General features: G+C 37.4%; 1 protein-coding gene and 1 long non-coding RNA gene across 2 annotated transcripts; both read left to right on the top strand.

Annotated features, from left to right (window-relative positions):
• Positions 1 to 23,388: 23,388 nt before the first annotated feature.
• Positions 23,389 to 34,794, top strand: LOC119700221. The gene is made up of 3 exons (XR_005256710.1): positions 23,389 to 24,311; positions 32,642 to 32,701; positions 34,684 to 34,794. It is a non-coding gene; the product is annotated as an uncharacterized LOC119700221 (long non-coding RNA).
• Positions 34,795 to 38,384: 3,590 nt separating this feature from the next.
• On the top strand, positions 38,385 to 130,793 carry KCTD8 (potassium channel tetramerization domain containing 8). The gene is made up of 2 exons (XM_038134895.1): positions 38,385 to 39,288; positions 129,471 to 130,793. Exons 1-2 carry the CDS (start codon positions 38,445 to 38,447, stop codon positions 129,929 to 129,931), a joined length of 1,305 nt encoding a protein of 434 aa, XP_037990823.1. The 5' UTR covers positions 38,385 to 38,444; the 3' UTR covers positions 129,932 to 130,793.
• The last annotated feature ends 12,738 nt before the right edge of the window (positions 130,794 to 143,531 follow it).

The raw sequence follows: 143,531 nt of genomic DNA, 5'->3' as shown, positions 1-143,531 counted from the left end.
GTCAAGTGACTGCAGGGTATGGATATAAAAATCAGGCACTTTGATTTACCATGCATTAATGGTGTTCTCTTGTTTGAATGGGGACAATGGTTGCACTAGTTGTGGAGTTCAGAAAAGACGGTTTAGAAACATTTAGATCCCTTTTTGTCCTAGACTTCCTATTATCATTCTTACTGTCTAAAGCAAGTATAAAATGGCTCTATTCTGCGGCACTTTTTGTTCATTCTCATACTGATCTGCATGATATGAATGGCAGGGGAAGCAGTGAATGGAGCCATCAATTTTTCTTTTGATGCCATAGACAAGTCAAATTACTTATGGGGAAAATGAACACCTTGAAATTTTGCCACAACATTTACAAAGCAAATGGTAGTCTAATTATAGTTTCATGTTTATTTTCTTAGAATTTGTAACTTCCTCCTTTTCTTCACTGAGACACATCTTCATAATTTTGAATGCTAAAATCTTAATTCCAGCCTTCATAATTTTGAATGCTAAAATCTTAATTTCAGAAGCTTCCCATGCTTTACTGTTGTTTTTTGTGCCAATGTCCTTTTACCTTTTTCCCAAGGGATTTCCGGTAAGTGGTACTTGCTGGTGCTGTGCTCCCAGTATGGTGTCCTTCAGGAGTCTGTGCTGACTGAGAGGGTTTAACTGTCTTAGATGTCCCTCTACTGCTTTGAAACAAGATTCCTCATTATTATCCAGCTCTCCTTTCTGAAGGTCAGCATAGCCATGGTGATGCTTTTGACCATGTTATTCTTGTGTGTACTTCCTACATTTAAAAATATTATGGTCACTAGCACAAACTTAGTTAATCAAAAAGAAATATTATTTTGATCTAAGATCAGTTTAAAACATGCATATTTGGTAATAAGCTCTTGTTCTGACTCTCTGGACAGGCTTTCCCAACACCATCTAGCTTTCTTGTATTTTCTGTTGCTTGGGCCCTCATATTTAACTCACTCATATGTTTCCATGAAAGTTTAAATACGAGGTTGGCAAACTGTTGCTTTCAACTTGCAAAAAAGAGGATTATAAAATAGTAATGGGTCACATACTGATTTTTAAATCAAGCTTCCCACTCCAAAGAGTTAAAAAAAAATCACGAGACTTACAAATAAGCTTCAGAACATAAAGGGAAAATAATTACGGTTTTGGAGAGTGAAGTTTTCTAATCTGTCTTTGGTATCTTGTTATTCATAGTATGCAAATGAAATGTTCTTAATGTGCATTCACACACAAAAATGGGCATTTACAAAGGTCCTTTCTTTAAATTCAAAGGGTGATATAAGTGTGGGACACAGGCAGTATGGCAGAGGTGTAGGAGAAAAAGTGTTTGCCTGCCTTCCACTGCACTTCTTGTGTGCCAGGCATACTCAAGGTCACCCTCAGATAAAAGCATTCTGCTGTAATGTAAACATTTTGCTGTTCTATGGCAGCTAAATGCAGGGGGGTATGAAAGTGAACGTATTCTGAATGAGAGGAAACCATAGCATGTGGCTGACTATGCAAGGGCAATAAAATGTTTTTATATCTGACTAGCAGCTGCTGACAAAATGTCAGGTTGCATCCAGAGACCTCCTCTCCCTGGCCACTTCTGTAGTACCAAAGTTCTACTCTTTATCAAAAATCATCTTGTCACATGTCATCTCCAATAGGTTATAGTATGACCTTGAATGGTTTAACTGTTGGTAAGCTGAATTGAGGGCAGAAAGCTGCTGACACATTGAACTGGGCACATGCTGTGCTTCTTGGTGAAAAAGCTCCATTAGCAAAGGGTAGTATTTTTCTAGTTTTTTAGCTTGGAAGCCACAGAGGGCTTATATACAAAACTGTGACCTCTTTTCATGACTGTGTTGTTTATGTCATTTGAGAATGAGAAAAGACAGCTTTGTGTCTTAGACCTCTTTTGCCACCACTTTATTTCAGTGCCTTGCTAAACAGCCACCTTCACATATTGGCATTTTCTGTTCACTGAATGGTCTTAAGTGAACTTTACAGTAAGGCTGAATTACTCATCTTTGTTCCTATCAATAATTGGTATAAATGAAGCAAGAATTTAAGAAATTGTGCTTGTTTTAAATTTCCTTTTTCTCCCTTATTGTCAAGAGCATATTTAGTGGTTAGACCACTGTGGGCTTCTTCATGCCTGTCAGATAAGAATGCATGATGTACATAGAATATATGATATCCATAGACATATGTAAAAATAGAGATATACATATATATGATAGGGTGGAAGACACTGGAGCTGCAACAAGTTCTGAACAGTAGATTGCCACTTTTAGGGCATAATATCAACCATCTGTTGAACCCAGCCTGGGAGATGATGTATATCCTTCCAAAGAAACAGCAATTGCAGCATTTGATAAGCCCTGTGGGGAATCACTGCACATAATGACAAAGCTCATGGTGACACAATGCAGTTACTGGTTAATGTATTTCCTGAAAGATGAGGAAAGGCTACTGGATCAGCACGTAATGGGTTACTGTAGCATGATGGCTACAAAAATCAACTGCATGATTAAAGTTGTTTTGCCTAGATCATTGTAATAAGAAATTGATCTCTACCTGTGTTGGTATCACTCATGGATATGTTTCTTTCCAAAATCTACTCTCTGTCAAAATTTCACTGATTCATGTTTAGTTAGCCTCTTGCCTATTTATTCTAAAGAACCTGTAAGAGTGCTATGAGCAATACCAATACTGTAGCTGTAGGCCATGGCTTGTCTTCTTATAGAATCTCATCTCCTCAATGTTCCTGATGGTGCATTCTTAGAAGAGGTCAAAGCAAACACAAGGGCTGTGTTTTAGTTGTTTGCCAAGTGCTTTTGAAAGAATAACATCTGCGACAATGACAATACGTTTGCTGTGGTTACCAAGCACATTTATTAGACTTATGGTTGCATCATTAGCTTAAAACTGCCCAGTGACCTTGGTGCTGCATCACTGAACTAGATGGACGATGCAATTCACAGTGATCTGCATATGGTTGCATAATAAAGACCTTGGCCAACACCTACCCTCTGCTCTGGCAGCATTTTAGTTACAATTGCAAAAAAAAAAGAATCATTACCCTTCTTTTGCCACGACATTCAGCAGAGTGATAATGAGTGAGAGGAGGTCACAAAACACTAAATGCTCACAGTTGTAAGCATAACAGACCATATGGGAAGCCATCACTTTGCAGAGAACTAGGGGTGGATTTTTAAAAGCACAAAGTTCGGTCAGTCGCATCAAAAGTCACTGAGATCTGAGCTCAGGTGTTTACTTTGATGGTTTTCCTGACAGCCTCTTGACAAGCACTGCTGAGCAAAGTGCAAAAAGCCACCAGGCTACCACAGGCAGGGTCTCAGAAGGCTGGTGACCCACATCAAATTCTAGGTAGACACAGCTGTAGCAACCAAGCTTAAGAAGCTCTCTCAATGTGTGGTTGCATAACGTAATCCCTGGCTACAACTTTATTCCTTTGGTTATTTTCTAGTTTTTTAATCCTCATCTCTGGACATTGAGTGGCCATAGTTTGTTTAGCTCAAGCACTGGCAGCTTCTCATCTCAGCTCTAAACGTATAATATGGAGTTTTACTGGGCTCTGGCTTTGCTCTTCAGCTTAGTAAATTGCTGGTTGTTCTCAATTCTGACCCCTAGCACTTCTTCTCATTCAATTTCTTAGCCAAAGTGCTTCTTTCTGATATTTTATTTCCTGATTTCTGGTTCCAAGTTCATGGTTTTAGTCATAATTTTACCATTTAACAGTCTGCACTCTTGTATTTCTTTGATACTCCATCTACCTTCTAGAAATACTAGAGGAAGAAAGAGTGCTAGTGAATAATTTGAAAATATTTTGGAAGTAAAATTCTATCAGCACTTGGCCATCGTTAGTCCTTATTGTCTAGACCCGACTGTGGAATTAACTGTGCGGTTGGGATATGTCATCTAATCAGTAGTGTTGAGAGAGAAACCTCTAATATGCTTTTTGAGTAAGCACAGTAATTTTAATGCAAATACCTTGTTGACACCTGAAATATGATCGGGGCTTAGAGGTGATATACAACTGTATAATCTTGATGAAAAGACTCCAGAAACAAATACCCTAACTTTTAAAGAGGCATAAAGTGAGCACTAGATTTTATCTTTCCATGTAGAACAATGAGATAGACATGCATTACTGTTCCATCACTCTTCTGAACTGCAGACTGAGTGGAGGAAGAGCACTGTTGATGCACTGCAGAATGTGAAACAGTTTAGGCAGTTATTCCTTGTGAAAAGTAGTAATGACACTTGGCTCTCCAGAAGAAGTAGGCGTGATAATGTGATCCGCTTTAAAGTGCACTTGTGCATTTTGCTTGGTGAGTCAATTTGCTGGAGGAAGATGATACTAAGTGACACTAATAACCACAAAAAGGATGAGTGCAGCATAAATTTGCTTATATTTCAGACATTGTGCACATGGTGCATAGAGATCTGCAGAGTGTTGCAGAGTAGCGGCACTGTGATGTAGCTCACCTGCATAATGAGTACTGCTGAATAACTGTTGGCACTGCGTAGGAAACTCTTTGACTGAGATATGAGCATACCTAATGCTTCCTGCCTTATAAAAAGGACCACTTCTCAAAAGAGAAGATCACCCTGGAGACGTGAATTTCTGAGGGCAGACATTGAGGTGATATGTTTAATGGAGCACTTTGCAGTTAGCTTCACCACCATCCCTGCCTATATACTTAAATTCTCTCTTTCCAGCACACCAGTCTGATTTATTGCATGGGTCCTGCTGCAATGGAGGAAGCTCAGATCAGTTGCTAAGGTCAGTTGCTAAGAATACCCTAAAGTGCAGAAAGAAGCTCCACAGAAATGTTCACCAGACCCACAACCTTTGTTTGGTGAATAATGTAGAGATGATTTTGCTAAGATAAATCATGCCTCTCTCTGAGCTGCTCATGGCCAGATGTATGTATGGCTGTTCAGTTCCTAGGCTATGGCTAGAGCTTCTTGAAGAGCTATGGTCCTTACATGACCACGACTTTTACAAGTCTTCATCTGCTTCCACCACATGAAACATTATGTGTGTTACATTTTCAAGCAGAATGAAAGACATTTTCCTATTTCAGACTAATTAAAACTGAACTTTCTAGATGTTATAGCAGCTGAATAATCATAGATTCATAAAAAAATTCAGTGCAAGAAAGAGCACCAGGAGGGCATTTAGTCCATCCTCTGTCGCAAACAAGGGTTGACATGGTTTCTGACACCATGACAGTCACATGGTGACTTTCCTTTAAAACTTTAACCTTCCCTCAGTAGACCTTTCAAATCACTATACAGAAGACCTGCACCATCTTTCAGTGGTAGGTGGCATATACAGGACAGTGTATGGTGTTTTTTTTTTGTGTGTGTGTGTGTATGCATATATGGGAATGTACTGTCAGGGGTGTTGAAGGCGGGTATGCTGGCAACAGACAGTTGGTTATCTGGTTTTGAGTCATTAAGTTACAACAGAGACTATGAAGCAAATCAAACCACTAGAGGATCCCCACAGAGTCTAGCTGCACTTTTCACATCCTTACTGTTCATTGCTGGAATCTCAAAGGCCACACCACTCTATACATGCCTGTTTTCTCATGCTTTTTGCTTAAAAATATACTCCTGACTTTTATCAAAAAAGGGATACAGAGATAGATGGGGCTTTGGTCTGGCCAATCATTATTCTTATCCTTAGAATAATTATCCCCATCCTCATGACTACTATGCAGTGCCTAATGGCTAATCAAGAATGATACCTAGGCAAGGTACAAGCAGAGAATAGTGCCTCTTTCCCAGAGCAGCTTATGCTGGTGAAATATGACTACTGTGGCAGCACACAATTGCATTAAAAATATCATTGCATTAAAGCACTGCAAAGCCTTCCCTCTGTATAGGCTGACTATTGCACCTCAGAAGGCACTTTGCTCTGTAATCACTGCAGTATGGTACTAATAAGCTTGTTGGGCTTTGTGTGCTTTACTGCACAGTTTGCATTCTTTGTGTACTTGGGCACTTGAATGTATTCTAGCTGTGCCAGTGGTATTTGCATTCTGATTGCTTAACAAAACAATGCTGCACATTTAAGGAAAATCACAATGCAAAAACAATGCATGACAACAGTAATAATATCCTTTGTGCCAACAAATCCCTATGGTACGCAACGTCATGTGTTCAGATTTGAATGAACTGGGCAATGTGAAGCTGCAGCATCAGTTGTTACATAAATTGTTTACATATGTTTACCAAAATTTTTCGAGCAGTTCAAGGAATCAAGGGGATAAGTTTTTTTCTGCTGAAAAAAGGAATCGTGTCTAATACACGGGGTTGAGTCCACATGGGTTCAACTCGGGCACTTTGCTGGATTTCCTATCCTGGGCAAACATTTGGGATTTGAATCTTAAAGGTGCTTAGTGACATATCCTGCTGATTTCCCTTAGGTACAGGCGTCTCTCAGCATCTGGCCTGGAGACTTCTCAGCAAGTATAATGATACTTTCCTATTTCATAAACATGCTGTGAGAAGAGTTTCATTTCTTAAAAATTTTCTTACAAAAATCAGGCACTCAGATGGTGGAGCCTATAGTGAATTCTCACTAAAACAGTCAGGTGAAATCTCCTTTCCCAAATTAGCAACTTTTTCTTTTCACTCAGACACATGGTCCCCAATGTGCACGTTCCCCAATCTTTAAAAAAAGTGGACTTCGTTTCAGATGGCATGGCCCTAGTGACAAAAGATGGAATATAACAAAATCTGGTGGAAGTACATGGGCAGCCTCCAGCCAGCAAGATGCCCTCCTGCTTGCCATATTCTTCTCCTCTGCCTTTTCCCTGTCACTGTAAAATACCTCACATCCTCCCAGAGAGCACATCTCCCTAGTGTGGACAGGGGAAAAAAAAAAAAAAAGTCCTCTGGCAGAGTGTGTGTCTTCCTTTGATGATCCTCATTAAAACCTGCAGGGAGAAGCCAGAGGAGTGGAAAACACAGCTGTTCTAAGACCAAGATGGGTATGAACAAATGTGACAGCTCCCATTCCTTGCCTAGGAGTCTCAGGAGTCTCTTTAAAACATGAGAGACATAAACTACAGCAGGACTGGGAGATATTTACACTGTTTATTGATGTGAGGGATGCATCTTATGTGAGGCAGCTCAGAGCAGTAGAGGTCTGTGAGCCATATCTACACCCAGCACTCACACCTGTGTACCTTGGCCAGTGTACTGTCAGGTAGTATTAATTTCGGGAAGATTTAGCTCCTCTGTCCCACAACAACTGTTAGAAAAAGGACTCTACCAAAAATCTATACTGCTGAAATCCAGACTCTGAGTCTGGGCTACTGAGTGACTCTCACTCAGACATTCAGTATCCTCAATATCTGATGGATCCTAGTTTCTTGTGAAAAATTCTGTATCCTCTGCATGTTTTCTGACTTTTCAACTCACAATCACTGTCCACAGCAATGGGTGACAGCCATTCAGAATCAGCCTGGCTGGCAGAACTAGATTAAGCACACTGTTCCCCATTAGATGGAGCTCAGTAAATTGCTTCTTTGACCTCAACAAGATATTAGTTCATTAGTTGTGAGCTAACTCAGTAAAAGGCTTTATTTTATAAATAGCCTCTGATGTTTTAAACAGTCAAATATCTTTAACTCTGTTGGTCAGTCTATTACTGTGTAATCAGTCCAATGCATTCCAGAAATACTTTTGCAGTAAACTCCACCATGTACTATATATTCTGCAGTCCAGTGTGACAAGTCAATGTGCATGTCAGCAGTAACTCTTTGCAATCCATCATATACTCTTGATATTCTGTTTATGGTAACTATTTATGGTAACTTCTTTGTCCTTGATAGGGCATATTTAGCAAATAGATGCACAAGTGCTTTTTTTTGATAGATCTGGGGTAAAGTTTTTGTCCCAGATATTTTTTTTTTTATAAGTCTGCATATTTGTTCAAAATAGAAATACAAATTTCCATTCCATCTGAATGAACAGCAATACAACCTTAATCCTGGGAGTCTGAGGGAGAATTAGATCTCAACAGTCATAAAACTTTTGAGGAAGTAGAAATTGTTTTGCTGTTTTACCTTAGTATGTCCAGGATGTGCTTTACTGCATGACATTTAAAAACAAATAACTGGTGGAATGCAAATTTGATGCAGGCATAGGAATAAGTAGGCAAGATGTCCAGAAAGAATCAAGTGACAAGGGTGAGCTCTTTTCAGCTTTAGGAATACAAAGCTGACTTAAGCTGCTATGTCTCAACTTTCAGTTAACTTGGATCACTGAAAGAACATTGCATAGCTTAGTGTTAATTAGAATTATGGAGAACAGGAAATTGCACTATTCTTTATACTTTAGAATACAAACACAGAGAACTCGGTCAATACCTTAATCTCAGAGGTGTTTGTATAATTTTGCTTATCCTTTTTCTCGTGCAGGGGGCATTTTCTAAAGTTACATTCCATTATGAATGTGAATGTGAACTGAAATTTAATAGCAAGGAAAAGGAAAGAAGATTTTCAGTCAGTCCAAAATATTTCTTTCACACTAATTAGATCTTGGGCTGGAATATTTCTATATCATCAGAGCAATTAGGCCGAATAAACTATTTTCATTATTTTCTTTAAAAGTCAGCTGTTCTTCAGATTAATTGCTGATAAACAGCAAACAGAGAAAATAATTTTGTACCTCATTTGCATACAACTCCATCCCTCATCCAAGTCAATAGAAACCCTTTCCCTAGATTCACTGGCATTATGGTAGAGCTTTTATTGTTCGTGATGAAAACTGAGAATATGTAAGTTCCTGGTAGTGATGGTGGATAACATTTCAACTGTTCATAAATCATACACCAAATAGAGATAGAGTACAATAGATATCAGCACATATCCTGATATTATTAAAACTTAGGGGAAAATGCACAAGGAACAAAGGGAAATCTGTCTCTCTTTTTGTCTCTCACTTGCTCATCAGTCTGGTTGGCATATAGGCTGTGACCAGTCCTTAGGATTTTTATACTGGTGATGATTTAGGATGCTCTTGATACTCTGTCATACTGTTCAGGCACAATTCGGCATGCACAAAGAGATGCTGTGATTAAAATATATCTGGTTTCAAAGTACAAAGCAATCCTTCATTGTCTAACAGATGTAAGAAATATCTAAGGGCTTCAGTGAGCTGCTGGGCTATGCCAAGGAGACACAAAACCAGTTTCTGCTGGGCATTCTTTCCCAGTCTCCAGCTGCTTTCTTCCAACTGCTTGTGTTTTTTCTTTAGGATTTTATATGTTTCTATGTTTTTCCTTATGGCTCTGCTATAGGCTTCCTCACAGCTTTCTCTCAATGTTGAATTTCTACAGCCATCTAAACTGAAGTTGGCTTCACCTCGGCATTGTTTCTAGTAAATTAACAGGGAGGTGGGCATGCTAAAGTTGAAAACACCAGATGCTGATAAACACAAATGAAATGACATATTTTTTGTCTCATTTTAGAGTAATGGAGAGCATTGATTGAGTAGGCTGTCCTCCACACTGACAAAGAATGTACAATTTTGTCCATGAGTTTTTGCAAAAAGGGGGATTACTCCTCCCTAAAAGTCCAAGGATGATAATAAAGACAATTCCAGTGCCCAGAGTGGGAAAGTAGTGCAAAAAAAAATAGACTTTTACTCTGAGTTGTACTACAGTAAACTTGGAATATGATCATTAGCAAATATCAATGAACGGATTGTAGGAATATCAAGACCTGAAATGTCTGGACAACATCATACTGCTGCTCAACAGCAAGGGTTAGGTTTAAGGACAGAAATATAGAAAGTTTGCTACTTTCTGAGGACTGTAAAATAGCTGTGACATGCCTGAGAAAAAAAAGTTTGTATTAGCAGAATTGCTTTCACATTTTAAATGACAAAACCCAAAATCAGATTCCTTCTGGTTCAGACAAACATTGATCAGTAGAAGCAGGTACTTGTAAATAAATTAACTTATGCCATAGCCTCCTCTTTTTTGCTTCAGGAGCTGAGAAATCACAATATACCTTAGGGAAAATGGCCTTACTTGTTGATAGAATCTAAAAAGGTCCATGGGAAAAAATAAATACAAATCAGAAGTAAAATAAAATGCTTGTCTCTAATGAAAAAAAGAAGACTGTTTGATTAGTTTGTGATTCTTAGCATCTACAAAATTGAGGTCACTATTGTGAGGGGATCAGTCAGTTTCTAATCTACTTCTTTAGTGCAGCTTTACCAATTCATCAGAAATTTATAGGGAAAAGTCCAACAATGCTTGAGGCTTGGGCAGAATTCATTATTCAGTACCCAACTTTCTCTTCATGAGATGCATATTTAGCACAGCAGACTTATACACTGAAGAACTCAACTGGGATCCAAAACCTTTTCCTTGCTAAAGCTCTGAAAGGTCTCTTGGAGATGCCTGCTCTATAGCAAGTCCATCCATACTCTTAAGGGAATTATGAAGTACACCCTACTTAGTTTTAAAGCTATTTCTGTAAACTATCAATGCAATGCAAAGATTTACAAGCATAATGGGTAATCTCTGTTTACTGATCCCATAAATCATGGCTGTAAAATCACTTTCCCAAGCAAAGTTTGATGCACAAACTACATAGATTACTCCAATGAAAAATTAATTATTTAATCTGATAGTTTTTGCTATATTGGTAAATGCCAGATTTGATTTCTTCCCATGGGTTTTATTTCATTCTTCATATCAATCTTATAAATAATGCATCATATGCACATCTTCTCTTTACAATACAGACAGCAGCAAACATACACTGCTCCCATCAGTGTGGGCTCAGAGCCTGGCCATTAAATGCTAGGATACCCCTGGCTGCATTGCTGCAGGTAGCTCTTCTGTGACAAAAAACAAATATTACATTATATGGCTGAAGGAAGTGGATGCAAGAAAGGAGGGAGAATACATTCCTATGACAGTTTTCCATCTGCTGCAGTAGTTTGTATGGGGTATGAATGTGCATGAAAGCATTTCATTGAATGCTCCTTTACTGGTATTGTCTCCCTGCGCTCTTTAGTAGGAGGCATAAAGATTTCAGTTTTAGATAAGAAGGGAATTATAATCATTGGCTAATAATTCAGTCATGCTCCTTGAATAATGGAAGGATAAGAAGCAAAAGAGGTTTTTGGGTAGGGAATAAAACATCTCTCATAAATGTCCGAGACTTTAAGAGTTGCAGTCCATATCCTCTTTAGAACCTAAGGTTCCATGCAGGTGAATTACAGTCTCTGACTTTCCATCATCACCATGTTTTTCAAAGGAAAAATGAAGGAATGGATTGAAGCTTTACTGTACATTGAGGCCTAGTTGGTCTTCATGTATGTGCTTATTTTCTGTAGAAAAAAACAATGAAGTTCTGTTAAACTATTTTAGCAATTAAAATAATAATCTATTTTTAGAAAAAAAAATCCACAAAACTTTTCCACCTCCACTAAGTTAAGCAGGGAGAATGACACAATTACATCACAGGGTTGGAGAAATGTTGTTTGGAAGGAACATCAGAGAGGCACATTGTGCATCCTCCCCATCAAAGCATTGCTATCCCCAGCAGGCAGCCATTGGTTTGTCTAGTCAGATCTTGAAAACTTCCCAGAAAGTCCACATCATCCATGGGTGATGTTTCTTCTGATGTTCAACCTGGCCTCTTTTGCTATTTGCCACAGATGAGAAGAGATGGTCTCCGCATTTTTGTATCTGTTCTTCAGAAATCAGTAAGCTGTTATCAGGTTGCTCCTTAACCTTGTCTTTGTGAGACTATGCTGTCTCAACCTCTCTTCCTGATACATGTACTGTAGGCCTGTGAGTACATCTTCTGTTCTCTATCCTTTTTTTTGGCAAAACTGCCAATAACTTGAGTAAAGTAGATATCTGAGATGAGATATAAAAGTTTAACATCAAGGAGTACACTGAAATATCTAAAGAAGTCTAATTTTAATGAGTCTAGAATTACCACGTTAGTGAACACTTAAAATTAGATTGTCTGCTTTTACAATGGTAAGTGGTCAAGCAGCACAAAAGATTGTCAGTAGAATAAAAAGCAAGAGAGAAATTATATAGAAAATGTTCAGATCAACACAAAACCCAAGCCTCTGTCTCAGCAGGACATTATGAGAAGATTCCAGTTTTATCAGCTTGTATACAGCAACATGGAAGCCACTGGGAACATTATAGTAATTCTACAACTGTTTTATTTAGTAGATGATAAATAAAGTGTTGTTATTTGGTTGCTTTTACAACTGGAAGGGGGAAAACTTAAAATGGAATTTGCTACAAAGTATGCTGTTTCTGTAATTCCACAGCAGGACAATCATAGACCACTTAAAACCACAAACGTGCAGAAATTCTCAGTGCTTCTAAAGCACGTATCAGTTCCTGGAGCCTTATGAAACTGAAGGTAATGTAAAACTATAAACAGCATATGCTGAGCTTCTGTATTGTACAGAAAATTCTGTGTTGTATATTGTCTTCTGTTTCAGAAAATGATTGTAAGACATTCAGCTGTAATCAGCAAAGTATAAAATTACTGCAAAATTCCTGCAGATTCCAAAAAATTATGAACCTAACCCAAAAGTTTGCTGTACTCAAGACAAGGTATCTGGAGTCTTTAGCATTACAAGTGGAACACATACAAAAACCCACACATGTGCTCGAGGTTCGACAGTGATGCTTGCACATTCCAATCTTATTAATTCAAAATTTTCTTATAACCCTGGTGAGGCTATCTAAGCCTCTAGGCATAAATGGAAGACTGGTAAACATCAAATCTGATCCAGTAATTTTAAAAGTATTTCGCAGAAAATATCCCAAAAGAGATCAGGAGATGTCCATGTGATATAATTTCTTACTATGCTGCAGAAGATGTGAGTCTAATTCAGATAAGGAACAGAACTGAATCTGAGTCTCACCCATCCCATATAACCATTACAAAATTGAGTAAATATGTGCCTTCACTATTTCTATGCTAATACAGGTAAGTGACAAGCAGTTTTGGCAGCTAACAGACATACTGAATAGTGAATTTAACTTAGCATAAGGTGCTGAGTGTTTCTCAGCATTTAGAAATGCACTGTTTGCCTTGCTAGCCTTTGTAAGTCTGTTTGTTGTGAGCTTCAATGCCTAAGCCTGAGTATGGATTCTGCCAAAAGTTCAGTACCGCAGCTGCTAGGATTGGTCCACCCCATTCACATATCCCTTCACCAGTTTTGGAGAAAACTCCTCAAGTAGCCCTACTCACCACAGAAAAAGTCAGATCCACGTTATCAGAATAATAACAGATTGATTTGCCTTCTTCTAGCGGGATCAACAGAAGACTACTCAACAGATACTGCTTAACTGCTAGTTAAATGATACACTTGTGCTTACATTCCCTTTTTCACCCTTTTCAACTTCTCAATTTTTTCCCTTTACCACTCTCATCCACTCCCAAATAAACAGGCTTTTTGTAGTTACTCTTTCCTATCATCCCTAATTTTATATCTCTTCAGCACTTCTGATGTTTGCACTGGTAATTTATACTTAATTGCTTCAAGTTAGTGACCCCATCCTGTTATCAATCATAGTTCTCATTTTTAATACTTCTTATGTTGCTATCTTGTTAATGTGGCCTTGTCAGAATTAGATGTCTACATATGCATTACCCCCCTTTTGTTCTTTGTAGAACTCTTACAATCTCTTGTGGTGGTGTTTTGTTAGGGTAGCTGCATGGCAGTTCTGCCCACCTGTGTGCATGCTCTTAAAAGGGTTAGGCTGGGATGCACAATCAATCTTGCTCAATTTAGATGCATTCCTTACTGCAGTGGAAGATTAATCCCTATTGCATGAACAGAATTCTTATCTCTCACTCTTGGTCAGCACACCAGGAGTATTGACTGCATACCAGCTCATAGACATGAGATGTCAGTGCACACATTATAAGGAAGTTTCTAATGGAGACAAGAAGAACTTATATACAAGTTGGAATGATATACTGAAATTACTTAACATTAGTTGATTTTCCATACAGAGGCAGAGTACTAAATTATATATAAGAGAAGATCATATTCAAAAGTTCATTGACTTTGCTTTTAAATCTACTCCAGATTTCCCCAGATTGACAAAAAAGCTCTTAGGTTAGTTTGGAGACTTAAAAAAAAACCCCAAATAACTAAGACCTGTGTTTGGTTACAAATAATGAGTTTCTTGTTTCCTTGTTTGCTTTTTGGTTTGGGTTGTTCTTGTTTTTCTTTTAATAAATAAATAAATAAAAAAAATAATAGAAAAATATTAACAGCTGTCTCTGTCCTCATTGAATTCTCTCAACTTGGGAAATTACTGCTGCTGGCAGTGGCTCCTCACCATTGTATGCTTGCATTCATTCAAGGCTTGAGGCTGTCACCCTCAAACATTTTCCCTGAATGCTGGAATGCCTTTCAGAAGTCAGTCCTGATGCCTAGCTCCACTGGTAGAATATATATATCTCTGTCATACATATGTGTATATTTTCCTGTGGCAGATGACTAATGTAAATGGTTTGAATTATTCCACATGAATCCATCTAATTCAGGCCATATGGTGAATTCTTAAGATTCTTGTCTTCAAGGACATAGAGCTTCTGAACAGATTGTTCATGACAGTAGAAAGAAATTAATTTTAAAATAGTTTTTATTATTTGCCAAAAGAAACTATATCAAACATGTCATGTCAGCTTTTTATTGTCCTGCCACAGAAGAGCTGACTGAAAGATCTACCCAGTCATTTCAAGCAAAATTTACCATTGGTGAAGCTCTCCTGAGATCACTTGTACTACCTTGTGGTTTGACCAGCAATACATATGACTTCAAAGTGACAACTCACATGCTCAAATGTTGACGTACTTTTGCTGAACTGCAGGTTTCTATGTATGCAGCTTTCTATAATGTAATTACATTATTCATGATGAGTACAAGAATCATAAGAATAAAATCATGAATGATTAAGTAAATGAACAGATGAATGAATAAATGTTCAAATAAAATATAATCTACAGTGCCTCTCATTATGTCTACATGACCATTTCATGAGCTCTTGAAGGACAGCTACTTTTATGATTAAAAGTAGAGTTTTACTGATTGTAAGTTATGAATTGAAGTACCTGTATTTATGATAGTTCCAGTATTATATATTGTATCAGTTATATTAAAACCAGAAAGGAACCATCTAGCCCTGAGGCATCAAACTGCTTTAATTAACAGTAAAGGAAACCACAGTCTTATATGTATATAATTCTTTCAAACACTAAAAGATGTACCCCTACACCATCACTAAAATTGTATATCGAGAGGCATAAAGTCACTCCTCTGCAGAGCCTCTTCTCCATGCTACTTCTGTCTGCAGTGGGAGGGCGTGCTGTAATGAGCTTGCTCCCTATTCACTGTGGTACTCTAAATATCAAATTAACTTTCCATAAGGATTACTTTACTTCTTGTCACCTTTTATCATGAAATAGATGCTTTTATAGGGTAACAGGATCCAGCCCTTGGTTGAAAAGAGAAGTTCAGAAGAAGGAAGACTCAAGGTAGGTATCTTAGGCTATGGCTGCACTGTGGGGTATGGGAACCCTGCCCAGCCCTCATGCTGTCAGAGGTGCCCTCCAGGATTTCTGACTCCATGCCAGGATAAGACCTGAGCACAAGTTCCCTGCATTTGAATACCCTGATTTCTGCAGGGAGCTGCCAATTGCCCTGGTGAGTACTCGACCCAAACCATCAGGGATTTCTATGGCATATCAGGATCATCTGGCCTGAAGACTGACTAGATGTTTGCCTCCCATTTCTGCACTCCCCTCCAGCGAGGAATTTAGATACATAAACGACTCCTCTCTATTCTGGAAAGCCTACAGGTATCAAATAATTGAACTGGTTTTCTGTTAAAATGTTCCCTCATCCCTTTTTCAATATGCATCCCTTTGCACAATGTAAGGGACTGCTGGGATGCAGGAAGGAAGGTAGATATTGTGTCATGCAGGTGGAAGGAACTAAAGAATGTTACCTGATTCACAGCAGAAAATTCATAATATGACTTTGATTTGTTTGATTATAAATTGTCAAAACATTTGGTTAAATGCTTGTGTCTCTTTGTTTTCTTTATTTATACAATTTGTTTTCTTGGTTTTCAGTGGAAAATAGATGTTAAATAACCAATGATTTCTGTAGACAAAAGAAGTTTGGAAACACATTTCAGGGAAAAGTTGAGAAAAAAAATCAAGCATGGTATTTAACAAAAATACAGTACTTAATAATATTCTTTTAAAGAAAAATGAACCCAAACAACTGATCACCTCTACTGAGACATGATTCTTGTTGAGAGGATTAAGTTCTTTTTTTTTTTAACAAGCATATTTATAATGATAATATTTGAGCATGGCTCACTTCATAAAAGCAAACATAGAAACCAATCATTAAAATTCAGTCTCTCTCACCAAAAGCCATGCCTGGAAAATTATAATCTACTGCAGGATAATTTTGTAGACAGTATATAACGTAAGGAATGTCATTATTGTTACAATAACTCTTTACAGACAAATTTTAAATACCAGTAATTCTGTCAGTAGTTACTATGTCCCTGCCAGATAAAAAATTCAGGTTCAGAAATATAAAAAATGGCATATATACATAATTATTCATCTTGAAGTTGCAACAGAAATGGTACTTAGCAGCTTACAGTTTATACTCTTTGATAGTAGAAATTGATGGAAAGTACATTTAATGCGGATAGCTAGATTGATTTGTCATTCTAAATATCCTGACTGATTTTTTTTAATCTTTACAGTAATTATATGAACTAAATGACGAACTGATATAAAAATAATGCTTAAGGCAGAACTAAATAACCAATTAAATCTAGTTCAAGGAGTGAAAATTTGTTTACAAAACATAACAGTTTTCTAATTCAGAATTATTTTGCTATCTATTCTTCCCTCCAGCAAAGAGGTACTGGGCATTGAATCTAGGTATTGAATTCTGCTCTGTTTCTGTTGCTTTCACAATTGTTCCTTAATGCAAAGCCTATGAAAGTACACACTTATCTTGCAGGGGATTAACAAAAAAAAATATAACAAAAGGCAAACCCAGTAATTTGTGTAGCAATTTCATTTTGCTGAGCAGAGCAGAATGGATTTGCTCCAAAATGCTTTATAATTGTGGTGTGTTTCACAAGACTAGTATGTATCACCTTACCTACATAATAGGTAATGCTGTTGTATTGTGATGTTGTAACTGCCAGCTTTTATATAACACCCAGTTTGTTGAGCATGTTGCTCCAAGTCATAAATTATTGGTGCTAAAAAAAATTAACAAATTAATTTTTGAACATTAGCCAAGCAGAACACATACAAAAATTGCTTTTTCTTTTTTTCTTTTTTTTTTTTTTCTACTTAGGAAATGGCATAGCAGGAACCAATCTATTGCTTATGCAGAACAGCATCTATTTTTAGTAAAGCAGTTTTCACTAGATATAAGTTGGGCATTCTGAATAGAATATTTGAGCCATTTCAAATTTAACTCATCCCGGTTATGGAATAAAGCCTATAGTGTATGTGACAGAGGTGATTTTCTAACTTTAGGTTATGATCTTGGTTTTGACCTGTTGTTGCAATGTCACAAATTACAAGTGACTCTTGCATAAGTAAACAAACAGGATATTCATTTCTGTATCCTATACAGCAAGAATACACAAAGATAAGTCAAGTGACCCGAATGAATGCAGATTCATGTAACTTGTTTCATTAGGGTAGAGTGGCCCCAAATATCTAGGCAGGGAGGAGGCATCCCAGCAAATCATGGATATTTTCATTTTGCATTGTGTTAGTGTTCTATGCATTCCACACCTGTTTCTCCCATACTGGAAAATAGTACAAAAGATAGCACAAAAGGAGTGATTAATGTTTGACCATTGCGGGTTCAGCCTATTAACTTAGCTGCTTATTTGCCTGTATACACAGATTTTTCATATGAAGCCTGTGAAAGTAGTATCTAAGCAACAGACTGAACATTTCAGCTTTGTCCTGAGGACTCTATTCAGCATTTAGAATGGAACATAAATGCAGACAAGTTGCAATAGCTATGGGGAATTTAACCACTATGTTATCTTACCTGGGTTTATGCTAAGCAGCTGTAAGCAGTGTGTTATTTAAATGGCTACTATTTCCACCTTGAGACAGCACTCTCCTTGTTGGTACCACTAAAGAAACTACCCCAGAGGTGTTAATCTAAAGAAATGCTAAGAGAAAGATAATACTAGAAGCAAAATAATCCAGGGGAAAAAAAAAATTGAAAAATCTGTGTTTGAAAAATCAACTATACTTTGTTATAGTCTCTGCATATGGTTGCTGGCATATGTGAGATTTAGCAGGATTTACTTTTCAAATAGTCAAAGAAGGCTAACAAATTCTGAGAGTTTAGGATGTTATTTGAATTACTTTATACATTTCAAAGAGTTGCTGTATTTTTTCACCTGTAACTCAGTGGTTCTTGGAAGTCTTCTCACAATTTTTTATTTATTTGTGCCATTCCCAACCAAAACCTGAGACAGCGTGGTCCTCAATACTTGGCAGATTTGGCTTTCTCACATAGAAGGGTTATGTAGGAAAAAATGAGCACTTTCAGCAAGCCATCTGTAGTGAGAAAGTTATTTGGATGACCCATCTTGAACTTTTACCAATTTTGATAAATACAGGGAAAATTTTTGAAAGAAGACTTGAAAAGAACTATCAGCCAGATATGTGAGAGTATTTTTTGTTGTTGAATTCAGTTGCCACTGTTTTTGAAGAGAATAAAAACCCTGCAGCAATTAAGCAAGCAGCAATAAAAATTCCTCATTTGTAGATCTCATCTGTATTAGAAAAGTCATACTGCTTGTACTGCAACTTTGATAGTACTTCCACGATTTTTGCTACAAAATGCGAGGACATCAGATATGAGTATTTTCAGTTTAGAGAAGGACTAGAATATCATATTCAACACCTGGCCTTAGGCTAAAGCAAATCTGAAAATTTACAATATTAAAGGTGAGGGCATGAACTTAGCGGCTTAAAGCAATAATTTCTTCCACAAACAATGGGCTTTTCTGATGAAAATGAAAGAGAAGTAGTAGTAATAATTGCTTTCATATTAATTAATTGTAGTAGTAATTGCTTTCATATTAAATAACTCATTGCATGCCACCAGGTAAGATGCCAGTGTCTTGTTTCTGTGAAAAGGAAATGGAAGCTTTATCTATGAGAGGACTCTAAAAGACATGATGTGATGTGTTCGTCTGTATTTGCAAGTGACAAAAATTGATGTGCTAGAATTTTCACCTGATAAATTCCACGTCACTACATGACTCTGGGACATTGGTAATTCTCTGGATTCCATTTTAGCCTTTAAGATACAAATTCTTAGTTTCTATATATACTGTGAAGGACAGTGCAGATGTACACATACACTTCTGAATAGAATGTAGTTTGTTCAAAGTTTTCTGAGAGAAAAAGAACGACCAAAATTTTCATGGCCACAGGGTCACTCTTGTGTGGAGGATTATACATAGAAATATATTTTACAAAGGACAGAATACTTAAAGATAGCTAAGAGAATAAGATTTGGAAATTTAATCTTTAACATCTTGGCAAAGGTCCACGTATTTACTGTTCGTAATAATATCTTTCTATATATTGACAGAGTTGGATTATAGCTATCCTCTCTTGCAATAATTAATACTTCTATAGCAAATGTTTGATTCAGAATTATTGCTCATCCTTGGCTGTCCTCATATTCCCATGTTAATGGAAATTTTTTAGTTTCAGATATGCAAAAGTAAGTGCTTTACTAGCAATTCTCATTTCATTTGAAATACAGATTGCAATTGGTTTTGTCTTTTGATTCCCTGTTATTATTTTCCCTCTCTTTGATCAGGAAGAAGAAATCACTTAAAAGAGATGTATTAAAACTGATGATCTTAGAAGATAGCCAGAGACTGTGACCACTGTATTATGAATAAAAACACTGCACTGATGCATAGTGAAGGTTGATTTACCTCAGCAAAAAAAGTAGAAATGAGTGGATGCCCCAATAATCTAGAAAAATAATGCTTAAGATACCTGGCTAAAAGGTAAAAAAAAAAAAACCCAAGTTATTCAAAGGGTAAAAATAAAAAGTCTGGCAAAAAATTTAATTGGCACAGGGCAAGAAAATACCAAGGAACTGAGATTAAAAAAAATAAAAGGAAGACTAAATTGACTAAATTTTGTTATCTCTTTGTCTTTCTGGCAATTATATGTCAACATAATGCTATTTTAGGATTTGAAACCAATTATTTTCCTATTTTTTCACCAATAATTGTTTTTTTGTTTTTTTTTTGGTGGGTGTCCACAGAAAATATTGCAGTACTTTTTTCATACTATTCTTGCCAGTAAAAGAATATCCTTGACTAAGAGAAAAACAAACTGCTGCTCTGGAGGTGGCTAGAAAACTGGCATAATACCAGTGAACATAATCCTGGCATGGGATACACTAGACTATCTATAAATTTTCCCTGATATTGAACATCAAGGGTTTTCTCGAAGTAGTAGGAGAAAGGGAGAGATTCCAAAATACTAAAATCTGTCATGATGTTTTAGTTGTGAAGGGCTTAAGGAATTCCAGAGATATTCTATTCTAAACCACATGCTTCAGTCTCTGTTCATTTTGCTTTTCATCTTGTTTTAAATTCAATAAGATGACTGCTTTAATTACTTCAGCTTAACCCTTCACTTTTTCCATGCAGATCAGAACAGTTTCTGTGCTAGGGGCAAAGGCAGCCTCTCTTAAGTAGGCTTTCCTCTGGAAAAAAGCAGTTTGAGTCCTGGATCAGCACTGGAGTGCAGTGCACAAGGATAAGCCTTCTGGCAGTACAGGTAAGGTGGAGGAAGGGCAGAGAAGTTAATACCTTGGGGAATGGAGCATGTCTATGTATTTTCTTTCCTTTCCTGCTTTCCTGTCAAGCTTAGCTGCCTTTTCCAAGCACTGACTTCAAGACAGTAGACCTATGTAGAGGAGTCTGAGCATTTTCTTCTTGCCCCTGTTTTATGGATCCATGATTTGTTTAGCCTTCAAGAAAAAGTACCTCTGTATATCTGGGTATGAGCATTGAATTATTTCAATTATTGTTTCCAATATTTTGAAACACACACTTCTGAAAGATTGCAGAGATAGCCTATATTTAATAACAAAAAAAAAAAATCCAATCCCTCAGAAGACATCAAACTAATTTTTTAGTACAGGAGCCAGAAGAATAGATGCTAGAACCAGCAGTGGCACTGGCACATTAAACAGTATTAAAAATAGTTCAACAAACCTTCAAACACAGTATTTTGACACCTTAGTTTTCCTCCTCCTTGGTCAGCTTTCCATTCCTATGCAATTTAAATATAAACCAGCCATTTGATTAAGAACAGTTATTAATAAGTAGTCAAGATTAAAAACTGTGGAAAAAAACCACATACAATCCACAAGCTAACAGCACTTGAAAAAGTGAAGCCTTCATTCCAGATATGGAGCTAGTTTGCATTGCCATTTCTAACAAATAGTACTGAGCCTTTTATTTTCATATCTTGCTGTAAGTCTTTGCCAGCCTGCTTCTATTTCCCAAATAGCTTCTGCTTCACTACATTTCCATCTGTACAGAAAGGGCATGGGCATAAACACTGATAAACAGTGAATGAAATCTTCCTTACCTCCCAGCTAAGGCAGGATACTGGCAGGCTGTATTTTTCTTTTCAGAAAGTATTATGCTAGGGATTTAGTCTTTTATTGTGATTTAAAAGGGATTTTTACCAGGAAGCTGGCAGCATCAAGCTTCTTTTGCTAGATGTGGCACAGCTCTGTGATATATAGGCATGTGTCTTTTGGCTGCTGCAACAACCTTTCTTAGAATCAACAAAGAACCACTACCTATAACTTCAACTTTTAATCACTGCCTTGCATTTTTTTTGCCTGAATTTTCCTCTGGTTAAGAACAAGATGAAAGACTGCCATACATGTGCCTGTATGAAAGAGGGGATGAAAGATGTAGCTTTTCCTCCATGAACCAGAGAAATATCATCTGGCAGCAGGTACAAAATGGATTTTGTGAGGATGGTATTTCCTGCACTAAATTTCCAAGCAAGAAACATGTGAATGGTTAGGATTTGATGTAATCCTGAGTTCCTTTCCTCCTATACCATTACTGTGCTGATAAATTTCTACCTAACAACAGGTAGAAATTTATCTGAGCCTGCTGCACAATTTACAGTTATCCATCTACAGAAAAAATGAAAATTCTAAAGTAGCAGAACTTTAGGACAACAGAGATATAAGGTGTGGTTAAGGAATTATAACTCTAGATAATAACAAATGGACAGTTTTAGAAACCAGTAGCAATAGATGAGTCACTGAAAACAACCACTTTGCATCTGTAGTTCTGTTTTCTGTAGAAGGGAATTTTCAATATGAGAACATTTCAATGAGGTACAGGTGTATCACATAATTAGAATTAAGTTGTTCCACATCATTAAAATACTAAGGAAAAAAAGAATTGTCCACGTTGTATGTTAAATAAATACTATATTGTATTTAGCTAGTGTTCCTGTAAACCACAAGCACATGTATTGATGAGAAAGGGTACATGAGTGTGCTAGAAAACTACTGTTACATTACTGGGAACAATGTTTTTCTATAACTGAATTAATGTCATCCCACCTAAGTTTACATCATTCTCATTAATATCACTACGAAGCTGATGCCTAGAGTGTAGATAATAGAATCTTTACACACACATAAATAAACAGATTTGCAGCTGATTAATTAATACAAAAGATTAAACTTGCTTTTATGCTCTGATCCTATGCAACACACTTGCAAATGCATATAAAATCTGTGCCTTGCATTTTCACAGGTCAGCATCTGCTCCTGAGTCCTGAACCCTTTTGTAATGTAATATGATGGCAGAAATCCAAGGAGAAGGATAAATAATGTTCTCCTCCATTTAACAGTTTGCCTTTCGCTTCCAGGCTGTTCATCAGAGCTGCTCAAGTCTGGAGATGCCTCCCCACATGCTCTTCAGCCATGTTCAGCCTCCAGAAGTCCCAGGCTGAGCAGTGGAGACAGCTGCAGGAATGCACTCCAGAATGTGCAGGAAGCATCTGCAAGAACAGGAAGATGGGGCAGAAATAATTTAAAACAGTGCTCAAGAAAATTATTTTCTTAGTAACTGTAACAAAGGAAAAACACACTGGGAAGCAGACTGCAAGAAAAAAAAAACCTTATCCTTCAATAATAGCTACACAAATTAAAACTAGTACCTGGACTTCAACTCTGATTTGGAATGAAAACAAAATTGTGATTGGAGAAGCTAAAAGTGACAGTTATAGCAAAGGGTTTAAATTGTCTGAAAGACAGATGCCTGAACTTTTGTTGTTGTCTGCCATGACCTTACGATATAACATGAAGGAAAACAACATAAGCACTTTAAAGATACTATGTTAGTGCTGTCCATTTTTCAAAGCCACAGTGACTATAAATCCCCATACCAAAAATCCATGTGGATCAAGCTATTGTTTGGATATAGTTGGGGGTATAAGAATCTCATTTAAACAGAACTCTGGCATGCAAGCATTTCCTTAGTTTGTGATATTCTGCCCAAGAGCAGAATGCATGAAAAGCATGTTACAAGTCATGAGAAAGTTTTGACAGTGTGGGCAATGGCACTTCATGAATTTCTACAAGATTTCTGTCTTGTACTAGTGAACCATCTGACTATTGAAGTCAAAGAACTCAGAAGTGATCAAAATGCTCCAAGAGACAAATAAAGTAGAAAACTCCCCTCTCCTTCACTGAAATTTTGCATGCCTCACTGTTTAGGTAAAATACCAGACAAACCAATCCCAAAGAGCATTAAAAGGTATCTGAGAAGGCTTTTAGCTTTTCTGAGTTCATATGTCATGAAGCTATCAGTCTGTACTAAGAAAAGAGAAACTTATTTTCTTCTTCTGGGACAACTGTCCTTTCCATGCAGGTGCAAAAGGAAGTGGGGAGAGAGAGCAAATATTTGCCCTTCTTACAACAACTTACTCCAATTTTCTAAGCAAAGAAGCAAGACGAAGAATTTTCACCTGCTGCTTCTAAAGAATGTCTCCTGACACTTCCTCAGAAGAGTGGGAGGTCCCTGAACCTTAAGGAAGAGAAGACAGTAAGGGGGTAAGGCAAGGAGTGACAGCAGATAAAGTTACAGAATGGGAGAACAGGTAAGGCAGATATCAGAGGAAATGCAGAAAGAATCTTGCACATTATTTCACATATCCTCCTGCTGTGTTGCCATCTTACACCATTCATTCATGACTTGATTGATGAATTTTATAATTGAACTTGACTGATAAATTGATATTTACCAATATTTTAAGAATGCATGCAGGATCTGCTCTTTGGACAAAATATATTCAGTTCATATTATTATCTTTAAGTGACATATTTGGATTTTAATTGGTTTGCCCACTCTTTTGTACAGTACAACATATGTGCAATAATTGAACTTTTCATTTTTAAGTGTTCATGAGAAACAGTATTCTAAACTAGGAAAAATAAAAAAAAAAAAAAAGGAGATATTATCAGAAAGAGAAAATGTAAAATGAAGTAATTTAATCACCAAGTTGGGGAGACAAATTTTATCTAAAATACAGATTTATTGACAGATATTAAGCCCCATGTTAAAATATTATGATGCAGACAAATCAAAGGAAACATTTTGCAGACTTTACAGTTGGGGTCCTCTCATTAGAATGGCTGGTCCAAAATTGTTGGTAAGTCCCTAGATATTAATTAAATTCAGTTTTTAACTTTTATGAAATCCTTTTACTGTACTATCTTAAAATATTCCAAAATGTAGAAAACTGTGGTGAAATTACAATAATATCTAAATATAGTGAAGACAGTTTTGCTTCCTAGTTCACTGTAACATTGGATTATACAAGAATAAGGAAGATGAACCCATACATTGTATTTTTATCTGATTTTCTAGATCTTCATTTAATGAGATGTGCTAAATAAGTTGGACTGAAAAGGGCAATTTTTCTGTTTATATGTTGGACTTCTATTTTGAAGAAGAACCTGTGGATTGGATTTTTTCTTCTTTTTTATTTTTGTTTTCTTTTTCCAAATGGTATTGTAAAAGGAGATCAGGCAAACTGGGTCAGCTAGGACTTTGAAGTTAAGTACCCCAAGAAGTACAGTACTTAATTTTCACTTAATAGCCCTTTGGATCTGTATAAAATGTCCCCACTCAGTGACATGATGTTGTTTTAGATGTCTTACCTTGACAGTATTCCAGATTATGCTTTAACTAATCCTGACCCTATGTTTGTAGTTTTCAAAGCCAGTCCAGTTGGGTTTTGTAATTAGACCCTCCAAGGCAGCAGGAAGCTAGTGCTTTGGCTTCTTAGTTAGCAGCTGTGCACCCAGCTGGGTGTGTTTATTATAAATGAGGACAACTCCTCAAATTTCCATTCTCGGCATGATCATGCTTGGCTTCAGCCTCTGTTTCTGGACGTCACTGAAGATAAATATTAAAGGCAGTTTCTTTGTTGTCTCATAAAGATTTGGTTGACATAATGTACCATAATGATATATTTCTAATCAGGCTATTTAGCATTATCAAACAAAATTTTAAAATATGAATCATAACTTGTCATTTGAATAAAAATGTAACCTTACTCAGACAAGTCTCTGTATAAAAAGTCTATGCAGTATAGCAACTGAATATGAAATTCAGTATCTGTCTAAAGCATGCAGGTGATAACAAAACAATGGGACATGGTTGACCCATGGAGAAAGCATTTCACTGCTCATTTGAAGAAAATAATTGCTTGTATTTCAATCTCATTATAAAAACTGGAAAATGTGCTCTATGGCATTATTCACAAAATGCACAGCATTTTATTGTCTCACACCTAATTTGCAAGGTTAAAGTGAGATTTAAGGAATACACAGGCCAAGTACCGCTTCATAATATGAGAATTTCATCATTAATAGCTATAGATCAGATATAAACCTCTATTAAAAAAGTTATTTAAAAAACCTACATTTAAAACTAGTTTTTCCTAAAGTTTCTGGAGTATGTTTTTATGGAACTGCAGGTTTTTGTTTCAGGTGATATTTTTACATGAAAAAAAAAAAAAGAGTCCTCTCCACTCTCCTTTCTGTTTAATTCTCTAACAGGCAATCTTTCCCTCTGCACCTTCTAGCACTTTCACTGGGTTTTTTGCATGATTCATTTAGCTTTTTGTCTCACATATTTCATCCAAGTGTAACAAATCCCCTCAAGCCAGCACTGGTCTAGAAAAGGCTGAGGATGGGAAAGCAAGTCATTTCATATCAGGTTAGAGACTTTAGATTATTGTTCTGCATTATAATAACATTGTATTTGTCTACTTAGATTTATTTTCTCTTAAATTTAAGTTCTAGTTAAGCTAAACTCTAGATTTCTCAGGCAAAAGTTCATCAGGGTAAATGAGAATTTTGCAACTGGTTTCAGGGAAGCTAGGTTTTTACTTGATTTTTTGCTTTTTAATTTTCTAAGATTTAAATTTCTGTTCTCTTGATCTAATTTGCTGCATCCTCCTTTTTGGTTTCTACACACCAAGTCATATAGATCAGGGAATACAAAGGTGCTTTCTTCAAGGTGACTTCCATGCTATTGAAAGCAATCACTTTCTTCCCTACAAATATACCTCCCAATGATCAGGTAGTCTCAATCAATAATTTAGGAAGTTTTACTACTCATCAGTATGAAAATATATTGGTCTACTGCTCTGTTAGGAATACATCTGGTCCAACACATAATTTATTGCCTCTCCTCAAGAGTCAGCTCTGGCTAGTGCCCATTAAGTTGTATGTTCTGAGCCCATTATCATCACTTAGGTAACACTAAACATAAACATAATAAAACTAAACTGAAAAGCTTTCAAAAAAAAAAAACAAAAGGTGTTTGGTTTCTACCTCTTTCCAAGTAAAAGAGTTTAAAGGTGTTGCTCCTTTGGATATAATTGTTAAAATGTAGCATTGTGTGCTCCTAGGTAGGATGCTCTCAATACAGATAATATGAATTTAGCACAATCATCAAATTTTCTTTTAATGCAGTAAAAATTCTTGGATGGCAGCCAGCCTCTTTACCTCATAAAAAAACAGCCTCTATGATTACCTATGTAGTAGAAACCTAATAATATGTTACAATATAGTGCCTAAAAGATGAGTAAATTGGCTGAGAACTCCCTTGGTTCCACTCACTGCTTGTTTGACATTATGGACAAAGATGTGCTTTTTCTCCCAGAGATAAACGTGGCTCCATAGTCCAAATTCTTCTATGATTTACATGCAATGCATGTAAAATGCATAAAACTCTCTGGGCTAAGTAATTAGAATATGCTCCTTTACCCTATCCTGACTTAGAAAAATTCCCTTTTCCTATTATACATTTTAGAAATAAGATATATTTCACTTTAGGATGGTGATGTTGCTCTGGTGCATGCCAACAAGACCTGTCATCAGCCAGGCAGATACAAATTAAACCAAGAAAAAGCATGTAAGTATTCATGCAGGTCATTATTCATGTAGGTCACAGTCTGAAAAAATAAAAATTGTACTGAAATTTTTTTTCTTCCTCCATCCCCAATTCAGTTACTGCAACAGAACTGAGGGCCTTACATGATATTTTTTCATTATAAAAAGCTCTGAGATTATAAAAGTAGGTGACTGTTGTGAGGAGGATAGATCTTATAGTGGTGATTAAAAAAGATAGATCTTAAAGTGGTGATTTCAACCTTTTTTGATCAGCATCACCCGCAAGGAGTTATGTCCTAATCTTAAGTAAACTTCAACCCCATAGCAGTAATTTTGCTGTGTTGACCCCTGGAGCTGAGAGAACACAGGCCATCAATGACAGGTCTAAGATGCATTTGCAACATACATAAAGAATAAATAAATTAGGTATTAAAAAAGTAAGAAATATGATCCTTCAAATCCCAATTTCCAGCAGATAGAAAAATGAGCAACACCTATAACATTTCATGATTTATAATATGAAGTGTGCTTTATAAAACTGGAAGCAATGTTAAGACAACATTTTTTAGTCAAATCTAAAATTAATTTGCCATGTTCTTAATTCTGTGTTAATGCTTTATTAGTGCTGGTATTTATATTACATTTATTACCTACTTGAAGCACTAAGTACCTTTAGTATGTTCAATAATTGAAATATCTTTGTATTCCCTAGTACCTCAAGCCATTAGATTTTAATTATTAGTTCCTGAAACACATTGGTTTGATGCTTAATATGACTCATCTCTGTTTCACCTCAATTTTTTCTTTTTATTTAATTTTCATTCTTCTTTATGCTTGACATCTTCCATGCTTTCTTTCTTCATATTTGTGGGATTTGTAATTCTCAGCAGCATTTATGCTAAAAGTATCTTGAATCTTATGATGTAGGAAAATAGTGGCTGGGCTTTATTGCTATGTGTATACTACCAGCTTCATTTCTTCCACTTGAGTCTCTCAAATCTATGACTAGGTTAAGAAAATCTCTCATTACTCCTACAGCTCTCTTGACCTTTCCATATGCCTTTTAATTTACTCAGTCATTTCACACTTGAGCTCTTGTTTTGGGAGAAGGTAAAATACAGCATATCGGTACAACCAGTTTATTCTCTGATACCAATTCAGATTCAGCACTGAATGACACTGCAGCCTTAGGAATGACCAGGTCACGATTGTTTTTCACTCAAGTAACAAGCAAGTCAATGACTACGATGAAAACCAGCCATGGGACAGAATGCATAAGGGAATGTTTTGACTCCTCTCTGCCTTTTCTTATAGCATGGATTGGACCAGCTGGAAGGAAAACCCAAACTTTTCCTCTTCACATTGCATTTTCTGGCTCATTTAAGTTGGTATTACAACATTTTTTACCTTCTCCTTTGCCCCAAAGTGAAAAGGAATGAAGTGATCTCATTCCTGATGGCTGCTTCTCATAAGAAAGGCAAAGGTTCCCCATTTCACAAACTTTTCATTTCACATTTCTGCTGATTTCATCTAATCTGTGACTGTTATTTTTAATAGCCCAGATAATGTAATCTTCAAGCCAGATTTAAGTTGTGCCCATAATAGCCTACTTCTCCTCATATGACTAGTTCCTTCACCCTCCCATCTACTTGGTTAAATATATTTCCATTTTTATATATTCATTTTAACATCCTTTTATTACTGAGATTACATTATTCTATATTTTCTATCAATTCCCCATTAATCTGTCATATAGCACATTTCCACCACAAAAAAGACCCACCCAAACCCTTGTTTACATTTACTCTTTTTGTTTTCATCCTCTTTACATATGTATTTGTTAGAGAGGCCACATTAAGGTAAGACTACATTATGCTTGAATAGAGTCAGCTGACTATAAGACAACCTTCTAATATTACAATACCTAAGAAATTGAGTTACTGATGCACTCAGATAATTTCTAGAAGTCTTTCCTCCCCATTTGATATATTAAATAAGAAGGGGTTAGCAGCTATTGAAAGAGTCTCACAAGAGATAGGGAGATTGAATCACATGGAATAGTTTGGGCTGGAAGAGACCTCAAAGATTATATCTCTTTCCTCATAAGTCTGTCAAGGTCCCTTCCCTCCAGTGTGTCGACTGCATGCTCACCCTGGTGCTGTCAGCAACCTTGCTGAGGGTGCTCTCAATGTACTCAATCCCACTGTCTGTGTAACCAACAAAGACATTAAGCAATAGCAGTCCCAATACTGTCTCCTGAGGAACACCACACATCACTGGCTTCCCCTTGGACTTTGAGCCTTTTACTGCATCTCCTTGAGTGTCACCATGCAACCTATTCCTAATTAGTCAAGTGATCCATCCACCAAATCCACTTATCTCCAGTATAAAGACAGGAACATTGTGCAGGACAGTGTCAAACGCTTTGCACAAGTCCAGGCAGACGATGCCAGTTGCCCTTTCCTTATCCACCAACATTGTCACCCTGCTGTAGGAGGCCATCAGATTTGTCAGGAACAATTTGCCCTTACTGAAGCTTTGTTGGTTGTGACCAATCCCCTCATTATTTTCCAAGTGCCTTAGCAGAGTTTCCAGGAGGATCTGCTCCATGATCTTGCAGGGCAAGAGAGGGTGTCACACTCTCTGTCAATAACCAGCTAGAGTGCATGGAGCTCCCCCTGGGAGTGGAAGAGAAGCCAGGCAAAAGCCTGGGTTGGATATGAGGATCCAGGATGAAATACAGGGCAGGGACAGGTGACTTCATAGTGGGAGTCTGCTACAAGCACCTGGGGCAAGAGTGCTGCACGGGCAAAGGGTGGAAGCAAGGACAGGTAGCCTTGGATGGATGCAGACAGACTGTCCTGCCAGCCAGCAATGAAGTTAGGAAAGGTAATGTCCTGATAGAATTAAATGTGACCAGGGCATCAAGGGCAACAAGAAAAGTTTCTAGACTTAGGTCAGTGGTAAGAGTAGAGACCATCACTACAATGATGGGTCTTAGTCACTGTTTCAGCCCTGACAATTCCTCCTTGTTCTTACATCCAGCACAGCATCACCCCAGGCTGGTCCTTCAGTACCTGTGTCATCCCTGACACCCTTTGGAAAACTCCTCAATGCCTTTCCTTTGCAGCAGGTGCCGGGAGAACCAGTGACCAGAAATTGGGTTGTGCCAGGAACTTTGTAGTTCTGTATCCACATATGGTGCTCTAATTCAAACAGAGAAATCAGGAATATGAGATTGGGCTAGCAAATCAAATATATTATTTCATTATTTCCTAGAAACATCTTTTTCTTTTTTTCGTTTTGATTCTAGCAATAAAGTATGAGGGTCAGAAACTCCTCTTCTGAAACTGACCTCCTTCCTGTCTTCAGCATAAATGTATCTAGGATCAGTTTCAACTTATTTGGCCTTGGGCCAGCCTGGCCATTCAGGATTTCAGAACTCATACCGTAGTCATGTACAGTAATTGTACTCCTCTCAGCTTTCATTTTGTGCAACCAAGTATGACAAGCTTCTGTAGTTTTGACTTCTTTCCTTTTAAGATATAGTTATACCCTTAAAAAAAGTCTGCAAAAATTATAACACAGAACAGTTTCAAACTATCAACAAGACAGTAAGGAAAAATAATGTGATACAGCATTCAAACAAAAATGTCTTTAACTGTGTTATGTGTCTATTTTTTGTCTATTTTCCTGACATTTTTTATTGTCTTCTAAAGTGTGTGAGGCAGACACCTCTATGAATTTTACTTTCTTATTTTTTCCTTATGGTCTAATACTATTTTGATAGTGATAACAATTTGGTTGGCTGTAAAATCAAATGAACATTGTTATTAGTATTACTGAGTTTTTCATTCTCATGTGTTAATTTACTGTGCTATTCTTTGGAGCTTTGTCACTTCCATACTTTTTTTTTTCTTAAAGCTATCATTAATTTATCATTGTAACACCTTCTGCTGCTTTCTTTTGTGAATGCAGCCCCCTGCGTGACAAAGAAATTCTATCTTTATATTCTGATTTGGTTTTACAATGGAACATCAGGAAGAAAATAACAAGTACACAAAGAAAGAATAAAAATATATGGAAATTACAAACAAATAATCATGTTTCATTATCCTATTTTGTCTCTTGTGAATGACATGAGTAGACAGTAAGCTCTAAAGCATCATGAATTATTGTTTTAAGCTTTACTAACAAAACATCAGTATAACTAACACAGAAGCAAAGACTTAGTATAATCTCTGATCCTGCATTGCATGTGCATACTTTTTACATTAATCACTACTCTCATCATAAGCAACAGGGCTCTTCAGATACTGCAAAATGTTTGTATGTCCAGGGCCAAAATAGTACCTCCTGTTTAGGCACCTAAGTCATGTTAAATTTTGTGACTCGGTAAAGGTTTTTGAATATTCTGTTATAAATGTGGCCTTAAGTGTTTTGCATAATCAGAGCCTTGACTGACATGTCTTCTTCTTTTTTCACTTAACTAACAGAAACATTGACATACAACCTGGCAAATTGAGATATTACCCGAACAATGACTTTTCCTGGTTTTGTGCATGTAGAAACTCAAGCATAATTTTAAACTGGAAAAGCATTGTGCATTATATTTTCTTTGAAATTTTCTCCCTTAATGAAGAAGGAAAATATTGTTATGATCATCTATTCCAAAATTAGATAACCTAGAGCAAACAGGAAAAATCTGCACTGAATTTAGAGAAGCCATAATTTGCACTACTGTAGGGAGTTCCTGAAATAAACACTCTGCATTCATTTCTGTGTGCTAGACTGTAGATTCATACCCACTCAGACACTAAGTGCCTACTTGTCAGAACTCCTGAACACTGCAAACACAAGCTGAAACCAAAAGGAGCTCTGATTGTGTAGACTCTATCAAAACACATAAAAATCAAAATCTTTATTCACAAAACAGACTCAGACTGTAACTGCTCCAGCACCAGTGTGTACCACTATACCTATGTCCTCACTACCTGAGATTTCTGTATTTCTTTGAATTTAGGTTCATAACGAAGTGGCAGCGAGAGAATATGAGATTCCCTGTTCTGGTGACAGCAAAAAGGTGTGTAATTGCATAAAAACTGTTGCTATTGTAAGTGACCATATTAAATGTCTTAATGTTGAGGAAGTGTTAATGTAATACAGCCTAACTTCACTATAAGGAAACCATATGATACCATATATATGTTCTGTCAAGCTGTTTATTTCAGCAGACTCTGGTAAATTGCTGCTTGAGAATAAGAAAGAAATGAGCAGCTGAGCAGAACATCAATAAGCAGCGCTTCTGTGGAAATGACTTCACACTGATCAACATTTAAAAGATTTTTTTTTCAAAAAGATAAATGAATGAAGAAGGAAAAAAAATAGTACATTTTTTTCTAAATACAGCCTACACTGAGAAAAGTGAGAAAAATGTCATTGTCATACTTGGAATACACTTGCATAACTGTTCAGGGTATTAGGCCTAATTAATAGCAAGTGAACAGATTTTTGCTATGGGGGTGTTTATAGGCAGAATATGTTAAATGCAGAGTTTGACACATTGAAGTTAGAATTTAGTCAGGCTAGTGTAAATTGACATAGAAGACACATTTCTGCTCTGGAAAGGAACTATGAACTAAATATTTTTGGAATGCTAATTCTGACTGCTAATCTTAATGATGAAAAGAAATGGTGCACTTTTCATGGAATCAATCCATTATTATAAAATATCGAATAATTCTTATATATGTCTGGGTAAAAAAATACAGTTGAAATATTCTAACAAAGGCTTATAATTCCTGGGGTTGTTCTTTCTTTTAGTTTCACTTTGGTATTGTTAGCAGGGAGTACTAGTTAGTTAGCAGGGAATACTCCAAACTGCTACAGTATGAAAGCACAGGCATTATTTTAACTTTCATAAGTGAAAAGTGACTCTGGACCTGAAGAACTTGTCAGGTAAAGCTAATGCAGCTGTTGTCATGAATAATTCAAACAAATCACTTCAGCCACAGTACGACAGAGCTGACTTCACAGTGGTAACCTCTGTAAATACTGTCAGAAAACAGATAAATTAACTATTAGTGAGTAAAACTTCCAGTCCTTAGGAAGCAAAAGTTTATAAATTCTTTTTTTATTAACCTGGCTTACAAAACTTCTCACCAGGCCTTTTTTTTTTTTTTTTTTTTCTGGAGAATGCATCATTTTTAAAACCTTAATAACTGCTTGCTATGTTTAAAATGCAACTTAAATTAGGGCTATAAATAACTATGGACTGTAAAGAAAGTTCCCAGATTCCCAGAATCAGGCTTACAGGCTAATTTCTTCTGATTTAAGTCCCAGTGCTGCAACTAAATAATCCATAGTCCTAACCCGAATGTGTACAATGGTGTTTAGATCCTGAATGTACAAATTCTCACAGCACATCTACATGTATGAGTGCTTCCCTTTAACTCTGATAGTTAACTATATATAGTTATAATATAAATACAGTGTAAATACAAACATTTCTAAATTCTTGTAGGACAGAATTCCAATCATTTCAGAATAATGAAATATTACATATAAATACATCTAAGGTTTAAAAAAGGTGAATCTTAGGACTGGAAGGAAAATGTGCTGAATGAGCTAATGAAGAACAAACAGAACATATGTATTGAAGTGTTGACTGGTAGGTGGATGGAAAACAGACAAGCTCAAAGTCTTTAGAAAAATTAGTACATTGTAATGATGTTTTGTTGCTAACAGAGAAGCAAGTAAGATCTTAACAGGAAGAATTCTTAACAGGAAAATATTAATATCTGTGAAAATGACAGAAATGACAACCAAAAGGAAAGAAGGAATTGTGAAAGTGGCCAAAACTTGTAGGCTTACTGGGCCAGAGTACAACAGTGTTGGAAACATGATTCTGCTGGCAGCTTTTCCACTCTTGTCTACAATTTTAATACCATTTTTTTGTGCTGATGACTGTTTGAAAGACAACATAATGATCTTAAATGCTTATTAGGTGATTTCTGTAGTTATTGCAAACCTGCTCAGAGTAATCATCTGGCACTTGTTTTGCAGGAACTCTTCCTTCCTGATCCTGAAACTCAGAACAAAGGACCAAGTCCCTTTGACTTCACCAGGAGCACACCAGAAGAATTTTCTCCTTACTAGAAAAGTTCATGTCATTCATTCCCTTGCTGGGACTAAATATTTTTTTATATTTCTGTCTCTCTAACGGAGTATCTTTTCTTTTACTACATATTATCCTTTACTTGGTTGTTCATTTTCATAGAGAAATAAGATTTTTTTACAACTGAATTTGAAAAGTAGTTATGTATCCTTTCTTTCATGTTATCCAATCACCTTGTATTGTATTAGTGAATGATTCTTTTTAAAATCATACTTAGGAGTGTCTTTAAAACAAGTCTCTCATGAAGAAAACTCTCACTTTCACCTCTCTCCTTCTCAGAAACACTGTTTTATTTAACGATTTTACCAAATACAGTTTTACAAGAGATTAGTGTAGCATATTTATATTTAAAAAAGTTACCTTTACCTGGGTAAATCAGTTCAAAACCTGGCTGAGCAGTAAGCCAAGTAAGTGTATTAATTCCTGACATCCTAATTTCCATTTTAGAACTGTCTGAGCAGCAGTAAATGCATACTTTTATCTACATGAATGTTTCATTAGAATGACCTGGTTGACCAACATGATGTGGTCCAGATGATCTTCCTGACCCTCTTTTCTGTTTTCCCCCTCTCTCAGCATGATCCTCTCAGGTTAGTTGAGATTTATTATGCAGACTGGTCAAACCAGCACACCAACTGACTCCAGGGCTGGAAGGACTACAGTGAAAAGAAGATTTTTATCTGAGGAACTTATCCTGACTACTTCCAAAAGGATTGTTGTTGCTGCTGCCTGCTGCTTGCACCAGTGTGCCTACCTAAGGGAATCTGCAACTAACATGAATTCCTCAGCTCAATCTCAAAACAGTCCTGACAGATAAAGAAACAGATCATGACAGATTTTCACCTGCATTATTCTTCTTTGCTTTAAGCATCAGAAACCATTACATGTCTGAAGCTTAAGGATATTTACTTATGCACTTAAAGATTTACTTTTCTCCATTGTATTGCCCTTAGACTTCACTCAAATAGAACTGCAGGATGCTGCTACAATACATAATGTAGACCTGTAAGAAGATGGCTCCTACTCCGCAGAGTACAAACAAGTTCCCTCTGTCCATTCTCACAAAAAATAACCTTTGGAGTTCATATGGGCTATTTTCACCGACTCAGACAAAGACATTGATGGGCCTAGCATATGCTTATTCACAGAGGAAACCGTGAGCTGACCAAATAAGAGACAGCAAACAGGAGCTTAATATGGAAGTGACTGTGACATTTGGTGAATGGATTTTTCAAGTGTCACAGTGGCTGTTGAGCCTAGAAAGAAGGTAGCACAGATTGTCCCCTCTTTCACTGATAATCCTGAGAAGAAACTTCTTACTTTCATAAGTAACGCATTAATATTTGTTTTATGCATGACTTCTATGCAAACTGACAAACTCTGATAAATTCTGTGTGACAAGTGCTCTCGCTCTATCTTGTTGAACTATGTATTCTTAGATTACACATCCTTGCAAACAGAAGTCACCAGGGAGAATGTTTAAGATACAGTTCTGCTGCAGCTGCAGACTTCTGGAGGGGAAAAACAAATGCAATTATCCTCATGCTAATGGCATGACCACTCTGACCATAGGAACAGTACAGTGCTGTTCATAAGTGTGGTGCTGCAGTGGCACAGCCATGAAATACTCTGGAGTGAATTGTCTTAGATGTGGGCAAACTATTATTCTGTATTACACAGAAGACAGTGGACAGGAAATCTGTCCTCTTAGAAATCAGCAGAAACATTTCATCTGAATCCTCAAGAGAAACAATATCCCCTGCAGAAAGCAACAAGACAATGAAAACTGACTCCTCTCATATCCCAAGGAATTAAACCTACAGAAACATACAGCAAAAATTGTCAATAAACAATGATGCTCTTCTTCCTTGCTCAGCAGTTTGAATGTTTTTTTCTGGCTTTTAAGACCATTTCAAACAAAATAAACAAGGAAAGGGATAAAATTCTACTTTGTTTCTTACAGTTATTTCTTTTTTCAAAGATATTAATTGGTTTCAGTAAGTGGTTAAGTGATTAAGAAGGGGCACTGCAGAAATCTTTCCTAAAATCTTTCCTGCACATTTGTCTGCATGCCCCTTAACTTCCACAAAATTCTTATGTTTGAAGCACAACACATCTAGTTTTCTAGGAGTCTTTTCTCGATTTAGCCTTGTAAAAGCTAAAGGAGCTCGCTCTGAACACAGGTTTAGGGTTAGTCTATAGCAAATGAAGTGAGGAAAGTATCACCATGGACAGATTCCTTCCACCCTGAAAGAGATATCCAAGACAGGCCAGATGAAGTGCTATAGATGTGTATGTTACTGCTTTAAAGCAGACAAGTCTGTACTAGTAGTTTAAGGACTCTGACCAAGCTTTGGATATGGCAGCTATCTACCTGCTGAGGATTTTTACCCCAGGCCTGAAGTCACTCTTGTTTAAATGAAGAACAAGTTGGGCTCCTACCTATGTGGCACAATTAATAGTTGAACCCTCACCATTTAAAGGATTACAAAAAAAAAAAAAAAAAATGTTCCCAGCTTAACATTCATACTTAGACCTGGCACTGAACACAAATCTGGGCTCTAATATATGCCAGCAGCACTGCCTGGAAATACATGCATCAGAAATCTGGATGCAGGTGAGCTGTGGCTCTCACTAGAAACAGATAAAATTAAAGACTCTATACTGCTTAAATATAGTAGAAATTGAGGTGCTTCACAGCCAAGAATTCAGACACTAATGTGTTCCAAATCAGTGTCTGTCATCTGGATCCTAAAGGCAGCTGACTTTTTTTTCCTGCTCTGATCACCCCAATTCCATCCTCAATCTAGAGAGCATGCTTAAATTCTCTGAAAATCAAGATCCAGTGTGCCTTGCCATAGTGAATCCTCACAACATCAGAAATAGCATTTGGGTCCCATCAGGACCCATTAGATTTGTGCCACGAGCACAGCTGAACGCTGGCTTCTTTTGTGCCCTCTATTAACGCCCTCTTCACTCATATTAAAGGCAAGCTGATGGAGGAAAGATGGGCAAAAATGCTGTCATATGCATCCTGCTGGATGCTACTCTTGGAAGGACGACCGTCATTCTAGCACTGCAAGTGCCGACCGGAGCGCCAGCGTAAGACAGGCAGAGGCATTTGGGGGAGGCTGGGAGATTTTCAAGGGGGGGAAAAAAATTAATTTCAAACCGAAGCCAGCCAGCCGAAGCGAGGGGAGGAGCCCGCTATGGGCTTGGCTCTTCCCTGGGCCGAGCCTGGCAGCGCGGCAGCGCTTGGCAAAGTGGCAGCCGGCTCCGGCAGCCGCTCGGCCCGAGGCCAGCGCGGCTGCGGGCCCGCGCCCCGCCGGGCGGAGCACGCAGGGCCGGGGGGCGCTCGGGTCGGGTCTCGCCGGGCCGGGCCCGCCCGGAGCCCAGCCCAGGCTGGGCCATCGCCGGGGCAGAGAGGGGACGCCCGGGCCGGGGTCCTGCCGCGCCGGAGGGCGGCGGAGCAGCGGCTCCGTCCAGGCGCTTCCGGGCGCGCCGCGCGGAGGGGGAAGGAGGAGAAGAAGGAGGAGGAGGAGGAGGAGGAAGGGAGGTGTGGGTGGAGGGGAGGGGAGGGAAGGAGGGGTGAAGGGAGGCTGGCTTTTTTAGGAGGGAGACCCTCCTTCGCGGCCGCCCGCTCGCAGCCATGGCTTTGAAGGAGGCGGGCGGCAGCATCCTGCCCATCAGCGACATGGTATCGGGGCCGTCGGGCTCGCCGTTCCCCGAGGTGGTGGAGCTGAACGTGGGGGGCCAGGTGTACGTGACGAGGCACTCCACGCTGCTCAGCGTCCCGGACAGCACGCTGGCCACCATGTTCTCCCCGTGCCGGGGCGGCCCGGCGGCGGCCCGCCAGCTGCCCAGGGACAGCCGGGCGCGCTTCTTCATCGACCGCGACGGCTTCCTCTTCAGGTACGTGCTGGATTACCTGCGGGACAAGCAGCTGGCGCTGCCCGAGCACTTCCCCGAGAAGGAACGGCTCCTGCGGGAGGCCGAGTACTTCCAGCTGGGCGACCTGGTGAAGCTGCTGTCGCCCAAGGTCACCAAGCAGAGCTCTCTCAACGACGAGGGCTGCCAGAGCGACCTGGAGGATAGCAACTCGCAGGGCAGCAGCGACCGGCTTCAGCGGGCGGCGCTGGACAAGCGCTCGGGCTTCCTCACCGTGGGCTACCGCGGCTCCTACACCACGGTGCGGGACAACCAGGCGGACGCCAAGTTCCGCCGCGTCGCCCGCATCATGGTGTGCGGTAGGATCGCCCTGGCCAAGGAGGTCTTCGGAGAGACCCTCAACGAGAGCCGTGACCCCGACCGACCCCCCGAGAAGTACACCTCCCGCTTCTACCTCAAATTCACCTACCTGGAGCAAGCCTTCGATCGGCTCTCCGAGGCGGGCTTCCACATGGTGGCTTGCAACTCCACGGGCACCGCCGCCTTCATCAACCAGTACAGGGACGACAAGATCTGGAGCAGCTACACAGAGTACATCTTCTTCAGTAAGTGCTGCCCGCGCCCCGGTGTCGTCCCCCTCGCCCTCGTCCCCGGCGGGTGCGCCTGAAGTACAGCTGCACCCCCAGAGCACTCGCTGTCCCAAAGCAACATGTAGCTGGAGAGAAATGGGGGCTGCCCCGCTTGCCCTCACTCCGCTCTGTCACCGCCATAGTTCAAATTTCATTTTGTGCGTTGTGGGGGCGGGACAGGAGTGCCTAAATTGCTCCGTCCGGAGCGCGGCGTGGGAGCATTTCCCCATATACACTCCGTGGGACAGCCTGGGCTGATCCCGCCTTTCAGTGCCGAGAGGCAACCCCCACGTGTCGGGGTGTCCCGGGGGAAGGGTCACTGGTTACGGATCGGGGGGCTACGACCTCGGGGGGAGGGTGTTCCTGCCCATCCGGGCGGGCGCGGTGCGGGCGCGGCTCCGGCGCGGAGCGTTGCGGTGCTCCCGCCGGCGAGGCGACGCAGAGGTCCCCGAGCAAGGAAGGGTTTTAATATTTTATCGCTGCGTTTCCTTCAAGTGAGCGCACTGCGCCTGGGCACGGTCCCCGTGAGGGAAGGGGCAGCGAGGGCGCAGCCAACTTCCCAAGGAGCGAGAAAGAGTCTGGCTTCAAGGTGGACGAAAATTGGAAAAGAGAAATTAACCACTCCATAGCCATTGCACAGCTCCTAAGCAACTCCGCTGGTTGGCTGTGGGTAGCCTTAGCGGTTTCGGGTCACTCGCAGATAGGAAAACCGAGCGATGACGAATGAGTTTCAATCTGGCAAAGTATGTAATGCTATGTAGGGCACTGGCTGAGCACCGGGTTCGGGTCATGAAACTGCAGCTGGATCGAGAACACCATCCCCTGGCAGAGATTTGTCTTCGAAAGGCAGCGGCAGCCTTAAACATTACAGATGTCTTTGAGAGTCGAGAGAGCCGGCAGAAGAGAGATGTGTTCTGCATTCGCTTCTTTCTTCTCCTGCCTCTGTGTGGTCTCTCGCTCCCTGAGCAAAGAAGGGATGAATTGGCAGAGCATCTGCCTGCCTCTGTGGTGAGGTGGGAGATGCAGCCTCTGACTAACTTCACTAGTTAGGCAGCTGAACAGAAGCAACTTGTTTGCCCTGCAAAACTGGACTTAGGCACGCTATTTAATAGAGGAGGGAAATGTGAATAGTTTTCTACTGGGAGGAGAAATTCATTAGTTTATATTGCTCTATATTGTATAGATGGTGACTTCCATTTGCTGAGCAGACTTGAGTATTCAGATCAGTCTTTGAAACTGGATTAAAACAGTTTTTGAAGATTAGTTGCATAACTTATCACTCATCATATTTCAATGGGATATGTGAAAACTGAGCTCTAGAGGAGCTTCACATCCTCCTGGGTGGAATTCTGTCAAGTATTTTACATGATTATTAAACCTTATTTCTCAGAAAATTTGACATAATTATTTTCTAAATAATAAAATTTCCTTGAAATAGTATGTACTGTTTGCTTATAAATAGATTTGTAGGTGCATCATTTTTTTATGTGCATTTGAGATGCTCATAATGTCTTGGTTATTTTTTGGTATGTATGTTACGATGAGGTTGCTGTATAGAACAGTCCTCTAATTCTCATCAGTGTTCCAAATTAATCCCCAGTGTAATACCTCTGATTTATTTGGAATAATGCCAGGGATGAACTGGATGTTGTATGTCATTATTTTTGTTTTGGTTTTTAGTCTTCAAGTTTCTGATGTGAAAAGTAAAATAGTTAATTACTTAAATTGATACAGTTAACTGAAAATTTATGGTTTTGCTTAATTTTTTAGGTGCGAGTTTTGTTTTGTTTTACTTCTGAACTCAAAAAAATGGCTAAGATAAAAATAAGCTGAAAAGATGTTTGGCATATTTTAATTTTGGTTGCTTGTTATGCATTTAAAATCTTTTTTGTACGTATAAATGACTTTATACGTTGTTTTATGATCAGATACATTTCTCTGAAATACAGCAAGATGGAAACAACACTAAAGAAAATCACCAAAATGGGAAGAGAAACATATGAAACAGTGCCTGAAGTAAATGCTTTAGGTTTTTTGTTGTCTTTTTTTTTAGTCTTACTAGATGTCCAATTGATGGTGGCTGTTGATAAAACAACACTTTATTATAATAATAATTATGATATGCTCTGGATGGATTGTGTGTGTGCTGCTGCCTTGCCTGACAGCTGCACAAGAATCCAGCAAGGGGAGAGTGAGCCTTGGAAGCCTTGAGCTCTGCACCAAGAGTGACAAGGGGGATCAGGGCTACTGGCTCTAAGCTCTCCAACAGCCTTAGCCAGGGCCGTGTTCCTTCCTTGCTCATGAGCAGAGCTTAGTACCCAAGAAGAAGAGCAGTTGCTTTTCAATTCATTCCTTGCCAAATGTCCCCATGAACCCTGAAGAGGGAGCAGTTTGAGGTGGGAAGTTGCTGATTTCAAGAGTTCTCATGTCCAGCCCTGCACTGTGTTTTACAGGCAAAAAAATACCAAGATGAAAGGCTTTAGGGAGCCTATTCCAGTTATGGACAGTGCCTGAGACTTAATTTGGTGCTAGTGAAGAAGAAACCCAGTTTTATATCCCACTGGAAAAAGCTGTGCCTGCATTTGCATTTGTTATTCACAGCATGAACATCTGCAACCAATAGCGACTCTATTATTTGTTGGTCTGTAAGTCCACAGCAGTCACATAAACTTATTTTTCACCATTTCTCCTGAGGACTGTGGACAATTCTGTTTCCTAGTAATTGTGGATAGTAAAGTGATTGAAAACATACATGAAGATATGTTCATTCTGTCTGTTTTCTGAGGCCATAAGTAGCTGAGTGAGTTTCTACCCAAGAGCTACTAAAGAAAGGCAAAGGTTTAATCTGTGGTTTGTGAAACATATTTCAGGAATGTGTCTTGGATCTTTCAAACTTTGGTAGGTTTTTTGAGTTGAAATGATTATCTTTCACTTTTCTAAAAAAATGGAAATGACTTTATATTCTTAAACATTCTGGAAGATCAAATTCACCTGGGATACTGCATATACATTTAACTCATTTCTGAGCTGCTTAATATCTAGGGATAGATGCAGACTAATTCTGATTGAGGAACCAGAGATTATTTGACACTTCTTACCAGGAAATAACACTTCAGCCTTTGGCTATGTGTCATGACAAATAGAAAACCAGATTTCCTTCCTAGTATGTATAAATCCTATAAAAAAAATTAAGTTCTTTGCCCCTAGTGGTGTTTGAACTATCATGTATGCAATGACAGATTCATTTGTCTACACAGTTAGTACATGGCCAGAATTTAGCCTGTACCTTGCATTGGTGGCTCAAGTCTGAAAAGTGCTCATAGATCTGTTCCAGATGTCCATCACAAATCCTGTCTCTGTCTCATAATGGTCAGTTAAAGGAGTAAACTTCTATATGGTAGTGAAAAGGCTCTATCAGAGAGTACCACAAACTGGGTTTTTTGGCTCCATGCTATTAACACTCTCACCTTAGTACGTGTGAGGATGACTTGGGTCAGGTTAAGTGTGACACGAGATGCATATGCAGTTTGGGAAGAAGGCTCAAACTCTTCTGCTGCTTAGTTTCATTCTGACATAGAGAATGACAGATTTAATTAATTAATTACCTGTTGATATACAGTAGGTTATGGCCATTACAAAAGTTGCTTCTAACTGGAGACAGGAGACCTTGCTTCTTCCTGCGGCTGCAAGAACTGTAACATCTTCTGTTAGCTTACATCTTTGTGAGAAAAGGGTGAAAATTACATGTTTAATGTTTTTGAGAGGATTTTTTTGTGGTTCATGGTATCTCTCAGTACTGTTGTGTAATGCAAGATTGCCTGTGCATGCTATTACTAGTTTTTTTTCTTTTGTAGAATCTAATTAGTCCTAATGGATTTTGCTTTTAACATCTGCTATGCAATGTGACTTAGGGGTGTTGAGGGTATTGTGCTCAGCTGGAAGCTTACTATGCTGAACTGACATCTTTATTATATGAAGGATACAGTAATATTTCTTGGAAATTTTGACATGCTTTCTATTTTGACACTCCTGTTTCACATATGACAGTTTCTGTTTTCCTTTTCTCTTGTTTTTGTTTTATAACTGGTGACATTAGCATGGATTTATGGTGCTTATTTTCCACTTGAAGTCACAGCACTTTGAGATTACATTGGATGCTGTGGAATTGTCATAAACAAGTGATAATAATTTTGTAATCAGATGGGGAATAAGCAGTTGGAAGAAATGAATTTTTAGGAGGCAGTATGGTATTTTGAAAAAAAACAAAACCAAAACTCAAACAAAATGATAGCAGCAACCCCCCCCTAAAAAACCTCACCCAACAACAACAAAGAAACCTAACCAACATTGATTATGTCATTGCATGTAAAATACTTTGAGGTGTTGTAAGTGAAAAATCCAGTTCAGCATCCCTCTGGGGTAGTGAGGGGTGGGTGGGTTGGCAGATAACCCTCAAGTGCTCTTTCAAGGGCAGAGTGGTGTGAGAGCCATCCTGCAAATGGTTACTGTGACCATGTCAAGCTCTTCTCCATCCATCGCTGCATCTTTGGTGGAGCTTTTTTAATCTGCAATAAATATATGTAAGATATTGAGGAGAAAAAGGAGACCAAGGAAGTTAGATCTCTGTGACACATGGAGATAAATTGGGACAATTTACTTTGAACCTGAATCAGAGCATCAAAGATTAGAGTACAGATTTTTAGTGTGGTGAGGTGATGTGAAGGATTAAATCAGTAGCAAAAGCACAGTGTAGAAAAGCTTCAGATTTCTAACTGTTTCAAGATCTAGAATGTTGTTTCTGACAGGACTATTGAGCAAAGCCCTTTAAAGAGATTTTGTAGGCAGTCCTTTGACTTTGGAAAACTGGTGCAGAACTTTAGGATGTTCTGTCTTATAATTTCAGCTCAACTCTTCATACAGTTTAAAATTAAGTAAATAATAGACTGCTTCTTATCTTGTCATTCTTCAAAAATATATGCTCCTGAATGCAAAGGGATGAATCAAAGTGTGCAGTCATAATTAATAATATAAGAAACATACTCCTATGCTGCCATTTGATATAATGTGTGATAAAATATCTAGTCTACTGAAACTGGTATTCTGATGTTAGTCATCATTTCAATCAATAGACTTTATCTCAGAATTGTTTTAAAATATGAGATTAAAAAGAACTTTAAACAGATTTGACTTTCTAATAAGAAATGAAAATAACCTGCATTCCTCTACAGCTGATATAAAGACACTGCTGCAGTGAAAAAGGAGCCAGGAGCCTCTTGATTTTTTTTTTACACTTCCTTCAAAATATTTTACACTTCCTTTAAACTCAGTACAATGATTTGTGATCACGTTTTATCCATTGTCTCCAGTTTCTCGTCTTACTACAGTAAAATCACATTTTAAGTATTGTGGAACCTTTTAAATATTTAGAGCTGAGTGTTGAAAATATTGTGTGCTATTTAAAAAATAGAATTAGGGATTAACTAAGAAAATCACCTATCCTGGATATTATATACCAGGATCGATGCTAGATAAAGAATAAGCAAGAATTAATGGAAGCAGCTGTTATTTCTGATGTCAGGAAATGGAAACACACTGCTTTTGATATTATCCCAGACTGGTATTTCTTGTGGATTACTTGGGAAAAAAAAACAAACCAGTGTTAGAAAAGCTGACTTTGCTGGATCTGTAATATTTTGCAGGAGAACCACTTCTTGGTGTCAGATCCTTTCATAGATTTTCAAGGATTTATGACAGTAGTTGCTGGGAAATGTTTATTTTTTCACAGTAAGATAAGCAAATCATATTTTATTTTTTCTTTAGTGTCAACATGAAATTCTAGTTATCTGCTGTTCAAGCACAGAAGTTATGCATACAAAGGCTTTCTTTTGATACTGTTCCAGGCAGATGATTTAAAATTAAAACATTACTGCTAATAAAATATATTTTGCAATGTTTGCTTTCTCAGGATGATATGGTTGGTATTTCACTATGGCTGGCCTTCTCCTTTGCTGCAAATACCACATTTGTTACACTGTGGAGGGAATTTGTGTTGCAAACAAAAATTCAGTGAGATTTGCACCACGAGGTTGTTCATTGATTGTCACATTATCCCCTTTCTTGCCATAGTTCCACACACAGGTGTCCAGAAATTAAAAGCTGCTCAGGCAGCTCTCTCAGAGGTCAAAAGTAAGATCCTGTGGGTGTGAGGAGGGAAGAGTCCTTTTCTTGGAGTTCCTTCTTGGACAGAAGGGAAAGGTCCTTTTCTTGGTCCAGCTGAGCAGCAGCATGGCCTGGACAAAGCGGCCAGAGGTAATTGCTCGTGTTCTGGTGGGTTACCAGTTCAAGGATGAGCTCAGACAACCCAGATGGGTCAAGAAGGAAAGTGCACAGGGTGGTGTGCATCCATCTCACCCTGCTGGGGTCCTGAGCAGCTCGAGACTGGTGTGGTGCTGAGTGGAGCTTGCAGCCAGCTCAGCATTGTCCTACATTGTCTCAGCAACTCAGCAGGTCCTGGGTGTCACGCGTTGCAGGAGAGGCGAACGGTGCAGCCCTGCTGTGCTTTTGCTCCCAGATTTTTCTTCAGATTTTCTTTCTCCAGTTTTGGAGTACTTTACTGTAAGATGTCTGTTACAGAGTTAAGCTGGCCATGGTTGTGTTTGCAGGGCTTTTTCACACTACACACGGCTTATTTTGTTGGTGGTTATTTGACTATGATTGAAAAAAAGTTGAAGGCACTATACCAGCTGAGATCCTAACCTAACAAACTGATGTTATTTCTATATCCAAGGATGATTTTGTTTCCCTTCTCCTTACCAGACATGCTTTTTTCCCTAAAGCATGTGGTGTACTAATGCCACTCAAATCATAGCCCTTTTATAAACCAAGCCACTGGAAGTCCAGTGGAAAATCCTTAAAAAAAATTACTAGGCAAATTCCATTTTGCTTTAGCAAATCAAATACTTTGTGATGGATTTCCTGTGGAGGTTGTTCACTCCAGCTTGATCAAACTGCATGTTCTTTTTCAGAAGAAGTAATTTATACTCTACTTAAAATTCATATATTGAATAAATGTTAGGAGAAAAAAGTCTTATGTGTAAAATATGACTCTCAGCAGAATTTGAGTACTTTCATTTAAATGCTTTGTATTTTTTAAATTTTTTATTTTTACCCAGTAATTGTGCATTTAGCATTTACCTCATATAAATTCAAGAATATTAAGAGTATTAATTACTTTTTGTTTTTTTCTTTGACCTAAATGGAACTAATCATATATATAAGGACCAACAGTGTGTGAAACTGAGGATAATCAAGTTCCATTCAAAATTGCAACTTCACTGGGACTGAAGCAACAAATAGCCTTGTGCTAGTCCCTCACATAAAGGTGAAATTCAAACTGCACGAGAGGTAATTTGGTTTTGTAACTGTTTCTAATACACAAAATCCTGTCAGGAGTTAAGCAGTGATGATTTGTAATTTTTGTGGCAACTTTAGAAACTGATGCCATTCCATTTTGGTTGCATTTTATAAGATTGTGGTAAACTTATCATGTTTGTTGCATTTTGACAGTGTAGCTTCAGAAGACAAACTGAGGGGTGCCTCTTGCTGCAAGGTGCAACTTCATTCATATCATCACAGCTCTAAATATTTTGGGCACTTCCCCAGTAAAAATCACAATGGTGTTAATGAGCTTCACGATTCTAGCAACAAGATGAATTCAATGCTTTAGAAACTTTTATGCAAATACTATTTCTTTGTGAGATTACTTGTATGTTGTCTTTCCCAGGGTTGCTCAAAAGAGGAGCTGTGCCTTCGGGGATCTGGAAGAGTGTGTTTGCCCATTCCTTGTGCTGTGGGGTCTGCCTGGCCTTTAACAGTGTGAAGACTGCTCTGAGTTACAGCTGTGCAATGATTCCTTCATCAATCTCTTGCAGCTGAGAGCACCTGGGTCAAAATGTAGTTGTGCCCTTTCTCATTGTTCCTAACATGCCTGAACCCTGTGGCAGAGGCTCTGAGCAAGAGGTGCAGAGACAGGGGCTGCAGCCTCTGGGGACTGCCACCACCTCTGGGTTGGCTTTGTACTGCTCCAGTCACGTACCCCGTACCTGACCTGTTTTCTGTCCCAATGACATGCACTTAGCAAAAAAAGGAAAACTGGAGTAGCTTATAGAATAGAAAAATAATAGTACTTTCTTTTGAGGGGAATGGTACAGCACTTTTTAAAAAAAATACTGTGTATAACTCAATGCAGAGACAACAACTCAGTTACAAGTGCAACTGCTCATGGCAACCAGTGCACTGAAACAGGTATTCTGCACACTTCTTCAGGGGTAGAATGTGTGGGCTGGGAAACTGAGGGGGAATATCACCATCATCATTTTCTTCTATAAATGAAAGTAAAGATTCCAAGTGTTTGCCTAGCATACGTTTGGTTGTATTTAATAATTATAGAGATGTTCTCTTTGCATTAGCAGAAAGATATTATTTGGAAACCAAGTCAGTATGTTTTATTTTTTGCATAAGCAAACAACAATAACCTTCAAATGCATTTGTATCTTTTCTCCTTCATGCCTGCTGGATTTTACCCTTTAGTAGTATTAACAAATACTCCCAAAGAGAGAAGTACTAGTACTCAGGGACTCTTGTCACATTCTGTTGTAAACATTCTCCTGCAACTTAAGTTAGTAGTGAAATTCTTCTGTATTTTATTGAATGTAGATGTTCAGAGGTGCTTTCAAGGAATACAGCTATGTCAGTGTATTCCACAGAAGTTATTGGAAGTGTACTATCATTCCAAAAGCTTTATATTAGTGAATATTTTATATATGTCACAGGGATCTGTGAAACTCTTTATTTAATGATAGGAGCAAAAAGGCCCAGTATTGCATATATTCATGATTATATAAATATTTTTTCTGCTAAAGGGTTACTTTCATAACCTCTTACTGACAGTTTAATTAAATGAGATTCCCCCTCTTTTGGCACTCAAATCATCATTAAACCACCATACCTGAAAAACTATGAGAGTAATGACAAATGTCCAGTTTGTGTATACAGAAGTATTCTCTAACACTCTGGTTCTTAATCCAAGCTTTTTCCTTCTCATTGAAACTCATGAATACAAAATAATATGAAAATCAACTACAGAAGGGCTGGAAGGCAGATAAAATAAATCAGTAAAATTGAGTGCCAACAATTTAATTAGTGTAATGTGTAGATAATACAGTGGAGAAAGATTAAAACTAAACAACACTTTTTGCTAGTTTTTCTTAGTAAACACATTTTCTTTCCCTTTCTTCTCACAGTCACCCTTTTATAGGCAGTCACTCGCCAGTATTGTTCTTTTCAGACAGCTGTTACTATTTCTGTTGTTAATGCCTACTGTAGCTTTTGAGCAGTTCTGAAACAAAGCAGAAGCATGGCTACTCTTGCCTTTCCATCTATTTTTGCCTCTTTCCAGTGTATGGCAATATAAATATCACTCATTCTGTCCTTCTAAAAATACCATTGTACAGCTTTATACAAATGCTGATCAATATTGCTGAAGCTACATGGACTTCAGGGGGAAAAAAAGAAAGAACAAAATAATTTGGCTATTTATGATGCGAGATAGAATGGAACTGTTGTTCAAGCAAGGTTGTTTCTATCTTTTAGTTTCAAAATTTTGGCATCAAATCCCATGCCTGCCTTTCTGCTCGACTTACCATTTGAAGTACCCCTTCTTTGGAAAAGAACTATGTGTAATTAAACCTTATCATATTTAAAGAGTAAAACAAAACTCTTTAGGGAATGGAGCTAAAACCACTGTAATTAGCAATCCTGCTTGGAATTTTTACCTTCCCTGGACCCATAGATTTCAATTTTCTGTTACCAATCTCTCAGAAAGCTATGCTTGTTTACCTATCTTAATGTTGTCATAGCTTGCAAATATAAATTTCTCATCTTCACACTGTCAGTTTGTTTCTGGGGATACAGGAAGTGAATATAACCTCTCTAAATCTTATAGACAGAGAGACACACAGTCTGTGTAGTTTTGTTCTCCCTAAAACATATGGAGTAGCAGATAATGACATCCTTTGGCTTCAAAATAGCCCTGTAATTCTTTAGGATAGAAGGGAAAAACTTTTCAGAACTGTTATTTAGATACTTGAAGATTATTGGAATTTTTGAAGTTTTATGTCATAACCGGCAAAGTTTATATCTTCATGTGACTTTTAGCTGTCTAGTAGTTCAGCCTTCAGGAATAAAAATGCTCGTATTTTTATTCCTCTACTTTCAGTATTTATTTATTCCACCTGCCCCTGAAGTAGTTTGTTTTCCAAATTTGTGGAATTATGCCCCTAAATAATTGCATCTGTGATCACATTAAATTACAGGAAGCAGAATGTGCTCGTGGCAGAGGAGATTAGGTTAAATGCTTTCTGTCTAATCAGTTCCCCAGCTACTGTCTCCTGGCAGTGCTTCCTTCCTAAATCCCATTTCTAGGGATGCCATGAATAAAAACTGCATGGCCTGTGCAAGTCCATGTCTTCAGAAGATGGTTTTGCTTTTCTGGTTTGAGGGGTCTGACATGGACGTAGGAGCAAGGCTGAACATTGGTCACCCTTGCCAAAAGCGTGTGTGGGGCTCATGGTGCTTTTGGGTGCGCTTGGCAAGGTGGGTGTAAGGCCACGGGGAGCTGCAGAGTGTCAGTGCTGCTGCCTTGGGGTCTGCCATCCCGAGGGGGGACACCTGGAATGGGTCCTGGGCAGGCTGGGGAAACCCAGTTGGTCTGTCAGGGCTAGTACAGCCCTGGGGGTGTCCCATGGGTATACATCTATATTTATATTATTTATGTGTATTTCCCATGTCTGCCCTCTGTGAATACCAGCAAGTAAGTCAAGGCTGCATCCTCCAATGACCTCTGGCCTGGCACCACAGTCACAGGTGTGCTTCAGTGCCAGAGCACTGAGTCAGGGTGGGGCATTCCACAATTAAACAACTTGTTATAGTGCAAAATACATGAGAAATAACTCCTTGAGTTATTTTTATGCATGAAAACCAAAGGGTTCTTGCTCAAAGGCACCAGTAAGACCAGAGTTCCATCTAACTAGTATTTATGCAGTGTTACGGCACACCTTTTGTGTTCCTGTAACCATGCTGCTGAAGCAGCTTAAATTCAATATTAACCTCAAACTTAAAATAGTTAATCTATATATTCTTTATTTGTCTGCTAAGTATGGAGGGACAAAAGCAGTTGTTATAAGCAATAAGTAATCTGAAATTTAAAAAATGCAAAAAATTATTTGCTTTTTAGACTATGGCAATTTTTCCTTTATAATTCATATTAATGATGTACACAAGACTTTTTGTATTGTCACACATGATGCATAAAGGTACAAAGGAACCTGGAGTGGTTGCTTGGCTGCATTTTCTGAACACAGGAAGAATATTCTGAACATTGAGAAGACATCCTTTGTTTTTTGAAAATATCTTAATACATGATTTTGAAATCACAGTTATCCTCTGTCATCACAGTGAGATTACTAGCAAAAATTAGTTAGCCTTTTTAATGAACCATGTAATGAATCAAATTTGAGAATGAGACTAAAATTGACCTCCAAATCAATGCTTTCAATCTTGAATGTATTTTCAGAAAATCCAGTCAACTTCAATGAAAATTTCCATCTGTACTTTGAGTACCAGGCAAGCAGCAGGGGTAGAAAAATTTGAATTTATACTGCTGGTTTGGAAAATTTGGTTTTTCTTATCACCTCCATGACTGGCAATAAACCACACTTATTTTTTTCTTTCCTTCCTTATCCTGTGGTTATAGTGTAGGTTTAGCAATCCAGAAATTGACATTTTATCGAAATTCACCTTGCTTTCTAGCAGTGGTTATCTCTCATTCATTAATTTGCTCAATTGGGTCAGTTTGTAACAGTGAAAGCAATGCTAGAAAGTAATTTATTATCAAGCAGTCATGTAGCAAGACTGTTGCAAATTACTAGACGATTACTGCTGGTCCAGAGCATGTTGCCATAATTTCAATTCAAAAAGGTATATGGTTTTAGACTAGGGATCAGGAAATTAAGAATGTTAAATGTTACATATGATAAGCATATAAAACTCAGCCTTCAAGCTTCCTAATAGACTTAAAAGTTCCTTGATGAAAGACAAAACATTTCCTCCATTAAGGAGGTGTCAGAACAGTCTGTGTAGTGATGCTGTGTGTACTGTGTGTCCTTTGAGGCTTTCAGGACTTGTCTGGATCAAGCCCTGCTAACCTTATCCAGCCTCATAAATGACCGTGCTTTTGAGCAGGAGGTTAGACTGCTCCTAAGTTATCTTCTGGTTCTCTTCTCTGTGTGATTTACATTGGCATTGGCTATTTGAAAACAGCTCTCAGAAAAGGGGAAGGGAACTGCTGCAGGTAAATTATGTAGATGCTAGAAAGGTATAAATTCTGATTATTCTCAAAGTCACAAACTTCAAAGCTTTAGCTTTATGTTGTCTTTTTACGTAAGTCAACAGTGTGTCCTATCAGAATGGAAACAATTGCTTCAGGATAAAGTTTCTTGTAGGACTCTGGCCCAAATTCAAAGCCATAGAATTTTAAATATGCTACTGTTAAGAAAGTATCTGAAAAAGTAATCAAACTACTTATTGGGTAGCACTGTCGTTGTTGATCACATGTTGCTTGAAGAAAGAACTATCACAAATTTAGAAAATCGCCACTGTTTAAAATAATTTTTATTGTCATTCTTTAGAGAGATTCTGGTGCTATCTCTCATAAAGGTGACAGACTGCCTTGGATTTCTTTGGGTTTCTCTCCATTTTGATGGTTTTAATCAGTGTTTAGTTCCTTTATTCTGATGTACTTTTTGCTGCTGATTTTCAGCTTCTGTATTTTTCCCCTAGCATAGCTTGAATCAATTTATGTAGCAACTGCAAAAATGCTGAAGAGGATTATTTTGGCAGCCTTTTTTACTGTTCAAAAAATAACAGTAAAGGAAATATGAACAATATGGAGTTACTTGTTAACAATACACTGAAGAATGGATGCATAGTGTAAATACAAGGTAGTTAATTATTAGGATATTTCAACAGTTTACATTTTTTTTCTTCTTGAAATTGTAATGTAAGAATAGAACATGAGGCACTAGTAACTAGGATTATAAAAAAAAAGGTTGGATATTCCTCTTGCTTTTCCCACATAACTGAAAAGATTGCAGAAGTGATGTAGCTGAAGGTTCTTTGTGCTTTTAAAAATTCCCTTATGACAACAAACTAAAACAGAAATATTGTTTGCTTTGACTGACACCTAATAGTTAAATATAGATACATGATCACAGAGAAGCAGCATAATAAAAAGATCTTATGTAAGTTCTTGTGTCAGTTGTAGGTTGTCAAAACACTCAATATCAATGAAATTGTGTCAGTTATGCCTAGTAATATGTTTTCTTCTCCAAAGTTATTCTTTAGGTGGGGCATATGTTGTTAAGGTATAGTGTATTTCCATCACTATTTATTGCGATGGAGGGACGGGGCAGATTGGGTACAGATACTCCTACTATGAGCTCACCTATATCCACGTAGAGAACATCTGGATGTCTTGATGATGTCAGCTAGTCTGTCCCTCTATGTCCACATTAAATATAAATCAAAACTCAAGTGACATGGTATTCAAAACCCTTTGGCTGTGTTGTGTGAACTTTCACTCATTGATGTGTCTTGTATTATAAAGAGGATTTTTTTCAGGATGATGCTGAATAACTGTACCAACAATACATAAAACTCTCTTGCTACAATTCTGGAAATAAGTCAGCAATAGTGTTAATCAAGTATTAGAAATTCTCGATCATAACGGCAGTAATATAGAGATTACAACAAGTTGTAGAAATACTAAGTAATATAAAGGTGTTTATAATCACTGGCCTTTATGAAGGCTCTGCAACTTTTGTAAATTTATCCTGTGTATGCTCCATTGGCTCATGTCAGGTGTACTTAACTTCATCTCTACAAAGCTGGTCCAAGCGAAACAGGTCAAATCCTTTGCATGTTCATTGAACAATTGTAGGTAATTTCACAGGACATAAAACAAAGGAAACATGGGGCTGCATGGAAAGGAATGTTTGGAAGACAAGAGAAAATCTTCAGCTAGTACACAAAGTGGCAAAATCCAGAAATTTCTGATTTTCTGGTCTTGCAGATTGCAATGTTGCAATGCTTTCCATGTAACATGATTTAGAGAATTGAGTCTTGAAACTGTAAATTTGCAGCAAAATATATGGCACTTAAGAAAAAGCTCTTTTCTACCAAGAGATTCCTACCATTAAATACTGTAGAATTTTAGTTTCACAGAGTTACACCAAATGAGGCTGCTGGGACTAAGGGCTCTGCTGAGTTTGTCTGACATGATGCTGTACCTTTTAATGGAATCCAGTGCAGCCTCTCAGGTCAGGGATTTTCCTTGAAAGGGAGGGCTTCTGTGCTTTACCATAAGTGGAATGATGAATGTTACGAATACCATGAGTGAGTATTCAAAACTGACAGAAGTCAATAGAATTTCATCTGCCTTTTTGTAAATGCTCTTTATATTTTTTCCTTTCTATTTTTCCTCTTTTTTTGTTATATTGATTTTCCACACTAGATGGCAGTGCCTTAGCACTAGTGCATGACAGGGGAATTGATTTAATTTATCCAGGGGGGAAGAAATCCTTCTGTTTCATGTTTCCTTCTACATACATAGCTTAAAGAATTGCAGGTGGGAGACTGGATTTTGATGAGCCACATATGGATGGGCAAAGAAAAATGCAATTTTTTTTTTCCTTTTTCTTTGTACAAATGGAAGTCTATTCAAGCTGATCAAACCAGGCTTGCATTGGCTGGATGTGAGATGAACTGGGGCTGTCTTTCAATGCTGTCCCCAAGGAACTGCATTCATAGAAGCTTCAAGTGAAGAGCTGTATTGAGTTAGAGCTGAGAGTGCAGCCAGACTCTGAGCAGATTGCCTCACAGTTTTGAGCCATATGTTGTCTATACTGAGAAATCAGTGAGAGAAAACACAGCTTCTTTCTCTTTCCAAGAAAACCAAGTGCTGGAGGGGTGGTGGTGGAGAGCTGAGAGGTGCTGGGGTGCACCTAGATATTGCTGTTTTAGTGCTGGAAAACTGCTGAGGCTCATAATTCCACTGATGAACTGGGATGCAATTCTGGATTGTGTGTTAGTTGAAATACTGGAAGTTTGCTGACTTTTAGTATTTTAACTAAAAGGTTATTGGAATGAGGATTGAGGGACACCATGATTAGAAACAAATGGGCTCTGGAAGAGTAAATGTGGCAATATTAGGTAAAGGCTAAAAGCTGGAAGTTAGTAGTTGAAGTTCAATTTTAAATTAATAAACAATGTTCAGAATTTATGGATGAGGTCCTTGAGAACAGAGGGTTATTAAAGCAAGCATCTGTTGCTATTGTTCACATTTTCAACCTTCTTGAAAGAAAACCTCCAGTTAATGCTTTGAAAAGAGGACAGAAGTTTTTAAAACAATAAATACCAAGAGAGCTGCAGTGAAGACAAAAGAAATAGACATATCATTATCAGGAGAAATCAAATACCTTACAATACAAGAGTAGGAAAAAAAAGAAGACACCTAACATAGGATTGATTGACTGTATGAGGAATAAATGAAAGGAAGAAGGTATAAAAGCATCTGAAAAAAACCCAAAAAATTAGAAAGTCAAGAGTTGTCAAAGACATTTTCTCTTTGTAAAATTTATGAAGACTATTCTCATTGTATGGTTTGTTCAAAATAAGATGGCTTCACGTTTCTGTACTTCACAAAGGAAAATTGGGTGCAATACCTTCACCTTCTTCATTGGAGTTAAACATTTAAAAATCTGGAAGGCTCTTGCCTGAGGCTGGGAAGCATACTGCCATGAATACATTTTCTTAAAGAAAATATAGCTTAACTTGGTGGCTCCTGGGACCTCACTGCATGCATTTTCTGCCTTATTTATTCAGGGTTTTTTAATTATTATTATTTTTTGGGTTTTTTTTGGTTTTTTGTTTTGTTGGTTTTTTGTTTGTTTGTTTGTTTTTTTTCCTGCATCCCTCCTGAATTAGCTGGATAAAGCCAAATTGAAATACAGGAAAACAAATTTTTCTTACTTTTTAACTGGATCTGCCATAGCTGAAATTTCATTGTTACTGCCGGAAGGGAGGCAGGCCAAATAGATGTTTATCTGTCTTCTGCAGCATTCACAGAAACTGAATATTTTTTTCAAAATATGCTGCTATTTGCTGTCATTTTTTGCATGTCACAGAAAATGATAGTCCTGTCTATAATTTATTACATAACTCTGCCAGAGCAAGAGATGCAGATGGCTTACTATAAAAATGCAATTCAAATTATATTTGATAGTACTGCTTAGATGATTCCTTGCTAGTTAGGGGAAGCAACAAATGGCTCTAAGTTGGAATTTGGTATGGGAAAATGAGCCTTAGTCTTGGGGCAGTTATGTGGGAGGTAGAAGTTGCCAGTTCTTTAAATCAGAGGGAACAAATGATTGAGTATAGACTTCCCACCACCCAGATGAGTTTTCGAACTGCCAGGTTGGTTTGTCAAGGGATGTACCTATTCATTTTGCAACAGATGAATGACACAGAGTTTGAGAAAAAAAATATTTATATGGACAGTATTATGCAGAAATTTGAACTTGGAGATGTTACTTGTTGATTGTTTTTGTGTTCTGTCATGGTTGGTTCTCTTTCATCTTGTGGTGGATAGTAAAACTGGGACTTTCCCTTGGTACAAGGAGTTTCACTCTTCCAAAGTACTCAGTTTTCAAGGCTGGATTATAGAGAGTATTCAGAGGCAGAGAGGCCCACTGAATACCTGAAGCCATTCTGTAGCCATTTTCCCCTTCATTTTTTAATCAGCCATGCCCAGCACTTTGCAAAACAGAGGGAATCCTCTTTTTTTTTCTTTTTTTTCCTTTTGTTTGTTGTTTTGTTTTGTTTTGCTTTGTTTTGTTTGGTTTGTTTTGTTTTGTTTTGTTTTGTTCATGCAAGCTGAGAGAAGTTCACACTAATAGAAGAATTTTATCTTGCTCATGTGTTCTGATTGAATCTGAAGAACAAATGATTGCCAGGATACTTCAAACTGCCCAAATGATTTGTCTTTACTAATATTCATGATTTAATTGAAAGCAGGAGGTTTGTCTTCAAGAATTGGATTTTGTAAGCATAGGGATTACCCTTGTTTGTTGAATGTAAACACCTCTGATTAAAACTTCTATTTCCTAAAAAATCATTGTGTTCTTCTAGATTGTTTTCTTGGGTTTACTCTGGCTGTGTTCCTGAAAAACAAACCCAAATAGAATGCCAACTCCGTCCAGTTTTGGTAATCAGGCATTCAAAAAGAAAACAGTCAAGATGTTCTCTTTAGCTAGTGCTGTTTATGGGTTTGTTCTGCTGCTTCCCCTTCCCACTATTTCATTGGCCTCCTTCTGATTCTAAAAGTGTAACTTCACCACAGGAACAAGCGCACTGCCACTCATGCCAAATTAATGTTAGCCCTTCTCATTGCAGCTTTTATGCCATCCCCTTGATCAGGTTTTGTAGATTGCACTTGAATTACTCCATCCATTGCCTGGAAGATATCCTTCTGACTCACTGGACTTTGGAGAAGCATCTTAATCAATTTTGAATAACTTTGCTTGTCAGATACTCTTGCAAAATACTCATTAAGTACTCCTGCTGTCTTCCTGATTTTTGCCTCCTCTCCTTTTCTTGGACATATACATCTTCTTTTCTTCTCTTGCTATTACAGAAGGATTTGCATTGAAAGTGACCTTAATGAGTAGGGACACCTTTCACTAGATCAGATTGCTCAAAGTCCCATCCAATCTGGTCTTGAACACTTCCCGGGGTGGGGAATCCATAGCTTCTCTGAGCAGCCTGTTCCAATGCCTCACCATCCACGCAGTGAAAAGATTCTCCTCAATATCTCATTCTTATCTGAATATACCCTCTTTTACTTTAAAGCCATTCCCCCATGTCCTCTCATTACACATTCTTGTGGAAAGTCCCTCTCCAGCTCTCCTGCAGGTCCCCTTGAAGTACTAGAAGGTGCTGTAAGGTTCTCCCTGGAGCCTTCTCTTCTCCAGGCTGAACAACCTAAACTTTCTCAGCCTGTCCTACAAGAGGTGCTCCAGCCCTGTGATCAACTTGGTTCTGGACTTGTTCCAACGGGCAATAAGGCCACTAAAACCTCACTTGATGAGACACTTAAAAGGGCTTACTTTTCTTTACATGTTCTCAGTTAGATGCGTGGGAGAAGCATCAACAAGATACTCTCAAGAGGTCAAACAACAAAAAACAAAAAAAGCCTTTACTGGAAACTTGGAAAATCAGAGAACTTTGGCAAAAGCTTTTGAGAAACGTTCAGTCAACTTAAAACATTCCACAGAACATTAGATTAGCTCATTAAGCTTAGCAAACTCCACGCCTATCTAACTTTAGACTTCTGAAAATGTTACTCAGAATTCTGAGAAGAGGTAATTAGAAAAAGAAAAAGACAGAACAGGTACAGAAAAGAACAATCATTAACTACCACTCATAATTCCAGTTGTGTTCAGCTGATAGAAATTCCAAGAGGTGGGAGGATCAAGATGTACAGGATGAGGTTGTCTTTCTGCGTTGTGAATGTGCATGCTGGGTCATGTTGGTCATACTCCTCTTCAGAGGCTTATAAATTTATTCATTATGCTTTCCACCGTGGAACTGTTTTGTTTTACATTTATTTTCTTAGTTTTTGGGGGGGTTTTGTGCATTTTGGCGGTTTTGTTACTGTTAATTTAAAAAATTCTGTTTTCTTATACAATTTCTTCGGACTGGAATACATTGTTCTACCAGCAGTTGAAGACTGTGGGATTTGTGCATTTAATCCACTCTATCACATTCTATTTCATTTGTAGCAAAATTAAAACCTTTAGAAGACATCAGCTTTGGTTGTTTCTTAATTGTCTTTGTTTTCTCATTTCCATCACACCACACATGTGGAAAACAGCTGGTCCCCTTGTCTGCATTCCTTAACTGTTACTTCCTACAGCCACATGCTGGTCTAAATAAATGCAAGTGGCACAATAGAAAGAAGAGATTGGTATTTTCTTTATTAAATGCTATGCTTCCTTCTTTTTCTTTCAATTCATATTTTTTTAAAAAGGGGCTGAATTGCATAATTTCACTGTTTATGCTGTCTTAATTTATTGCATTTATGAGTAAAATTCTGCAGCATACTCAGAATTATTTACTACTTTTGTTTGCTGCTGTAGATACAAATACTCAGTCCATCTAGAAAAACTGAGTTGTTTGCTAGGGAGAAGGTTCAGATTCAACTGGAGAAATGAGAAGCTTCTTCTATAGTCTGCAGAGCTCTGTGACTGCGTTCTGCTGGGGGATCTACGATAATAGCCAGATTAGCATTTTTCACTGTCATTTCAGCTGCCCTGGGTTACTCACAGTTAGTAAACTTGGTCAGCAGCTTGTGCAGGTCCCTCGCTGATGCATAAGGACACTTTCTCATCAGATGCAGCCACTTCTCTAAAAAACTTAAAAGGGAGATTTTTGGCAGCAAGATACCTTGGGATGTCCAAGCTCCCGCCAACCCAGCTCTCCAGTGAATGTTTTCCTGCTGTACAGGCAGATGCCTGCCCAAACTAAGCCAAGGCAAGTGTTTCCCATGCAGGCTGTGTGGCTACTACTGAAATCTGTGTAGGGCTCTTTTTTGTTTATTTAGCAAATGCCCGTTTCCTTCAGATGTGGAGCAGTTATGTCACTTTTTTAATATGGACACCTGAGGATTAAAGTTGGTGCATGTGGTGAATTGTGGCTGGCCTTGCAGTGCACAAGTGAATAAAGCTCTATGCATTTTTATTTCTTAAGACAGACACACAAAAAGTAGGCAAATGATTAAATAACAGCTAATAAGATGTTGGAGTCTATATTTTTGTCCATTTTAAAATTTATTTTGCCGTTTTTAAACTCTCTGTCTCATTTCAGAAAATCACCAGAATTTATGTAAGTGTGCTGTCTAATGACTGGAGCAAAGGTACTGAGGTAGTCTTAGAGGCAATAACTTATAGTAGTATCTGTCTTAGATAGATACTACTATCAGTAGTCTTAGAGGCAATAACTTACAGTAGTATCTGTGCTAATATTGCTACATCAATATGTAGTGAATTTTCTTTTCTTTAAAAAAGTTTCTAAAAAGTAAAAAGGAAAATGGCCAATTTTACTCAACTTGAAAATTATTCTATTGAGAGAATTTTAAAAGTTATCCTAAAAATTAAACATCTGTTGGCTATTTCTATTACTTGTGCTGTATCCTGTGGACTTGATTTTCCAGTTTAGGTATGTAGTTTTAGCATTGCATCATTGTCATTTTAGCTTTGTGAAATTTTATATTGGAATGAGTGTTTATGGAAAATACTGTTCTCTACAAAGATGACAAGAGAATCATGAAGCATTAAAATTCAAGACGAGTTGTCTGAGGGGGAAGGGAACATCATATTCAGTCATGCTATTTCTTAAGAAGTCAACAACAAAAGACACAGGATATTTATCTGAAATGATCACAGGAGTGTATACAGACAGAAGGCGAAAACAGATGTGGCATTTTAATTTAAATATTCAAAATGGCTGGTCCTGTGGAACTTGTTTACCACTGTTAAAATTATTCCTTTTCTTCCTTTGGAGGCTTGTTACAGTTTGGAATGCTGCATGTTGGCATTGGTATGCTGCTCCCCAGATCTCTATTTCTGACATTTGGATACAGTGGGTAGCCTGTGGTGGTGTTGTTTCTCCTGAGACAGGCATGGGCAAATCAGGCTGGTGTCCAAGGAGGGGTTGTGAGATACTTCTTAGAGACAAAAAGTCAGGGCAGACACAGAAGGCTGGAAACAAGAGTAAGACAAGGTGAGAGAAAGCTTTTTTTTTTTTTTTCTAAATGGCTAAGAATGACTTAATTGATCAACTGTTAATACAAAACCCAGAACACAGTGGAGTTACAAGTACATTCCTGTTGGACTTTGATGGACATGCCTGATATTTATTATTTTGGGTCTTAGTGTACTCACTTTACTTTCTGACATTTAAAGTATCAGTGGAATTAAATCTCGTAAAATGAAACATCCACCCTAGAACATTCTCTTCCATTAGCTTTAATCTATACCTTTAAGTACCAGTCACTATTTATTTACTGTATCAGAGAGACCAATTAAAAAAATCTTTCAAAACAGCTAGAGAAGATTTGTTCAACACAATGAGGAGGCAAGCCCCCCAATTCCTGCATGTTCTTCCCAAATCACATTATAGATTTTCCTCCATTCTTAAACCACATATCATGTATTTTTCCTCCTTTTCGTTTGCATTTTTAAAATCATTTAAGTTGGGGGTTATGTTCATTTTTATTTGAAGCATTTGGCAGAAATCCTTAGGCAAGGCTTGCTGAATCTGTACTCTGAGTGTGTAATTCTCCTTTCCCTGACTGGAGGGTGGAACTTTTTTCTGAGTGTGATGGTTTTTAGGAAAATAAATAATGAATGCTACCTCACACCTCCTCTCAGCTTACAAAAGATTTTGAATCCTCCTGAAAGACTTAGCTCAGTGGTGGATTTGGCAGTGTCAGGTTAACTTCATGATCTTAAAGGTCTTTTCCAACCAAAATGATAAGTGAATTTATGTCATTGTTTGATTTTCTAGTAAATGAAAATGTGTGAAAAGAAAAATGGAAAAAAAACCCACCTGCCTATTAAGTTTCCATAGTAACATGTATAGAATATTTGCAAAAGTTTGATTTTATTACATGCTTCTATTATCTGGTATGATAGATCAGTCTGGCATAATGAATTTTGCTTCATGTTTTACTGGGCTCTGACTCGTCGTGGCAATACAGGCAGCAGTCAGTGTGACGTGCAGATGAAGGAAGTTTAGCTTTGTGTTGTCACAGAAGTTTTATTCATCTACTCTATTTAATGGAAGAGCCTAGTGAAGAGAGCTGCAATCTTTAGCTTCATGTTGTTACAGTTCTCTTATGAAAAACATAGGATAACGTGTAAGTTTTGAAAACCTATTTATTTTCCTGAACTATTGATGCTGTATATCTTTGTGTTTCAAAACTGCTACTATTTGTTGCCCAGTTGGTGACGTAAGGATGCTCCTTATTCTGTTCTCTGGAAGTGCAATCCCTGTAAAGTAATATCTCGGGGTCTGGTACAATTCCTGCAAATACAGCAGTGAACCACAAACCCACACATTCATGGTTGCTTAAATAGTTCTGCTGAAGAGGACTATGAAGGATTAGCTCTAACTGAGGTCTGCCACAAATCAGTCTCAGTCTGCTTCATTTTTTTGCTTTAAAGAGTATTTAAATTGAAGGGATACAATAATAATTTTATTTCTGTGAGCTAAAATATAATTGATCAAATCATAATATGGTCTGAAAAGATTAGAGATTCTTAGGTCTTTCTAATGTGGCTGTGTGGGAGGGGATGATAGATATTTCTCTTATCACAGGATAGGTCTTCCTTTCTGCAGGTTAGTAGTGAATCTTAATTTTATATAATTCTGCATCTCCTTTTATAGGAAAGCAATCAATTGTCATACAGAATTGAGTGAGGTAGATTATTTCCTCTCTCAATCCTCATTTAGGAATACATTCTCTATCTTAAGACCAAGGGTAAAGATAAAATAACAGATTTCCTCTAGTAACCCATTGAGAGACCTTTAGCTTTTTCTCTCACTGTTCTCTCTGTGCAGCTTCCAGCCTTACTAGTTGACTTGTAGGAAAGTAGGATGCAAGTGTGGGAGCAATGTTCCAAATTCTAAAGAGCTGATCTTTTGCATTAGTAAGTAAATGTACATCACCCTATATCAATTTAAATGTACATCTGCATGAATTTAAGAACTATCACTTTGTTCACTATCACTACTTTCGTTGGTTAGAAAACACTTTAAAATTTCACTTTAGACAATTTATTCTTTTTAAGTGCTGCTACTGCTACAGTTCATGTAGGCCTTCTTCCACTGAAAGATCAGATATTTCATGTGTTTTGGTTTGCTAGGATGCACAAGTTATGATTTTGTCATGTGCTATTATTTGATTTCTCTGATCTCTAGTAGATTTATTTTTCTGCATCTGATTCTGTTTAACTGTTCATTTTCTGAAGAAAGAGAGAATTGCATAGATTACATTTAATGAGTTTTTATTGTTGCTCTGGCTTTTACACGTATTAGGATAATATTCATTATTTTCTCAAAGCCAAATCATTATTCTATCCGATTAAGATAGTCATGTCTTTCACATACCTTGTTTTCTTCAGATGACAAATTTCTTGTCATTAGTGCAGCAATCAGTTCACTTGGTAGTAGTATTACATTTCACCCCATTACATTTCGCACTGCTTTGATTCTTTGATGATCTTTTGGTCCTAGTTTATTAACTTGTCTGAACCCTCTATTGCTGGGAAGGTTTTTCTTGATCTCTTCTGTTTCTGGGTGTTTTTCCTCATCTATAAGCGGTTGTGTCTTTCTATCACAATGTTGCAACTCTGCTGCAGCCCTCACAACCTAGAGATACAGGACAGTGTGGCCAGGTAAATGCAAAGCTGCTCTTTTTTTTTTCTAATATAAAATTCATAGAATCACAGTATCATTTAAGTTGTAAAAGACCTCCAGGATCATTGAATCCAACCTGTGACTGACCACCACTTTGTCAACTACACCATGGGACTAAATGCCACATCCAGTTATTTCTTGAACATCTGCGGGGATGGTGATTCCACCACATCCTTGGGCAGTCCATTCCAATCCTTAAAATCCCTTTTTTTGAAGAAATTTCTTTTGATGTCTAACCTGAACCTCCCCTGGCCCCACCTGAGGCCACGTCCTCCCATCCTATTGCTGGCTGCCTGGGAGAAGAACCTGATCCCTACCTGTCTACAGCCTCCTTTCAGGCAGTTGTAGAGAGTGATAACAAAGCCTCCTTTTCCTTTTCCTCAGCTGGTCCTCACAAGCCTTGTGCTCCAGACCCTTCCCCAGCTCTGTTACCCTTCTCTGGATACACTACAGCTCCTCAATGTCCTTCTTGTAGTGAGAGCCCCAAACTGGACACAGGATTTGAGGTGTGGCCTCAGGTGCAGGTCCTAGTACTTCGCTTTCTATAAACTTTTTTTTTTTTTTTTTTAACATGTGGTTTTAGTGGCTACTTGAGTGGGATAGTCCAGATACTTTTCCATATTGCTTTAGATCCACTGTTGTTTGTCATACTGTGCAAATGTTTTGACAGACAGTCTTCACTGGGGATTTTTTGAATTATTTTCATAAGAATGTAAACCTATATTTCCTAAAAAAATATAGGTTTAGTGTTGGGGAATACATTTAAGAATAACTTTCAGACATTGTATATATAAATATGTGTGTGTGTATGTGTGTGCATATAAACATATATATGTCTTATCTCAATACCAAAGATTACAAAAGAAATTTGAGAGGAAGGGTTCTGTAAAAGGCAAGAGAAAATCACTAAATGGCATTTTTTGGTTGTGCAGCAAAACATCAATATGTTATAACACACCGGCTCTACTTTCAGTGTTGTGTTTATTCCGTCAGCATTTAACACTGACAGGTGCGACAGCTGACATTCTCATTAATCTCACTTTATTTTATGTAGAATTAAAAGGAAATGTAGATAAGAGCTGCTGACTATGGTATTTTAGAAGCTTATTTTTGACTGTTCTGGTGCATAAACTGCTGAGCACTCTGTAGCTATGAAATCTCTTTGCTCTTTGAAATTGCCAGAGCTACTACAGGAACAATGAAAAAGGCCCTTAAAAAAACCCCAAAACTCCAAACAACTAAATAGTGTAAAAGAAAATTCCTTACAATGTGATTGTCATAAACATCAAACACAAAACAAATATTTTTCAAAATTTGAGTGCAATCTTGTTTTTTCTTGGGAAACATAGTTTTCTGGCTTGATTTTTTTTTCCATTAGACCAAACCCCTGATCTTGTATCTCAAGTGTTAGCAGAGGGTAAGAGAAGCCATAATGAATGCCAGAATGAGCTGTGGGTAAGATTAAGCTGAGAGTAAAGAACAGCAGAACACTCACTGTCATTTATTACAATTTCCTAATTGACAATTATGTTAGTTATGGAAATCTTATTATAAGTACAGGGGTTTTTTTTGGTTTTTTGAAGCTAATTCTTTGGTTATACAATCTTGAATAATCTCATAACTGAACACAGTGGCCTACTATGCATCTGTGTTACATTAGATTTTTAGTCTGTTACCAAATAATATGTTTTTTGTCAAAAAGAGAGCCTCTCACCTTGGTGCATACTAAAAGGTGTGGAATGGTTTGGTTGGGATTAGTGGTGTTCAGAGTGGAAGAAATAGCTCTCAGGCTTTTGCCATTTTGTAGTCAAAGCAGTGTTTCTTCTGTTCTAAGAATTTATTGTTACTGATAATCTGTTCTTGTGTTCTAAGAATCTATCGTTACTGATTTTTTTTTTTTTAATAGAGATCTCTGTTTTTATAGAATCATAGAATAGTTTGGGTTGGAGAGGATCTTTTAAAGGGTGTCTACTCCAACCCACATGCAATGAGCAGGAACATCTTCAACCAAATCAGATTGCTCAAAGCCTGTCCAGCCTGACCTGGAATGCTTCCAGGGGAGTGGGCATCCACCACCTCTCTGGGTGTTGTGAGATCCACCACCTGTTTCAGTGTTTCACCACCCTCATGGTAAAAAAAAAAAAATCCCTAATCTAATTTGACCCTTCAGTGTAAAACAATTACCCTTGTCCTATCGCAACAGACCCTCCTAAAATTTATCTATGACACCATAATAAATGATGCAGTTTGACTTGGAATCTCAGTATAAGCTGAACACAGACACTAGGGTTTCCCCAGGCATTTGGGTTTTTTTCAATTTTTATACGCTTATTTTTCTATTAGTGGTAACTAAGAATCTGTAATCATACCATTAAAATGTGGCTTGAATAATTTGTTACTTTCATGCTTTTCATGATTTAATACTTACTGCTCTGTGGATAATTTCGTCCCTTAGCTTAATATGAAATTACTTTAATTATATCTTGAACTCTACTTTTTCCTCCTACCTGATTCTAAAGATATCCATTAGAAAGGGATGCTACAATTCCGACAAAAATTAAGCAACAAATTTGATACCTGCTGTGAGTGTTCAGAAACTGCTCCCAGCTGTGATATTAATATTTCATTGTTTATCAGGAAGGTAACTTGCAGGGTTATTTCAAGTTAAAGGCCAGGGTTATCTCCCACTGAGATAACAGCAGCATATTTCTTTGTAGAAAATTATTGGTCTAATTATGTTTTTAATTGTGTTTTTAACTATGGTAGCCATACAACTACATACATTAGGGTTAAAATGATTTTACATTATATGTTTGGCTTTAAATTGTTCTAAATTCAATTATATTTTTAAATTTTTGCGTAATAGCCTGTTTCCTTGGATTTGGATATTGTTCTTTATGAACTTTATTGTAGTGATTCAAGAAAATTAGCTGCATAGAATTCTTGAATATTTGAATGTTTTAAAAACAAACTGCTTTCTTGGTGGGTGAAAGAATGGTACTAATTACAATATTTTTTTAAACATTAGTAGTTTGAAGGGGAAGTTATAAATTTAGCATGTGTTAGAGTGAAATGAGCACTCTAGGTTTTAGTCTGTCAGAATTCTACTTTTCCGAGGAGTAAATAAAAACATTAAAAGACTATTTAATCAAATTAGCTGAAACTTCATCAGCAGTCTTCAGTCATATTGTGTGTTTCATAGTGGTTCCCAAAGTTTGTAGTAAAAATGTTTCTAGATCCTATGATTCAAGCAAACACATAGACTGACAATGCCTGTAATCAGAGAAAATGAAAGTGCAATGGCATGAAAAGGTAAAAACCAGCAATTAGTCTTATTTCTCTTGGTGAGTGTTAGTAATATTATTTTCAGACTTGTTTAGTCCATCACAGTTGAGATTTTAATGCACTTTCAATATGTGATTTAGTGCTCATATAATCTCCAGAATGTGTGAGATTACCTTTTCCTTTAAATAAAGTGTGATGCAATCAGAGAATAAAATACAAATCTGCAAAGCATTTTTAAGGACTACACTAAGCATGTGAGAAACTGCAGATTGTAGTGCTTTGCAGAATCAAATCACAGTTGAGGAATTACATGAATAAACTTAAGTGCTTGAAATAGGAAAAAAAAGGAAAGAAGAAAGATACTTTTAGTCTTTTCAGTGCAAACTAGTTCTCCATGCTGAGCTTTTGTAAAAAATTGAAAACTAACAGTAGCAAAATGACAGGCTAAAGCAAGTGTCATTTGGAAAAGTCCTTATGAGAAGTGTTATCTTAGCTGAACAAGCAGCTAACACAGTGGAGATTTCGAGCACTTGAACCTCGTTCAGTAAACAGCATATGGCAAGGAAAAGCTTCCCTTTGTTTGTTGTAGCCACTGTTAGAGGTTACGTGTTTAATAAATGGGCTGAGCTCATCCAGATACAGTCAACTCTTGATTATCCAAGGATAAATCTTTCAGACTCAGGGTTCAGTGTGCTGTTGATGCGGAGACACCGGAGCTGGCTCTGCATGAGCTGGTTTAATTTCAGGAGGAGGGCAGGCATGCCCAGGCTAAGTGCACAGTATGTTCTTGACTGCTTGCCGGGTGCCAGCTGGGGGATTTCCCCACTCCACACTCATCAGCAACACTGCCCTTCTCCCATTACACCTTTGCAGTGTGACCAAGTTTTACATTTGTCTTGCATCATACTTGAGTTTGAGTTACCCAGGTTATCCAACCCCTTCAGAGTCTGAGAGTGTATAAGGAAGACATGATGGTTTCCTGCTGTTTTCTCTTGACATTTTTTGTGTACCAATTTGCTAGGAAGCTATATTAAAAGCAGGAATGAAATAAAACATGCTGATTTCAAAGTTATAACTTACACGTGACCTTAAAATTAGGCTTACTGCTGTGTTTTAGTGATAGGATTTATTATCTCTTCTAGAGTCAAAAAGACATTCCTACTACTATTTATGTAGATGTTTTGTTTGCCTTGGGCTTTTGGTACATGGTGAATTTAAATCACTCCTGCCATGTACTTCTTCTGCACAAAAATCATGACTGTCCACTTCAGAACTTTGCATGGAGTAGATGCACTCTTTAATAAATAGAAAGTAGTGCTAGATTTAAATTTTGTGTGGTTTTATTCACCTCTTTTTCACAACAAGTCCCATTTTGTGATATTTTCACATCTACATTTAGAATTTAAAACTTTCTCATCAGTTGTTTCCAGTTCTTCACCGCAACATGCGGTGCATTTTGGAGTGCCAACTGTACACATATGTTCACATATGTAATTTTTGGCTGTGAACTATATTTAATAATAACAGAAGGCGTCACTGGCACTGTTGGACCAGTTGATTCTCAAGCACAAAATCCAGTCTGTGTCTTGTGAGTTGGCATTCTATTTATAGGCTATAATAGACAGAGTCATTTGGGAGTAGTCTAATGGAAATCTACTTATGAGAAGTATTTACATTGCTATTAAATGAAATTGTATATTTTACTAATAATACACAGGTTTTTAACTCTCTTTTTTCTAAGGCCAACATTTCAACTGCTTAGCATGGCCATTTATGCTTGAGTTATAGTCCAGCATCTAAGATCTCACCAAGTCCAGTAAAAAGCTTCACATTTTTTTGATTACTTTCATGATGGAAAGTGTGTCAAAACACTGCACAGCATGACTTCACCCACCAGGTTAAAGCTTTGCAATCTTTCATACTCTTTCTGTGAAATGTCTATAATTGAATTCTTGGTCAATCAAGGGCTTGATGTCTGTAATCATACGGTGCCGATTGTTTCATCAATATCATCAGCTGCCTCACAGAGAAATATGAAGGTGTAATATTACAATCAGTGAAATCATGTGAAGTACATATCTGAAAGGTTAAAATCTACATTTCCACTATTTCTGCTGGGGAGTAGCTAAGCAAGAAAAAAAGAAAAAAGAAGAGTGAGCGTTTTGAAAAGTAATCTTTTCCTCTGGCCTTTAGTTCCACACAATATGCTAAAATGATAGCTGCTTTTGAAACACCAAGCACATTTTTCTTTGAAAGATTTCCAACTTTTTCATTAATATGTAATATCAAGCTCCTGTTGAAATGGAAATGAGCTGGTATCAGTATTTTTGCTTATTAGTCCACCTGTATTCAGCCCACCTGCATATGTCCCTCTGGACTTGGCTATAATGTGCAAGCTGGTCTTTTTGTTACAAGGCCAGGGCATTTTCTTATTAATATATGTAAGTGTTCTTGTGATATATTCCCAAAGGCTTTGAAAAGCCTTCCTCTGTGTCTTTAAGCCAAATGGAAAATGTAATTCTTCCAGAAAAATTTCAAAAGCTTTGATGTTGCTAATAGCACCATAGGTTGGATTTGTTTTTGAAACATATGGCAATAAAGATAAGTAGGTGTTTCATATTTAAATCTTCAGTTTTCAGGATTTCTTATCAACAGCACACAACCACAAGTAAAGTTTTTTGCCTTTATAATGATCTATTTGTCTTCAACTTCCTAGATGCGTCTGTCATGATCTTTAGCAAATTACTATATATAAAAAAGAGAATTGAGTGAAGATACAGATACTTATGTTCTGAGAGCTTTTCCCTGGTAATTCTCACTCATACAACTGCTCAGATTTCAGACTTCTGACTCTGCTTCACAGCAGAACATGCTCTGCTCATTTTTCCCATGGTACTTTAGGCTGTTGCAGTTGTGACCTATTTTCACACTTGTTTCAAGCAGCTTTAGTATAAATAATAAGTTCACTTTAGCTGTGTGTTCACAAAGATTGTCTCTTGCTGAGTAGCACTGAGCTGTTGAATCATCATCCTTCCCAGGCACAACCAGCTGCCTTTCATCAATGTCCATTTGTTTAATCTGCCTTTTCTCTCTTCCATCCCTATTTACAGTCTGTCGGCATTAGTGACTGCTCTTCTAGCTTCAGCCTTTCCATTCCCATGTGTTGTTGGTAATGTTTTGCACCTTCCTGTGCCCTTCCCTCTCATCAAGATAAATTTTCAAGCACTGTCCTCAGCAGTACCCATCCAGCATGAGTATTTGCATCTTCTTGTGGCCTGTATATGTCTCTGTGTTTTAGGATGGCAAATTAGATGTCTAAGATGCAGTTAAAATTCACACAAGTCAAGTGCTACATTTGGTCATTATGCAGCTGCTTCAGACAAGACCAGACAGGTTAATTTTATGGTACACAAGATATACTTGAGAGACCTGGGCATCCATCTCGAGCAATACCTCGTCCTTCAGGAGCACTGAAATGCAGAAGCAGCTACGAGCCTGTAAAGTTTGCACAAAGCATGTAGAAAGCATGGGTGCAGCTCTCTGTCTCAGGAATTATGTAGTGAGGGTTGGACTGTGTTCTTATTGATCATCTTCACCTTTTGGACACTGCCCTAGCAGACTGGTGAGCTCCACACCTTGAAGATGTCACCAGAAACATATAGAACATGGACAAGCTGATAGGAATAGGAGAAACAGAACAGAAAGAGGAGGGACAAGTCAGGGTTGGAATAAGAGCTCTAAGGACCCTGAACAATTTTCCCAGTCTTTAGAAGCAGCACAGATAAAATTGATGAAGATAGAAATTTTATCAAAAGCTACCATCATTAGCAAGCCTTCCAACCAACAACTTTTGTTCCTTATTTCTTGCACTTCCTCTCTGTACTCATATCTTCACCTTTAGTTGCAACTTTTCAAGCCTGCTACAGAGTTCTGCATAGATGACTTGATTTGTGATTGTCTGCTCTTTCTGTCTACTTGGGCGTGCAGTAGTCCTCTGCCTGCCAGCAGCTGGTGAAGAGAGATGCATTTAACTCTGCTCATCCCTCCTGGCTCTGAAACTATGTGGGGCTGAAAACTGTATCTCTCACCAGTGCACATTTGTCAGAGGCCCCTTAATGAAAGAGAAGCATGTGGGACTAAGAAGACACAACATTCTTGCCCTCCTTGCCCCAAATTTTCCCACACTCAACAAAAGTACAGAAGGATACAAATAATCTGGACAGTCTTTCATGCCTCTAAACCAAATTATGTGAAGAAATTGTTTCCTAAAATTCTTTCCCTGCACTCCTAGATTCTTTGAAACTTTCAGTCCACATGCTGACAGGTTTTCTGCAGTAGTGAGAATAAAACCTTCCCATCTCTCACCGGTTCCCTCTTAGCCAGGATCTTGTCCATTGATGACAGTGTCTCTGCAGCAGATACACAGAGCTGTTTTGCTAGAGCAACTTGATGATTAACCAACATGCAATGAGGCTCAAATACAGGATGATTCCATGCTCTACACCACCACTGAGATGGTTAGCAATTGTACAGTTACTCACAGCATGAAGAAATGTACATACCAGGTATGTGTAACTTCCCATTTCCTGCCTCCACTGCCTGGTCTGTCTGTGAGGTTTCTGGAACAATCTTTAAAGATTTTACTCTTTCATCTCTATTTGTATTTTCTCCCTACAAGCTGTGTAAACTTGCATTCTATTCACCAAAATTGTAGTCTCTCTTGTACACATATTTCTTCTCATATGAAATACCCATCTCTACAACATTGCACATGTAGCACATATCTGCAAATATATCTACCTCTCTCAACTGGGCAAGTTTTCTGGGAGACTGCAAGTCCCCCTATACTGCAAGCACAGCAGCACCGTGTCTTTCTTGAGTAACAAGGGTAAGGAGAGTTGGGCTGTGAATGGGGGCTGCTTGGTGGTGGAATAAAATCCCATACATTCAATAGAGAGTGTGTGTTGTAGTACTGCTGCTCAGAGGTTGTCTTTGCCCAGCTGTGGATGTGACCTGCTATAGATGAGGGATCTGACAAGTCTTGTTGGTTGGTCTCCCTGGGCAGTTCTTTTTAAGGCACTTTTAAATGTCTACATCATTTATTTAGCCTGATTATTTGAAGCTTAAATGAGTGAGATTCCTGGCAAAGTCCTCAAATTCATTAGAAATGATGGTCTGTTGCTGGATATGACAGGACCTGGTAATTCATTAGTCACACCAGACAAAGAGTAGAAACTGCTGCAGTAGTTGTTTGTGATCTTGACTCATTTCAAGTAAGAATCTGCCACAGTCTGGGTGTTCTTTTTTGAAAAACACAGAGGCATCAATACAGATTTGAGACAACAGCTTCTTGGATAGCATCTCACGTCTCGCACAGAGTAATCAGTTGAGTGATTCACTCATTTAACACTTTTCCTGGCTATGCTTTAAAAAGCAGAATTTTTGGGGTATGGTGTAACATGGCTAATGTTACTCAACAACCAACTCTTCAAGAATATAGTGACATGATTTTTTCTTCTGAATAATTTTTCCAACAGTTTTTTTCTCTTAATATTCAGGAAGAAAATGTTCTGGTGGTGGCTATGTGGTGGTCATTTCTAGGACTTGATTGGCCAAGGAGGGAAATGAATCTCTAGACTTGCTTCAGGGTGAATGGCACAATCCAGCAGCATTTTGCAGTGGCACATCACAAGGATGGTGATTGAAGTACTGCACAGAGGAAGGGCAGACCCACAACATGTGGTTGAAGAAATGGCCAATGTTGCAGCATTCAGAGATTCCTCAGAGCTCAGCAGTGGAAGCAGCAGTACCCTTATCAGTTTGCTAAATTTGTGGAACTGAAATATCCAGTCAATGACAGAGGATGTAGATAGAAATGTCTAGACGAAAAACTGGCCATTTCTTATATCTTGTTCTTCCATACATCAGGTGCAATAAGTTCCTATAATGGTAAACGTGGCCAGTTGAAAGAACAGCATTTTTTGTTTTGGGAAGAATCTTGTTTCAAAATTATTCTTGAATTCAGAAATCAAATTCAAAATGCAGAAGCACTTACATTGAGTTGTTCAATGCATCTCAGGTATACTGATCCAATTTCCAAGTACTCTTTTTCAGTGACTGGAGCAACCCTTCAGGCTATGAGTGCTTGCTGCATGTTCTCAGGACTGCTGCTTCCTTCTCAAAAGAGCACATTCCTGCTGATTCTGCTCATTCTTGTGCAGGATTGCACCCTTCCTGCCAGAGCCCCAGGGCTGTATTTGTGGAGTGGGACATGTCTTAGTGAAGAAGCCAGCAGCAAACAAGCATAACTTCTGGTGGTTAGATGAACAAAATCACCTTCACAGAGAGGAGCTGTGTGTGATAGAATTTCTTCATGGGCCAGAAACGATATTTTGCATATGCAGTAATGGGATCTTACCTGGATATTTATATCCCATATAATTTAGGTGGCCTTTTATGTATACATAAAGTTTTCTGCCTTCTGCTTTCATTTCCATGACTATGTAGGAATCTGATGTCTTTTTCAGAGAGAAAATCAACAAGTCCATCATGACCACTACTGCTATTACCTCTTTCTTTGCATTTGTCAATATTGAGATTTTTCTTAAGCTTTCTTTCTTTAGTCATTGCATCTCTTTAGACACCAAACAGACAGCCTGTCATGGTAAGTGCTGACTTAGGTTGTTATACTTTGCCCTTGTTATTGTTCACTTACCCAGTTGCCAGCTATCAGCCTGTCTGGTTTTATGACCATATGCCATTTGTTTGCACTTCTGGCATTTCTGGCACGGAAGAGAGAGATTGTTTGCAATAGGTACATTTGCTGGTTACTAATTGCCTTTTGTAATTCTTGAAAATTTACAGTATTTTAATAAATTAATGAAAACAATTAATGTTGTTGATATAAAACAATCAGTGTTGTTGATATTAATGACACAGCTTTTTTTAGATGCTTAGCTAACAACACCAGTATATTGCTATAGCTGGACACATGCTCTGCATGAAAAATATCATTACAGGATTAAACAAAATACAAAATACAACTAAGCTAGTGTACAATGTCACCTTAAGTGTATCACAAACAGTGATCCTTACAATAAATTAGGCAGATGTCAAGTCTTGCCATTGTGTTTCAAAACTACACCCAGTTCCTAAATAACAATATTTTAGGAAGACATTGTACATGGTTTGTTGAATTGTTGCTACATAAAGCTGATCATTCCACCTGGGAATCATGTACTTACGACTGTTTGGAAATGTTCTGAAATACTTAGTGGCCTTTTCCTTTTAGAAGACTAAACTCAAGGTACTTGGCTGATTTTACTTGTTTATATATGAAATGACAGTCCTAGTTGGGAATAACTAATGGTTTCTGTTTCCAAGAGGTCTATAATAAATAAAAAGGTTCTTGTGTGGAAAGTATGAGATACCTGGGGAAATTTGAAAAACATCAGGGCTTAGATGGCTCAAAATTAATTTAACTCGTGGTTTAGAAAACTTGAATACCAAGGCTATTCAATTCTATAGTAGCTTCAGATTTGAGATGTAAGTTCTAGTGATAACAGTGTGACTAAAAAAACAATTTACTGAATTGTTTCAGCAAGAGTTTCTGTTGCTTTCATAAACTATGTTTATAAAGATTTACTTTTCATCCTATTTACTCAAATGCTGTATTGTTTTAGTACTGCTACAGCTCTCTTTTTCATTTGTAACCTTTTTTGCAATGTTTTTTCAGAATTTAAGTATGAACCAGCAGAATAGGGAGAGAAATGGAAAGTACAAAGGAAATCTAAAGTTCAAAGCTTTCACAGAATGCCTTAAGGTTCTTGAAGTCTTTCAAACAAAAAATATGAGGAAAATTAATTACTTGCTGGTAATAAGACATAATTAAGAAATAATAATGCATAACACAATATACAAAATCTAAAAAAAGTCATAATATATTATTAATATCTAAACTACTTATCCAGAAGCAATTTTTCAACCATACCCCAATAATTTGTTTTTTAGGTATACAGATACAATATTAATGAATTGAAATAAAGATTTCCAAGTGCAAATTGATGTCTTTGGAGCTGTGATATTGTTGCATTTAGATCACATTTCACATAAGACCTTCTTCACTTTTAATTTCAAGCCATCTCCAGGAGAGAAGGGCTTCCTCACACATAATGGTGACTTGGGAAGACAAATGCTGTCACTTCAAACATTCCCTCTTCCTCCTCCTTCCCCCCACTTATACAGTGAGCACGATCTCACATGGTCTGGAATATCCCTTTGGTCAGTTTGGGTCGCCTGTCCTGGCTGTGTCTCCTCCCAGGCTCCCACACACCCCCAGTCCCCTCACCAGTGTGGCTGTATGAAAAGCACAAAAGGCATTGGCTCTGTGTAAGCCCTGCTCAGCAATAACAAAACCATCTCTGTGTTGTCAACTCTGCTCACCACAAATCCAAAACACAGCCCCATACCAGCCACTGAGAGGAAAATCAGCTTTACCCCAGCCAAAACCAGCACAATTTATATTTTAAGATAATGACATGACCTCCTTTAGTGTTATCTTGATTTCAGCTGGGGCTAAGTCAATGCTCTTAAAATTAAAACTTCATCTGAATAAAACTGTAATTTTTAATAGGTCTAAAATGTTTTTAAGAGGTGATATGAAGATAATTATTGTTGCAATAAAAAATGAGCTTTTTAACCATTTATAAGAAACAGAGTTTAAAAGTATCAAAATTAAGATCTGCTGGCAGAAGGTGTCATGTAGTAAAATGAAGTACTCATGGCCTTAAAGTTAATGCTACAAAAGAGAGAGTCATGAAGTATAGGTAAGATCAATGTCAAATAGCAAATACCCAGAAAGGTGTATGAATTCTGATGATGCTATAGTGGTACTTCCTCTACTTGTGTGTAAATGTGCAAAAATATTTGGCTGTTAATATTTGAAATGTAGATGGTGGTACACCAAAGCATGAGGCCTGAAAATAGATGTCTGGATACACTTTGGGAAATAATTTTGCAAGTTATGTATTTTCCCTAGAATTTGATATATCTTGTCCAAAAGAAACTTGACCAGGAAAAGGTAGACAATTTTGTTGGCAAATGATAAAACTATTAATTTTAAAGTCAACATTAAACTTTAGCTATCTGAAATACTCTTGAAGTAACTATTATTCACAGTTCCTTTGTAATATCTTTATGACTTGATCATGAAATTTTAAAATATGATAATGTTTTATGTTTAAAGCAGAGGAAACTTGGAGACACCAAAGAACGTCACTTGATGTCCTGAAAAAGAGCTGAGAAAATAATTCATAATTTATCTGCAGGATTTTTTTTCTCTCCTTCATGAATACTTCACATCAAACACTTGCCCAGTATCAAAATTCAGATGTTGATAATTGAGTTAGGCTTATGTTAATGATTTTGAGCTGGTATGCCTTTTTTTTTGTTAACCATTATTAAATTTACAAATGCTTAACATGTTTGGACTCGTAGGATATTTTTGACCCTTAGCTCTGTACACCCCTGTTCTAGAAGAAATAAGAATAAATAACAATTTATTTTTGTGAACATTAGGATCTCAGTCTTCAGTTGTCTCTGTAATTTCCTGTCTGGAGTTCTGAGAACCCCTGATGCTGAAATTCATTCATTGGAGAATGCTCCTGTAAAATAGAATATATTATCATTTCCCCTAAAAATGAAATACTGTGACATTTGTGACAACAAAAAGGAGTGCTAAATGTACATGTTTATAAACTTGGAATTTTATTGTTCAATAGCAACATGAAAAGTAGAAAAGAAAAAATAATGCTCAAAGGATGGAGATAGAAGTGCTTTTATAGAATGCAGGAGACATGAAATTTCCCACCCTCAGGTTTTTTTCATCTTATGAAAGATAATCCATGGTCTAAGATATTTATTCTTAAAGAGAAATGGTGCTGATTGAAGTCTTGTGGTTGTAGATAAGCATCTGACCTTGAGAATGAGAAACAGTTGCCAAGTTCTAAACAATGTTGCTATGTACTTCAAGTTGTAAATGGCATGAAGATGTTGAAGGACATTAACATCATCTGGATAAGAAAAAAAAATTTATAACCCTCTCTGCATTTGATTGTAAAAATATTTTTAAACTCTAGTCTTATATATGTAGTTATGTAAATTTTATGCATCTTTTTTCAGACACATACTTAGAAAACTAGGCACAGTGTTTGCTCCTATCCTGTGTTTCCACTAGCAACGAGTATTTCTTAACTTCACTTAACTACCAGTCAAAGATTGATTTTTATTTGTTTGGTTCTAAATCCTCAGGGGCAAAGTGGAAAATAATTTTATCTTGTTTCAGCTAGCTGAAAATCCCTGCCTTGTGGGGCAGCCCATCTGTGCTGGAAGGCTTGCCCAGACCAGTGGCTTGCACTTAATGCTTTAATGATGAACGCAGCAGCCGCTCTTGCAAGGACCATTGTAACATAATCTAACCTTAGTGTTCTTCAACATGTTGATTTTAAAACATCAAATACATTGTACTGCTGGTGATCTGAAATAACAGTAACATGCAGGGCATTTGCTCCTTTGTGAAATGCCCTTCATTGTAAACTAAACTTATTTTGAAAAAGCCAGCTCTGGAAAAAGAAGACAAAGTGACTTTTGAAGAATTAGATGTTTGAAGCAAATTAAGCAAGGTGTCCCCTCTCTCAGTTAAAAGACTTTTTCCTGTGAAAAATGCATACCTTGGCAACTGGATTCAGATGAAAAGATAGTAAAATGCAGAATCATAGAATGTTGAGGGGTTGGAATGAACCTTAAAAAGCACCCCCTCTCCTCCTCCCTTTGCAGATACAGGTTAAGAAGTTAACAGGTTACTTTTACAACTGAAAAAGTTGAAGTAGCTCTTTCCGCTATTTATTTTTGCCATGGTTGTGCTTATGAGAGTGTGATGAAGATGGTGCCAGTGTTTTATCCCAGCTCTCTGGTTAGCAGCAGTTCCCTTGGGATCTTGGAGTCCTCTGTTGTGCTACAGCCAGGTGTGAAGTGGCATCATGCAAACACTGGTATGAGTGGCTGCAACTGACTATCAGAAACTTCTCTGAACTCTCATTTGGTACAGAGCACACTTAGTTTCACAGCTAGTTTAAATGAATAAAAGGGATAAAAACTCATTATTGAAGTTTACGTGTTTGAAATGTGCCTGATATTACTACAGTAGAGTATTAACCATGCCTCTGTGCATGTGTATTTGCCCTGCTATTGAAAACTTGTTGTCTCTGAATACTTAGCTCATGAGATTGCATGCAAAAGCTTCATTTATGACTCTGATTCTTTTGTTCTTTGGCCCACTGTAACTTTACATTTGGTTTGTTTATTTCTTTGTTTGCATGTGGTGCTTAATATTGTCAGAACAATGCATTTTTTACCCAAACATTTTCTTTGATGTTGGTGACAGATTATTCCATCCCTAAAATAATATTCAATGCTTTTTATTCCTTCTGTTTTCAGCTGCGTGTTTTTGCTGTGCCTGCTGCAACTAAAACTGTAATGTTGTCAGCCTAATTATTCCATATACCTCTTTCCATTTGCTCTAATTTTTAAATTAAAATTCACTGAAACTTTGCTTTTCTAGGATTTTGTGACACCTCATTTCTTGTCCTGAGAGCCAAATTCACACTGTGAATAAGCTTATCTGCCAATAGTGAATTGCCTGTCTTTCTATCTTGACTATGTTTTCTGGCTTAATTGCTGTGAGTCAGCAGTAGGAAATTAGAAACATGCTCCATAATGAACGGAAGCTGTTTGTGAATACAGCTTTTTCCAGTTCAGAGTGTTTGCAAGTATAAGTTGATTTTTATGCTTTATTTTATAGGGCTATGCTTCGTTTCAAAATTTTTTTTTAATTTTCAGAACATAATAGCTTGCCATATGTGAGAGGTCAAAATGAGGCAGGAGTTGTAATCTGTGAATAATCATCCAAATGATCTTGTATTTTGAAGTCTCTGAGATTTGTAAACATGAGCTGTAATTCTGGATATCTGATTATTTGCATGTCCAGCTTTTCCCATGTGAAGTGTTCTTGTGCAGCTTTGGAAATAATGCCTTGTTATTCCATGTAGTCATAGAGTAATTTTCCCAGACAAAGTTCCTATTCCAGAAATAATGAGTGATACATTACTTTATATGGTGACACACTGTTTTATATCACAAGGATTAAATGGATGACTCAGATGTGATACTGAAGATTTATGCACACAATAAACTTAAAGCATTGGAGTAAATTTAGGTTTGCACATAAGTCTTCCCAGGATTAAATCATAAAATTTAGGTGCTGATTGCCAAATATTTACGCTAAATAGCGACAAAAGTGTTATACTTGGTAAACTCTATTTAATCATATGCCACCCCTAGATTTTTTTTTTCCATTTGTAGGGCAAAGGCATTGATATTACCTTGAAATCATCCTTTCTTCTTTTCTCTTTTTATACTTTGCCTTTACTTAATTTTTTGGGTGTCAAAGACAGAGTCAAAGGAATTTGAATTTATTTGGTATGTTTTCACTCTAATTTAAGACCTGAAAGCTTTACATATTCAGAAATACAAAAGGAACAGGTATTTATATTTTGATCAGATCTGAAGCTTGCAGGAAATGGTTCTTACCAGGTGGTGATGCTAAGTGTAGAAATAGGATTTTTAGAAAAAAATGGATGAGAAAATTGCACAATACTACACATCACAATAAAAGCTGCATTTTGTTCATCTTGGACATTTTATTGTCTACGAGTAAAATGTGTAAATGCAGAAATCCCTCCTTGAGGATATTGTTGGGGAAGGAATACTTCTGTTGGATTTTTGAGCTATAAGCTGCAAGGGTTTTGCTGGCTGCTCCCTTTGTCTGGTAGTTTCAGTCCTTTGTGTCCCGGTTTTTCCATCTGTCCCAGTTTTTATGTCTGTGAAGTAGCTGTACTGATTCTGATTGTTGTCAAGAAATATTTTGATATCTATTTATGAGATGATGTGTTTAGAAGCCACATACAGTTAGTATGCTATAACATACATGAATATATCTCCTTATTAAAAAATCAAGTAATGTATCATTATACATACTCAAAATTCTATGACAGTTTCCTTTATTTACCAAGAATCCTCATACTCCACTCAATTTTGGTGTTCTTTCTCAAAAAATTACAACAAAACTCCTGGGTTCACCTTATAATTCAGAATTTAAGCTTTTGTTGTTGTTGTTATTATTACTACTATTATTTTATTTTAATGTGGTTACTGGCTTTTTTAAGTTAGAAAGAAATGACTCACAAGTTCACCAGATGAAACAAAGACAATGAATCCTTTTCCCTTCTTCCTTTCAGGATTTTAAAGCCAATGTTATGATTGTGGGCTTGTCTTTTGAATTTGAATGCTTGGAATTAGTATTGTTTGTATAAAAATTCTTTGTCTCCCTGGACTAGCCATTAAGTACAGTTCACCTTTGTATACTTATGTCCCCTTCTATTTCATAAAGGAGATAGAACCTAGAAGTTCAGCTATTGACTAAGTCCATCTGTTAAAATAGAATAGCAAAATCATTTCTGGACACTGTATGGAGAACTGAAATATTCCATAATGTTTTCACAATCCAAAATGGGCAAACCACTGTGGATGAAGAGTAGTTATTAGGGAGTAGATACACCTTTAATAAGAAACCCTTCAACTTTACTAGAACTGATGAGGAGGTATGTGTCCAGTGAAGTCTTTCCATCTGTAGAATTGGCAAGCTCTGTCTTAAGTTGCAACAGAGGTAGTAAAAATTTAGAGCTGGGTTTTTATTTTCTGAAAATTGTCATGTTATTAACTTTTCTTAGTGTTACAGTTCTGTGGCTTTCAGGATCTCCCCTGCTTTTTTTGACAATGTAGTGAGCTGTGAGTGATGCCAGCTACCTGTCACCCACTGAAAACCCTGGTGAAATTTGTGCTGGGTTGCTTGAAAGCAACAAGAGGTAAAATTTAGCTGCAGGCATCTTTTTCTCTTTTATGTCTCTTCCTTCTCTTTTTGCTTCTGGATTTCCTCACTAAGGGGATGGAGAACCTACTTGTAGTTTAGTATTTATGCAGGAGGTCAGTGTTGGAAAGTTCAAGCAGCCTGCCCCAAGCTGTAACAGTAAACCCTGCTGTGAATTTTTTTAATTCTTACTAAACTGAAAGTTACTTGAAAAGCAACCATATTCATATGGCTTCTGAAACTAAGGGGTGCATGCACATGAAAACAGAACTGGATATATAGAGAGAAGAGAATGATATTAAGAAGAGTTCTTGGAAAGGAAATCTAAAACTTAAGAAATAGCATTCCAGAAAACCTACTCAAAATCAAGGCCATTACACACAATCCTATAAAAGAGCACAGAGGAACTCAACTTGTCACAAATTCCTATGATGAGTGAAAAATGTAGAAAAATCAGCGGGTTTTGACCAGAAGTCAAAAAAATACTTTTACAAATTAATTAAAATTTATTTGTATGTTCTGTTAATGTCACAGAATCAGCTCTTTTCATTCTAGAGACAAATGTGAAAATAAACTAAAATCTCCAACTGACTCAATCCTCCCATTTTTTACCAAGGTGAATAGAACCCAGTCTCCTTCTCTTGGCGACTTTAGTGCCATATTCAGTGCTTTGTAATGGCATGTCATAATGTGTATCCTCTTGCTCCAGCTGAGGTTCCCATCAAAGCATTTATTGTTTCACTGTTTGTCCTTGCCTGAGTCAAAATGCATCCATCTGGTTCTACTGCTCTTAATTGGTTTCTTTGACCTTCAAGTACCACAAATTCAGCTTTTTATGGTGAACATGTAGAAGACTGAGGCATTAAAAGAAAAAGCTGGTTTCATTTGCTGGCAATTAATATTAGGTTATTCATGCCTGTGATAGATTGCTCCTTTTTTCTTCTTCTGACTAATTATAAAGGTTTGTTTTAGCTTCAAAGTCTAGAGGATCTTCATAGACACTGAGTTCACATCCTCACCGGCAATGTTGAGCGGTGCTGAAGGAGTGGTTTCAGGGCTTCCCTTGAACCTCTCAGAAGAGTAAATCTTTACTAGGAAGAGAATGTATATTCAGTTCCATTTCTGTGTAGGTATGTTTCTAACTTGAGAACTAGTCAGCGTACATCAGAGCTGAGTGATGAATACATGAACAAGACATATATTACTTTGGAAAGTTTTGCAGCCACTAAAAAAGAATAAAGTTCCATCTGCTGTCCCCTGATAGCAGGCTTTTGGGAGTTGTTTCAGAATAAAATACTAACATAATGGACGAAAAATACAGTGCATGTATCTAATGTATCATAATGAAGCATCATTCACTTCTTTAGAAAAATTATAGCAAAAGGAAATGGCTTTATTATAAAATAATGTAAATAAGAGTAGTAAGATTAAATGGGATATAAGATTTGTCATTTTTATTAATGAAATATTTGGCATGTGTTGAGGAATTGTAGTAAGGTTGCTGTCATTGGGACATGATTTAAAAGGCATTATTGGCTGGTACTATTACATATTGTTTTTTTAATTTCTTCTTAATTTGTAAGTTTTCAGCCTGGTGGTTTCTGCTAAACTTGGCATCTATGAATGGAGCAAAAAATCTGTTTCAATCAAATGACTCATGTATAGGAAAATGTAGCTTCTTTTTTACAAACTTTCTTTAATGCATACTTGTAATTTCAAGATCTATGGAAATATTGCAAAGAACTTGTAAGAGCCCTAGTTGGAAAAGGGTGATTTTTGTGGCCATTTTAGATAGTTAAGGTATCCTACATGGTAAGCAGAGGATTCTCCTTAACAGAAATTCTCAATCTTACTGCAAGTTGCAGTACAGGTAAAAATTAAATTAAAAAATTAAATCCTTATTACTGTAAAAAAAGTCTCAGTTTTACAGTATTACTGTAAAAAAAATCGTGTACTTCATTCCTTGGTCATCACTTTTTTAGAATGCATTACAAATGTTTTTACAAGAAACTGCAAGGAATCCTGTGTACACATACTTTTTATGTCTGTTTATTTCAGCAGATGTTTCCACATGGATGTGGAGACAATGATGAACCAACAAAAAGCTGATTTTGCAGTTTCCTTCTCAATATGGCTCACCATCATTTTATCTTTCTTCATGTAGTGAGTTCACTTGTCTTTTTAAGGTTGTAGTGCATTTGTAATGTCTTGTATTCAAAATACTTTTCCTTTACTTTACAATTTCACAATTTCAGGGAAGAACTATTGTACAAAATGTACATTCCTAGGAAAGGAAGAAGGGGAAAGGTGGGAAAAGTCCTACAAGAATTCTCAGATGCTGGGAGACAGTAGATGACTGAGACACTGTTCACTGAAGGTTGCACATATGGAATAAAAAATTATCATAGCATCTTCATGGTCTTGTATTCCAATACAAAGCTTGTACATTATTGGGATCACTAAATCTACAGCCCAGAGCTATGACTGGACACTGTCACCAGTAGATGATGTGGCACATAAGGTGTTTGTTACCAGAGCACTCATGTCTAGCATGAATTCATGTCTAGCACTGAGCACTTTCTTTTCTGCTATGGATGTCTAGATGTCTTGTTAGCATCCTGAAATCTAGAAGATTGAACTGACTGATTGAAAAGTGGATAGGTCGATCAAAATATATGAAGGATTATGCTTTCTAAACCAATATTGGTAGGGAAGCAAATAGTTGTATTTGAAATTAATGGGAATTAATGGGAAATTGATGATATTTGCTTGTTATACAACACACTTTAAAAGATGTATTTCATACCTACTCTGGAACCTTGTAAAAAAAGCCCAAACTACTGATAAAGGAGTTACAGGGAAGTTACAAGTGCTCAGTAGCAGTATAACTGAGGCCAGAAAGTGATCATTTTTTAAAAGATTGCATATAATAACCTTTTAGTTTATTAGAGTACTAGAGTGTTGTCTTTGTAGTAGGAACTATATCCACTTCACTGTTTACAGGATTCTCAGAACATGATAGCCTAAACCCTGGGCTTCAGAGGCATTACTTTTCTGTGCTGTAGTGGCATATCAAAAGTTTAAGGCTGTTTTAGCGGCTGTACAGGCATCATGCCTTCACAGCTGACAGAATACCAGTTTAACACCACATCTGTCCTTCTAGCCTCAAGAGGGCTGAGGGCTTTCCTCTATGTCATTAGCTGTGAATAATTTCAAGTTACTGGCAGCTATCATAATTTAGAGGGATGAACCCTGTTCACACCAAAGCAAACACTGGGAGAATTCATGGAAACCTTTGCAGATGCTCTGTAAAAGCTTAACTAAGTTTCATGTATAGAATGAGAGACAAAATTTTATATTTAGTGTTAGCTTCATGTCATTCTCTTGTAATTATGCGAAAGCTCTTTTGTATCAAAACATCGTTTAACTTTTAATCATATATAATAAGGTGTTCAAAACAAATCATGCTAGGAATGGAAGATGTTTCATCTATATGGGAAAAGAAAGATCTGTAGAGAAAGCTTGACTGGCTGGGAGAACACTGTACACAGTCACAAGTTGCTTGCATGAGTAATTTTTAAGTCAGACTCCTTTATATTTTGTTCTTCATCTCAGTGAATTCTGCATGAGAGCTCATGGGAGACTTTTTGAATATAGAGTTCTCCTATGGCAGAAGTGGCTCAGAAGCATTTTGTACCAAGCAGCGTTGGCCTGTTGGACAGACACACTGATGGTGTGTCTGGGGACAGCCTCTCCTGAGACTCCTTGCTTGTATCTGCTTCCCAGCTTCTGTGGGCCCAGGGTGGATGATGAGTTTATTATGATTTTGTGAGACAGGAAAGAGGAAATGCAGAAAGACTGCAATAAGAGGAAATATAAATACAGACAATAACCTCCTTATCTTTTACTTTTTTGCCTTCATAGCTCCAAGTCACAGTGTCTGATAACCTGCTGTGACATATACCATAGACTGGAGAAATGTTGAGCGGCTACAAGAAAGCAGACATACACGAAGGAACATGTAAACACCTAGGCATAGAGGGAAGTGTTCAGCTGGAAGCTGTCTGCTACAATAATGGCCTTTAATGGAATGTAAAACTAGTATTTCTTTATCTTGGATAATTAAAAATAAGTCTGATTTTTAAGGACAAAGTGCACGCCAAATATTTCATTTAAACATCATTAGATACAGTATGTTAAAAGCAGAATTGCACATTAGCAGCACAGTTCTAATTCCTCAGGTGCAATTAAGGGAAATTCATCTGCTTTATATTTGAGGCCAAGACAAATAAAACAACTTCAGTTTTAATAATTGATTTGGTAAGGAAATGTTTTTCCCATATGCTTTGATATTCAATGTATTAGAGAATAAAGAGAATAGAAATACAAAAATAAACCAGCTGTTCTTAGCAAGCAGAAGAGAAAAGAGAAGCCATTTGGACAGTCCCCTTCACCACTGTGTCACCATGGATTTAGTCCGTGGAAGTAGTTTTCCGGGTCATAGCCACATAGCAGTTACTGAGATTTAGAGGTCCTTTACTAGAACCATCCTTTAAGAATGCATTGGAGCTTTTCAGCTCATTATCTTCTTCAATTGACAATGGTGCTATATGTTTTTAATGGTACAGAATCAACGTGTGACATAACTGAGAGTGGGAATCTTTCTGGCACTGCATCGTGAATAAAGACACACCACAACAATATGGCCAGGGACTCAGCTGAAAGAAATCACTAAAATAACTCTCTATTCTTGAAAAATAAGTGCACAGAATATGAAAGAGCAACATTAACCTTCTTTGTAGCTGTTAGTAAATGAGAAGTAATTAAAAGGTGATTCCTAGAGACCTCTGGGATGCACAAGGAATAGTTATTTGGTTACCGATACACATAAAATCTAAAACACCTCCATTAATTAAAGCTTTATTGTTGTGATTTTTGTGTCAAAATATTCATTATATATGATTACACAGAAAATTTCTATTTGCATGTGAAAATTCTTGGGACTTGAGAATATTTTTTAGAATGTTTGCTGTTTAAAATCCGTATCAAAATCCCATTACTTGTATCTGTTGTTCACTATACAGGGAGGTCTAAACAGGGGAATATGCACATCTTAAACATAAATTTCAGGATGTATTTCGGTAGGTACCTCTTGAAAACCATTCTTTGTTTTCTGATCCTTTATTTCATTTTATTGATTCCAAGAATTATGCCAAAAATAAGGAGCAAAAAAGTAAGAAACAAAAACAGTCCAGGTTCTTTACTTTTTTCCAGTAAAAGTAAATCCAGCTAAATTGTCTTAATCATTAAAAAAATGAACACATTTGGGAAACATACACCTGCAAATGGTTCATTGTGTCAGAAGAGGCTTACCTGCATTTGCAATGCATGTCTTTTCTAATGAACATTTAGCTTTGTGGTTTCAGCCACCCAAAGTGTCAGTCTGCTCTGCCCATGAGAATAAAAGCACGAGGTGGCATTTTTCCCTTGTCTCAGCCAGATGTGGCTCTGTTCATTCCCAGCACAGGTTGTATGAACACATTTAGTTTGTTCCTTGTATGATTCAACCTACTATTCTTCTGAGGGTCTACAGGAGATAATTTTGTAATCAGCTTATTATGCATTATTTTTTTTCTCTCTAGTACAATTTTCATTCATTCTTCCTTAATGTTTTTCCATAGCTGACAGATGCTATGTGATTGTGAGATTAATTAATAAAAACATTGCCCTAAAATAGAATCCCAAAGTGCCTTGCTCTCCCTTTCCTGGCTGTATTACACTTCTGTATTTTCTCCTTGTCTTTTAAGTCTTTCTAGTCATTGTAAAAATTCATATAATTAAATTGTTTTTGACATATGAAGATGATACAGATGCGAGAGTCCATTCAGAAACAAGCATACGTTGTTGCTCTTCTTAGAAAGGTTTGAATATTTGTGGGTTTTCACTCTAGTCCCATATGAGGAAGAAAGCTGCCCTATTACCAGCTTCCGTAAATTTTTGATGAATCTTTTGTGTAGGCAGTCCCAGAACCTCTGTCCTAAAAATGCCAAACCTGTTTTTACTGGTTGCCGTGGGAGGGTTATTTTGTGGATCTGAGCTGTCTCATTTGCCTTGAGGGTAAGTACTATGCTAATATTTAGAAGTGATGAGTTTCCCCTTATTTCATTTAGTCAGAAACAAAAAAATTGCCTCTTTCCTCATCTTCCAAATTTCCCTGTTTTAGTGTACCTGGAAATTTACTTTTCTTTCTGATTCCTTTACAGAATAACAAGCTAAAGGGGGAGGCAAGGTGTATTTACACTAAACTGTTACAAGGAATAGTATTTTAACAAACCAAGCCTGCTGGTTTATTTCCCTTTTTCCTTTAGATTCCTTTGAAAAAATCCATGTCCTTTCAGTGATCTCAGAAAGGCACAGTGTGCAGATAATGTGCACCTTTAGGAACATGTGCTGAAAGACACCAGAACATTCACTTCCTTCTGCCTTCCCAAGTATGTTTCAATCAGTCCAGAAACTTCTCTCGGGGCAAAAATGCAGAAAGAACAGGTGTGCTATTGAGTCAGAGCTGCTGTTCTTCTCAGAGGGGTGCACAAGAGGAGGATTTATTCCCTTCTGCAGCTCTATGCAGCTAACCACCATCCGACCCTTAACTGCTTTTTGAAACATATATGTAATGCAGTTTTCTAAGCTGCCATATTTTTATTTGAAATATTCACACATATCTCCTGAAACATCTAAGAGCAACAGGAAATACAAGTCTCAACTGAAAGAAAAGAAAAACCTGGATGCATTAAAATGGTGTCATCATCAATGCATCCTTTGCCACAAATTTTCTGGTTACTTGTAATGACTAGAATGTCAGGCAATCTTGGCCTCAGATTGCTCACAGTTCTTAAAAAAGGAGGAATCTTTTTTATAAGATAAGATTATAATATATAATATAAGATTATTCATGTGATAAATAATTTCTTGATGGAAGTTCCCGTGTTATCTCTCCATAGATAATAGTCCTATTTTCTGCTTCAGGAGTAGGGAGAATGTAAAACTCAACAGAGGAGACCTTGCTGGATTAAAAATGTAGAATACATGCAATAGATGGCTAAGACTTTAAAAATTATTAGGGTTTCAGGTGTTTATTTTTTGAATAAGTACTGTAAACAGCATGACAAAGCTGTTTCTTAAGTAAACATCAGTATGGTAGCATCACTGTAGCTGTAAATAATTTTATCCTGTCGCCCTAACTTTCTGGCATTCCACATGCTTTCAAATCTCTCCAAATACCTATTTGTTAATCAATTCAAGAAGAATAGAGAAACTTTGTTACTTGACAGCATTTTAGAAGGACTGAAAAAACATGAATTCATAAAAATTATGAAGATTGCTCTGAGGTGAGCTTTCCTAGAATACACTTGTGACAAGTGTTGGCAGGGACAAAATGTGACTATGAATAGCTATGTGGTTCACAGGTTCCAAAAATAGCTTTTTGTGAAGAATTACTATAGCTTAAGCTTTTTTTTTTTTGTCTCTACTTTCTGAGTACTTCTACCCTATTAAAAATTGAGATTAATATTTTGCGTAAACAGAGTAATAATAGCTACTTTTTTCTGTTATATTATTGACAGAATAGAAGTCCATGAACATCCAAATAAGCTCAGACATTATGACATTGAAATGTAACTTTCCATAATTTAGGATGTTACATAATTACACGTCAATTTCTAGCAGGTATGAGATATTTATTGGCAGTTTTATTTATGGAAAGAGAATGATTCCAGAGATTTTTTTGAAAGTACTTGTCTTATAAAGAATTTTCTAAGTAGAGGACAGAAAAGGAAATGAGTAGATTTAAATCAAGTGAACTGTAGGCAAAATCATCCCTTGCAGAACTGATGTGGGATTGTGTTTCTGAAGATTTCCTTCCTGACTAATGTTGTACTGTACATTTTTTACTCTTCTCTTGCACAAAGATTTCTGTAAGAGCTACAGAAGATATAATCCTTTGTTATTTAAATTCAAGTATTTGTTCCTTGAATGGATTCTGATTTTTTTACAAGTTCAGGTCTCTGAAGTGGCATAAAATCGTAATTTTTGTAGTTCTGCTGTTGGGTTGCTTCCGGTCCCATAAGACAATGCTATGACTTGAATGTTCTTTCCACTTTTATTTTCAAATCAATAGGACAGTCAGAACAGTGGTTTATAATTGATGTTTATGTCCTGAAGACTTCACTCTATTCAAACTCAGGACTGGTATTTTAATATTTAAAAAAAACCCTCCAACAAATTGATTGATCAAATTTCAGAACTAAGGTTTAAATATAACTATACCAAAAATACCAGTATGGTCAATAAATACTTCTAAATGCCTGTCATGGTAATTTCAAAACAGAGTTCAAACTTAAAATGTAATTGAAGTTAGGCTTTATATTATTTTTTAAATTAACTTTTATTACTTTTAAAATTGACTTTATATGACTTTTCCTATTATTACATTGTTTTTTCCTAAGCATTATTTTCATTAAAAAATGTTTAAACCTATATATTACTGTTTGCATATTTTAGTAGTTTTCCTATATATATGAGATAAAAGAATGTTCTTTTTAATTCTCATTTATGTTGCTAGATCTGTAATATAGTTCAGGCATGACATTTTACTCATGTGATAAAACATAAGTTTTACTTTTCATTAAGGTGTTATTCATAAGCAAATTAACTAAATCCTTTATGACCTTCCTTTTAAATTTATTTTTATGATTTCAGAAGCTTTAAAGAGTTGCAGTTCATTCTTATCTTTCAAGGTCAGATATATCTGACCTTTATTCTCTTTCACATTGCTATTAATTCTTTGATTCAAAGAATCCCTTATAGTGAAATGCTGCTTTAACTTTTGCATCCCATCAGTCAAAGGAATATCTGCAAACTATATTGATAAGAAAGCAGAGGTCATTTCACAAAATTAATTTGTTCATGTTCATATTGTTATTATGTTCAGATGCTCCAGTGCAATGTTTCTATATTCTGCTTACTCAGAATGAAGAGGGGTTTGAAATAACTGTGTTCTGAAATAACCTGACATCCAAGAGTTACTTAATCATACCTTACATTCCTAAGACAGTCCAACATAAGATTACTGATGTTAATTTTTCAAATTACTACCCACAGTTAAATTCCTTGATTGTTTTTTATAGGATGATGAATTCTGACAGTATTTTGATGAATCTTCATTTGAAAACTATGATTTACTGAATAACAGGGAAGCCCATTCCAAGGTATTCCATTTCCTCTGTAGCTTTTGATGAGAATCAAGTTATACAATTTTGTGTATCTGTTCTTCTACCTTTCCTTGTTAGTAGTAAAAAAGTGGATAATACAGAGTGAGTAAAAGGAATTTGGATCAACAAATCAGGCATTAATTTCACTGCAGTTACCTCTTCTGCTGTTTGTTGCACCAGCTTTGAGTGAATCTGTACATACTCTCTGATGAGCCTTTATTTTTAGCCAATAACTCCTTGTATTTATTCAGTTCTCATTCTGCATTACCGTTGTGCTCCATGCACAGAACAAAACTTTGGTTCCAGGTTAGAAAAAAGTATTTTTTCAAACTCCTCTCCTCTGTCTTTGTATCTGTAACCACTCTTTCAGTGTATTCTAGCAGGACAATCACATCATTATTGTTATTGTCTTTTGATGAAATGCAAAAACAGTACTCATTTCCCCATGGCTGCTTGTTCTTCCTCAGGCATCCTCAAGCTGTCACGGCTTTGTGTTACTGAGAATGGGAAGCAGAAAGCCAGTCTGCTGCTGGGTGTTGAGCCTAAAATCCAGCAGATAAAGTCTTCTAGGATGCTTAAGTGAGACAAAGTCCCATTCAGTATTTTGTTATTGTGGCAGGTATTTATATTGTGACAGTTAAGCCTGGTTCAGTTTGGTGCATGACAAGAAGCAGTCTTGCTTTGTTCTTGGGTCTGAACTCAGAATAGTGACCTTAGGAGTGTTCAGTAGCCAGAGATAATTTTTGGGATGAAGCTTTGGGTGGAAATTCTTCCATTGTGCTCAAGTCGCATTCTAGATGTGCACTTTAATGGGATAGAAAAACTCCTGAGGCCAGTCCAGCTCGATCATTATGCATGTATAAGCACACCTTAAAACATTCTATCTACAGATGAGAACCAAGTCTGAACAACAGACAGCTCGCTGGAAACAGGGAAATGGCAAACAGCAGCTCTGGGCACCTTAGGGGTTTCTGAGAGTGGTCATTGTGATTGTCCACCAAGCCCTCCACATCTGATGCTTTCTAGAATATAGGGCAGCAGTGTCCTCAGGTTTTTTCCTGAACATCCTAAAGGTGTGCCTTGGTATTGCTATTTCTGCAGGTGAGATTGGATCCCTCCCAACTGCTTGCAGAAGCTAACTTGCTGTGGTAAATGAAGTTTGTCAAGGTAGTGGCCATTTGTGATGGTAGCCCAAATGAATCTGTTGTAGGCTGACTTCTCAGCATGCCCTTACCAAACATGTCTGCTTCTAGAGGTTGTTGACTCAAGTATCCATTTAGCTACACAGAGATCAGGAGTGGGAAAGGATTAACTCTGGAAAGCCGTTTCAGTTCACATATAACCTCAGTGCAACAGCAGCACTTTTGGAACCTAACCCTTGCAGACGCAGGTTTAAAAATTGCTCAAGGGAAAGCCTTGGAATTGTTTATAAAACAGATACTGCAAATCATCTGCTTTGTTTTAAGAGCAGAGTTGCTGATTTTTTTTAATTCTTTGAAATTCAGCCTGATGGTTCCTGGAATTACTTGCAAATGAATTCCACTGTGGTTTAGTATCATCAGTGGGAAGAGGAGTGTGAAGCTGAGCAAATCTCTTGCCATCTGGAATGTAACCCAAGCACCTGATAGTTCCATTCTGAGTCCCCTCAGGAAGCTTACAATTATATAAAATGTTTAATCAAAGCTGTTATGCCAAGTATAACTGCAAAGCTGACATCAACATAGGAAAAGTAAATGGCTCCATATGAGCTGTTCTTTTCACTAGAATTTTTGAAAGACAGGAAGAAAAGATAATGCCAACTTTGCTTCCTTTATCTGTTAGTTACTGAAACCACCCTTTTAGTAAACAGTGTCCTTTGGCTCTACAATGTTATTGCCACTTTTTTTTAATATCAGAAATAATTCCCATGTATATATGGCTTTTTGTCATTAAAATTGAATGTTTTTTCAGTTGCTTAAGACATGCTAATTTCTCTAGCCTTAACAGTTAATCAGACAAAGGTGCCTTAAACCCAACTGGCTTAATGTGCATATTTTTATTCTTTATTCAGTTCTTTAACAGAAAACACTGATATATTAGAAGTGGTGATTAAAAAATGAACAGATCTGATAAGCAGTCTTCATGTAATCTGTATTTGAAATAGAAAAATGATACTCAGATATTGCAAATACTGTATCAGATTTGGGAGATGATAAAAAAATCCCATTTGTTAAAAAAGTTCTATGTAAAAAAAAGTTTAAAAAGTTCTATGTTAAAAAAAGTTCTATGTAATTTAAAAGTATTTCTTAAAATATTTTTTGAATGTATGTCTGTGTAAGGTGAAATTTTATTTATAAAACTCTTGGAATATAGGCCTTGGGAACAACACTTTTTCATAACAGCAAGTGATATTTTCAATAAATTTAGTTGGGAAATTGTTTGCATGAACAGCCTTTCACTAAAGCTCAGTTTAAAAATTATTTACTCAAAAGAATAAACTAAAAAAATTTTTTGAACCTCACTTTCTTTTAAGAAAAAATGTAACCATAGATTTCCAAAGCAAAATATAAATTAATGAAAAAAAAATGCTAGCATAAGAGAAGTGATTTTGTGGAATATTTTTCTTTATGAAATGGAACTTTATGAAGCACTTAACTTCAGATATTAGCTACTTCAGATTATTTAAAAATTACTACAAATTAACTGAAAATGCTTAAAGAAAAATCTGAATCTTGTAAATACTTCCTGAAATAATTGTAAAATATAGAATATGTTTTCTGAATTTTCCTTATTTTTGTTTGCAGTTTATGTCACAAAATCTTATGGTATTGGGATTTGATCCTCCAGAGCAAGTCTAAAAACGCTAAGAAGTTTTATGTCCAGTTATACAGATAAATTTCAGCTAACCTATTATTTATATAGCTGTTTAAATAATTGCCTTATTATTAATATGCAGATTTCATATAGTGATAAATATGCCATCAAATGGTGGTGTTATCAGCTGAGGTTTTGGCTGCTGTGTTATATCAAGTAATTATTAAAATATAGATATGAGAAATTCCAATTCAGAATAATGAAGCTTCTCTGGTACTTTTTAGCATTGTAACACACTTTGGCATTGGCAATTATTTTAAAGATGTGAGAAAGGAATATAGATTTCGTGTTCTCAAAGCCACTAAGGAAGCTACAGATTCCTTAAAGCTAAAGCTTTATTATGCTAACAAAGTTAATAGGCCATTTTGACTCTTTGAAGAATATCAGGATATGCTTAAAGGACCTAGTTAGAGATAAATTCATAATCCCAAAGGTCCCACACATAAGGAGCAGGTTCAAATACCTCTGTACCATCTGTCACTTCTACGGATTCAGTTCCTTTTGTTGCCTTAAGGCATCCAGCTTGGCCTTTGTAAGTGTACAGTGCTCACTGAATGTGGTGAGTATTGGCTGGCAGGAACCTCCCAAGGTCATCGAGTCCAGCCTGCAGCTGCCTCAAGCAGGACAGTCACCCACCTCACAGATCAGCCAGCTTTGCTTAGCTGAGTCTTGAAAACTGCAAAGGAAAGGGTTGCACAGCTTCTCTGAGCAGCTTGTGCTGTGTGAAAGTTTCTCCCAATGTCCAGCCCGCATCTCCCAATGTGTTGCTACAAGATGACATCATGTGGTTACATTGTCTGTCTCTATCGGGAAGGGTTTTGTTCCATCACATGGATACCTACCCATCAACTAGCTGTGGGGTTTGCCAATCTCTTCTCCTCTGCAGGTGTTGGATAAGATGGCAGGTGTTGCTAAAATCCTTTATCTCCACTAATAAGCAGTGAAGGCATAGCACCATGACTGACTCTTAGAATTCCTTGAAGGAAGGCAGAGAAGGAATCCATTCAGAATGAGGAGCAGATGCAGTAGTGACTCTGTTTCACTTTCTTGGGTACCAAGGGACTCTTTACCTTATCAAGAGGCAGTTTGGTTCAAGGGGGAACGAGCTTGGCTAGATCCCCACCATGTGGTGGATAAAGTGTACCATCTCAGCGAATTTTGAGCAGGAGATTGACATGAAATTGTCTAAGCCTTTACTCAGCTCCCTGGGAAATTACATTGGCCTAATTAGTGGTATACCAGATCTTCAGTTACCACCATGTCTTTCTACCTACTCCCATTTCTTTGATCAGGAGGCTGAAATTTCTGCTAAGCTAGGCTAATAGCAGGCTTATCCTGCTGCTTTTAGGGTTACTTTTATTTCAGTCAGTGTGAACTCTGAAGACAAACTAACAACTTTCAGAGCAGCTGGAGAAGGTACATTAAGTACACCTATACTAAAAAGGAAGAGGGCTACATTAACAGGCTTTCAAAGAAACCTATACACACTGAAGGTATGTTAGCACTTACCTGTCATGAAGCTATATTTGAGAGGTACCAATATGAATAGAAGCTTTTAACTGCCAAGAATTTGAAAGTTTAAGCTAGTTAATTAGAAGAAAAAGAACAAAAAAAAAAAAAAAAGTGTGTGTGTGTTTCAAGTGCTAAAGCTTGCGCAGGAAAAATGGAAAATCTCAAAAATTGAGTGGTTCTCTGTGTCATTTTTTTAAATGTAAAGCACCTGATTGCCATGTCAGTAAATATCCATTAAATGATGCAGAAAGTAAATGCTATTATTTCTCCTTTTCATGTCTCTATGCCCTTTCAGAAGGTCTCCAAAGACTTGTGAAGTGACCCATTCATCTTAATGAGATACTGCCAAGCAATAAGAACATTTGAGGGACATGGATACTGATAGAAACCTGGGATGTCTCATGGCTTCATCTCAGTGGGTCTTCTCATTTTCCCTTCTTTAGTTTCATCTCTTATGAAGCTTGCTGGTAATTAGAGCATAAAGCTTTATATTGAGATAAACAACTGGGCAACATTACATTATTTTTTCTGCTGTTTTAATGTTTTATAAGACTGCTGTGTGTATGTGCATGCATTGGAGCAAGGAAAAAGGATTTGATTTATTTACCATTAAAAAGTCAAATAAAACACCTGGGAAAATATTTCTCAGTATTGCACAAAATATCCTGAAGAAATTAGTGGGAAAATCAGAATTTTAGTTTCACTTGCATGGTATCTTTATGCAGTATCTTTTTGCTGACATTTACACAAGACAATGCGAGCTGTGTAAGAAGCTCTAAATGTTTTCATTGGTAAGAAAACTTCAATCACTAAAAGGACCTCAGCTTAGAACTGAAGTATGTTTGCAGGCTGCCCCATCTTTATTGTTTTTGTTCTTCAAGTTTCTGTCTTTACATTCTCTTTTTTGTTATGCTGTTAATAACTATTTTCTCCTAATAGGCAATTATTTTTTATTTGTAAAATACTAGAAATATGCTAAGCAATCAGTAAAGTGATTTTACATCTGTCTGTAACTACTTTCATTTCTAGTGCCCTTTCTTTTAACTATGATTTCAATCCTTTTCATTTAGCTTTACCACCTGCAACTGATTCCTTGAATTCTATTCAATTTACTTCATAGCCTTATCATATTCCTTGACAGTCCTTTGTATAAAACATGCTGTCATTTAAATTATGAATGATTCTATTGCTTCTTTGTAGCACTTTTCTGAGTTTTACAGGGTACACCTTCAGGTAAAATAAGTTTGACCTTGTTTCATGTGATCAAAGAGCAAGCAAGACTTTAACTGGAATTAAGATCAGCTTCATCTCTTATGCTGCCGACAGCAAGGTTACAATGTCTGGATTGTTCCTTACAAAATAAGGTCAAAGAAGTCAGTTTCTGAGTCCAATATTGAAACCTCCTGTTTTCTAAACGGCTGTGGCGACTTGTTTATAAAGGAAATAATACAAATAGGAAAAAGGAAATAATATAAAATAAACTAAATATCTTGCCAGGTATTCTTTTTCACCTAATCCTGCCAGTTGATGGTGGTAGGAGTTGAATCAGCTTTTCTAGACATGTTGGATTCAGTGCTGAAAAGACAAATATCTGAGGTCATAGGATCAGTTGGGGGTTTTGAAGCATTTAAGCCCTCTCATTATCTGAAACAGTCATGTGCCTTTTTGATTCATATTTAGCACATCACAGCCATTTGTTTCAAGAGATGGAAGGACTCAATAGAGCAGTTCCTAGCTAAGCAAGCAGTTGTAATTTGTATTCACTTTATTTAGTTAATATAACAGAACTTGTAAATTGGGGTTTATGTATGGGGATTTTGCTCTCATAAACTTCAGACCCTGATAAGAACTTGAATTCACCTAAAAATTCCTTGGAAATTTTTTGGGAATCTAGAACCATATGGTATGGATTGAAAAACTTGAAAATCTTTAGGCCATGATTTTCAAGCAATGTATAGCTTTTTAACAAAAATATTACACCCTTCTATTCCATTGTATCGAGGATCAATTACCTCATCCAATCTTGTCCCAAGCTGGACACAGAAAATAATGGTCCTCTTTTATGTTTTGCTTCCACCCACTGTGTACATTTCTTAGGGAAAATCCTGAATTTTCAAGAATGCATCTTGCCTTGTCTTCATGAATAATTTTAGTATGATGTCACCAAATGGAAGAGGTTAAAAATAAGTTATATAGGAAATCTTACCAGTAAGAAAATGCAGTTTTAACAAAGGCTATCAGAGGTGGAGCTTTATTAATACAGTGAATTATTGCTAAACCTCTTATTGCAGAGAAAATGTTTTAAGTAAAGTATTTTCCCACTTTAGCATACAGATATTTGAAAATGCATTACAACCTACACTGAACACTGTATAAAAAAAAAAAAACATCAGAAGTAGTTAACACATTAAAAATATAACTCTTTAGGCCAAAAACTTCTAGAAACCCTGGGTTTTTTTCCATTTTAAGGATTAAAGGGATTTTTCATTGCTTGAAAGAATTCTTATTTCAGGCCATCTGCCCCTATTGCTTTTTTGGGTTTTATTTGGCATCTAGACTAGTATCTCTCTTCCTGTAATTAGGATTTTAAAATTTATTTGTCTTCTGGTTCCAGTAGATAAAGATAGAATTTTTTCTGAAAATGATATTATTTTTTCAGGGGTGCACATAAATCTTCTTATAAAATGAAGAGATAAATACTAAGAGTTTAGTGAAATAAAGCATATGAAGACTTTAGGGTTAACATCTTGGTCTCCATTTATAGCTTTTGCTGCTGTTCAGTTGGGACTTCTTAATCTTCTGTGAAGAAATATTCACATAAGTGCTCTGACAGAAAAATCTTTACCACTGTGTATTTTGGTTTTGAAAGTTGTACAGGCAGAGGTGCTGATATTCAGAAGCTGTTCAAAGGCAGCTGGTGGAGACTCAGGTACTTGTGAAGCTTGAGGCCCCTGCTAGATGCATTAAAGAGCCTCTAGTCTGCACACCCTCTTGCAGGTGTTCTCTGTGCCAGGGTAGTTTCCCCTCTGAGGTCAGAGGTGCTGCATTTCAGGCTGATGCAGATGAAATCAGCCCAGGTTCTGAGCAAACTCTGATCCAGACGTTGCTTAGAGTTGGACATTGCAACATGTGCTGAGCCTGCTTTCAAGGAATGCACACTCTTTCAGCAAAGCTCTTTACCTGGGACGTGTGCTCCTCTCATGCCACAGTTTCCTGCGTGGCTTTGTCTCAAAATACAGGTGACAAGTGCTGTGTGTGTGTTTGTGCACAACTGTGCATCACTAGGAAATTTCCCAGTCTGTCATTAGTGGTTCTTGATCTCTTGCAGGGAGGCTTCACATGAGAAAATTGGCAAGTCATAGGGTGTATTGAAAATCAATATCTAACGGTGTATTTCTGTATTAACAAATTCATAGTGCTTTGCTGGAGGCCTGCAGATACCAATAGTTTGGGGGTATTTTTTGCCTTCTTTACAGGCAATGAACTCCAGAATCATGCATTAAAGAGTTATGAATATAACCCTGTCTAAGTTTCACTTAATACCTGTTTTATTTTAATGGTTTGAGACTTTTGTTTGATTTTTTTGTTCTTTCTCTTCAGGAAATTATTTCCATGGGTGCATATGTTTTTTCCTTTAAAATGTTATTCCTCTCATGCTACAGCAAAGGATGTGAAATATTTCTCATTTCACTTGCAATAATAATTCTTTTTAGACAGAATTCACAGACCCACCAGTTCTAACAAAATCATGCACTCTGTCAATCTTCCTCCTTAGAATGAAATTGCTAAAAAATTGCCAAAATATTATTTGGTGAGAGATAAAAATAGTCTTATTAATTGGACTATATGAGTACAGTACCTGTAGCCATCAGGGCTTTTAACTATAAATAAAAAATGGTGAGACTTCCTGTATTTTGCCACTTAATGACTTTTTCTATTCCGTCTTTGAAGATAATAATAATAATAATAATAGATAATAATAATAGATAACAGTAATGATAATAATTTATAGAAAGAAGTAAAATACATTTTTTGAGCTGGTAAATGGACATAACTGTTTGATTATGTGAATATTGGCTTATAATTCAATTTTTTAATATAATTTGAATATGTATTGACTGTATTTCTTAATGGGAGGTAGCAGCAGTAGGCATCCATGAAGACTGACTTAAGAGAGAAAATGTGTTGGAGAAAGACTGTTCTGTGTTTGGGGTTGAGGTACAGTGGGTCTCAGGAAAACTAAGTTGAGAAAGACCCTGGAAACACTGTTTCAGAGCTGTCTACCAAGTACTTGATCATTTGGGCTATAAATTATACGTAACAATTATTTAGAATATATTTAGGAAAAAAAAATCAATTTGTCATTTGCTCTTCAAAACCTCCCCATACAAATTGGAACTAATGATTTGGTTTTTTTTTTTTCAAAAGACAGTTGATTGTACTGCCTGATCTGAGAGGATGCTTCCTTCCTGCTTGAATAGTAAGAACCAATTTCAGTAGTACTGGGTTGGAGTGGACAAATAGCTATTCTTCCTGAATGAATTCTCAAGAGAAAGACAGCCTAAAGCATTAATGACAGTGAATTATTCATCTTTTATGGTTTTTATTTACTTATGATAATTTAAATTCTTTGTCTATAAATTTTCATCCCTAAAGTGTAAATCAGTTTTGAATTCATGTGTTTTGGTAAGAACATAAAACTTGATATACCATCCTACCAAAAACTGCTTCTTGAGAGGTAAATCTCTCTGACAGCTCTTTTGCTTCTGACTGCAATACAAGCTGGAATTTACTTCAGAAAGTGTCATTTCAGAGATGTCAACCTAGCTGCTCCTTCATTTATCAGCACTCTGAAGTCAACAGTTGTCTCTTGAAAAAAAGAGCAAGAGGAAATTCAGGATAAATTAATCTTTTTTCCCTTCCTCTCAAACTGAAGATGTTGAGATGATGCTGCAAGATTTATATCTCTGTTCATTGCTTTAGTAAACTTAACACCTTCAGTGCCTTCTTCCAGGAATAGGATTTGTTTCTTCTGCAGTCTTTGCTTGTTGCTTGCTGCAAGACAAGGTTTGTAGCTATGAGGTTCACAGCATTGTTCAGGGAGCACTTTGGTGAGAGCCTGGACTCAGTTCTACGTGTAATTAAATGTCTAGTGGAATAGGATCTTGATAGCTTTAAGTCAACTAAGCTAAACTGTGCTTCTACACCTCAGTGCAGTCACTGCTGACTTTGGTATTGGTCTCTAACAGTGGCTTCCCCATCACCTTGCAGTGTTTAGCATCACCTGTATGTTAGGCAGATTTGCTTGAGGCAGCCTGACAGCTCAGTCTGTAGGTCACGTTTGCTATTAGGTTACATCAGGTAGAAAAGGTGGGGTTATTTTTGTTTGGTTGGGTTTTTTCACATGGATGTATATTTGCAAATGTAGCTGAAGAAACGTGTTCTCCTGTTCTGGAGAGATTGTTCCATTACTGAAGCTCATAGAATTCAAAGAACAGGGAATTTAGAATTTGAAGCTATGGGAAGAAAATTCAAACTCTCTTTTAGGTACTGCATTGATAACCTGATTTTGAAGGAGGCAAAGTACCTTTTACTTTCACTTGTAGCCAGTCTTCAGGAAGAAATTCAGTACTTGTTTCCCCATTCATGTTCTTATTTGACAGCCTTCTTGCTGCGAGTGAACTCTGGCAACTGGTAGAATAGTGGGGAGAAATGGAATTAAGCATTTTGGTGACTCCAAAAAGCACAAGATTATTGATCCTAATTTCCCCTTCACTGCTGTGGTCCAGAAGGCGACTGATGTTCTCTGACTCTTCATTAATAAATCCTATTGTGACCAAGTCCTATCAAAGACAAGCAGATTTCTTTTTCTTGAGAAAATTAAAAAGCTTCTCTTCTTCATGTCATCGGATGACATGGTTTTCAGGTGAGGAAAAGGTTGTATTTCACACAATCTCATCAAATAGGCTGGAACTACTTCTGCATCTAAATGGAAACAGAAAGCATATAGCCATTGCTGATTACTGGCACAATATAGTGGCAGGAATGAAATGGATAAGTGTGTATAAGTGAGATCATTTGAAAATAATTTTTAATTGCTTTGTTTTATATAAAAGTGAAATAATTATTTCCAGAATATGCCTTTAGGATATGTTGGTGCTTTTCATGCTACTGAGTTCAGCTGTTATAATAAAGGATTTAGCATTTTTGCCTTTCAGTCCAATTAGTTTTTATTTTTTTGCTGTTTTCAGCATCCAGAATGTAACCATAGTAACTGTAAAATTCCTGAGGAGGAGACCAAATTATTATTACTGGACACTAGATTTTTTTTTTCCATAAATAGTATTCACTGTAAAATTCAGTAATTTAAGCTCACTAGGATTCATTCTATAACTTAATATTATCAGACAGTTTTTCAGCCCCTTAGAGGACATTTAATTATTGCTGTTACTAATTTTTTTTTCTTGGTTTGTGCTGTGAGGGGTGGAGATGTCTTACTTCAACTTAGCAGTTTTTTAAGCAAAGACTGTTGCTTTCTTTCCCACAGTTTGCCACAGTGCATTAACCTCGATGCATTAACCAGGATGTGCTAACCAGACCTCACATCCACTAGACCTGGAATTAGTGCCTTCCTGTTGAAAATTTCTCCTAGCTGTGGTTATCTAAGGTTCTTGCTGTCAGGGCTTATCTTATGACAAGTTCCTCTTGTGGCCTTGGCAGTGTTTTGAGACAGGCAACTGTGATCTTTAAGTACTTACAACCTTCTATGTAGAACTTTGAAGTCATGGTCTGCAGCCTGATTTGTGTCATCCAGCCTAAAAAACCTCCTTCAGGTTTCCTGTACTCTACAATTAAAAAAAAATAATTCTTTAAGCTTTAAAATCTTCTGAACTTCAGAAAGTACTAACCTTCAGAGTTCTTTAGTTTCTTATAGAAGGACCACTGCTGGGAAATTGATGTCTCATATCTGCAAAACTCAAATCAGTATTCAGTCACAAATCACCAACTTTATGCCACATATGGTTAGTATCCATTTCTCATCATGGAATTTGTCTAGATGCTGATACTAGTTAGGTAGAAAAAATGAATGAATATGCATCCCAAAGGAAAAGCACTTTCAGTCTGAACACTTATAGGTGTTAAATTTCACTTCATTAAAACACACTCATATTATCTGGATGAACAGTCAATGAATAAAAGAAATGAACTGCTGTGTGTAACATTCAAAATATTTCCAATAGGCACTGAATTCAGAGTCAGTTATTTTCCATTTTCTAAATAGATGTTTATTGCCCATGTTCCTCTGTTAGTAAATAAATCACTTTTCTTCACAGTATAGTAGTAATGCCATATAGGCCATCATGCAGCAACACAGGGTATGGTAGATAGCAAAAAAAGATACTTAAATCAGAGGTGCTTTGAATTCTTTTCTGAAGAACAAATTTTTGATGAAACACAGAAATGTACAGGTAGGAAAATATGTAATCTTCTTCATCTTTGTATTTATAAGGTATGGCTGTTACAAATGGTTTAGTATTTTGATAGAAATGACAATTTGAAAGAAGTTTTTCTGCTTTATAACTAGTAGTTACTAGAAGTATCAATGCATTTTACTTCCTTATCTGAAGGAGAGTATAAGGAAAGCACAGATGATGGGGAGTATACTAATAGAAGTACAGAAGTCTTTGAAGTAGACACAGTAACTCTGACCCTATGTATGAAGTTTTTAAGTCCTTGAGGTACAAAAATGTAATAACCTATTACAACACTCCTATATTTTCTACCCTTTCCCGTGTTCTATACTGGAAATTGAGTCTAAAATAACCGGTTTTTCCCTTCTCCCAAAAATTACATACATTAATTGTGAAGTTTGATAAATTTCCAGCAGCCTAAAAAATGATAAGCTGCTGTTTGGTGTCCAACTATATTGTGAATCTCCATGAGAAAGGGTTCAGTGAAGCTCTCGTTTCTGTCCCCCCGTCCAAGCTCTTACACTAAGGGCAGCTCTGGGTGCATCTTTGCACTGGGAATGCAAAGGCTCCGTGTCTGTGCCCCTGCTCTGCCAGGGGTGGCCCTGAGGCTGACTGATAGCACTGTGTGCCCCTGGTTTCACTGCATGCCTGCAGCAAGGCTGCAGCCGCGGCTGTCAACCTCACCATGAGAGCCACAAGATCAGGCTAGACACAGGGGGAGCATGCACCCACCCTCCTCCCTCAACAAAGCTCGTTCTAAAAAGAATCTCAGTAAGCCACATTCTAACCCAGAAGGTGATTGGGAAGCATTAACTGTGATTGTGTGATTCAGGTGTTCCCTGGGTAGCTTTGATAGCTCTTCCTTGAGTCATTTCTGGTTTTTCACATGGTTCTGTCGGAAGGATCCTGTGCAAAGCTCTTGATAGAGAAAATGTAATTACAAGTTATTATCAATTTTGGGAAGTTGTTTGTATGATACTTTTAGATTATTCCCATTCTGTCTAAGAAAAGTAGTGCCTCCCCTATACCTTTACTGCTTAGTTCAGTAAGAACTAAGAGAGAATATAAAATTTCTTGCCACAGTGATGCAGAATTCTGGCAACATGAGTAAAAAGAAGTATAACATGCTTTCAGTCATTCAGTTTGAAATTAATTAAATCAAACTGCAAAACTAATGAAAGAGCAGGAATTAAAATAAAATCTATTAATGACTGCATCTTCACATGTTCTTGTTAAGCACAGTCCCCAATGAACCAGCTATGGTCTCCTGTAACATCAAGAGATTCAAAGGTGTTCTTTTGAAAAAAGAAAGTAGCAGGCTTCTTCCATGCATGAATGTCCAGGATACATACTGGGCACTGCTCAGCCACACAGCCCTGTGAGACACATCTGGAGTGCTGGGTTTTGTGGTGAGCTCCCCAGTACTGGAAAAACATGGACATACTGGAGACACAAAAATTATTAAAGGCTTAGAGCCTGTGTCACATAGGAGGACTCGGAGAGATCTGGGACTGTTTAGTCTGGAGAATAAAAAGCTCAGGAGGGGACTTATCAATGTGTAAAAATACCTTTGGGAAAAAGAAGATGGAACCAGATCCTTCCAAGTGCTGCCCAGTGACAGGATAAGGGCAATGAGCACAGTGGGGAATAGAAGGAATTCTCTTTAAACAAACAAAACCCCCTATTATTGTGGGCATGGTTGAACACTAAAATAGGTTGCCTCAAGAGGTTGTGGGGTCTCCATCCTGAGAGATACTCAGAACTTGACTGGGCATGATCCCAGGCAACCTGCTGCAGTTGATCTTGGTTTGAGTGGGAGTTTGTGTTGGGTGATCCCCAGAGATCCATTCTAACCTCAGCAAGCCTGTATGTTTACTTTAGCCTTAAAAGGGATTATGAAGGTAAGACCTAAGAGTTAGCCAAATAGCTCTGCGTCATACAGACCCACTTTTCATTCAGTGTTGAGCTTTTTGTAGCATAAATAGATTTTCTTCCATTACCAGGAAATGCTTTAAAGGTACCAACGCAGGTGATATGGGAGGTAGATGCTGTTCATTGTCCAAATGCAGACTCAGTGCCAGAAAACACCAAAATAAACTTTATTTTTCTGTGATTATTAAAAGATTCCATCTATGCATCAACAGAAGTGTATGAGCAGTTTTGGGTAACCATCACCAAAGTGCTTTCTCAGCTGGGTTACTTTATACTGTATTGATCAGGTCTGGTGCTGTTTGTTTTTGTTTTTTTCTTCTACACGAACAGCTTGAAACAAAAATTAAATGCAAAATTCTCCCTTAAATAACCAATTTCCACTAGACATATGATTTGTAATGATTTTTTTTAAATTAATGTACAGGATGGTTTGCAAGTATGAAATTATACTTAATTCTTGTTCTGTAGGTTTGTCAAGAAAATTTCAGCGCAAGGTTGTTGCAAGAAACAAAGATTAATTTGGGTGAGAGTTTGATGTCCTTTTCTCAAAATTTACGAAGCAAATTATTTATTTTACAAAATGTGACAGTATTAGTAGGCTTTAATAAAACACAAAAACACATAAGCAAACCTAGGCTACTGTACATAATTTTAAACTGAGAAAAAATTTCAAGTGCTTTGTCACAACAAGGTCAATTCTTCTGAACTGGGATTAGCTAATCAAACAAATCTTCAAGTTATTACCAAAAATATCCTATCTCTGTATACATTCTACATGAGTCTGAGGATGTGGCTGCATGTCTGAGTTGCAGATACTGGCTAAATGATTTTGAGTGTTCTTTTACTAAAGAATTTGAACAGTAAGTGCTTTAGTACTGCCAGAATGCTATGATCTAACATCTCAATTACATTCTAAAGGGAATAATAAAAAAATTCGAACAAATAAATTTACATGGAGATTTAAACCTTTCTCAAATATTTATCGAATAGGGGAAACCCTGCCAATTTTTACCAGGAAATTTATTGGAAAATAGATATTTAGGAGCTCTTATTTATCAGAAAATTCCAGGGAAAGGCTCCAGTCTCCCAAAACCTACGCAATACAAAAGGAATCGTTGAGCAAATTTCCCCTTGCTGCGTGGACTCGTTGGATGTTGTCACAGTAACAGTGCATTTAAACACAGCAAACATGCAGAGGTTGCATGGATATGCTACCATTTCTAAAAATTGAAAATAAAAAAAGGACATCTCCAAATTAATAAAAAACAAAATTAAGAAGAATGAGCTGCTGAAGGCATAGTGGATCTTGGACACTCCAAACCTCCCACAGGACAGGTCTACACAGGGCAGTGGAGCACATCTCCAGCAAGTGCTGATGAAGCTTGTCCAATGCCAGAAGTGATACACTTGATGTGTGTTAGTACTGCCCTGGTGCTCAGGTGCAGCTCTGAAAATATGCCATGGATAATTCTTGATGTAATGTGTTAGCTGTCAGTAACTTGGATGGTCTCAAACTGAAGAGTAGCACAGAACAAGCCAGGGTTTTGTACCTAAGTTAAGAAAATACATCCCTGCTCCTGGCTACCTACCTACCTACCTACCACTGAGGTAATTTCATAGAGTAATAATATACAGTTTAAAATAGCAAATGCAAAATAATGGTTAAATCTAAAAACACTTGGAGAACTTTTCCACTCTCTCTTCCTTTTTGCTATAAAATCTTACAAGGGCAGATTAGAAGCAGAAGTTTAAAAAAATACAGAATTCTTTCCCGAAAGCCAAAAATCATAGAAACTTGATCTTCAACCTTCTGCTCTCATGAGTCCCATTCTATTTGTAATATGCAACTAAATGCCTGTCTCAAGGCATAATGCAAACTGTCATAGCATCACTTTTGAGTAAAAGACTATTTATTGCTTTTTACACATGACAAGAGAAGGTCTGTCGTGTGGGAAATGGTACTTTGTGTCAGTTCTAGCCAAGCTTCATCTGATCAATTTTAAATAAGTAGAATTGACATCTATTGTGATTAGGTTGCAAAAACAAAACAAAACAATTTAAAAAAATTACTTGTTACTTTCTGAGCAAATCTAAAAATACATTTCTTTGTATCATCTTATTTGTATTGTGCCTTGGCCTCCACCAAAAATTAACCCAAAATCTCCCCTTCTTTTGCTTCATGTGCTCTGTATTTCAGGTGCTTTTAAAATTTTTTAAAATGTCGTATGCTTTTTCAGACATCTTTTTAATGAAGAACTGAGAAGAGCCATGGAAAAAATATAATTCCATCATTGATGTCAGCAAAAAAGCATAGTTTTTATTCCTACAGTTGCAATAAATTATGTTGCATTTTCTCTCTTCTGCTGGAAGAACTAGTGCTTTTATATTCTCATTGTCATCTTCCCTTTTTCTGTTTGGTTTTGTGTGCTCAGCCAGCGTGTGTTGCACTTGCTGCTCTTCTGCCCTGATCCTGCAGATGGGACCGCCAGTTAATTTGTGTTTCATTTTCCATGCACACCCTGTAAACTGCAGGTTTTCATCCAGTTGATGGAGTGCAGAGGGGCAGCTCCATGGAGCCCTGCTGAACACAGGGTGAAGCTGCAGTGTCCGAGTGCTGCACAATATTTGTTACCAGTTTTCAGAATGGGGCTGTGCGTAACCCGCCCGGTTTTCCAGTCTAGTGCCTCTTTTCATTTGAGTCTTTCTTAATACTTTTTAATTATATCAATAAGTGATACCATAATTAAAACCTGAGTAGATCAACAGTGCCTTTGTGTAATCTCTTAATCCTGTACTAATATTAGACACTGCTCTTTTTTTCAAATTCTCTGTTCAATGTGTCTGGGCTAGTTCTTAATTTACTCTAAAGATTAGCCTGGGTACACCGACCTATGAGTGCTTCCCAGCAGTCAGTTGACTACTTTCTCAATTCATCTTTTACATGATTTATTGCTTGCTGAGAGAGCCTAATTAAATCTAATGAACTGCGGGCATACATCTATTGGAATATTGACATTTTATCACCAATTAGTCCATATTCCTTATCTTATTGTGCTCTTGGCTGGCTTTATATCACTTTACTTTACAGCATTAGGAAATGCTTCTTCCTCTGTTTTTCAACATACTTGTTTTCAATTAAGGCATTGAGGTACCTTATTTGGAAAATAGAAGATCTACATGTCAGAAGGTAAGTACAGGGCGTAAAGATGTATGTAATTGCAAGGCATAATCATCTTAAATTTTCTTCTCCTTTTCTTTGTTTGTATTCTCTCTTTTTCCAAAAATACATCCCACAGTTTGATAAATTAGGTTCCTGTATGCAAATCTACTTTCAAGCTAGAATTGCTTTCTTTGGTCCAAACCATTTTGCTACAAGCAACTCCTAATGATTTTGACTGTAATGTCTTGCTAAACTGCAATGCACGTGTTGCATTTGGAGATACCGCTGGAGAAATGACTGTTCCCTCACTTCTTGTTCTGAGTGTCTTGCACCAGTAGGTATCTTCAGACTTCAGAAGAGTGACTCTGCAGCACACAGCCGCACTGAAGGCATGGGGGGCTGTTGTGGAAAGCTTGATTCAGTGTCAGAGCTACTGTAGGGTTAGGTAATGCCTGTTAGCTCTCTGTCTCTGCAGCTGGTCACCAGTGAAGAACAGCAGCAAAGCAGATACAGGCAGAAGGGCTTGCCCAACGCCAGTTAGGTTGTATGTTTTTGATCCCTCATGAACTATTTCCCATGCCTCTCAGCAAAGAAAGAGAAGAAAGCTAAGCAGAAGTGAGTGCTTAGTCAATTTTGGCCATCTCTACTGTGTTCTTTGCACCAACTTAAAACTCAGCTGTTTCTGAGACAGGAGGTCCCCATTTATACACTAAACGTCTCTTCACCCAAAACCACTTTGGCCATGTACAACTGACCTCGTGAGAATAGACCCTGACCCACACTCTCTTTAAAGCTGTGCCCAAACACTGTCTGAAAAAAAGCTTGTTGGCAGTGCATATCATTGTTCAGGGAACACTTGCAAAAGATACAGTGTCTAGCTGATCCTTGACCAGTAGAGTTTTCCATGAGTTTTCTTGTATTTATTAATATGTATTTTTCTGTAGAATTTTCTTTGCACAGTTCAGTCTTATGCCACAGTTCCAAGATTTCACTGTATTCCATTAATTTAGGTTGTAGGCTGAAGAAAATCGACTCTTTGCAGAGTAGTGAATGTGGGACTGGGCTACATAAAATTTTGAAAAAGAAAAATAAGTCCAAATGGATATTTTCAACAGTTATAACAGCACTGATATCAGTGAAATCAATGAAAACTACTTTACATGGGCACCATCTTGTATACTATATCTAGTGTTCCAAGAGAAGTCATAATAGATAATCTGCACAATAGCTTTCCATAGTACATGATAGGTTGCATTTATGTCATGTTTTCTGCACACACTGTGATGCTAATTAATTAGGTGCCATACCTATCTACATTTTCTCTTAATTTTCAGTAAGTCTTAATGATGAAATTGTAGAGAATATAAAGTCATCGTATTAAATATATTCTGTTATGGGTAGAGTATTTGCTACATATCAGGAAACCTGCTCACCAAGAATATTATCTATGAACTACAGGATTATTGAGCAAAACAACTTCTAAAATATAAATTAAAAGGCTGCACTGTTGTTCACATTAGAAATACATGGTATCTCAGTGATAAAAGGAATGTCTCTGATCTGCAATGTCAGACCCAAACAAAAGTGATACCTATTAATGAAACACTGAAATGTTGTTTTATTAATAGATTTGGTTATCGGGCTGTGAATGGAGGCACTAGAGGTGCCAGCACATTATTTTCTTTACTGTTTCAGGGAGCAATAACCTCTTCCAGAGGTGCAAAGAGAACAGCAGAGAGTTTAAACTTTAGATTGTTTGTCCCCCTTCAGCAAAATCTATCAGACAGTGTCTGCCCTTGCTGCTTATATATGTCCCTTGAATTCTGCTCCTCTTAACAACCACTTGTGTTGGTGTATGCCAATACAGGTACCTGCCTTATAAATATATTACAAAAAAGATATATTGCTTTGGCTTCCAGAGGGATTTTAAGTCTTAAGTTTCCTTCCTGGAACCATAGCACACGTGTATAAGTATAAATGTATGTTTTTCAAGAGGAACATGGAAGAAACCTTAAAGGTTCTTCAATGGACAGATACTTAGGGTCTGGTGGCAGTGAATATTCTATTCAGTTGCTGCTGCGACCTTCAAAGGAGAAAAGTATGTTACATGTTGTCCCAAAAATAAACACAGTATACTATTTTTTCTAAACACAGTAATTGATCCTTAATGCAGATAAGCTCAGGAAGCAGGTTATTAACATAACCCCAAAAGACTTACCTTTCTGAAACAATAAATGTTTTTATATGTGTATGAATTGACTTCATAACTGTAGCACTAATGACTCTGGATTACAATTATTTGTTTTTGTTTGAGACTTATAGGCAGCTCTATGCAAATTGTAGTGATGATGGAAATTAAATATTCATTAAAAATACCGTTACTGAATAATTCTAGCATAATAAGTAGCCTGCTTCATAATACATTATTATTCTCATAATGGTTGAGCAACTTGTATCACAGATGCATTCAATGAAGTAGCAACAGCAGTGGAGATAGCAGCATAAACATCATGCTCCACTGCCTGCCCTGTGCTAAAGAAATTACAGTGTGGGAGGAAGGAACATAACATTGCAATTGCTGAGACTGACAGCCAAGGAAGTGATGAAGTCTTATGAAATCAACAGCATGTTGGGTACGTACTCTCTAAATATGATGACAGGGTTTCACTAAAAGGTGGACCTGCTATCATTACACATAAACAGAGTTGTTAAGACAGTTTCCAAAAGATCAAGAGCAGCATATATAGTTTTAAATAGATGATAAAAGTTGTTTGAATCTAGCAGATCTTCTAGCACTGTCTCATCCTGTCTCCTACCAGTATAAAGTCTGTGCAATATTTTTTTGGTTTGGATTATTATTCTCATCTGCATCCAAAATATTTTGCAGCCCTGTCTTGTCAGAATGGCACACTGTCTTGATTCCACGTGCTCTGCTGAGATCTTGGCTGTTAATCACCATTTTTGTAGCACCATGTATACAATGCATGTGCTACTTCCAGCTGTAGAGGACATTCCTGGCAAGGCCTGCTAGGTAGCTAGGTAGGGTTTTTTGTTTGTTTTTCTCTGCAGAATGCAGGATTTATAAAATTTTGTGTTTTGTGTAACTGACTGAGTTCATTGTGAGTCATGACAGAAAGCAGGTTGCATTCATTTTTCTGTAAGCTGGTGCATTGCACTGTAGGCAATGTAGGCTGGGCAAAGGGAGGAAAGATTGCTTCTGCCTGGTGCCCTCGCTGGTGTACTGAGTGGATGTGAGCTGCAAAGCTCTAAGTATGCAACTCCCAGAAAGAAAATCTGTCAGCCCACAGCATAAACAATTTAAGGAAAACCTGGTTTTGATTTTGTTCTTCTTGTTCGCCTTAATTTATCAAAAGATTTTGAGAAGTACCTATAAGAAAATTATCTATATAGATCCAACCCAAAGCTGTAGCTAATGTGAGGGTCTCATCATAGATGTGGCTGGAAGGCAATTCCCAATTTACTGAATTTGTACTATCTCAAGCAACCACATGTGTATAAACTTATCAAACTACAAAACCTTGTTGTTCTGGCTTGTTAGAAAGCTTCTGAACTCATAATTGGTAAAAATCAACCTATTTTTGTACCAACACTGTCATTTCTGTTTGCATTGCTTTATCTTCTTTTGGGCTTTCAAATAAAAAAATGTATTAAAAAAACAAAAGAGGGAAAAAGCTAGAAGCACTTTCTTTAAATTGAATTGTCTTTCATAAGTGTGAGAAGCCATAATTAAACACAGTATTCTGGGTCAGGTCTTACCTGTACCTTGCAGAGCAGCACAGTTTTTCCTTCTGGGTATTCCTTACTTGTTATGTTCTGGAATTGCATACAACTTCTTCTTAAATGACTGTATTACTTTGTTCAGGGGAACTATGATCAATTAGCACAATCAATTCTTTGCTCTCCTTTTCTTTCCACTCAGATGCTTAAAGAAGAAATTCTTGTTGATAATTTCCAAGATGCATTTTTGTACCATTACCTTTCATCCTGTTTCTATTATTTAGGCCTTCAGCATCACCTAATTTTCAGTATGATTTTTCCTCTGTCGTATTTTACAATTTTGTGTCACCGCATTTCTGCAGCATGCTTCTTTCTGAAGGTCATTACTACAGATATTAAATAAGACTCATCTCAAGTATGATTCTGAAAAAAAGAACCCATTTCTCTCTAGTTCAACAATTCAATTTTCATCTTCACCTCCCATGTAGTCCAGTCTGTGGCCACATTTGTATTCCTGTATAAGTCCTCTTCTTGTCTGGCTTTTTGCAGATCATTACTGTGCAAGTTTCACAATACTTTTCAAATGAGTGAGAAATTGTACTGATACCCTAGCAAAATATTTATTGCTCAAAATTCATCTTTTCATGCAGCTGCAGATTCTATTCCTATCAAAGTATTTATAGCACATCCATTACCAAAGTCCAAGAATCTGGTGGCAAGCAGAAAAACACACATTTACATATAAACCTCCTCAGAGGACTGCTGCATTTAAACACTGAAAGTCTTTCCTTCATGTATGTAGTTTTGCAAAGCACTTAGGGATTCTTCATACATAAATGCCCAGAAAAGTAAGGGATTATTTGTATTAAGTCTTGTGTAAAACAGAAAGAAAATGCAATTAAATAATGAAATATCTCAAGTAGTTTTGTTTAATGCTTGTTTATACAAAGCTACACATAGAGTGGGAATCACTTTACAATCCAAGTTAAAATGAGTTCTTTCAAAAAACATTTCAATAATAACATAAAAGCAAAATGAAGAGAGTTTAAATTTTTTGGTCTATCTGGTATTTTTAAGGTCCATGACAAAATTGGTTAGTACCATTTTACAGCACAGAGAATAACTCTGCCACCGTTTTCTGTACAGCCCCAGCTGAGAAACAGCTTTTTTCTTCTTTACTTGGTGACATTTTCTTTTTGGTTATTAAAAATAGAAAAGGACAGCTGCATACTTACATGTGCATTAACTTCATAAATTGTTAATCCTGAAAAGACAGGCTGCTCACAGAGGGGGTAAGTTTAATGCTGCAGACTGCCATTCAGTGACTATCACTGTTTCTTTCATTTGAAGTCATGCACATCAGACAATACCTGCTTCTCTATAAATTGAGCCCATTCTCAGGGTGTCCCTTGATACAAGCAAGAGTTTCATTTATTTCTGAAAAAACACTCAAGTAAAAACAATAAGTATAACTGACATGGTTGTCCAGCTTGTGTCCCTGAGTAAAGGGAGTGGGAAGCAGGTTTGCAGCATGTCTTGAAGGTCAGCATGGATGCTTCTCCCTAGAGAGTGTTACCTTCTCTGAGGGCTCTTGCCTTGGGTGACGCTGTCCTGACACATTGAGCCCTGTGTCAAACATGAGCAGGATGTCTGGCCCCACCACCCTTGTGGTCAGCACTGTGGTGGCCCTCTTTGCAGGAAGCAGATGCCCATTCTCCTACATGGATGTTCATCAAAGCAGGGTTGGACAGGCACCCCCAGTGACATGAGGAACCTGCAGTGGCAGGCAGGGCAGAAAAGGAGCATGGCACACTCTTGTGGACTCTTATGTACTGGTTAAAGAAGGATTTTTGTGTGGCTTTCATCCAGTGCGATTTTTGTTAGCTTTGTCTCTGATCAGGTACTGCAAACCTCTTTCACCCATTCACTTCCCAGCCATAAGCTTTTGCTGGTACTTTATCATCAAACTGAAATGCTTGATGTGCTTAGTAAAGTCTTTATCAAAGAAACATGAGGAGGATAAAACTTGAAATTTTTCATTGCTTACATGACAGGAGAGTGGCAAATATCTCTAAGCTGTATTCCAGCTAAGGTAAAACTGAAATCCACATCAAAAAGAGAAGATTTAGGCATATGTGGTTGAACTTAGATAGCTAAGTGCAGCATGTCATCCTAAGAAACTCCACTCAGCTATCACTTCATTCTGGAATCACTTGCAATCCCTAGCAGAGTTTCCCTGGTTCATGGCTTTTAGCTGTCCGTATGTCTGTGCCTGGACTGCCTACTGAGATTGTTCCACAAAGCAGAAAATAATTCATCATCTAAAAATGACGAATCCTTTTCTAACAGCTATGTTTTAAAGAACATATCTAAATAAAGAAACTATAGAAAATGAACTGCAAGGGCAACACAATAGTTGCAGTGCAGAATATAATCCTAACAGAGTTTTCTGATGATTACCATGAAAACATTTCCAAGTTTCTAGCAGATGCTGAAAGGGAGCTGAGAATCTCCAGGTCCAGCTGCAGCATTGCTGAATGTAGGAGTGTGTCTGTCTTGCACATATTCGGGTTAATGTAGAGGACTAAAAGAGACAACAGAACCTGACTTGTCTTCTTAGGTGTGAGCATGATGAAGGCCAGAGCACCTCCATCAACACTGCTGGTGTGAAGCTGGATTCACAGCAGTGTAACTGTGTTCAGAATCTGAGCTGTGCTATAAGAAAGGTACCCATATGAATAGCAGAACTGAAAATCTCATTACTGAGTGCAACAATAGCAGTAGGAAGCAAAGGAGGTGAGGATTGTGAAATATTGGCTGCCTCTACCTGCTGAGGAAATAAGTGTCATTTTTTTGTTATATGGATATATTATATAATATTTTGCCATTAGTAGAAATGTATTTCTGTATCTATACTTCTAGTACTGCATCTGTATTAACCATAGATGCTGCATAATCGAGAGATACCTAACTACCTTATCATACACATTAAAATTACTCCAATTTTTTTTCCCCTTTCTGCCTTCTATTCTTTCATATGAAGACATTAAAATAGCTTCAGACAAATATCATGAAAGGGATCTGTGGACATATAGTTTCAGTTGTGTCACATACTACTGTGAATGATGTAAGATGTGGAAAATATATTTAAAGCACTAGTTCTATTCACCAAAAAACACTGTAATATTTTTTCAGTGAAAAATGTTTCATTAAAAGTCAAAGTATTTTAAGTACGTAGATTTAAATTCTTTTTTTTCCTAGAAAAAGAAAGGTAGTTTTAAGAAGAAAAACAGGTGATTTCCAAAAGTGTTAAAAGTTATTAAAAACTTCAATTTTTTTTAACTTACATTGATTTCTCCATTTATTTTACATTCTTTTTAAAAAATACAAGCATTTCACTTGCTGGAAAGAAAAAAACATATCTTAAAACAAAAGACTGAAGTCAAAAGCCACCCTGAGCAAGAGAAGAAACAGTTGCTCTCTAGACCCTAGAGATATATTTTAAAAAATGCAGTATCTCAACTATGATTTGATAATAAAAAAGCCCCTGTGTTTTCTGTTTTTCTTATTATGAACTTCTACCGAGGAGTGTAAAATATAAACGATATCATTGACAGTAGGTTGAAAAGTACAGTCAAAAAGGTATTCAGTTTTCTGTGAAGAATGGCCTTTGTTCTAATGCAAGGAACAGTTGGTGGTATTCGTGTCAGAAAGGACTTCATATCTGGTTCATAAAATCCAGTTTAAAGTATTTCACTTAAGAAATAGAATTTATAGCCTAGACTGGGTGTCTTACTTCATGTTTTTATAATTAGCACAGCCACACCCAGCTAGAGCAATGGATTACCACCATAGTGCAGGCATCATTCCCACTTGTGGATCCCTGAAGCTTGGTTGTGGGGAAATAAAAGGATATCTCAAAGTTTTTCTTCTGTCACTAAAAGTCCCTGCCAGTGCGAATCTCCCGTCTGTGACCTTGCCTGGAATGCTGGCAGCTCTAAAGCTCTGCCCTTTGTGCGCCCTATGCATGACACAAAAGCTAGATCTGAAATGTGCACATTACATTATCGTGTGAGAAGAATGTAGGACTTCTATATCTGCATATTTTTCTTCCTTTTATGAACATTTTTTACACTTTTTAAGTTTAATTAAAAAAAATGGAAGGGAGAATTTAATAAACTTTTGACTGTAGAGTGAAATTCAGACAAAGTCAATCAGAAGCATCCTAAAGAACCAAACTTGTAATCCCTGGGCTTTCATTAATCTTTTCTACTAAAGATTTTGACTTCCTTTGCTCTCCTAAATTTGTCAATACACAGTACTTCTGTGATGTACCACACACATTAGCAGACCAGAAATAGTAGTAAGAATATAAAAGGGGAACATCTACAGTCACGTGAGATAAAACTGTTACCTAATTTATGGTTTGGGTTTTAATATCTCTTGATCCAGTTATACTTTAATCTATAACCCCAAAATAAATTTGGAATTTATTTTGTAAGAAACCAGCAAAATTTAATCTAATAAATTATTAGTATCCAGTTGTCATTTAATATTTTCAGCAGCAGGTCTTGAAGCTTTTTACAGAAGGGATGACTTACATTTTACAGGTGGAGGAACTTGGGAAGTGAGACAGAAGAACCCTGACTTTAATATTGACATTGAAAAGCAAAAGAAAATTACATTTTCAGGCAAGAAAACCAATTTGTTCAGGATAACTGCCTTGAATTTGAAAGCTCAATGTACAGCTGAATAGGAAAGATAGACTACCATTGGTAAAGCTCGGCTAAATTGTTTCAGTTTATAAGGGAATCAAAATAGATGAAAAAAACTATGTAGGAAGCAAAATATTACACTACAGTAAGACTGAGCCCAGTGAATATAGCAAGAGACTAGTATTTTTATCTTGGGTTCCTTTCTGGGGAATACTAAAAATGAGCAGGGCACAGATATCCCTTTCCCTGATATATCACTGTACAGACTGCAGTTGGAAATCTGAGTCACCGAAGTTACATTGTTCTCCCCTCCCAGTCCTAAGGCACACACACTGGTCTTTTTTGGCACGTCTGGATGATGACAGGAAAGAAGCACCACCTCAGCTGTCATCACAAACAGATTTCAGTTTGCTTGGCTGTGTTGTTCCACTGCTTCCCAAGAAGAATTCATTTAATGAATTCAGCCTCTAGGGTTTTTTATGTTTGTGGGCTTATGTAGTCATAATACTTTGTTCATATGCATATATAATACTTTAACATACAACTGATTTACAAACTATTTTACTTTTTGCAGAGGAAAAATGAGGTGTTCTGTGCAAAGTGAATTCATTATTCCTTACATATTAATGGTTTTTTACTTAAATATATACCATATAAATAATTTTTGTTTTCTGCATGTATATTCATGTTTTCTGTAGCTTTGAACAAATGCTTTGAATTATTCTATTAGGGTGACCTAGGAATTTGGATCTAAAATAGCGAGTTGTTATTATTGGCATGTTTTTACATGGTTTAGGATGGAATGCCCCTTTTCTATAATTTTGTGTTACTTTATTTTTCATGTACTGGACCTGAATGATAAAATAGGTGAATGGCACTATTATAGTTGAAATGTGAGTCTCAAATATGCTTCATGCTGCATGTACTGAAGTGAGAAGGACCTCACTGATGACCAGCACTGTTACTTAAGAAAAGCTTTCAGCAAACATTTCTGGTGTTTTCACAGAATTCTTGCAGGTTGAGAACTTTCTGTTATCACAGGGACCAGCAAGGAATATCATGTACAAATACAATCTTGAGTATATTCTGAATTGTTTGGTGTTAATGCTTAAACCCTTAGGGTAATTCACTGTGGACTCTTGCCAAGTTCATATATACACTGCTAGATCTTGGTAACCAAACTTTACAGAGTGTGCATTTCCCATTGTTTTGCACCTGTTTACTGCCCGTTATCATTCTGTATCAGTCACCAAGGTGGCTGATGTCTGAAATATTTCTTTAACATACAACTTTTTCTAAGGCCAAAGCCAGTGGATGGTGTTTTGACAACTTCCTACTGTCATGTCTTATACACATTATCTGAAGTTGCAATAATTTATTTTTGCATGCCAGAAGGAAAGACAATTGAAAAAGCTGGAAGGAAGAAATGAAGATTTCCTATTTTTTTAAAGCAACTGACAGTGTAATTGACACAGAAAACTTTTGTGAGATGATACTCACAAAAATAGAAATAAAAATTATCAAGGGAAACTGCTAGTGTAGTATCTGAAATTGAATGGGGAAACAAGCCACAAATATGATGGTTGATCCTGTCTTTTTTATTGTTTTTTTCCTCTTGCTCATCCTATTAGAACAAAGTATCTGAGGCCACTGACCATCCCCAAAGGAGAGTTTGTGCCAATAAGTCATAAATCAATCCTACAAAGAAACTGTCAAAGCAAATATTCCTGAAACTTTGTGTTGGTCACTCTCCCTCTGCTTTAACTCATGCTGTAGCTTCTAAGAGAAGCAGTGATTTTGGACGTGACTGAATCCCTGAAGTTGCACTGAAATATGTTTCTGACTGGTAGACCTTATTTGAGATGGCATTTTTTACATTCCATGTGTATTTTTATTGAAAGTAACTGTATTTGTTTGGGGTATTATAAAGTCAACATATTTAATGTGTCAGAAGAAGGCAGGTAATTGCTTCATGCATGTTCCAAGTTGCTGTAAGCCATCACTGAGAGGTACAGTCCTTTCCCATCTTCCCTCCAGTGCCTGTTGTTCTGGCACAAACATTTATATGGCCACATAGGGAGCCACATCTGACAGCTGAGAATTTAAAATGAATTTAGGAAAAAAGAAATGTGAGTGGCTCAAAGAAGAGTGTTGCTTATCTGAGTGGAAAGAGATTCAGCTTCACATTGCTTAGAAGTCTGATAAGGGCTTTGCCAAACACAGACCTGGTGACTAAAAGACTATTTCACACTTGAGCAGATGCCCAACCAATATTAATATTTACAAAGCAGAATGCAGCAGCCAGTAAGGTGGTTGACTACAGACTGAAATGCCTGATTGACCAGCAGATAAATATGTTCTTAGAAGAAAGGGGAAGGTGAGAAAGGGGAATGATAATAGTGGGCAACCTCAGAGGGGCCCCTAGGGAATGGGGGACTGTATCAGGGATAAACAGGGATATAGAAGTCAGTATCCCTCCCCAGCTCAACAGCTACTTTCTCTGAATGTTATCTGAGGATACCAAATAGAATAGGAAATAGAACTGAGAATCTAAACCCACAGGTTATAGTTTGTCCTGTGAGTCATAGGAGGGAGATGCATTTGGGACATGTTTCTGTAATGTGGAGTGATTGTCTTTTTTTTTTTTTTTTTTGTCACTTCTGCCCTTTTAGAGCTTTTGCAAGTATGCTGTCAGCTTTTAATCAATTTTTTTTCCTTTTTGTAACTCAAGCCTGCATCTGAGATGAAGAAAGTGGTTAAGAAAGAGCAGCTTTCACTGAGCATTCTTGCCACTGGGATTCTGTGGTACTGTCCAGTATCCTAGGTGTTGAAAGAAAAAGAAGGTACCTCTGCTTTTAGCTACAAGGGCTAAAGTAGAAGGTGGAAGACAGGTCTGTGTCATGGAACTGTTCCAGTGATCAGCATTAACAAAGTAAACTTACTCCCAGCACTAGTTAAGGAAAGAAGCACCAAAGTCTTAAGGGAATTTGCAAGAGCAACATGATCAAATATCCTGCCTTTGATCATTCCCCTAACTCCTTTTTGTGGTGTATTGAGAGTATCACTAGATAAGTGTTACTGACTTTCAAAGCCATATTTATAACTTGATGGCATTTAATATCAATTAGCTATTTCTTTTAGGGGAAATACTGCATCTAAAAGGTAACTAAAAAGCATGGCTTATGGTCAGAACAAAATATTTTAGTTCTTAACTGAAAACCAGCAAAACTAATGAGTCAAAAAAATACAAGATCAGAGCTGAACATTAACCAACTACAGTTTGTAAATGAATGACAAGCACATCTGCCAGATGTTGTCAAGATGTTACTGAAATAAAGCAATTGGGCCTATTCACTGCAACAAGCAAAGTTATGAAAGAAGCAAGCTTTTTATAAGAGCTGTATTCATTTGTCATGTATACCAATGCATTCATTTCTGAGATTCTCCTTCAAGCATCAAAATTATTTTAAGTACCTACATTTTCAGATTTTGGGCAAGGGAAAAATATTTTTATAGGTGGAGAGAGAAAAAAAGTCAATCATTCTACATGTCAAATACTTTTATATCAGATTACTTTCATTCTAAAATAGCCAAATCACTCAGCCATACTGCTGCTAATATAATATTTACATTTTATTGCTGTTGCACTTCTGTTCATGGAGGTGATACAGCACATGACCACCACTGAAGAATGTGATGATTTACCCAGAACGTAACATGGAAAATGTGAACCATCTGGTTGACTCTGGAAGTTTGTGCTGCCTGCTAGGAAATTGGCAGGTGACTTTACAATATTCCTTTTAGCTGGGACAGTCTTTTTAATTTTGCTTCTAGGATTTTGCAGAAGATTGTGCAATCTGTTTGCTAAACAGTGCTTTTTTCAAGGGTAAACAGGAGGTTTGACATCTTTGACTGCAAAATATTGACCTAGTGATATAATCCAGAAATGTCTAAATCTGTCATGCATAATACTTGGAGGGTGGATATTGGCAGTATTGGTGATTTCCTGACTTTGAATCTTTGGCTACAGATTCAGCTTGTCTTATCTATTCCAAACTTTCCTATTCCAAACTTTTCATTTGCTTCTTGTATGTCCAGCAGTGCATTAATTTCATAGCCATCTCTAACTTCACAAATAAAAATACCATCTACAGTATGGACCCTATTTGCAGTTGGATATGAAAACCAGTGGTCTTTCCTGTCATCTTTAGCTTATCTGCCTAGAAAAGAATGACTTCAGAATTTTCAGATTAATGTATTTAATAAAAAACTGTGGTATCTTCATTGGTTTTACTGGAATGCAACAAATTGCCTATGTCAGAATTTCCCTGTCTATCTCTTATGAAGTACTGTTTGGGCTAGCACAAAACCGAGCTGGAAAAGTAACAAATGGAAGAATGTGGGTTGGTTATTTGTTCAAAACGAGATTCAGGTGAAATATCTCATGAATTCAAGCTGGGCACAGAGGATTTATTATTTATTATTTATTATTCTGTCATTCCATATAACAAAAATAGTTCCCTCTATATATTAATTAGTCTTTCTATGTCATGAATAATGATAATATTTAAAATACAGCTTGACTGGAAAGAAGCAAAGAAATTTTCCTGATTGATTTATTTCACTCATTCTACTGCACTGTTTCTAAAAGTTAGTTTAACATCAGGTGGTAGTAAATGCGACAGTAAAATATTTTTATGTTGTTGTGTTCTTTTTTTCTTTCTTTTGAGACAAAGCACTTATCACTTACAGGCATGTGGCCCTAATCTGAAAGATGAATTGGTTCATTCACTTCAAGTACCACATAACCATTCACACACCATCAAGCTTAACACTATTAAAGGGTAATTTCCCCTGTGGGAGCTATGCCCAGTACAGATGCTGTCACTACACAGTGTCTTTTTATCTTTCCATGGCAGGTAAGGAGATTTAAATAAGAGGCTTCATCAAGAGTGCAATCACAGACATATTCTTCCTATTGAAATATCCATGAAATAGAAAATAAACACTCCTAAAATTCTTAGTACTCTAAAACATTACCAAGAAGTCTTCGGTGTACAGTTCACACTTTGAAACTCTGTGTTGGAATCAAAGCATGTGAGATGCATCATGGGCTTGTAAAGGACAGAAAATATTGTGGGATAATTTGCATGTCCTATTAAATTCTGAATGTAGTAAAGCAGTTCCAAGTAATCAAGGAGTATATTTTACCTTCATCTCTTATAACCATCATGATTTCTTCATAATTTTCTCATAATTTCTTTAGTTTATTATGGGTTTTATATTCTATCAAAATTGATAATTAAGTCTGTGATGAAGTTTTCTTTAGAACATAATATTCATATGTTTTTGCTCAAATATTTGGACTAAAGTTATTTGGACTGCAGTAATTTTGCATCATTTCATCTAAAGATGAATTGTCAAGGGAGGCCAATGAAAATATGCTTTCTGAGCAAAGTACAGAAAAGTTAGACAAATCATTCTTTTTTTTTTTTTTCTTCAAGAAGAGACTGTATTTTTTCACCTTATTTTCTCCATTTAATTGTTTTTCTGATAAGGTCTTTTTTCTATTCACACTAGAATGAACAACCTTTTTTTAAATAAATTTTGTTTAACTTAAGGTCACAGAGTATGTTGTCTTTGATTTAAATGGGATCAACAGTTATGCCTAAAACTTTCTTTAAAATTTTTGCAGTTCTGGACTCACAGCTCAGAATCATCTTATTAGTGAAGCCAAACCAATTTACATGCCCTGTAGATATGAATTTGAAGTTTTGCCAGAACATAGGGCATGTTTAGAAAACTGTTTTGATTAAGTATGAGTAACCTCAGTGCTATTCTTCATGTCAGAGAAGTCCTGCTGAGATTCACAAGCCTCTCTGTGGCAGTCTCATTTGCAGGCCAACATGCTTGGCTTTCTTAAATCACATAAAATTCAGGTTCTGCTCAAAGTACTGAAGTTGGTGTGTCAACAGCACTGGCCTTTTACCCAAGAGTTCAGAACTTAGCACAGTAATAAGTCAGAGCCTCACAGATACTAATTCTCCCTTATGCCTGAGGGAAGTTAACTTACTTCTTCAAAATTAGTATTTTACCCTGAACTAATTGAAAGTGAAAGGGACATTATTTTCAGGTTTTTTGAAGCTATTCTACTTTGCACTGACTATTGCCAAGACCCAGTTGGGTCAAAAAACAGGAAAGGGTGAGCATTTGGCTATCCATAGCAATGCGTCACTCATCTCAAAGGAGGAAGAAAATAGGAAAGGCTAAATTTCAATCCTCCTTTCTCAAAAATACTTAGCTATTGTATACTAAGCATTCTTTGGATCAAGCCTTTAATTCAAGAAGTGGTTTGGAATTTTGTACCAGATGAAACCCAATTTGGAAAGCGAATGCTTTTTTACTTGAAGCAATTTGATGCCACACAGCATAAGGACTCCTACACAGAATTTTATTCCATGGAAATTTCTATGCTGAGCTCTTCAATTTTTTCCTAAGTGCAAGCTGTCTAGAGCAGAGCTTGTCAAGAGCACTTAGATATTTCTCACACTATATATTCAGTCATTAGTATTGTTTGTTTTGTATGTTCATAATGGATGAAGTTCATCCATGGCCAGAGGGACAGCTGGGACTGCACACCACTTAATTCATGTGTAGGCCTGCATATTAGCCTTAAAATAGACATTCAATGGGACATGGCCTTCCTTCTCCCCTCGTCCCTTTGTCCGCCAGAACTAAGTTTTCTTGACAAACTGAATGAAGTTAAACCCACGTAAACTTTTACTGCTAGGGTCCAAGGAGTGGATTTAGCTTTGATTTTTGATAAATAGGACAAAGCACAGTAGTCAGGAAACACCTTGCAAATTTGCCAGCCATAAAGGTACAGTTTTAACCTACAGATCTGTTGGTAAGAGTCCAGCAGAGTTCTGTGCAGGTCTTGAAGTGAATTCATGTGTTGAGCTGAGCTCTCAGAAACAGGATTTTCTTCTAAAAGTGGAAATACCATTAATATGCCACTGAAAATGTCAGGGGTTTAGAGCTATTCTTTCATAGCTCTTAAAAGTAATCTTTTTTATAAATAAAGTGAAATTAGACATAAAAGGTAATCATTTACCATTGAAGTGTGATATTAAGTACTCAAACTTATGGTAATGAAAGTGTTCCCACAGTAGCCATAATCTGTCATCAGATTTCACAGGTGACTTCTCTCTAAGCTTTCAGTTTAGTGTAAGACTTCCAGTCTTGGTGAAAGGTAATAAAAACCTAGGTATATTAGTAATATAGATATATTATTATTATGAGTAAATCATCAATGTGAGATTAGATGAGTATTTTTTTCTGTAATTGTATATTATTTATAGTTAATTTTCCATAGATTCCAAAGATTAAATCATAAAACACAATAGGTTTCATCTTACCTTCACTCTGTCTATAAGGTAATTTTGAGAGAAGAGGTGGAGGAGAAATTCATTCAGGAGTTTAACATATCTGTGTTCCAGACTAAAGGTCCTGTGTAGCCTCTAAAAATAAGTACTTTTCACTATGTGAAACAATGTGGAAAAAACTGCATTTTAAGCAAAGTCATGTAGAATTCACATGCTGCAAAAATTATGAATCAAACTGCAAATAATATTGTTGAATAAGATATAATTTCTTCTAGATATAAATTTTAAAAACCCTTTGTTCTCATTGCTATTATGTTTCTGAACCATCCAATATGATGTCAGTCTAAAACCCTGTTGCCCTCCTATTTTCATTTTTTTATTAAATCTACTAGAAACATGAAATTTATTTACTGTTTCAGTATTTTGCATCATAATTTTGATAATAATTTTGCTGCAATTTTTTGAAGATGTTTTTGAAATAAAAAATATTCTTAAATATGCCTGTTGAAATTCTCAATAAATATAACATATTTACAAAACATTTCTTGCTTATGCAGGAGTTAGTTTTGTTTATGGCTATATCATTTCAAATGAACTGATTTAAATAATTGAATTATTTAATTAATTCAATAGACTGTATCAAGTAGAGCTGAGTTTGGGTTTTTAAGTACATTTGAAGAAACAGGAAAATATGAATATAAAATACCCTCAATAACTTTTTTTTTACTGAAATTACAGAAAGACTTAAGATTTTGGGATTGTTGGTTTGATTTTTTAAATTGGTTTAAGTTTTTACTTAAATCAACAAACAGGCTTTATTTTATAGTCCTGGCAAGGGAATTCATAAAACTCAAATCAGTTCACTTCTTTTGTGCATATTTTCTGAAACAGTAGAAGATAGCATGTTTTCAGCAGATTTCATCCTTGATTGAGGTGGTGCATATTGAACACATATAAAGTGTTGGTTATGTTTTTTTCCCAAATGACCATTTTTATATCAGCTTCAACTCATCTACATATTTTGCATCCAGCTATAACTATTGTACTCCAGAGCTAAGATTTTCCATTATTCATTTCAACACAGTAGTTACTAAAATAGCTAACTGCAGCAGTCTATGCATATGTTCACAACTTTTTTACATTTTTCAGTAAAAATAAACTGAATTATAAACTAAAAAAAATCTTTGAGACACTGTAGGAATAAAGTAGCTGAGTGAGGAAATTAATTCATGCATCTGACACTGTGCATACAGGAAATCAGGTATTTGACCTAAGAAAGGAGAATCCTAAAGAATTATTTGGGTTGAAAGGGACCTTTAAAGGCCATCTAATCCAACCCCACCCTGCAATGAAGGTTGGACATCTTCAACTTTATTGAATTGCTCAGAGCCCCATCCAGCCTGACCTTAAATGTTTCCAGGGATGGGGCATCCACCATCTCTCTGTTCCAGTCCCTCATCGTCCTCACTGCAAAAATTTCCTTTGTTATATCTAGTCTAAATTTACCCTCTTTAGTTTAGAATCATTATTCCTAGTCAAATTGCAACAGGCCCTGCTAAAAAGCCTCTCCTCATCTATCTTGTAGTCCCTTTAGAACTGGAAGGCTGCAAAAGGTCTCCCCAGACCCTTCAGTTCTCTAGGCTGAACAACCCTAACTCTCTCAGTCTGATTTCCTAGGGGAGGTGCTTTATCCCTCTGATCATCCTTGAGGCCTCCTCTGGACTTGCTCCAGTAGGTCCATGTTCTTCCTGTGCTGGGGCCCCAGAGCTGGACATAGCATGGGGTCTCAGCAGAGCAGAGGGGCACAGTTCCCTCCGTGGCCTGCTGCCCATGCTGCTCTGGATGCAGCCCAGGAAGTAGTTGGCTTTCAGAGCTACAAGCATGTTAAGATCCAATGAGAGATGCCTCTGCCCAAATTAAGATGCACATGAGTCCATGTGGCAAAGTCAATAATACAGATTTTATTTAACAGTAAATGAGAGGTAGAGAGATAGAAATAAATAGAAAAGGGGGCTGGAGGGTGGTGGTGGGGGAGAGAGAGAGAGAGATCAAGCAGAAGACAGCCACCACCCATAAATCCAGCATCATCCTGTTGGCCATTCTTCACCCTGGACTTCTAGGTGGTGAGGGTCCCGAGGTGGTTAAAAACTTTGTACTGTCTACACAGTTCTCTTATTCTATTGGTTAAATTATTTCTTTGCTTCTATTCCTAATTAGTCTCATGGTCAGTCTTTCTCTTCTGTTGGGTTGGTGGGACATGAGTTGGCAGTTACATCCTCCCTCTGCCAGAACTTTTACCCTGTTGGAGCTGACTTCAACATAATTGCTGAGTTGGCTTGCCCTGTGGCCTCCAAATTCTGCATTCTCTTTGCCCAATGTTAGTGATACATCCCTCTCCCTAAGCCTTGTTAGCCTGCCCCTCAGTCTGAGGTAGCACCTGGACAGGAGTGCCACCTTTACTTTATCTCAAGTTTCCACCATGGTGGCTTATCTTAGTGTCCAAGCTCCAGGCATCCACGGAGGTGTATTTGACAGGGAGGTTCATTGGTTGTTGGTGGTCAGAGATACCATCTGTCCCATAACTTGGGGTGATCTTTGATACCCATATGTGATATGCACATGAGAAGTTGCTTCTTTACGCAGTTTGCCCCAGTGGGAATTCTTGCCTGGATGCATTACCCAGGATGTGCTAACCAGATCTTCCTCCACCAGGCCTGGAGTCAGCGCCATCCTGTCACTCCATCCTGTGCTTATCTCTTGGCAAAGTCCTTCTATAGTAACAGTGCTTGAATATGATTTATTTTGTTTTAAGACTGTTGTACAAATATGTAAGAAAATAAGTGTATACAGAAACTGAAATATAAGCGGAATATAATTTTTTTATGCTTTTAATGCTTCCAGTTTGGTATTTTTCTCTATGCAGGAGATAGAGCTAAAAAAATCTCTGAATAGTTATTCAGACTTTATGAATATCTCCAGCAATTTAAGTAAATACATGGTTACAATTTTCATCCAATAGTTTTTGGCCACTGGATGATCTGCTGTGGTTTTTGGCCTGTTCTTCCTCTGACTGGAGCTCTTTTGCTCAGTTACTGTTTGACCAGGAAGTCTGAGAGAATTTCTTCTGGTTTCTGTTTTGGTTGTCTTTACTGATAGAAGCAGGTTTTCACTTCAGAGAATTAAGCTTATAAGTTTCTAGATAACTTTCCATGCATATTTTCTAGAGATTGAGGGTGATTCTTCTATTAGTTGGTTCTCAGGAAATGTTGGCTAAAATCTGCACAGAGAACAAAACAGATGAGGAGTAAATACAGTCAAAGTAAATGTAATATGTCTTCCTGATCATTGAAATGTCTTTGAGATATTTTTTCAAGTTTTTTAGACTTTGGAGTCTAGTAGCCACCTGTGCTGGTTTTGGCTGGGGTAGAGCTAATTTTCCTCTCAGTGGCTTGGACCGTGTTTTGGATTTGGGATGAACACAGGGTTAATAACAGAGAGATGTTTTTGTTATTGCTGAGCAGGGTTTACACAAAGCCAAGGGTTTTCTGTTTTTCATACTGCCATACTGGTGAGGGGACTGGGGGTGTGGGGGAGCCTGGGAAGGGACACAGCCAGGACAAGTGACTAAAGCTGACCAAAGGGATATTCCAGACCATGTGACATCATGCTCAGTACATAAAATGGTGGGAAGAAAGAGGAAGCAGGTGGGCATTGGAGACGATGGCATTTGTCTTCCCAAGTCACCGTTACATGTGATGGAGCCCTGCTTTCCTGGAGGTGGCTAAACATCTGCCTGTTGAGCTGTCTGTATCTCAACCCATGAGTTCTCTGGCTTTTACCTTTCTGGTTCTCTCCAGATCCTGCTCGTGGGGTAGTGAGCAAATGGCTGCGTGATACTTGGTTGCTGGCTGGGATTAAACCATGATACCGCCTCAGTAGAGGTGATGAGTAAGCCCAGATAAAGGGCTAGCTCACTTTCTAACTTTCTATGAGAGATTCAGCCAGATAAGAGCATTAAAGGAAAAAGTGTCTACTGGAACTGCCTGCAGAATAAGAGCTACCTGGGAGACATTTGGAGAGCTGGGCAGTGGAGAGGGCAACAGGACTTATCTTTGCAGAGGAGAATGAGTTGGAGAGGACCGAGATGCAGTGACTCACTTCAGCCTCTCCAAGCTGGGGAACCAGCAGCTGGTGGAGGTTCTGGAACAGACAGAAGCAGGAGAGAAAGGTTGCAAGTCACAGATTTTTTTTAGTGTTACATGTGGACTTGGCAGTGTCAGTTAGGAGTTAGACTTGACGATCTTAAAGGTTTTTTCCAACCTAAATGATCCTATGATTCTGTGTGCACAGTGGAGCAAATATACCTTCTCTTAGTTTTAAGAACTATTCTTCACACTTGGAAAATAAGTAGTTTCAGGTAGACTGAACTACTTGAATGTCTTTGGTGTTATCCTGGAATGGCTGAGGAGGTACAGTGAAAAGTGTGGCAGCAGAAAGGGCAATAACTAGATGGTTTTTGAATTAGAAATGTAGCTAAATTCATCCAATAATCCCTGGTGTTGAAATTTAACAAATCTTTTGTAGATCCTTCTGTATATATCTTAAAGTTCTATTGGGTTTCAGCAGGCAGAAAACACTGTGAGGAAAACTTCCCCTCTAGCAGAACTGTTGCTTCTGTTAATAACACACTACTGAGAGAGCAGTGCATAGGTATATAAAGAATTCTTTGTGAGGGAGTATTTGTTAATTTTTAAAAGGAGAGATGTGGGAGAAACTTGTGTTTTGATTCAAGTCATTGTGAATTTGGGCGATTCTGGAGCCTATGGAGGTCAGTGCTGTAAGATACTGAACCTCAGGGCTGTGATCCAAAAAAGCATTTAAATACCTGCCTATTGTCATGCTCCTAAATAATCTTATAGCAGGAAATGGATCTTTTTATATTCTCCAAGGTGTATTTCAATGTGCTTTTCTGAAATAGATCCTTAGTACATTGCAGGTTTGAGCCCATGAGAAGCAAGGAATACCAACAAAGAACTAAGTACAAAGCAACCAACAAGAAATAACATCTTGATAAATGAAGTTGCAGCAAAAGACATGGTCAGGAAAGAGATTGGAAGACTATTGAGTACTGCAAACAGAAAGCTTTAGTTTCTTAGTCATAAAGTGTGTTTTATATTTGAAGAAGCCAAGATTGTAAACTAGATTAGATATTGATGTTAATCATGTTACTGAAAATCAGAGTAACAATACTGAAATCACTGTCTGATTAACAACTCAGTTTGATAATTGCATGCTGCAAAGCCAGAGTAGCTCCATAATGCCAGCTGACTCTCAATTTAGCATATTCATATAATTGTTTGAGGTATGAAATGAAATGCTAGATACAACAATAGAAGGAAGGCATGTAAATCTATTTAAGAAGGTGATCAAACTCCTGAAAGAGAAGGAGGAAGGAAATCGCTGCAGCCATGTGTTAAATATTTGGGTTGAATATAATGAAGTAGAAAATTGCTTGTGCTTTTCACTCTGCATAATGTTAAGTACAAGCCCTGTAGGATTGTTGTCTCTCTTTGGCTCTTGATTATTCATGGGTTTGTCTAGATGGACTACAGAAATGGGATGTAGCATCCTGGGATGCTGGCTAAAACAAAAGAAAAGCAGGTTGTTGAATGCTGTTATTGTTAGACAAATCCTTCTTTTCCTTTGTGTGTTGCTTTGTTTTGTTTCTCCCCATCTCATATAAAATACTGCAATCTTCTTAGGTTCCTTTGAGTCACAAAACTGCACTGTCAAAAAGACCACTGGGGTGTTCATATTGCTTCTGCATTTTTTTGTAATTGTGATTGCATTTCTTATTTCTAATTCTGAGCAACAAAATGCTAAGTGAATCAAAAATCTTGCAACTCATTCCCAGTGACCCAAGGTAGAACTGTCATACTCTGAGTTTTCGTACTGTCAATGGCAGTGAACTGATGCTGGTGGTGCCTGGATAAACTGTAGAGATAATCTAGTTTTCGTAAGATGTTTAGATACCCAACCTGTTTGGATGCTTTTGGGATTTGTAGCAAACACACAACTGCCACTAAATCCCCACTCCATTTTCATTTAGGTCCTTAAACATCTTTGAAATTTTTCCCTTTAGTCCAGTTCAACACTTCTTAAACTCCATAGATATTTCTGTCATCTTTAGATAGTGTCCTAAATTAAGATTGTGACATTTATATGATGTCAGCATAGCATCATTTCACTTCACAGCTGGAGTTTTCAAATAAGTCTTCAAAACTGAAAATGCTTGTACAGATTTAGTGGCTACCACTTATTTTTCACATTCATATTCTGCATAAGACTTCAAATCAAGAATTATATATGGAGGGAATAAGAGCCTAGATCTGATTTTCATGCATGTGAATTGCTGAGCAGTGCCTGCCAAGAGGCTGGTGGGCTGCTCCCCCTGCCATGGCAGAGTGCCTCTTTACCCAAAACTTCATAACCGCCTTTTCCCTGCCAACCTGTGCAGTAGGAGATGTACAGCTGAATTCTGAGCTTGCACCAAGTCTGGGCAACAACTGACAGTAAGAAGTGCAGTGAGATCATTATAGGATAAAAAAAACCAAAACCCTAAAGACTCTGTCAGCAGTGAGGGATCTCTCTGTTATCCTAGGTTTAATACTCCTTTTTCTGTCTAGGGCTTCTGCAGACTTGACATCTGCAGGGCACAGTATCAGTAGACTGTTCAGGGAAAGTGAGTTAAGCGCTTCCAAAAAAAATTAAAATCTAAGTCCTTGGAATATTTTTATTCAAGTGAAGAGCTTGCAAATTGTACAGTAGTATTTCTCTTATACAACCAAATCTAATTTATCACAATAAACTTCTTGCAGTTTAATAGCAAAGTAGTTCGTTTAAACTTGCATGCAAGGATTTCCAGCTCAGCTAATTTGTAAGCATTGTGCATGCTTCGTTACCTGGATTCTGAGGCAGGCAGTGAAGTTTTTCTTGCTGTAAACATTTTTAGGAGTGAGAATTTTGAGGACCAGACTTTCAATTTGTTTACCAGTTGGGTATAGTTTTTGTTGCCTACAAGGAAATGAGACCAACTTTTGCCAGCTGTGACTCTCAATCGTGTTTTTCTAAATGGTATCTGATCAGTTTTATGTGTAAAGCAGTGCTTGCTTAATACTTTTTTTCTCCTGCTTTTTATTAGGGCCTCCCCAGCGAACTGTTTCCCCCAAACAAGACCATGAAGAAAGGAAGCATGACAAAGTTTTGGACAAGGGCAGTGAAAGTGGGACTTCCTGTAACGAGTTGTCCACCTCAAGCTGTGACAGCCACTCGGAAGCGAGCACCCCTCAAGAAAATGCCACCAGCACTCAGCCATCCACAGCCCACCAGCCAAATACTCTGACGCTGGATCGTCCATCTAAGAAGGCCCCAGTGCAGTGGATGCCAGCGCCAGACAAACGCAGGAACAGTGAACTCTTTCAAACTCTCATTAGCAAGTCCAGAGAAACAAACCTTTCCAAAAAGAAGGTGTGTGAGAAGCTGAGTGTTGAGGAAGAAATGAGAAAATGTATTCAAGATTTTAAAAAAATCCACATTCCAGATTACTTTCCAGAGCGCAAACGTCCCTGGCAGTCTGAACTCTTACAGAAATATGGGTTATAGTAATCAACTGTTTCCTGACATATCTCTGAGGCTTTTGATGTTTGTTACATTGCCTCTTACTGATGTCCTCCTCCTGGTCAACTCTGCCACCAGAGCTATTCCTGCTGCTTATTTCTTTTTGTGAACAGTGGATGTTGGATAGTACATGTTTTTCTTTAAATATATATATATATAAAAAGGTAGAAACTTAAAAAATGCAAAAGGTGTCTCATCTAAACCACTTCATAATAGCAAAGAAAAAAGTTGCATGGTCAAGGAAGATGGTTTTCAAACCACAGTCTGTTGAGCTTCATTATTATTTTGGAACATAACAAATAAAAATCTCAATCATCAGATAACACCTCATTTTATGTCACCATTAAAAATGACTCAGACTTGCTAAGGATGAAGACAAACAGGGTTTAAAATTCAATTGAACTGGTTTTGGAACTAATTCCCAACATTCTCTAAATGTTAATGCAATAAATCAAATACCTATTTTGCATGAGCACAATATTACAAATAAATCACACAAGAGCAAGAGGTTGTCTGTTGCTTGGAGAATTACTTGTTTGATACCAAGCCTATAAACGTAAAATGTCTAAGGGATTGAATTTATTTTGTTCTGGATCTGTGATTTTTTTGTGTGTACAGTGTTCTTTCTGTATGTAAGGATGGTGTAAATATGCCTTATATTGTTTTATTATTGCACCAACAATGTTCATCTATTAGTGCTTGTCAGGATTATTTCTGTGAAATGCAAACTTATGGCAGATTGTGAAAACTGGTTTGATGGTCTGAAAGTTTTTGTTATGTTAGTCGCTAAAAACGGAGAAAAATAAAAGAGACTTTAATGTATTTATTAAAAGAAACATCTAGTAGATTTTCTTGGCTGTTGTTATTGCCTCTCCTTTTTAAATAGAATCAAGCAAATTTTTACTTTTTGTTCAGTATTTTCATAACCACTTTGCTAGAAATAAAAAAAAAAACAAAACAAAAACTTATTTCAAGAGTGGGAAAAAAATATTTAGGGTAGTGCAGTTTAATTGGAACTACCATAGAGACCCTAAGAGAAAGAGAGTTATGCTAAGAAGCAGAAGAGGATGAACTAAAAAACTGAGTGGTTTTACTAGCAGAGCGGAAAGCAGTTCCAATTTGACAGGTTCACAAAAATCAGCTTAGAAATAGAAAATTTAGAATACCACAGCAGTGTGCTACATTTACAAATGAAAAGTTTCTGTGAATAGTCAGCTCTGTATGGCAAACCTGTTATCTCAGCCCAGATACGGGAAAATAAATTCCTTTCTCATTACAGGAACACCAAAAAGACGACTGTGGTTCTGACAGCCACAGCTGAAATGGGTAAAGACTGCTGGAGTTCACAAAAGAGCTGCTGAGTTCTTACAGATTTCAAATTACTACTGTGAGCACACAAATGTACACATCCACATTTAGAAGGGTTAATCTCCATACATGTTTTATAGCACTAACTGCACAGTTGTGTAAGAATAGATATTTTACATCTTATAGTAATTTAATAGTTTAGCTAAAATGGTTTATGGTTTTTAAATGGTTTTAGCTGAAGTAAAGAGGACTTCTTGAATTATAATTTCCAGGGTTATTCCTGATACCTGTATTACTTTTTAGTCCTCTAAAAGGCTAATTTAAAAAACTGCTAATAGTTTTTTCGAAGCAACTTCATTCACCAATTCTTTTCTTAACCCATCTAGAACCAGCTGTTCTCCTATTCAGATAATCAGTTGGCTTCAACATATTTTGACAACATGTTAATAACTTGAAGGACCGTATCTGGGGTGAGTCTAGTCTGAACTGATACAGACCAGTATGAGACCGTTTGGCATCTCAGGTTTGCCTTTATGTTCCTTGCTTTCTTCTTCCTGGACCAAAAGATCCATTCTTTCTTTTGAAAGTTTTAATACTTCTTAGACAAGGTTATCATTTACTTTCTATCTTTTCTAATCTTTGGATTCCTGTTCTTTACCTGATGAAACTTCCAACTGTTTAATCATCATTTATCCTCTAGTGGATACAATTCTAGTTTTACTTACTCCAGAGTTAGACTAATATGGAGAGCTTTGTTTCCACCTGGGCTTATACATTTTAGATGTAGACAGTGTCTTGAGCATTCCTAGTAAACCATGTTGTTGAGTTTGGAGGTTTGTTTTGCCTTCCTAGTTATTCTCCGTATTCCAGGAAGTAACTACCTGATGAATGCTTAGGTGATTTCTTCAGCTGTCTATTGGTTTTAATTTGTCAGTATATAAATATTTTTATGACCTGTTTTCTTCTTTTATTATACTGCCTAAAATTTCTGAAAACACAATGATTCATTCTTTGAGGAGAACAGATATTTTGATATGTGGTTTTAATACATATGTACTGTAAGATTTTTGATGAACTTAACTACTTTCCATGTGTTCATGAGGCACGTGAGTGATGTGACAGATGACTGACATTACTGCTACTTGGTAACCACAAATGGCATGTTAAGACAAAGTGATTTGGTTTTGGGATTAGACAGTGTATACTGTCCTTTCAGAGTGAAAAATTCCAATGTGTTGTAGTCAGAGAGGGGTGGAGGAACCACAGGTCATGAGAATCCCTCAGTTGTATTCTCTAATTCCCATCACACTTTTCATCCAGTTCACCCAGTTAGAGCTCCAACCCTATCTATGTAGCTATTATTCTACAGTTTTCAGACAATTAGGGAGAACACAAGCTGAGACATTCAGTGGAACAGGGGAGCTTGTGGGTGTTGAGATGTCTACGGCTGGTTGAAAGCTCCCAGATGTTACAAGAGAATTGTATATTAGAAGCACTTGGAGGACTGATTGTTTCCTATTGTCTTATTTTCTTATTTTTCCATGATAGCTGCTTTTTCTTCTTTAATTTTAGTCTTCTTTTTCTCTTCTTTTCAGCTATTCACTGTGTTACACACTGTAATAGTCTACCATGGGAATTGGTGCTTTTTATTGGGTTTCAGCAGAGGCAGTCAGCACACTAAATATCCACTCCATTTGAAGCTTATGAAGATAACGTTTTTCTGAAAAAGAGAACCTGAAACAAATCTAAATACTGATATTGCTTGATCCTCAATTGTAATTATAGAATGGTTTGTGTTGGAAGGGACCCTTCAAAGGTCATCTAGTCCAACCCTCCTGCAATGATCACAGACATCTTCAACTAAATCAGGTTGTTCAGAAACCTCTTCCAGAGTCTCGTCACCCTCATCACAAAATTATCTTACTCATAACTACTCTGAATCTACCTTCAAAAGTTTAAAACCATTAAACTTTTCCTTTCACAACAGGCCCTACTAAACGTTTGTCTGCATCTTTCTTATAACTTTCTATTATTATCATATCTGTGTCTCTCCAGGTCAGAGGGGAGGATGTTGCGGGGACTGTGTCAAAGGCCCTATGTAAGTACAGATAGATCTGTAGCTCTTCCCTTCCACTGATGCAGTCCCCCCATCATGGAAGACCACTGGATTGTTCAGGCAGGACTTTCCCTTGGTGAAGCTGTGCTGGCTGTCTACCATAGCACAGCTTCTAAGAGGATCTGTTCTGTGATCTTCCTGGACACACAGGTGAGGCTGACTGAGGTCAGTAGTTCCCATGGTCCTCCTTTCCATCCTTTTCAAAGATAGGTGCAAATTTGTTTAGTGTTATTAAAGACTAAGTAGTTTTAGAGAATGATTTAGTGGTAGGTTTAAGTGGTAACTGCTTTGATAAAGTTTATTTTTAAATTTAAATAAGAAAAAATACAAAGAAGTAATTTAATATGTAAATTAACCGAGCATATTTCTGGAAGGAAAGCAATAGAATTCTTGCTTCTGCAGATTTTCTGTCTAAATCAACACAGTTCCTAACATTATGGTCTTATTGAAAATTCAACATGGAATACATATCCCATTGTGTTTTTTCAATGAGTTTAATTTTAATATTTAACATGTTCACAAATATGGATTGGCATAGTCTAGATTAAAGATTTGAAACCAATAAAAATCTTCCTTTATAAGTAATCTCACAGGTAAGCTAATATTTAATTAGAGCAAATAATTAGAATCTGATGCTAAATTAATGTTGCTATTATTGCTCATACTTACTTGCTAGACAAGTGAGTTTTAAGTCCTCATCATAGATATTGCATACAGCAGTTTTTATTGTTCTAACTGAATTATGGGGACTAGAGATAGTTTTGCCATACAGTGATGTTTACCCTTGAAAATGTGTGAACAAAGCCCAGAATGACATGCTTGACTAGTCTATTACTGAAGGATTATTGCATTAACAAAAATGTTTAAGTAGTAGAATAATTGAAATTAATTCTAAAATAGAATTTTAGAATTCACTTTGATTTCCTTTGAATGAATACAATATGAAAAATTGCATAAAATGAATGATTTTATGGCCTCCTGTAAAAAAAATTGTGCTTACGCAATATAGTTAGACTTGCTAATGTTGTCTTTGTTCAAGTAATGATATTTAAAAATATACTTCCTACTGGAGGTGGAAAACCCAAATTAGTAACAAGAGGGCAATGTTGAGTTCCTTTTACAAGTGACTCATGTCCTGAACCAGGCTCTTTGGGATGCTCAGAAATGATCAAGAAATCTTCAGTTTTCTGCAGGATTGCACCACGGGTGAGGCTCATCATAAAAATAACATTCACACATTACTTCAGCTTATATATTACAGGCCAGCAAGTAGTTTCTCATTTTCCAGGATCTGTTATCTAGAAGAGGCTTTCATCCTGCTTCATATTTTCCACTCTGGCCCTCTCTTTTTCATTGTTACCATGGACATCCATACAGTCACTTTTCCCTAACAGCTTATCTGTTCCTTGCCTGAAGACACACATTCAAATTTAGAAGAGACTTTACTACACTGGACACTGGTGGAGGAAGCTGGACACACTGGCAGTGTTATTGGTTTGAATAACTTCAGCACTGCTGGCAAGAAGATGCCATAAAGCACGAGCTGGAAGGCAAAGTTACATTGCCCTACAGTTTGTGCTCTGTTTCAGACTGTCAGGTGGCATATTCCTTTAGCAAAGACCAGTCCCCCAGTGAAACAAGCCACAAAGTCATTATTCACTGATAAATGAACCACTGCTACTGTCAGTGTCCTGTTGGCCACCTACACATGCTGTGTGTTGGTACTGCAGCTAAATTGGACACCCCAGCTCAGGGATGGTGCTGCTGGGCTGCACGAGGCTGGTGCAGGCAAGGGCTGGGAGAGCTTTTCCTCACACCATAACCCATTCATGGGGATATACAGCTTGTTGCAGGCTGCTGTAGTGGCTATTTTCCTTCATACCAGAACACCTTGCATCACTATCTGAAGTGGGATTCTTGTTTTATTCTGGTGGATCATTACTGTTTGCACAGAAAACAGCCATTCAGTGGGACCAAATCTCAGTATTCTTATGTGTAGAACCATAGCAGAAGACAGCAATCTCTCCTGCTTTAGCAAACTATTCCTTCTTTGAAATTGGGCTTGTGACAGCATGAAATGGGGTGCTGAGAAAAGAGAGTACAAATGGTGCCCAGAAGAGAAACAGCACCGACTGTGTTCCCATCTGTTTGGAGCCTGGCACCCTGGCAATCCTCAGCTGCAGGCATTAGGTTGTGTAAGGCACACTGGGGAAAAGCACAAATGGACTCAATACAGTTAGTGATGAATATAACAGAAAAAGTGTTTGAGAATTTTCTCCTCCCCTAGGGACTCTTCCTGTTCTTACTGGGCCATCGCTTTGCCTCAGATAATAAGAAAAAGGAATTACGAAAACAATAATTGACCAGATGAATATAGTGGGAATATCCATGTCTCTATGTTGTATTGCCTATTAAAATTTCTGTTTCTTCACCATGTAAATGTTCTTTTATATACATAAAAGGGAAATGTAGAAATAGCTTGATGGAATTCTTTCTAAGACCCTACTTTATATAATCCTTCACAGACATATTAGATGAAGTTCTAGCAGTGAGCACGTTAAGTGTTTCAATTACAGTGCAGTGTAATTTTTAGCAAGCAGTCACCCCAGAACAGATGAGTACCAGTAACAAGAAGTAAATTAAATTTACATAAAAGGAATGGAAATCATAAATATGCAATAAATAATCTTTCCAGATTCCAAAGCAACATTTAATTCTGAAATACTATCACTTGCCTCTTATCTGCTTAGCATGCATGCAATTCATTATTTTAACACCAATCAATTGATAATGTGCTCCAAACTTAGATTCCTCCTGATATATTGCTGAAAGATTGTTTTCTTAATAAATATATACTGTACATAGTAAATGTAAAGTTTTGAGAGCAGGCAACACCTGATAGAATATTTTTCATCCCTACTGGATTGCTAGTTTGTCCTAGGAGGAATTGTGAAAACTATCAATCAATGACCCTTAAAAGCTCTATTCCCTGTTTCTCTTCCTATTTAGGTGAATTGTGTGTTTCATATAGTGTCATTTTTCTGTTGAAGGTAGCATTTGTTTCAATGTGGCACAAAATAGTCTCTGACAGTGTGGCCCTGAATTGTTCTGATTTATACCTACCCCTGATTTAAATCACATTAGTAAGCTTCTGACACGAGCAGTTTAGGTGACTGCTGAGTGATTGAACACCTGCCACACAGCTGAGAAACGAGCTTTAAGAAGATAGGGGTAAGAGTAGTCCTCCATGCCACTGTGGATTTGGAGGCATCCCAAAGGATTGAAAACCCCAGCCCCTCCAGGACATGTCATGTGATGCTTTAATCTCTGTCTCAGGAGGGGTGAAGGGCCCTTGTGCATCCTTTGCCAAGGGCAAGCTTGCTTTCACCATCTTGCAGAACTAAGACCAGTCTACAGGAAAAAAGTTGCTCGTTCACAGGTTTTATGATGCCAGTCCTGAATGTCCCCAAGGAAAAATTAAAGAACACCTTCTTGCTCTCTGATGAAAATGTAGGCTTGACTTCTCTTTTTGTCACTGAAGTCACTACATTTATGTGAACACTTACCTGAAGCTTCCGTGGCAATTTAATGATTGTTGTTTGAAATAGGTCTCGTGACTCTTCTTGAGCTTCTTCCAACTGTTCAATAGTGTTTTGGGAAAGAGGATGCACATATTCAAGTTTTGGACAGTAATGGAAGGACAGAGGTAGGGAAAAAGATTATTCCCTTCCTGCAATGTGGTGGGGTGTTTCCATATATAGAATTATCAATTGCTTTTATATTGCAAATTATGTCATCTTTTTTCTTTCATTTTTCCCCCATCAATTTTTCTTGGAAATATACAGACCAGATTTTCAATTATTTCTATCCAGGCTGCTTTATTCAAATGTTCAGTCATATTTTACTTTTCTCTCCATTTCTAATTACTTTTGAGTCTTTTTTTTTTTTTAATCAAATTTCATGAACATTCCATTTACTTTAACTTTGAGAAGATGGCAAGCAAAACATATGAAAGAGATCTTCAAAGGCACAAAGAGATCTCAAATTCCCTGTGGCATTTACTGAGACTTGAGCGTGTAGCTCTTTTTTTCTTGTATTTCTGAAAAACTCATGTTATCTCTGCAGTGATCCCTATGCCCTTCCCCTCATCTCAATAAGACTGATCATCATCTTTATCACAGCTTCCTACTTCCACTCCAAATCAATTTGAATAAATTTTACAAGTAAGCTTTCTTGACATTGAAATCAAGAATTATTATGCTGTCCCATTCCTTTCTTCCACTAATTTTTTAGTGCATTTGAAAGGAATAATGAATCAAGTTTGTCTGACAAGAGCTATGTTTTAATACTCGTTGTGAGTCTGTCTTAATCCCAGACAGTGGTAAACGGCAATTGTCTGAGCCAATCTGTGATAGGCATCTCAGCAGGTGGCAAGTAATGATGCTGCTCTGTCAGCCACAGAAGCAAGAAGAGCTCTTACACATACAAGCTTTCAATAAATTAGCTGTACATCAGTGTTTCTGAAAAGCTACAGAAGTTTTCCAAAGTCTTCTGTGTCCCTCTGTAAGTCTTCATACACAGTGAAAATGTCATGGAGGAAAGAGAGGGAAATTATGTCAAGAAAAGAATTTAAAAAAAACCCAAAACTTCTCCATGGCTTTGAAAGGGATTTGAGTGGTTTCCTCCCATCTTCAAGTACCTGGGGATCAATGTGATCATTATGTGCTTTAAATTCATCATCCTCACATGATTACCTTGATGGTCTGCGGATGGCCATCCTGTGAACTGAGGCTCCCAAACCAATGTCTAAGCTCCCAGCTGGTGCTCTGGGGCTGAGATCCTGCTTGAATTCATAGCAGCCATCAAGGGCCTCATCTCCAGACCCGCATCAATGCCACAGCTTAGGAAGCATAGCTGTAAATTCATGGATCATATTACTCCCACAAATATATTTTTTTGGATGTGTGCTACATTCCATCATGATCTTGATGGCAGAAAATTTCAGCAAAACTGCAATATTCTGCAGGGTCCATGCACAGAATTATATCTTGTATTTACTGTAACCATTAAATGATCAAAGGATTCTTTTCAGCTGGTAGGATAGCAGGGTCTTAAGCTATCCCATGCTTGCAGGATTATCCAGTAGATGCTTTCTCACAGGTCTGAAGATGTCTCATTTTCTTCAGGCTCCTCAGTCATCCAGGGATATTCAATAAGAATGACTATACGGTAGGTGTGTGCTGATTTACTTAATATCCCAGAATGCTTGTCATGATTAACTTTTATATTTATTTTGCATGAGCTGCATGTTTCATGCTGTACAGTTAAGCATAAAGACTTCTCTTGTCCCAAGACAATTGAAAATGGCAAAACGAGAACTGAGACCATTGAATTGAATGTAACATAAATGCAAAGAGATTGTAATTCCTACTGGTATTCCTTAGAATGCTTCTGTTTAAATTTTATTACAGTATCTCACAATCTCTTCATATTCTTTTGTTTTCACATCAATTAAATCCCCTGTGAATTAAATCAAGTAATGTCTGGAGCATGCTTTTTCTGCACCAAATCTTCCTGATTACCCATCTTCCTTTTTGACACCTTCATATTTGTAAGATTTATCAAATTAGTTTGCTCTATTGTTTGCTGATCGACTGTGTAATCAACTAACTTAGAAATCATATAATGAGAATACAAAATAGAAAAAAAAAAAAGAGTTTTCATGTATAACTAATTCCCCTGCAGAATATTCTGGTTGGTGTGTGGTAGCTGAGAAGTTTTATCTTGTGCCACTAGGCAGGAAAGCTCCTGAATGGCCAAGGATGTTTCCTCACAGGCCTTGGCCCTGCAGCCTAATGTTTGAGTAAGATCCTGTGCTTTGTCAAAGGTCTGTTCTCATGAATTGGTACCCTTTTCCATGGGTATCCAATTGCAAGATTAATGCCTTAAAATTGAGCCCTTAAGTTTACCCTTCTACCCTTTAAGTTCAAGACCTAGCAGTACAGAGCAATGTTCTGATGCAGCTGGTAGCCAGGGAATGGAAGAGGGGTAGATGGAAGAGCACCATGTTCCTCAGAAAGGCTGGTTAAACAATTCTAAAAAGGAAAATAAAAGCTCATCTACCTTTCAGAATGGAGACCCAGATGTTTCCAGAGGTTCAAGACAGAGTGTCTCTATCTTAATGCCACACAACTGAATTCTGCAAATCCTTTGATTAGGCAGAAGTACTGGGGTAGGTGGCTGGAGGTGCAATTTTCTGCTCTTTGTAACAGATGTTCCACCCAAAGTTTCTCAAAGGAAAACCTGAAAAGATGCTGCCCAGACTCTGTAGAAGGCACTTGTCTGAAACAATTTGCTGACCCATCACTGCCATTAATTGTTTCAACACTTAATATTGCAAGTCTGTTCATGTTACCCAAGTGCAGTGCTGCATGGTGGAAAAGGTGCATTTTCCTCTTCGGAGAATAACCCAATCTGTACCTTCTGTGCTGTGTTGTTCTGTATGCAAGTCAGGTTGGGAAATGAGCTACTTTTTTGAAAGTTTTTTGAAAGAGAGAACCATTTCTGGCAGTAGGGATATTTTCTGTCAGTGGCAGTGTATTTTTTCTAAGCCATCACAGCAAATTCCTGTTTTCTTTCTCCTTTGACAGACTCTATCTCCTGCACTGCACAGCATTGCTAAAATCATTGCTCCCACCTGGGATTCTCAGTTTATTGGACACCACTGGAGGAGAGAGAGCAACTACTGCTGCTCTTCCCATCATAGGAGAGAGCACTTACAGCCTTTACCTCCTCCCAGTCTCTCTCATTACATCTTATGTCTTATAAGGCTGAATGAATCCAACTGCACAGTCTGCAGATTCAGCATGGAATTTGGGTTGTTTACTGGTTTGTGGGGGTTTTTTTCCCTCTGTAAGCTTTCTTCTAGAGACACCAGCTGCAAATCTGGGCTGGAAGCCAACTTTGTCTCTCCTTGAATAAAAATAAGACAGAGCTAGTGGGAAGTGTGGAGAGGACAGCAGAAGATCACACAGCAACTTATATCAACCATGCAATGAACCCTCAAGATGCAGCAATGCTGCCCCAGAGGAGGAGCCTTAACAACATCCAAGTAGACATGGGAACCTGCAGATGGGCAGCCCCTTGCCAAGCAGAGGCCAGGTGATGATGGCAATAAACTGATCTTGGTTTTTCCTGACCTTACAGGAACGGAGCTGCAGGATGAGAGGGCTTACAGCTCCTGCACCAGCTGGGCCCAGGCTCTCCCTGCCTGCCACAATGCCTGTGTGAGACAGGCTGAGGAAGATCCTGGAAGGAGCAGAAGCAGGCACAGTGTGCTCAGAGATCATGATTTTCCTAGGCTGAGGTGGGGATCATCAGCATATTCACTGTGGGGAGGCCAGGATCACCTCTGTACCATTTGTGAGAGGCTGCAAAAAGGAGCTTAGACTGGAGTCAAGGCAATGAAATAAAGCAGTGGCTGCTCAGTAAGGCGATGACGAGAGTGGAATGGGAAGCAGTGATTTCATCCCTTATCAGCTGTGGAGGATAGAAATACTCCTTCCAAAGGAAATAAAGTTGAATAATAGGGAAAGGAAGAGAGGGATTTCCAAGTTCTATCAGCCTTGTCTGGTCCAGAAAACTTTCTCTCTTATTAATCCGCCTTTTCACAGAACTGATAACTGCGTCCCAGCACAGACCTTGCCTTTTCCCTCCTTTCCCAGAGGCTCATGGTGTTTTCTTCACCAGCTCTCTTTTGACCAATTGCATTGCTATTGGACACGGATTCATGATGGAAAACAGCTGCTCAGCTCTAGCATCACTAACTGAGCCACCCCTGGCAGCATAATAGCTGTGTCATTCACCTCATTAAAAAGAAAAATAAAAAAGTAGGCTTTCAGGGAAATGCAGAGCAGCAAAGCAGTTCCAGGATGTGATAGATGTGACTGTCCAGATGGACAGTCTCTGCTGGATGAGCTGGGGATGGTTCCTGTCTACAAGACCTGGGGTGTGACTGTTTGGTGGTGTGTACTCAGGTTGCAGCGTTTGGGTAGGTAGGTGATGATGGATGGACACATACCTGAAGGTTTGGGCAGCAGCTGAGTTACAGTTTGACAGACATTTAGGATCTGTGGATAGTAAGCAAAGCTGCCAGTCTGTCTCTTTCTAATTCCCCCTCTGTAGTCTGATGACCAGGCCTCTGCCCATCTCCATCCCCAGGGAGGTGCGCACTGCTCAGGGCTGGGGCTGTCCCTGTGCCCTGATTGCTCTTCTGGGAGGAGGGACAAGTCCTGGCTGTCCATTCCTGCACTGTTCTTCCCCAGGGAGCCCCATGGCTCTTAACAGTGAATGTGCATACAGCAGGTGTTCAACTAAATATGTTCTTAGGAAGAGAAATAAGATTGGAATACTAAAGTAGGAAAAAAACATAAAGGAATATTCACGAAAATGCAGGAGCAACAACGATGTCTCTGTCATTACAGTTGTGGTTGAGTAAAAGTAATCTCTTTCCTGCAAGTTTTCTATATTTTTCAGGTCAAGGAACAGAAGCTGTGCAAATATCTGCCTTGGACAGTTCTGCTTACTGCTCATTTCTACCTCCTTGCATTTGAAACAGCTAATAATAATTTTGCTTGGGACAAATAGGTTATGTTCTTCAGCTAATACAGGACAGCAATGAAGCTCTAACTCTGTGTATTGGAAGCAATCACACACAGAATATAGCCCTTCTTCCAGGATACAATAGTCCAGAGGATGATAAAATGTCAGCATGCTTCTGGAAATACCTGTTTGTCAGAGAAACAAAAAAACCAAAACCGCTTCCCTGCCCCTTTCCATTTCAATTTATGTAACTGTTGAGACTGACTTTTCAAAGCAGTGGAGCTGGTAGAAGAAAAAAATACAGGCCTTAAAAAGTCTTATCAACAGGGAGAACATTAGGCACATCCCTAGGGTTATTGACAAATTAATCTCATTCCTATTGTAATAACTGAACAGTTTAGCAAACAAAATATAATGTATGTACATGTAATGAGTTCTAAATCCTAGAACCAGCATTTGTCATTCAATGCCTGTTTGCTTTTCTGCTCACAAAATCTTATATCTTTGCACATTTGGACAGTGTCAGAACAGCTGTCCATTCTATCAATAGAGAGAAGTTTTTAAAACTGGAGACAAAGCATCTCACTCCCTTATTCAGCCTCTTTTACTGTCATTCCTTGTAAAGAGCCTTAGTGCAAATGAGAATCTGGAACCTTTCTCTCCGTAAACACTGACATTTATTAGCAGGTTAAGACAGGAGAAGAGGAGTCCTTTTGATGAGTAGCATAGAAGATAATTAATTAGAGTTGTAATTCAGCGGAAAAGTGTTAATTTAAACTTCAGAAGAATTATAAAACTTAATGAATTGACCTGGAATGTGCTGAAATTTCTGGCAACTTCCTAATTGCCCTAAATTAAATGACCTAAAATCATGATCAGACATTAAAAAATTGAATTTGTTGACCTGACCTGTGAGCAGACAGTAAATAACAAATTGGAAGGACTGATAGTAGATGTGTGTTCTGAAAGAATATGCCTTTCTATAGAAAAATACAAATAATTTATATAATAATTCCTAGCCAATGAAGATTATAATTTTAAATGTTTCCATTCACTTCTAGGAAGACCCAGGGACTTCAGCAGGGGAGCTTCAAGTAAGAAGGGAATTTGGGCCAGTCTGTAAGTACTGTGGCAGGCTTAATCATTCCATATGTTTGTTTATTTTATCATTTCCTCACCCACATATGGCTAAAGCATAATATTCAGGCTTCACAGGAGGCAAAAAGAGCTGTATTCATAGCATACTTGCGGCTGAAATTCATATTGGATATAATGTAAGAGGTTGATTTAAACACTGCCACCCTCCCTCTCTGCTCCCCACAAACACAAGGTGTCCTGGAGCTAGTCATGAACTATTCTGGGAAGGCTCTCAACCTTTTCTATGTGAAACTTTAGAGGATATCTGAAACTTTAGAGGATATGCTGAAAAAATTTTCATTCCTTTCTGAAACTTCATAAGTGTCTGTTTCTTCACACTGATCAAAAGTAAGTGACTGCTCCCCAAATGCCAGCGTTTTTATTTTTCATTGCCATTGTCACTCTGCTGAAATCGTGACATGT

The sequence above is a fragment of the Motacilla alba genome, chromosome 4 (genome assembly GCF_015832195.1).
Source record: "Motacilla alba alba isolate MOTALB_02 chromosome 4, Motacilla_alba_V1.0_pri, whole genome shotgun sequence".
Classification (NCBI taxonomy): Eukaryota; Metazoa; Chordata; class Aves; order Passeriformes; family Motacillidae; genus Motacilla; species Motacilla alba.
The sequence above is the reverse complement of the archived record's forward strand: the minus strand, read 5'-3'. Positions and strand labels throughout refer to the sequence as shown.

Excerpts from the sequence above, each read along its gene's own strand:
- KCTD8 (XM_038134895.1), top strand. The coding sequence starts at position 38,445 with ATGGCTTTGAAGGAGGCGGGCGGCAGCATCCTGCCCATCAGCGACATG. Across the intron at positions 39,289-129,470 it reads CACAGAGTACATCTTCTTCA|GGCCTCCCCAGCGAACTGTT; the intron begins GTAAGTGCTGCC and ends GCTTTTTATTAG.